Source organism: Phascolarctos cinereus, unplaced genomic scaffold (genome assembly GCF_003287225.1).
Source record: "Phascolarctos cinereus isolate Bilbo 61053 unplaced genomic scaffold, phaCin_HiC Scaffold_5;HRSCAF=322, whole genome shotgun sequence".
NCBI lineage: Eukaryota > Metazoa > Chordata > Mammalia > Diprotodontia > Phascolarctidae > Phascolarctos > Phascolarctos cinereus.
The window spans coordinates 41,134,557-41,276,693 of NW_027555958.1; the positions used below are offsets into that span (position 1 = coordinate 41,134,557).

The 142,137-nt window shown below is 41.9% G+C and overlaps 5 protein-coding genes and 1 long non-coding RNA gene across 12 annotated transcripts; 2 read left to right on the forward strand and 4 right to left on the reverse strand.

Annotated features, from left to right (window-relative positions):
- The first annotated feature begins 1,118 nt into the window (after positions 1-1,118).
- On the forward strand, positions 1,119-25,431 carry TAF15 (TATA-box binding protein associated factor 15). Of its 2 annotated transcripts, XM_021005896.2 has the most exons (16): positions 1,119-1,290; positions 5,480-5,519; positions 7,371-7,419; positions 7,505-7,589; positions 7,673-7,775; positions 9,834-10,027; positions 11,537-11,657; positions 17,297-17,331; positions 17,916-17,948; positions 20,206-20,315; positions 20,860-20,989; positions 22,515-22,607; positions 23,576-23,660; positions 23,741-23,829; positions 23,939-24,380; positions 25,187-25,431. In XM_021005896.2, the coding sequence occupies exons 1-16, from the start codon at positions 1,284-1,286 to the stop codon at positions 25,224-25,226; spliced, it is 1,656 nt and encodes a 551-aa protein (XP_020861555.1). In that variant the 5' UTR covers positions 1,119-1,283; the 3' UTR covers positions 25,227-25,431. The 2 variants fall into 2 exon arrangements, with proteins under 2 accessions (XP_020861555.1, XP_078010963.1); XM_078154837.1 differs by lacking the exons at positions 1,119-1,290; positions 5,480-5,519; positions 9,834-10,027 and having other exon boundaries at positions 7,377-7,419.
- A 9,887-nt stretch (positions 25,432-35,318) lies between these two features.
- HEATR9 (HEAT repeat containing 9) lies at positions 35,319-58,130 on the reverse strand. 3 transcript variants are annotated; one of them, XM_078154840.1, is made up of 15 exons: positions 54,182-54,257; positions 49,771-50,681; positions 46,904-47,034; positions 44,353-44,492; positions 43,534-43,590; positions 43,224-43,280; positions 42,822-42,879; positions 42,414-42,544; positions 41,321-41,509; positions 40,245-40,337; positions 39,906-40,025; positions 39,729-39,802; positions 37,869-37,920; positions 37,208-37,294; positions 35,319-35,883 (listed from the first exon to the last, which is right to left on the reverse strand). In XM_078154840.1, exons 2-15 carry the CDS (start codon positions 49,803-49,805, stop codon positions 35,491-35,493), a joined length of 1,617 nt encoding a protein of 538 aa, XP_078010966.1. In that variant the 5' UTR covers positions 49,806-50,681; positions 54,182-54,257; the 3' UTR covers positions 35,319-35,490. The 3 variants fall into 3 exon arrangements, with proteins under 3 accessions (XP_078010966.1, XP_078010965.1, XP_078010964.1); XM_078154839.1 differs by lacking the exon at positions 35,319-35,883 and adding an exon at positions 36,547-36,710; XM_078154838.1 differs by lacking the exons at positions 35,319-35,883; positions 46,904-47,034; positions 49,771-50,681 and adding exons at positions 56,497-56,657; positions 57,842-58,130 and having other exon boundaries at positions 36,731-37,294; positions 54,182-54,284.
- Positions 58,131-65,429: 7,299 nt separating this feature from the next.
- On the reverse strand, positions 65,430-69,559 carry CCL5 (C-C motif chemokine ligand 5). The gene is made up of 3 exons (XM_021005771.2): positions 69,349-69,559; positions 67,806-67,917; positions 65,430-66,176 (listed from the first exon to the last, which is right to left on the reverse strand). The coding sequence occupies exons 1-3, from the start codon at positions 69,422-69,424 to the stop codon at positions 66,089-66,091; spliced, it is 276 nt and encodes a 91-aa protein (XP_020861430.1). The 5' UTR covers positions 69,425-69,559; the 3' UTR covers positions 65,430-66,088.
- A 24,341-nt stretch (positions 69,560-93,900) lies between these two features.
- On the forward strand, positions 93,901-96,794 carry LOC110221274 (C-C motif chemokine 3-like). The gene is made up of 3 exons (XM_021005757.2): positions 93,901-94,082; positions 94,155-94,269; positions 96,536-96,794. The coding sequence occupies exons 1-3, from the start codon at positions 94,001-94,003 to the stop codon at positions 96,621-96,623; spliced, it is 285 nt and encodes a 94-aa protein (XP_020861416.1). The 5' UTR covers positions 93,901-94,000; the 3' UTR covers positions 96,624-96,794.
- A 16,315-nt stretch (positions 96,795-113,109) lies between these two features.
- LOC110221252 (uncharacterized) lies at positions 113,110-139,230 on the reverse strand. Its single transcript, XM_021005706.2, has 6 exons — positions 139,056-139,230; positions 137,452-137,560; positions 136,548-136,638; positions 118,316-118,487; positions 115,342-115,456; positions 113,110-113,288 (listed from the first exon to the last, which is right to left on the reverse strand). The coding sequence occupies exons 1-6, from the start codon at positions 139,123-139,125 to the stop codon at positions 113,129-113,131; spliced, it is 717 nt and encodes a 238-aa protein (XP_020861365.2). The 5' UTR covers positions 139,126-139,230; the 3' UTR covers positions 113,110-113,128.
- Positions 124,068-127,517, reverse strand: LOC110221263 (uncharacterized). Of its 4 annotated transcripts, none has more exons than XR_002328067.2 (4): positions 127,323-127,517; positions 126,046-126,240; positions 125,018-125,250; positions 124,068-124,255 (listed from the first exon to the last, which is right to left on the reverse strand). It is a non-coding gene; the product is annotated as an uncharacterized LOC110221263 (long non-coding RNA). The 4 variants fall into 4 exon arrangements; XR_002328066.2 differs by having other exon boundaries at positions 125,018-125,199; positions 127,323-127,516; XR_002328070.2 differs by lacking the exon at positions 126,046-126,240 and having other exon boundaries at positions 125,018-125,199; positions 127,323-127,513.
- Positions 139,231-142,137: the final 2,907 nt, after the last annotated feature.

A 142,137-nucleotide genomic window follows, 5' to 3' on the forward strand; every position in this document is an offset into this window, starting at 1 on the left:
TTCCAGACCTGCAGTGAGAAGACCCAACACGCTTCCTGCTTACTAGCTGTGTAACGTTGAGCAATGACCCCAATCTCACAGAGCCTTAGTTTCCTCATCTATAAAAGGGGATTAATGCTACTTGCTCCAGGGACACAATGTACCGGAAAGTGCCTTGTAACCAGTGAAAGTACACAGATGCCAAGTATTGCCACTATTTAATCTTTTTTTCCCCCTCCCCCTCGGGAAGCCTAGGAGCTGATTAGGGTCTAGGGTATTAAGGTGTTCATTTCCCCAGGGTCTGAATCCAACCCAGGACCTTCAGGGCATCAGTCCCTTAAGGCTCCAAACTGATCAATTTCAGTTTCTTTGTAACTTACTTTGTTTTCTTTTTCCTTAAAGTGCAAACGACACACTCCCTAGTTCTACAGAATCTTTACTGCAGAAATCTCCTATTGGCCATTTCTTCTTTTGGAAATTATTTTTTCAAATTTAGAATTATCGTGATGTTATTTAATTCAGCTCTATTGTAGCTTATCAACCATTTCTCGCGCTCGCGCGCCTGTGTTTCACTGTATGTGTGTCACTCTGTGTGTGTGTGTGTGTGTGTCCCCGCGCGCGCGCTGCAGGCGGGATGGAAGGCAGTTTTTCTGTCCATTCCTCCCTTTGTAATGCTTTCTCAGTGCCCATCTGGATCCGCCCCGGGTGGTCACGGAACCCTGGATGTTACGACTCCCCCTGCCCCTCTTTTTTTTCTCCCCCACGTGAGAACGCCATCTTGTGGCTCAGTCTTACGGCATGCAGCGCGAGTGAGGGAAGGGAGGAGGTCGTACCATTTCGATATTAAGTGGAGAAACATTTTCTAGTTATTGGTTGGGAAGGGTTACACTCAATCCCTCCATACTTTCTGACTCCACGAGATGTTAGATCAGGGAGGGAGAGATGGTGGTTAAAAAGCAGGGAGCTGGTTTGTTCTACTCCTCCCTCCCTTCGGGGAAGGCGGCGTTGGTACGTCCCGCCTCTCAGTTCCCTCTCCATGGTGGTACGGTCCAAGGCGGGGAGGGCTTCCCCAGCTGATTCCGTGCTCTGGATCCAGGAGGCAGGGTTCGGTCAGCGCGTGCCCCCTCTGACCGGGCCGGAGTGGTACGTGCCGCCGCGCCCTGATTGGCCGCCGGAGCCCCGCAGTCGGGCTCGGCCCGCCGCGCCGCCCTCAGTCTGGCTCTGGCCGCCGCGCCGCCTGGCTCTCTTCCTCTTCCTCGTTGTGCTCGGCGGGCTGTGGGGGCTCCGCGCCGCGGCCGTTAGTCATGTCGGGTAGGTGCACCCTGTGGCGAGCGGCGGCGGCCGCGGCGGCGGCGTGTGGGGGCCGGGCCGGCCGAGGCTCGCCTCGCGCCGGCCCTCGGACAGGCCGGCTGAGGCGGAGGCGGAGGCTGAGACTGAGGCGGAGGGGGGGAGGGACCGGCCGCCGCCATGTTGCGTTGAGGGGGACGTACGGTCCCCAACGCTCCGGGCCCGCGGCAGGCCTGGTCTCCGGCCTCGGGCCCCTGTCTGCGGGGACGGGCCCTGGCTGAGGAGCCGGGTGGGGGGCGATGGCCCCCGCTACATTATCTGGGTCTGAGGGGAGGTGGGGGGGGAGCCGCGATCGGAGCGTCGGGGTCCTCCCCCTCCCCCAGCCACGGCCATGGAGGCCTCGAACTGAAGCCCCGGGCCTCAGTTTCCCCTTCTCGCTTCCCGCCTCTCTTTTGTATACGCGATCCTCTTCAAAGAAAGTTGCCTCGTAAAAGTCTCTCGACCCCCCAATTTCATGAATCATCCCCCTAATTTTGGGGGTCTTGGCGTCTCTGCCTCCCCCCCACCCCCAAGCCTGCTGTTTACCTGCAGCTGAAAGCGACACTTTTCTATTATTGATGTGTCTGGAGGGGTGTGCGTGCATGGCCTGGCGCTTAAAGCTCTCTTGGAATGAAAGGGAGAGAAGAGAAGGAAAGCAAGAAATCAACCAGTAAACATTAAGAAGCCCTACTATGTGCCAGGCACTATGCTAAGCCTCGAGGATAGAAAGAAGGGCAAAAGACAATCCCCCAGCTCTCAAGGGGTGGGGGAGATCGAGAGATCCATCAATCAATCAGTAAATCTTTAGGAAACACCTACTATGTGCTAGGTACTGTGCTAATCGATGGGGATATAAAAAGGGCAAAAGACAGCCCCCCCCCCCAGGAACCTAAGGAAAAAACAAATCAGCCAATAAACATTTAGGAAACTATATGTCAGGTACTGGTGCTAAGCACAAAGGCAAAAGACAGCCCTTGTACTCAAAGAGCTTGAAGAGAAAGAAATCCATCAATAAACATTTATGAAGCACCTACTGTGTTCAAGGCACTGAGTTAAGCACTAGGGAGGGTAAAAGGCAGTCCTTGTCCTCAGGAAACTTAGAGAAAGAAAGAAACAAAGGCAGCCAGGGTCAAAGGCAAAATGAGAATGTTAAGTAGCTGCGGGACCCCCAGGATCTGGACCACTGGGCTCCAGCAGTTTGGCCCGCCAGGACTTCTTCCTGAAAAAAAAAAGGAGGGGGCAGGGGCTGCTGCCTTGCCTTGTTGTGGGTCACACGCCCACCTTCCTCTCCTTCCCTTCATAGGTGCTAAGTTGAGCAGGCACAATATTTCAGTGAAATGAAACCATGTGGTTGGAAATCTTGCCTGGTGGCCAAAGTCTGCTAATTTTTTTTCCCCTCGAAGGGCGGTACCTGTTAGTAATAAAAGGTTGGGGAAAAAAATCGTTGTGACCTGCTGTCCTGCTGATGGTATAGGCAGACAATGAATGAATACAAAAAAGCAAAAATGGGGAAGGGGACACACATTCTTTCCTTAGCTAATCAATGAATCTGGCTTTTTGCTCCCATTTTCTGAGTGTTGGAAGTCAGATGCTGAGTTGCCCTTTCTTTGGCCCTTTTGGGGGGAATTTATTACCTTTAAAGAGGCAGTGGCATGACATTTTTGACTAGGTATAACATTAACGGAGTTTGGGAATGCTTATAGCCAAATTGTATCTATCAACAGTTTGTTTGGTGGCAAGTTGTAGACACTTAGTAGCTGTGTGGTGTTGTCAAGTTACTTAATCCCTGCCTGCCTCAGTTTCCTCATCTGTGAAATGGGAATAATAAAAAGCACCTCCCAGGCATGTGAGGATCAAGTGAAATATTTGTACTTAGCAAACCTTAAAGCACTACATAAAATCCAGGCTATTTGGCTAAAAATGAGATTTCTTCACCAAATGAGTAAAATCTGGAATGTTTCAAGGGAGGAAGTATGTGTGGTTTATGATCTGAAAGTGCACATTCAGTGTTCTATAGGATTATAGAAACTTTTTTAGTTTAAGCATAAATGATTTATTGGTGTGTGCATTTTCAATTCAGATGAGTGATTTCCCATACACTATAATTTCAGGGGCTTACCACTTGTTCGATTCATGGTTTCTTTGTAGATGTAATCAGAAAGTCTGGTTCATCCTGTGGTATCAGCCTTTAAATGTCCAAGTCACTAAATGCTTGGCAGTTAATTGTATGATAGATAATGCTTTGTTTGCTGCTGCTTTTTACATTTGGAATTAATTGAGGAATAGGGCTGCATGTTTGTAGTGGAAATAGCACTAGATGGGAATTTGAGTTGTGATTTTGCCAGTAAAAAATAGCCAGTGACATTGGAAAAATCACTTTCATTTAACTTCTCCTTGACCTAGTCTTATTGTATGTAAAATGAGATTTACTATCCATCCTCTCAGAGTTGTGAAAAAAAATCACCTTGTAAGTTTGTCTCATATGAATAATAATACCAGCTAATGTTTGTATATCTCCTTAAGGTTTACAGCACTAGGTAGGTGCTATTATTGCCCCCATTTTACAGGAGAAACTGAGGCTGAGACAGGCTAAATGACTTCACCAGGGTTACCAGGCTACTAAGTGTCCAAAATGGGATTGGATCTCAGGTCTTCTGACTGGCACTTTACTTAGGCTGTCTAGCTACCTGAAATAAAAGGTGGTATTATTATCTATAGTATTTCTACTTCAAGCACCTATAACACAGCTATTATTAAAAATGGTAATAATGTGTATTAAAAGTAAGAGTGCCCAGCATGTTAAACTGTGTTTATAAAATGTGGAAGTGATAACTTCTCTTTGTTTTATAAAATTCTGGTCAACAAATTAGTTCTAAACTACTAGTGATTATGATTGTTTAGTCCACTCTCTCCATTTTTTATAGGGGAAGTTACATATAACTGCTGCTTTTTCAGTATTTTTTCCCCCATATAATGAATTAACGATCTATCTTAAATGTGATGATACTATGTAAGCGATATCTTCTACACGTATATAGATAGTACACGGAAAATGGCAGGCATTCTTCTGACACATAGCTAATTCTGTTTTCCCATTGAGGTTGTCTTGAATGAATTGGAAGTGAAGAAAAAGCATGTCATTGAATTAACTTGATTACTGGGGATAAATGACAACTAATCTGACCAGAGCTAGTTTTGTAATTCAAATATAGAATTGAAACATAATTGAGTTATGTCATGACAGAAATGTCATATGACAAATGAACTTTGAGAGCTTGTGCTACTTTGTATGGCCTTGGACTGTGGAAGCAGTAAAGATTCAGGAGGTAGTGAATTGAAAAATTTATATCACTGCTTGAAGTCAGTCAGATCAAGAATATGAATTCAGATTTAGTGGTGTTTCCCCATAGTGCATTGCTTTCTTTTATGTTATATTTACCCATACCTCCCCTCCCCTAATTTTACTACTGTTGAAAAATGTGTGGGAATTTGTATGTGTGTGTAGGGTGGTGGTAAATCATTCCTTTAGTCATGAAGTAAACCCAAAGTAGGACCTGTTTGCCCCTAATTGTTCTTCAAGAACACTTGAAGAATTGTCAGCAATATTTTATTTTCTCAACTCTTATTTCAACTAAGCCCTTAGAGAGGCTTCTGCTATTGCTAACAATCATGGTGACCCACGAGAGGAAAAATACGTGCTGCTTCTTCAGGATTACTTGAGTTCAAAGTGGGCAGCATATCAGGGAACTGTGAGGTAAAATACATAAGTAAATCAGTATTGTGGAATTGGACTTGGACACTGCAAGTTGGCTAAAGGAAATAGTACCTCTGTGTAGTAGAATATCTTGTCATAGTAGGCTACTGCCTTCCCCTTCTGTGCTTATACTTTATCAGAAAAAAAAATTTTTTTAACGGTGGTGGTTTTGTGCAGATGTATCCATATATTTTCACCAGACCCACCTTGTTACCAATAGCACATGTGGAATTAGAGGGGTTATAGTTAAAATGATTAGAAAAAAAGCAAAAAGTTATTTATATAGCCCTCTCTGTATAGTTTCTTTTAACTCTTGGTTTGTATCTTCTGTCAGCTCTTTATAAGAGGGACTAAAGTTTGTCTTTGAATGAATCATACTTTTCTTTATAAGGTTTTAACTTTTATTTCTTTGTGTTTTAGATTCTGGAAGTTACGGTCAGTCTGGGGGCGATCAGCAAAGGTAAAGTATACACTTAATATATTGAATGGAATTGAAACAGGTCAATTCAGGTGGGATTCACCACTTCACTTGAGAGTTGATTTCTGGATGTCTTAGGGGAGTTAAAAATTAGCTGTAAATATTCACAAGGGGGAGAAGGTTAGCCTTTGTAAACAAGAGATTTAGCGGAGTAAGAAAATGGATTGAAGTTGATAGGAATACATGGAATTCCATACGTGGAGATACAAGAAAAAGCTCAAGTAGTAATCTGAATCATTTGCTTTAAGAAATTACTTCAAAGCAAGCAACTTCGCTTTGATTTTGGAGTGTTTAAATAACTAATTTACCAAAACTAGGCTTTTGGCTAAGTGTTTCCTATATGATGTCCCAGCATAACTCTACAATGCTGAGATCTCTGTGGAGTACTACATCCAGGGAGCAGTGTCTTTTCTTAAAGCAGCAGCATTTACAACCGTGGCCACTTTGGGAGAGTTCTAGTAGTGCCAGAATGTGAAGAGTGCTATGTCCAGCACGTAGCAGGACCTATCTGAGCTTGATTGCTGTTTTATTCTCTTGTGGAGGAGCATGTAGCATCTGCTTTTCTCGTTTACCAATAAGATCTCTCTCGTTCTAGTTCTGGTAATGGAAAATGGGTTGCAACTCAGTGCATACAGATGTGGAGTAGCAATTTAAATGTGTGAGAAACCCCATGGTAACCTATGTAAGCTAAAATTAGAGGGAAAAATGGTTTAGGGAGAATAACTTTTGTATGTATGTTTTTTAACTTTGAAGTTCAGAAAAACAAGTATACATGCACATGCCTATGAGAAAGGTTTGGGGAATAGTGTTGCTTGGTATTAGTGGAAAATTAAAAAGGGTTCAAGTCACAGTGTTGCACATCCATATGTGATATACAGTTAAGTGCTTCTTGAAAGCTGGATCCTTTGCCTTTTCTGGGAATTTCACGTTACATTGCATGGGTGTGTCAAAATGTCAGGAAAAAAGGAATTTGTCAAGTATGAGAGTGAAATAGATGAGGTTGTTGATGTGAAGAATTAGCCTTATGCTGCCTAAGCCTTATGGCATCATTGTTAGTCTTTGGCATGGACCTTTTTCTGAGTGTGATATTTTCTAGTGTAGCTAACACTGCATTTGGCTTATGAAAGATTTTACAAAGCAAAACCAACTCTTTAGACTATACTTAGCATTCATAGTGTCTGTGCCTGGAGTGGGGGTGGGGGAGGATCCTTAAGGAGAAAATGAGATTGTGCGTATAAAGTATGTGGCATCGGGCACATTGAAGTTAAGGGGATGGCACTGATGACTTCAATAACTTCATAGTTATTGGCTACCAGCTTTCAGTGTGCCCGAGTTCACTGGGCACATTGGGGAGCAGAAAATAAACGAGACTGAGAAGAGGCCTTGCTAGTCTCGGATTTATCACTCACTAACCATCATGCCTTGGGCAAGTCACTTTTTCTTCTCTGCGAAATGAGGGGTTTGTACAAGATGACCTTGAAAATCCCTTTCAGTTTTCACATTCTGAGAATGCCTTGTAACTCACCTTTGGGTGGTGCTCTCTGCCCAATATCCCTGGTAGGAGAGGAGCGTAAGTATTAGAGATGAGGAAAAGCAGTGCTCGGATGTTCAGTGACTCACCCACCTGATGTAGGATTTGAGCCTAGGCTTCCTCCAGTAATGATTCTACTACATAATGTCATAGGATTCTGATTTATTTAGGAGATGACAGAAAATTAAACTTCCTTGGGAAGCTTTGAGTTGAAATAGGGTTTGTTATATAATGGTAGATGATGTAATAAGACTTAGTTTTGGCAGCCTTTTGTTTAAAAAATTCAAATATTTCTTTTGCAGCTATTCCTATGGCAATCAAAGCAACCAAAGCTATGGACAACCACCACAAGTAGGTTGAAGTCCAAACTGTGATCCATTTAAACATTTACTTTGTTTTCTGTAGGCGATGAAATGAGCATTTACCTAAATTTCAGGGTTATTCTGGCTATGGGCAAACGACTGATTCCTCTTATGGACAGAACTATGGCGGCTACTCAAGTTATGGACAGAGTCAATCAGGTTGGGCTGGTTTGTTAAATTTACTATTTTAGTCATTTTAAAATCAGAATGCTTACTAAATGCTGTACCCATCCAATCTTTAGGTTATTCACAGTCCTACAGTGGTTATGAAAATCAAAAGCAGAGCTCATATGGCCAGCAATCTTACAATAACCAGGGACAGCAAAACACGGACTCATCGGGAGGGTAAGGAAATAAAGTGAAAGCATTGGGCCAGTGTTGGACATTTGGAGATGGTTAATACTGTAGGTATTAAAACACGGATGTCACCATGAAACTCTTCTGAAACCACAGGTAGACATGTCTTCCAGAGATGTTCTTTGATAGATCCTGGCTTGAGTTTTTGTGAATGGAAAACAGTGCAGTTATATGGTATTGTTTCTGTCATGTGCGAGTTGATGCTTGGGTTCCATTGGTGGGTAAGGCACAAGTTTGCTGCTTTGTGACTTCATTGAAGTTTTCAAGAAGTAAGCATATGCTTCCCCTGTAACTGATGCTAGCTGAGTAGAAAAGCTTGAAAGAAAATGAAATTTGGGCTTTAGTTGTGTACATACCTCTGGTAGATGCAAGTAAAAACTTACCCACAAACATAGGTTGCCTTAAAAAATGTTTTAAATTATCAGTACGGGTGGGTAGAATTTTATTAAGAAGTTGAAAGCCTTCTGAAAAACTTTCTATGTTTTGAAGGGCTTTTAAAATTACAATGAGCATAAATAAAGAAAAATCCTTATAAATTACCACAATTTACAAATGCAACTAAATAAAAACCACACGTAGAGTAGTATAGCGGGAGATCCTAATCGCGAGTCCCATGAATGTTTTCCATATTACTGCATGAAAACCTGTACAAATGTAAGGCATTGTATGTTGGCTGCAGGGACAATCACAGTACTTCATGTCCCTGTTAGTTGGCAGAAGTTCACGAAAGTGGAGTGTGAAGCATGTGGAGCCTTTTTGTATGAAGATGCACTCTCTAAAGTGTGATAGGAGGTGAATTGTAAACAGAGGAGAAAGTGACTTGACACCTCTTTGAATGGGAGGAGCTTATGTTCTGACCCCTCTTATTCTCTTGTATTAGAAGAGAAAGCAGTGGTGCTGCTGGGAGGAGGGGGTATGGCAGCATTTCTGTAGTGGGGTGTTTGAGCAGCTAGCCAATTACATGGAAAATTGGTCCATGTACCATCCTTGGTACAAGTGCTATCACTTGTCAGTAGTATTCCCCTCTTTTAGTATTGAATAATCTGTGGCCTCCCCAAATGAGAATTAAAACATGTGCAGATACACACCTTATATCCCTGCCCTCCCTCAAGAAGGTTAGGTATCCAAGTGAGTGTTATCCAGGTTAGTCATTTTGAGGGGTTATATACACCTAAGCCAGTGATAGTGTGATTACTCAAAGTATTTTGGGAACTTCTCATTTAGGATTGACTTCAGAACCAGCTTAGAGCCCACATAAGAAAAAAATCAGTGTTATATCTTTTTAGATACACCCTGTTTTTTGACCCAAAGCAGTGGTATGGCATGTGATTATCTACCTTATTTACTAGACTTGCTAACAGATCGATCTTAGCTATTTCCAAAAACCAAATCCTCCCTCAAAGGATGGAGATTTCCCACCATTGAAGATGTCACAGGCTCTGAAGCCAGTTTCAAAAGAGAAGTTCCAAAAAATACTTGAGCAGTGGCAGCATTATTGGAATAATTGTATAGCCCTCCCCCAAGGTAATTTGAAAAGGCAGCACTCATTTCTGATGTATGTATTCTAGTACACTTGCTTTAAAAATAAAATTGTACTTCACAATTTTCTTATTCGAGAAGGTAATAACAGGAAGCCATTTTTGGATTTGTTTTGAGGTGTTTTGAGGTGAGATACTTCCCATGATTTGTTATTTCTTCATGATTTGGCATTTCTTTGACTTTTCAAGTACATTGGTGCAAAATTTCCTTGTAAATTAAAGGGTTTACGTTTAGGAAGAATCTTTTAGGAAGAAGAAGTGGAAAGCACAGCCAGATGCATGTAGAGCGTAAGCTCCTAGTGAGTGAGGGTTGTATCATTCACTGCACCTGTACCCCTAGTGCCCGGCACAGTGCTCATCACAAAGGAGATGCTTAATGAATACTTGTTGATTGCTCAGTTGATAGCCTTGAGATGTAGCCATTTAGCCCTTCTTTTTCAGAATAGGCCATCTCTCTGTTTAAAATAATCCTCCTGAGAACTCTCCTAAGTTCTTGATTCCTGTTTAGCCAAGGTGGAAGAGCGCCTTCATATGACCAGTCAGACTATGGTCAGCAAGATTCATATGACCACCAGTCAGGCTATGACCAACACCAAGGTTCATATGACGAGCAGTCAAATTATGATCAGCAGCAAGACTCATATAATCAAAATCAGCAGTCCTATCATTCACAAAGGGAAAGTTACAGCCACCATACACAAGGTAAGCCACACTGTAGAGTTCTAGTGGGTTTTTGCAGCATCATTTTTTTTTTATAGCTACAGAATGACCATTGGCTTATAAATGGTGGGTTTATTTAAATGAGTCAACCAAGATTTCAGCTCTTTACAAAAAAGTTGAGTGGTCTTGAAACATCTTTAGTAGCCCACATGCCTTTTAAACCAGTTTCTTCTGCCTTGACTGTACACCTCTGAGTAGCTGGGACCCCTGAATTTATTGGCTAAATGACCTTTGATTATTTTGGCATCCTTGTTTTAATTGTGACTGTGCTCCTAGGGCAGGGCTTCTTAGTCTTTTTTTGTGTGTGTCACGGCCCCTTTTGGTAGGCTGATGAAGTTTATGGATCCCTTCTCATAATAATGTTTTTAAATAATTGAGGAAATGCTAAATTTCACTTAGTTAATAAAAATAAAGATGTATTTTTCTTTACCTGTCCAAGCTTATGGACCCCCAAAATCTATTTACAGACCCCTTCCTTGTTTATGGATTCCCTGTTGTAAGGGCTTTGATTTATGATTTTATGATCTTTATGATATTATGATCTCATTAGCATTTTCTTATAAATTTATAGATCTTCTTTGTTTAATGGTTAATCCATCATTCCCCACATGATTACTTTTTTTTTTTGAGTGAAAAATTCTATTCCCTGAGCATATTTGGTGAAGGCTGTGGCCCTTGAGCAAATGTCTAGGCTGTTAGTGCCTTTTATTTTGACTTTGAGGTAAAATAAATTGAGACTTTAAAGAGAACTATTATTTTATCTAACACATCAGAATCATTGGCTTGATGGGGATCCTTTACCATAAAAGTACTAAATCTTGGAGGATAGACTTCAAAGAAAAACCAATGATTTGCTATTTGAGTTTAGTGAATTGTAGAGACAGTATGGTTTAATGGAAAAAAAAAATCAGAAGGCCTATGTTTTCGTACTGGAGCTGCCTCTTCCACTGCTGGTGATTTATGTGCAGATGACATACTCCTTTGACACTTCTCATTGTCTCTTATGTAGGTGATGTCTATGAAAATCTTGTTTGTCCTAATAGTAATTATAAGTGTTTTACAGTTTACAAAGGGCTTCCTTCTTAGTAGCCTTCAGATGCTAAACCTTCCCATTTTATAGGTGGGGAAATGGAGACTTAGGTGAAGTGTGACTTGCCCTAAGCCCTATAACCAATAAATGTTAGAGGTTGATTCCACTGAGTTTCTAAAAATTCGTTGTTCTTTCTGTTATATCATACTGCTACTGAGAGATGTAGCCTCACAGAATTGTTGTGAGGAAGGTAGTTCACAACCCTTAAAGCACTATGGAAATGTCAGCTATTTATTATTAGTTTATGAAGCTTGACTGTGACAAACACAGTAATGCCAGTGTCTTTTAAGATTTTCATTGACTTTTGCAGAAAAGTGCCTCAGAAGACCTTAGAAAAAATCTCTTACGAGTAGAATGAGAGCATTTATCAGAAATATGATTTTTTTTGTGCTTTTTTGCAGATGACCGTCGTGAGATGAGTAGGTATGGAGAAGATAATAGAGGATATGGCGGGTCACAGGGAGGAGGTAGAGGGCGTGGGGGATATGACAAGGATGGAAGAGGTCCTATGACAGGATCAAGGTAAGTGTTTGCATCTAAATTCTAGAATTCTTTTTTTGATTGTTACTTAGCTGATTTGGTTTTAGGATCTAACCAAGTATTGGAACTTTGAAGAGTTTTAAGATTTGGAATTATGTTTCCAGAAGGGGGTGGAAGAAGATGCAAAGCCTCTTACATTAAAATGCTTTTCAACCCCAACATGCCAGATAAATTACTTAGGGTAAGCCGTGTTAGCATGATATTAGTCCACAAAGTGTATATGAAACAGAGATAAACAAAGGCCCACCACTGTGCTTGTCAAACCATTTCATTTTTCCTGCCAGAGCTAAAATCTAAGCCGTTTTTAAAAATATAACTCTGGCAAGTGCAAGTATTTTGCATATCAAAAGAAGGAAAAAGGTAAGTTAACTCAGTGTTGGAGAGTAGAGAGGTTCTCTTATAATCTTGAGTACCCTTGGGAAGGGGATGTATACAGCAAAAAAAAGCACAAATTAGATCTTAGTTTAGGGGCAGCACCTGGCTTCTTTTAGAAACAAAGTTAATTTCAGTAGTTTAATAAAGCAAACTATATCATTTTATCCCTTTTTCCCCCCCTTTTGAATAATTGAATTAATTAGTGCAGCATCATAAAACTATTAGTAAATCTGTCTTCTCTCTAACAGGGGTGAGGAACCTGCCACCTTGAGGCCACGTGTGGCCTTCTAGATCCTTGAGTGCAGCCCTTTGACTAAATCCAAACTTCACAGAACAAATCCCCTTAATAAAAGGATTTGTTTTGTAAAATTTGGATTCAGTCAGAGGGCTGCACTTGAGGACCTAGAGGACCACATGTGACCTGAAGGCCGCAGGTTCCCTGTGCCTGGTCTAGAACTGGAAATCTGCAATCTTACTTATCTACTTAAGAAAGTTGTGACTTCTGTAGCTTTTTTTGGCCTTTGCTAGGATCCTCAAGCCTTAAAATTCGTTTTTAAAAAATGTTGTTATAGTTGGCTTAATTTATATATTATTTTAATATGTACATTTATCATTTTGGCCATTTAAGACCAAGCTAAAAGGGTGGTTGAATTGTTTCTCACAAGAAGACGTTTGTAAGTTGCAGTTTTGTGGCTATAAAATACATAGGCTAAAGCATAATCTGTGTTGGTCGAGAAGTGAAACTGGCCATGGTCCACAAACTGTCACTTAATAACAAATCACTCCCATTTCACTGCTTTGCTGCTTGGGTCTAGCCTTTGGATCCCTAGAAATGAATTTGAAAATAAACCAGTAATGCCTGTCACTTCGCTCTTCAAGTAAAACCGGCATCTGAATCTCCTGCCTTGGACTTTGGAGCCTGCTCTTTTCCTTTTTATTGTATAATGCTTTTGATACTTTGGGCAGAAACTCAATAAAACCTTACGGGGCCTTGATAGACTTCTGCAAGCCTGAGACGTTGTGAGGATCTTGATTAACCCATGATACAGTCAGGTTACTGTGTATAGTTAGCGGATCAAATACATTGTGTTTTCTTTTATTATTGAAGAAGACAGTGTTGTCATCATGCCATCAACTGGACTGAGTGAAGTGATCAACACAGGGTGACTTGTACAGCTTCCTCCTTCCTGTCTTACTAGTCCCAACAAACACAGAGCCAACCCCCTGGGAGGCATCATGTTATACTTTCATGTTAGTAGCTTTAAGGGAATGCTGCTATAACTGATTGGCTTGGAACACTGTAATAGTTGTTACATCATAGGTTTAATATTCATCACAAGGAAGTTATAATTTTGTCTTTATCTGCAGGAATCTGTTATACTCTTTAAGGTTTTGTGAGAGTGGTGGAATTTTCTGGGTATCTTTGGAATAAGTTTGCATCTTTGGGAGGAATCTTGAAGGCTAAAATCCTTTGGATTTTACCTAAGACCTACTGGTAAAGCAACCCTGAGATGAACATCAGTTGTACTTCTAAAGACTTTCATAGATTCTGCAGCCTCCCATGCAGATACAGCTATGTGACATCTCAGGTCCATTTCAAGTCCTGTGATTTGATGTTAAATGTCCCATGAAGTGTTTCTTTATTTACAGTGAAGCCATCTTAGTTGTAGGTAGAAACTGTTAACGGAAAATCTTGACCCAAGCATTGTTCAGAGTTTTCATTTGGGTTAAAACTTTTGGATTAGAGATCCAGTCTTACAGAAATTTCTTAGGTTTATTTGCTTATGAATAATATAAAAATATGACCGCTCAACATTTTCCCTTGGTCTAGAATGACCTTTCCATGTGTTTTGAATCATTTCACTTAAAAACAGTAGGGTTGAAAATCTCACCTTTCTTGGCTGCTTGAAGAATGTGTAGAACTGCTTGGGTTTTATGTGAAAAGTTTAAAAGAAGAGAGGGAGAGCAGAAGAGTTGACAATCACAATCCACTTTGAGTACCACCTAGATGACAGAAGGAAAAATTCAATCTGGAAGGAGGCCTTCAGCTTTTCAGGTTCCAAAAAAGAGGTAGTAAGATTGTGGGAGACATCCTTCTGTTTGAAAATTCTTCAACAAATCACCTTATTTGCTACAAAAAAAGTATTAATTACTAACGCAAAATCAGATTGACATTTTTGGTGGTCAGACTAACTTTTAGCTTTATCATCCAACTACAATAGAAAATTTATCCTTTTTTAAAGTTTAATACTAGAATAGTTTATGTTAGAACTTTTTCTCATTGTTCTGAACTTTGCTATGTCATAGATAGGTGATTTGTTTTTCATTGTCTACACTTAAGTAGCTGAAATTTTATTGGTTTTAGGTTTTTATGGATCAAGCCTAAAAGTTTTCTCTTTTAGAATGTCTTCTTTCTCCAATGAGAGTGATTGAATAATATCTTCCTTGAAAAAGGTGAACGTGTTCCTGGCTCCCCAGCTTGCTAGGTTGTGGTTAGGAAATGCTGTTGAATTCAGGAAGATTTTACCATACATGTGCAAAGCTTCCACAGAAGAGAGAAAATAAAGAAAACTGTATCTAAATCTGGTGAATCATTTTTGTTTGGAATAACTTGGTTTTCTCCAACACCAGTAGATCGTTGAAATCCATATTTTGGTTTCATATTTTCAGCAAATAATGAATTTCCCTGGAATACCAAATGGGCTCTTGAGCTATCTGTTTTATTTCTTAGCAGGTCAGAGCCTTGAACAGTACTTACATCTTTGTAGAAAACCCACCAGAGTGCCTTAGCTTTCCTGAATGACCGTAGGACCAGTCTTTTAACATGGGCATAAGCCCTATTTTATTCATTCCTTCTCTCCCTCAGTGAAGGTAGACAGTGAGAGCGTTGCTCTACACCCAGATCTGTCAGGGGAAAGTAGTCTTGCTGTATCTATGGTATACTTGGAGAAAATCCTGTTGACCCAATTGTTTTTGGGTTTAATTCAACAAAACAGATACAGATTTATCTCTTGCGTAGATAGATACAGCCATAAAGTTGAGAAACTTTGGAGGTTGTTTTTATACTTTAATAGATATTCCATTCTTAATTCAGAATATTCCTTTGTTAGAATGTACCCAGATTTGTTAGTCTAGTGTGTTATAAATGGACATTTAACCTCGTTGCAAAGGTTTAAGAGAAATATACTTAATGAAGAGTGACCATGTCTTCTTTCATGATGGGATGGACTTACTGTATGGAGCTAGGAAAAATCCTTCACATCTTGTTGGTAGTCATTGTGTTGAAATTTTCAGCTACTTTAATATTAGTTTTCAAAAATACATAAAAGATCACTTAGACAACTAATGGGAGATCACAAATGTATACAAATTTGACTTACTCTTATACATTCTCTTCTACAGACATGTTTTTCTTAGGTTATTTCAATGTTAAATTCCTGGAAAGCAGTGGAAATTGAAACCAGCAATTATATAGCATTGTCCTATACCAAATTGTTTTCTTTTTAATTTAGTTGCATCAACTCTTTGGTGCCCTATTGATTGAGATGGTAGTAGAGTAATTAAGAGTGTTCCTTTTTGCATTTATAAGTGAGATAAAATTTAATTATTAATCCACTCATGGAAAAAATTATCTCCCCCCCACCCCTGCCATTTCCTATTGAATAATTCTATCCTTTCTCTCTTTAGTAGGATTAGAGACTGGATATACTTCCTAGCTCTTTTTTTCTCTTTGGAATTTTGTTGGGCATATAAAGAGAAACTTGTGCAAATGAAAATTCTGTACCCCTGAGAGGAGTGTTATTTGAAATCCGCAGAGTTGCTATTAATCAGATTTTCAGAGGTCTAGGTTCAAGAAACCCCTTTGCTACATGCTAATGTTTGGATAAACAAAATAAAACAGAGGACTGGAAGGTGGTATAGTTGTTTAGGTATGTAAGTAAGGGATGGGGGAGGGTTAATGGATTTTTTTGAAACATGGAACTTGGAGAAACCAGCATGAAGCTCTGACTGTTAGAGGCTTGAATTTCACAAATACCTCCTAACTTCTAGGCTTGCAGAAACCAAATTGAGTAGATTTTCAAGTTTAAAGACTTTACTTAGGGGTGCAAGGAAGAACTGTCACAGTCATAAAATAGAAATGATTTAAAGTGAAACTATTCGCAGTGGCTACTTTTTTTCTACAAAGGCCACATGAAGGATAATCTTTCGTGTGAGGGTTTTTGCTTAATAGAAAATTAGATGCCTTCATCAAAAACTTTGGGTATTGCCCCCTTTTCAGTTCACAGGGCAGGTCTTTACATTTGTACTTCAGTGCAGTTGAAAACACCATTATGCTAATGTAAGGGCTTTGAATCATAATGCATTTGAAGTGCATTTCCTTTTGATGCAAGCAGGAAACTGTCGAATTCTTGCACATAACTACCAGAGTGGATATTTGAAAGTATTGGATATTTACCAAATTAAGAAAAAAATTATATGCCTGAAATTGTGGATTATGGATTGTCGAGTGTTTCATTACATCTGTGATATACTCTGAAGATCAGTGTGTAGAACATTTGACGTAACAAGCTAGTTTCTATTTAGTAATTTATATTAAGGCATCTAATTGTGTTACAGTGGGGATGGAGAAGCAGGAATTGAAATCCCTCCTTATCCTTAGAGTCTATTCTCATTAATATATTCACTTGTATATTTTACACTAGATTTCTGAATGAATGAATGAATGAAATGTAACAGCCTTTTATACTCAAGCTCACTATTCATATGCTTCTCCACCTTCTTACTTTGTAATACCAACCATTTAACATCACCTTTCCCATTATGATGCCAAAATTTCATACTTGAATTTGAGTATTATTCTAGTCCCTTTATTCCTGTTAATTTTTTTTCTGTTAGGTAGAGTATTGCCCTAGTTAAGCTTTCTTTACTGTTATGTCCTCCCACTTTAAGTCAGGGGTTATGTAGCATCCATTTTGGCCTTGGGTTGGGGAAAGTGTTTAGGTCAGAGTATATGATATGATATTAGTTTCAGTTTAGTGATTCTCTTGGAAGTAGATCCCTAGAACACTTAATTGGAAACGTTCCCTGGAAGCTTATAAAATGAAACTTATTGAAAAGTTAGAGGTGCTACTATTCCCCTAGGCCATAAGCTCTCTACTTGTGATCAGTTAAGTGTAGATTGAGCCCAGGGCTCAGCACATTAGAGACTTAAGGAAGAAATCATTTCTTCAATTTTTCCTCTGCAGTGGTGGTGACCGCGGTGGCTTCAAAAATTTTGGTGGTAAGTGCTGAGTATCCCAAAATGTTTCAGTGGAAATGCTGTATAAATCTAAAAGCCACCACTATCTATCCCTCAGATGCAGTCTGAGCCTGTTCTTACTCAGTTGAGGCTGGTGTGTGTTGTGTGCTTTAAAAAAAAAAAGCCAAAGTTGATCTCTTTAACAGTCCAGTGGGTTTCTACTTCTGTGGATTTGCATGAAAGAGTCTGTGGTGACCAATGAGACCTTCACCAGGTTTTGACAAAATGCTCTTTTATAAAGGTAGCTGACACAGTGGTTTTAAATCAATAGGGCATTCCGCTCCCTGATTTGACAACCAGTACTTAATATGAGCAATACTAGCATAATGCCAAAGTGGCAAATGCTGTCTATGGCAAGTTTAAGGAAATGTTGATACTCAATTTTGATTCGTTATCAAACTTAAAAAAATATCATTTAACCAATATATTTACTCTATAAATCTGTTACAGTTGACTTTGTAAGTTATAGAAATACAGTTGAGATTTTCTTGTTTTCATTGTCTTAGAAAGAAAACCTTTCAAATGGATTTCCTTAAATAGCTATTACTTGTTTTCTTTTCTCTTAGGCCACAGGGATTATGGACCGAAAACAGATGCTGGTAAGGCAAACCAGTTTGTAGCTAATAATTTTTAATATTAAGAATATATGCCTTACCTTGGGTTCTTTGAAGGAAGGTTTTTTTTTTATGGATGCCAGTATGGGAGTTGATAGTAGAGAACCTTATTTGTAATTTCTGAAGGAACCCCAGGAAAAAGGAATAGGGGTGATGCAAGATGTTTGGTGGGCAAAATCTCTGAATCTGATTTCTGTACCAGCTCTGTAATGTTTGAATTCTTGTCCCCGTAATGAGTGACAAGAATAATATGAATTGGGAACATTGCTACATATATTGAGAATTTGAGTGATATCTCTGAGACTTTGTAGGAGACTAAGTAGTAGAGTATGAGAGGTCTTTGATCAAAGGGAAACTGATTCCACAAAATCTCAGTAGATTTTCATCTTGCTTATTGTGGAGCCTTTTGAAACTGACAATGATCCAGAGGTTAAAAATGGTGCTGAATATAATGATCATAGAGTTGGAAGTGACCTCAGACTTCATCTTGTTCTGGCTTCTTAACTTTTTTAGTGTTATAGACTCCTTTGGCAGCTTGGTACAGATTATAGACTATGGACCCTTTGCAGAATGCTTTAAAAAATAGTTGGAGAAAATGCTAAATTTCAGTTAGAGGGTAGTGAAAATAACGGATGTTTTTTCCCATCCAAGTTTGTGGACCCCTTGAAATCTATTAAAAACTCCTGATCTAGTCCGGGCCCTCTCATTTTATAGAGGATTTGACTGAGACGGAGAGAAAGCGCCTCAGTAACTTGTCCATGGTGAGCCTGGTAGTGAATGGAAAAGCCAGTTCTTGAACCCAGGACGTTTGACTCTAAATACATCATTCTGCATTGTACATTTGAGAGCAAAATATAACATTTCCATGCTGGACCTTTAGTATTGTTACTTTGAAGGTCTTCTCCTTGCTTCCAGACATCTCCTTTCTACCCTCCCCCTTAAGGAATGATAGGCTAACAGGTTTGGAAAGGGCACTGGGGGACAGTTAAATGTCTTTCTTTAGACAGTTCTACTTATAAACTTTCCTAGTCAGTGAGATTTTCTTAGAGACTTCACACATCCTTCTTTTCCTGTTTAATAACCTGCATGGTCAGATATTTCTTAGAAATAATTTTATTACCGATTGCTTCACTCCAAGGTACTGGGTATGAAGTCTGAGATTTCTTAAGATCTCCTCCCCGATTGGTTGGCTCCTTCTATACACTTGCTTTCTCCATACCTGAAGTTGGAATGACTGAGGTGGCCAGGTCTGAGTGATATGGGGTGGGGGGTTTTCCAGTTGCACTAACTGATGATTTTCCTTCACTTGTAGAAACAATTGAATACCAAAAAGTGTATCCTGGCTCTTGATGGCTTATATAATAGCAAGGAATTTCAGAGTTGGAAGGGATTTTGGTGACCATTTAGTCCAGTTCATCTTTCCCATTTCCCCTCTACAGTCTACCCTGACAAGTGGTTATCCAGATTTCAAACTGGGTCTTGGATGACCAGCTCCCCCCATTTCTCAAGGCAGTCCATTCTGTTTCTGGAGAGCTGTCATTGTTAGGTTTGAGGTCGGGAAAAACCTCTTGAATTGATCTCTTTGCCTCTTCCAGCTGCTGCTTTTGGTTCTTTCCCCTGGAACCAAATAGAACAAGTCTGATCCCTCTTTCACATGACAGCCTTTCACGTACTTAAGGACTGGTATCCTGTTCCCCTGAGTCTTATCCAGGCATAACATCCCTGTTTCCTTCAACTGATCTTTATAGGGCATGAGCTCAAGGCTCCTCACTAGCCTGGTTTCTTCTTTCTGGACAACTCCAAGTTATCAGTGCTTTTCCTAAACACTCCAGATGTGGTCTGACCAGGATAGAGAATGGGGGTGGACTATCACCATCTTATTTCTGGAAAGCCTGTCTCTTAACACAGGCCAAGATTGCCTTACATTTTTTTGAGGGGGGGTTTGCCATGCCATGTTGTTAGTTTGCTGTGCTAATATCCCTGATCTTTTTCAGACCAGCCGCTGTCTAACTGTACCCCAAGTTTTACCTTACTAGGTTCAGTCAAAAGTGCAAGTCTGTCAAAACTCAGATGTTGCCTCAGCCTGCCAGGGGGGTAGCCTTTCTGGCTGGGAGTTGGTCTCACGTTTGATAAATGTACCATATGCATCTTAAGTTACTGACAGCCTAGGGCCAAGAATACTTTGTGTAATCAAACCAAGAAATAGATCATTTTAACCTTACGTTTTTTTCCCTCTTTCTAGACTCAGAGTCTGATAATTCAGACAACAATACAATCTTTGTTCAAGGACTTGGGGAAGGAGTGTCAACTGATCAAGTTGGGGACTTCTTTAAGCAAATAGGAATTATTAAGGTGAGTTCTCTGTGAAAGTGTCTGGACTTTTTGTTGAGGCCAGCTTTTCTGTTCCCTGCCAACTCTGCTGTGCCATGCTCCTTCCTCTTGTTACACGTATCACATCCCTAGGCTGGAACGTATACATCTCTCTGTATATTCCGACTGTCGTGTCTTTCAGGAGTCAAATCTAAACGTATGCTTTTTTTCCTTCAGCTTCCTTTGTATTACGTGACTGTCTTGCACAATTAGCACCTGATCATGGACTCTACTAATAGATGATACCATACGATTTCTTGTTTTGTTTTCGCTCCTTAATTCATTTGTTTATGTCGTCTCCTCAGTTTGATGGTGCGCTCCCCACAGGCTCGGGCCGTATTTGCGTTGTGTGTGTGTGTGAGCACAGTGTCTTGCAGATAGTAAGCACTTGGTAAATACTTGTGCATTGGTGCCCCAGGCTTGGTGTGTTGATGTTGAACTCCTCCTAAGCTGCTGTCTTGATTAAGCATCTTACTGCGCGATTTAAACCTGAATTTAAGGAAAACCGACTTACTTTTCCCTCCAGACAAACAAGAAGACTGGCAAGCCGATGATAAATCTGTATACAGACAAGGACACAGGCAAACCGAAGGGAGAGGCGACAGTGTCATTTGATGACCCTCCTTCAGCCAAAGCTGCAATCGACTGGTTTGATGGTGTGCATGACTGGGATTAGTTTCCTTGTTTCATTTGTGTTAGTTGTTGGAAGAAGTAACACTCTATAGCTGAAGATGAAAGTACAAATACTGGCCCACCTGCTATATTTATGTAACTTACCAGGCCTTATTTAGCATTTATACTGTGTTAGGCACTGGGAATACAAAAACAAAGTGAGGCTATCCTTGCCCTCAAGGACTTACGTTTTACCCAGCATGGGAATGGGAATAAAGCACATATGGAGTTGAGTTAATATAGGAGAAATACAAAATAAATAAAAATCAATGGGGACGACGTCCACAAGTGGGGAAAATGTGGACGGGGATCTTGTAGGAGATGAGAGGAGCCTTGAATGGAGCCTGGGATTTCAGGAATCAAGGGAGGGGCAAGTATACCAGGGGTGCACAGAGGAGGAAGTGCAATGTCACGTGGGGAAGAACATTGAAGCCAGTTTGGCTAGAGAATAGAGCATGGGAGGAGGGGTAATGTGCACTCAACCTGTAAAGAAAAATAGGAATAAGATTATGAAGGACTTTGAATGCTAAAAACAAGGGTTTGTATTTTATTCTACAAACAGTGGGAGCTAGTGCAGCTTCTTGGGCATGAAGGTGATGTAGTCAGACTCAGGTCCAGTTTTAGGAATATCATTTTGGGAGCTGTGTAGAGGATGAATTGGAGAAGGTAGAGAGAGGTTGGTTGTAAGGAGACTGGGTAGGAGATTATTGCAATATCACTGGCAAGAGGTGATGAGGGTGAGAGTTAAGATGGTGAAGTGTTAGTGAAGAGGAAAGAGGAGGCCGTGAGGGATGTTTCAGAAGTCAAATTGGTAAGGTGTGGCAGCTCTTACTGATTGAATATGGGGACAAAGGAGAGGACAGGATTGAGGATAACTCCTAGCTGGCTGTTGTGTGTGACTAGAAGAATGGTAGTGCCCATAACAGAAATTAGGAACTTGGTTACATCAGGCCAGTCCGTGTCACTTTTCTCTTCTGTAAAATGGGGATGTTAATACATGTGCCACCAGACTCATGGAGTTGTAAGGAAAGTGCTGTAGGATGTTTTGTATTCTGTGGCACAGTCTGTACTCAGTGACTATTGTAAAGTACCATCTGCCTGCACATATTTGGAGGAGGTAGCTTCCTGTACTGGCCCCCACAATTTGAGCTGCCCAGTTTTAATTTCACTTCTTAGTACATTGACTTCCCAGAGGCTTCCTGTGTCAAGGGTCCATCATGCTTGGAAGCGGGGAGCCTTGAATTCTTAAGCGCTTTGATGTCCCCATATTTCTGTAGTATTATGAGATTAAATGAGATACTCATTCCCAGAAAGCACAGGTGTTGTGCTGTATGGAAACAGAGCTCTTCAAACCTTTTGCCTTGAATCTTGTGGCTCTGATGCATGTGGATCTTTGTAAGGCCTCACAAACACTCCTTGTTCCTCTAAAACCAGTTTCATGGAGGGTGGTTACACAGATCCTTGTTCTTTGATTTCAGCTGTTGTTGGAAACCACTTATTCTTTTCCAGGAAAAGAATTCCATGGCAACATCATCAAAGTGTCTTTTGCCACTAGAAGACCTGAGTTCCTGAGAGGAGGTGGAAGTGGAGGTGGGCGAAGAGGTAAGATGTTCATTACTAGCAGGACTCTTGCAAAGATTTGACTTGGAATTTTGCATTGGCCTCTCACCTTCTTGCGGGAGCCAGGGTTAGCTTTCTTCCTGTAGGTTCCTCTCTTCTCTATTAAAATGGTAGTTATCCTGGAGGGTATAGGATAGGTGAGGAAGGAGGTTGGAGGTATAGGATAGGTGAGGAAGGAGGTTGGAGGTTTACCCACATGGGTAGGGCTTAATAGCATCTTAGAATCAGCTGTTTAGAATCAGAGAAAGTTGTTTCTAGCTGGTCTAGCTGCAGCCCCCATCCCTGGAGTATCAAGAGAACTCTTGGGGGATATCAGGAGTTTCAAGGGTGAACAATGATGACATTTCCTGAATGTGGCTGGCTCGAGGAATATCTGGGAAATCGTCTGGAAAGGCACATGGCAGGTTTTTGCTCATTTGGAAGTAAAGATGTAGCTGATAAAATAGCAAGTCACAGGGGGAGTAGTTAAGGAATGTCTTGTAAACTGCCTGGTGCTATTACCTACACAGCTTTCTTTCCACAAAGGGAATGATTCTTCCCATTTGGATCTGTATACCTTCTCAGCCTTCAGCTTTACAGTGACCAGATTTGGTCCATTATCCATATTAGTCAAATGGATATTGAGAATTGAAATTGAAAGTTGGGTTAGTCAGGTTACCTGTAGATTTTCAATACTTTGGGTATGCTTAGGGTTAAATTTTAAAGTTGGATTACATTTTAGGGTTAAATTTCAAATGGCATTGAATCTACTATCGTGGGTGATCTGTTTGTTATGTTTTTTGCCTTACAGTTTATGTTAACGTCTACCCACTTTTTAGAGTTGATTTTGGATTACTCCATTAATACTATATTTGTTAAATTCTCCAGCAGGGGTAGTATGGGAACTGCTTTTTTTCTGTGTCAGGTGAGTTTCCTTGCCTTGTTCTCTTCTTTCTTGTTTTCTCTCTTAGGCTCGCGTGGAGGATATAGAGGCCGTGGAGGCTTTCAGGGTAGAGGTGGAGACCCTAAAAGTGGTGACTGGGTTTGTCCTAATCCGTAAGTATCTCTTGCTTGTGGGCAGGGGCCCCTGCATCACTTGGAAATAGTCTAAAAGCACATCTTTCCTTCTCTCTGAGGTCTTGTGGAAACATGAACTTTGCCCGGAGGAATTCCTGTAATCAGTGTAATGAACCCAGACCAGAGGACTCTCGTCCTTCAGGAGGAGGTGGGTCATCTCTTTAACGGTATCACTATGTAGCTTGCCCTTTGACCAGAACTAAGGGGGGCTTTGTGGCTTTCCCCTTGGCCCTTCAGTTTGCATTGCTATCTTACAGATTTTCGGGGGAGAGGCTACGGTGGCGAGAGAGGCTACAGAGGCCGGGGTGGCAGAGGTGGAGACCGAGGAGGCGGTGGCTATGGAGGAGACCGAAGTGGTGGTGGTGGTGGTTATGGAGGAGACCGAAGTGGAGGTGGCTATGGAGGAGACCGGAGTGGCGGCGGTGGCTACGGGGGTGACCGGAGTGGCGGCAGTGGCTACGGGGGTGACCGAAGTGGTGGCTATGGGGGTGACCGAAGTGGCGGTGGCGGTGGCGGTGGTTACGGAGGTGACAGAAGTGGTGGTGGTGGTGGCTATGGTGGTGACCGAAGTGGTGGCTATGGTGGAGACCGAAGTGGTGGCTACGGAGGTGACCGAAGTGGTGGCGGCTATGGAGGAGACCGAGGTGGTGGCTATGGCGGAGACCGAGGAGGTGGTTATGGTGGCAAAATGGGAGGCAGGTGAGTATGTGTGTGTAGCTTGGAATCATTATTCCTCAATTCTAGGATTGCTAGGTCTTTTGCTTCCCCTTTTTATAGAATCTCAGTTATTACAAGGGACCTCAACATTTCTTTAAGCCAGCCTCTATCTAAAGCATGAATGCTCTCTAAAATGTCCCCGACAAGTGGTCATCTAGCTTCTTTAATATATGCAGTGGTAATTTAGATGGTGACACATTCTACTTTGGCCTAGCCCTAATCATTAGGAAGTTTGACCTTCTGAACTGAAATCTGCCCCTCAGTTTCTACAGTTGGTTCTGGTTCTTTCTAGAGCCAAGCATGACAAATCCATTCTCTTTTCTACATAATAATAATAATTGACATTTATATAATGCTTTAAGGACTACAAAATTATTGATCCCATTTGAGCCTTGCATGAAACCCTTTGGGGTCAAAACTGTAGGTATATATTACCATTTACAGATGAGGAACCTCAGACTTTGGGAGATTCAGTCACTTGTCCCTGGTCACACGACACAGCTAGGAAGTGCCAGATTTTCCTGACTCCAAGGCCAGCACTCTGTCCAGTAGGAGCTATCTGGAGAAAACCTGGGGGCTTACATTTGAATACTTCTTATCCATGATTCCATTTGGAGTGCTGTATTTTTAAGAGATTGGCTTTTCTTGAGGTTCAGGGATAATTCTTCCACCCTCTTCAGTGGGAATTGTAATTTTTTCTGACTTTTTTCATCCGTTCATCAACATGGATTTGTCATTATACGTAGAAAATCCCAAACTCAGGCTTGCTTGTTGTTTTTCATTCCTAGAAATGACTACAGAAATGATCAGCGTAATCGACCATACTGAAGACCGTCTCGATTGTTCCTTTGCCTCTGACATGTTCGATAGTGAAGTTGCCAGAGTTCTGCCTGCTGCTTTCCTTGTGGCCTCTTCTCCAGTAGTGGAATTAAGTGGCATTTGGATTTTTATTTTGGTGGGAGGGATGGGGCAGTTTTTCTTTTAGAAATGTCCATTGAAATTTCCCGTTTTAATTTCCAACCTTCTTCCCAGCCCTTGAACAGTCCGAGAAGCTGAATACGTTGTAAAATATTGCCAAAATGGAAAGTGTTTTGTAATACTGCAATAAAGCCTGCTTGTTTTTTTTGTGGACTCTTGTACCTCTGCGCCATTTTCTTAACACATCAGCATGAAAAGTGGTCCATTATAGAATCACACTATAGTGAATTAGGAAATTAACTATATTCCAGTAACTTTTTAACTCAAGAAGTGAAATAGCAGCAGCAATTATCATTGAGTTGTATATATGGGTTCCAGGAGTCTTAGAGCTATTGTAAGTTTTAATCCTGAACAGCTTAAAATTGCTCTAAGACTTTTGGGACACCTTGTATTGTGTTTCAAGTACTCTTCAGTGGGTTCGTGATACTGAGGTGTATGACATGATCCTTTCCCTCTAGAAGCTTAGAATTTATTCATTTAGAATGGATACAGAAAAGAGTACAAAATTGCTAAAGGTCATAGAAGAGGTAAAGATACTGAACTATAGTGTAGAAAAAAGGGAGTAATTCCCAAGAGGGGGGCAGGGTATCACTATCACCTCACAGAAGTGGGGAGACCTTGAATTATGCCTTAAAGGAAAGATGGGGTTTAGAAGGTAAAGAAGGGCATTCCAGATGGGGCAGTAGCACCAATACATATATTTTTAGTCACAGGCACAGGAAACCACTGTGAACAGAAGGTTTGTTGAGGAAAGTAATGGGAGAAGGAAGCAGAAAGATTTGGGTCAGATTGTAGAAGGTCTTAAATGCCAGACTAAAGAACTTATAATTTTTTTTTAATAGGCAGCAGGGAGTCTTTTTAAAAAGTTTTATTAATTTGAAAACAGTATCACCAATTCTGTCTTCCTTTGAAAGAAACCTTCCCTTGTAATAAAGAAATGTAGTTACATACACCAACACATCGGTCATGTCTGGCAACATGCTTACTGCATGGCACCCAAAGGCCGCCATGTGCCTACCCAAAGGAGGAGAGGCATGTGTTTTCATTGATGGTTTTTTGAAATTGATGTCTTTCAGTATTGTTTACCTTTCCATTTCTATGATTATTATGTAAACTGTTCTCAATTCTGTTAATTTCTTTCCAGTTCGTATATATTGTCCCAAGTTTCTCTGAAATCTTAATATTTATCATTTCCATTGGTACAATAACTTTCCATTGTATTCATATGCCACGGTTTGGTCAGCCATTCCCCAGTTTTTTACCCACTTTATTTCTAGTTTCTTGTTACCACAAAAAGTGCTGTACTTTTTTTTTTTTTTGGTACATGAGGTACCTTTCCCTCTTCTTTTGACCTTGTTGGCATGTGGGACCAGTAATGACAGCTGGATCAAAATGAGTGAAGTTTCTAGTAGAAAATTATTTTCCAGAGTGGGAGGACTTAATTCATTTTTTGTTTTTGAAGAGGAGCAAGTGATGGTAATGAATTGCAGGTGAATTGAATTTAAGTGAGGCAGAATTGTGCAAAGTTGTCAGTCCAACTCTCAGAGTCATTAAAGTCCAGTGGCAGGATAAAAGTCAGGACCAAGGGTGGATGCATTGGGTGGCCTCAGTGTCTTCAATGTCTGACCAAGCTCTAAGCTTTCCACAGCACTTGCTTCAGCTGCCTTCGTACTCATTGGAACAAATTGTTCTTATCCCTCCTCCCCCCCAGTCCTTAACTCAGGTCGGAACGGTGTCGGTTACTCTGAACCTGGTTTAGCCCATCTGTTGAGATGGTTTTACTGGAGTGTAGCTACTGCACATGCTACAGTTTCTTAGGGCCACAGACACCAAAGGTGGAAAGCTGCTCTGAGAAGGGCTCAGCAAGGCCTCTGTCAGAGATGCCCCTCCTTCCTGAACAGCCCACACCCTCCATGGAGGACTAGTTCGTGTCTCTACCAGCAGGGATCTTTCAGCCACAGCTTCTGTTATAGTTTGCATTGATTTTATATGTTGCAAAAATTTTTATATTTGATGTAATTGAAATTGTTTTATATTTTATTGTCACTTTTATCCTTTAAGATTCCTTAGTGGTAGTTGTCAAGGGGTATTCCCATTTCCTCTGATTTGGTTTTATGATGGGACCTTTTATCTTTAGGTCAAGTATCTTTTTGGAGCTTATTGTGATACATGGTGTTTAAGATTCTGATTTTTTAAACCTGATTTCTGCCAAACTAGTTTTCATTGGAGAGCCTTTTGAGAGGGTTTTTTTTTAAACTATGCTAGGTATTTAGATGTAAAGCAGTATTTCAGGAAAATCACCAATAGTGGTGTGTTAGATTCATTGTGGGCAGGAGAGATTTTAAGCAGGAGGAGCAGTTAAAAGATATTATTGCAGTTTAGAGGTGTTATGCTAAGGAGTTGACAAGGGCAGCCAGTGAGTAAAAGCAAAATTGTCGATCATTAATCTCTTGTAGCCATTGTCCCATTGCTCCAAAAACCCGGAGTCCCTTTTAGATTTTCACTGACTTTTCCTCTATACCTATTGATTGGCAATAAAATATATTTTTTTTAATTTCCCCTAACTAAAGTGACAAACAGATGCAACTGGGAACCAGCTATACTTTGTTTAGAAAAGTTTATTATATACCAGATCTAGCATAGCAGCGCCATCCTGAGTAGAATTATGCTTACCATCCTGGTATCAGCTAGCCTTGTAACTGTTTATATATCAAAGCTTTTTAGGCTGGTAAAGTTCTGGTCAAAGAAGATGTGGTGGAAGATTACATAGTGCAAAGTACTACTTACAGATAGATAGAAGCATTCAGAGAACCAGAGTACCTGTTGAAAGAGGATTGGGGGTGGGTGGGGGTGGTACCATAGTGCACAGACCCTGGGCCCGGAGTTACTAGGTAAGGAAATACCTTTGACCAACCAACCCAAGTCAGTGCCTTTTCTGCAATTAATTTCAGAGTTGCGCAGAATGCTGTGTTCAAATACCAGCTCTGATACTTCCTATTTATGCAACTTCTACCAAGTCAGCTTTCCCCCTCAAGGTTGCCAGATCATTGATCTCAGTCTCAGTCTCTTCCTCCCAAACTTCTGCATCAAATGAGGACCCTAGAGTAATCTTTGACCCATTCTCACAAGTCCCAGTAATTCCATCTCTAATCCTCTCTTTGTGGAATGTTCTTCCTCTCTGCCTCTTGGAATCCCTAGCTATGCAAGGTCTAGATCCCATGATACTTCCTGAACAAGGTCTGTCCAGATGCCTCTGGTGGTTAGATCACCTTCCTTCTCCCCTCCTTCCTTTGTCATTCTATATTTGGTATACCGTTTGCCCTGACCTTTTTTGTCTTTTTATTTCTAGGGTAAAACACAGTGCTTATACTTGCCCTCCTTGACCTTTGCTTTCTCAAGGGAAAAGACTTTCTCCCTTGTCCAGTACAAGGGTAACTCATTTGGATTCTGCCTTCTCAAGCCTCCTATAGAATTTCCCCCATAACCTGCTGTCCTAGAGCAAGAGCACAATCTGTTCAGGTTTTCTGAGAGTTTATACTACTACTCTAATGGTAATGACAGGGACAGTTACAAGAATTCTTAAGAGCCAATGAATAATTATGGTTCCATGATTCTGCCCTTATTGACAGGGATTAGTTGTTATTGCTATTTGGAAAATATTTTTTGATTGTAAACTTGGATTTGGGCAGATGATGGCTATCTAAGGTTCCTTCTAACCCTAAAAAAAAAAATAATTCAACAGAGCAGGTTGTAGGAAAGGACTCTACTGGTGGCAGAATTAAACAAAATCTCAATTTGGGATGACAACAAAATTGATTCTGGGATGTGTACAGATAATGCATAGATGTTATAAGGAAATCAATAGCTTGCCAAACAGGAGCTCCAAGGGAAGTCATTTAATGACTAGCTTTAAGAATCAATCTAAAGCACAACTAACATCTAAATGTGGCTTTACTGCCCCTTTTGTTTATCCAGTATGTTTGATGTGCAAATTTGACAAGTGGAGATGGTTTGGTTATTGGCCTGGGAAGACTTAACAACAAAATCCTGAAAACATAGGGAAAGTGGTAGAGAGTAGTAGGCAGCTGTAGCAGAAGAGTATAAAATGTGCTTTGGTGGCAAGATATGTCTGATGGATGTTATCCATGTTCTGGAAATGAGTTGGGAATTAAAGGCACTCTGGAAACATTTTCCATCTGGGAACTCGGGATTTTGAATGGGGGAAAAAGCATGAATTCTGGAAGGTGCCCCTGAAGAGAACATACATTTCATTCATTAAAATTAAATAAACATATATCAAATGCCTTCCATTCAAGAAAACAAATTCAACAAATAGGTTCCCTACCATTTAAACAAAGCAGCATATATTTTAAAAATATATCTTTTGTTGATACAGCAACATAAAAATATGTATCTTTTGTTTTTAAAATCGCTAGAATTTCTTCCAGTATCTCTTCCCCCTCTCCACTCCCAAAGACCAATCTCATAAAACAGTAATCATAAAGAAATCAGCAAAACTGATAAACGCCATGAAGTACACCCACGGACCTCCCACTTCTGCAAAGGATGGTGGCGTCTTCCTTATCTTCACTGGGGCCATGCTTGTTCTTTGTAATTTTGCAACATTCATCTTTGATTGCTTTGTGGTGGCTTTTTCCATTTACACTGTTGTAGTCGTTGTGTATATTGTTTTCTTAGCTCGACTTCGCTGCATCAGATCGTGTAAATCTTTCCATGCTTTCTTGGTATTCATGACATTCATCATTTCTTATGGCACAGTAATATTCCATTACATTTGTGTGTCATAATTTGCTTAGCCATTCTATAATTGAGGGATGATCTGATTTGTTTCCAATTCTTTGCTAGGACAAAAGATGTTGCTATAAAATATTTTGCTGATCTCTTTGAGCTTATGAGCTTAGTAGTGGAATCTCTGGGTAAAAAATAAAAAGCATGTATTAAGTATTTAGTATGTGCCAAGCACTGTGCTAAAATCCAGGATACAAATAGCAAAATCAACAATCCCATAAAAGAAAGGTGGGCTGCAGGGCATATGGAAAGGCCAGGAAGTTCTCAGGTTTCAGAGGTAGGGAAGATGACTCCAAGGTCCTTAGGTTACATAAGTAGTTCAAGTGACAATGCTAGAGTCTGATGGGTCGTCTTGTCATCAGGAGGAATAGAGTTGTCTATTCCCATCTCATCCAAACCATAAGTTAGGATGGCAGGCTGGGGATGCAAACATAAAACCTTCACCCACAGGCTGAGTGTCAGATCACCCACGTGGGACACCCCCCCAGTGACCTCACGGGCGGTGGAGTTCATCATTTTGTGGGTATCTAAGTGCTGGGCATAGTCTCTAAAACTCTACCCTCTCTCCTCTCTCCACTGGGATACAGATTTTCTGTGGGAATGAGGGAGGTGGTTAACTTATTCCTGGTAAGATACCAGAACTTGAATCTGGTTGTGTTCATCATGGAGGAATGGGGAGATGTTGCCCCCTGGTGGTCACCAGCACACCTGATGTGCCTGTATTGCTTCCAAAGACGGCCTCAGAAAGGGAAATGGACTCATAAGATCATACAGAAAGCATTAGAAGGGAACTCAAAGGCCATCTAGTTCAACCCAATGAACGCTTTTGAGCCCTCTCTCAATAAACACTTTTTGACCCCCAAAATCCTTAAACCTTAAGCTTTTCTCCCCCTAAAATTTTTCTATTTTGTTCTCTCATGCACTGAATTTGTAGAGGGAGCTTGGCAGTGGAAAGAACACTGAGTTTGAAGTCAAGAGCAGCTGTCAATTTGGTGGTCTACGGGAAAAGTAAAGAGAAATGTCTCTCATTTGTTTTGGGCCCCTTTTTTGGGGACTCTTCCAGAGCTTTCTCTTCTATGGAGTTCCAGCAAGGGGTAGGGAGTATATTGCTCTAGAAATTGGGGCAACAGCCACATGGCAGGGGGAATATACACTTGCCTAGGACAGCCTGAGGCCCTGGCTGCCTTTGGTGCTCTGTTTTCTTCCCTAAGCGTGGTCCAGTAACTAGAGATCCTGAGAAGTGGGTATTTCCAGCTCTGGTGGCAAGCTCATGGGGGGAGAGTTCTGTGATCTTGGGTTAGTTGTTGACTGCCAAGTGAGAAGACGACAATCTTCAGGCTCATTCTACAGCTGACGGACCAAAGAGAGCCATGCCCTTGCTGCCTAGAGATCTGGATCCCCTGAACTGTTAGCATACTTTGGGCGCTACTGAACAAACAATCCCCCCCCGCATCTGACCAGTGATATCCAAATAATTCAAGGTAATTTCGGGGGTGGCAAAGTCTACATCTTGTTCTGTTCCCGATCCTTCATGATGTGGATTTAGTCGTTCAGCTGCAAGTCACATGAGTGACTATCTTCTTTCTCTAATGTCTACATTGTTTGGCTATATGGATAATCCTCATCTACAAGGTCTGGTAACTGAACTCTCAAACTCTCATGCATAATGTTATCTATGAGGCAATCCTCAGGACTGGTGTTACCTGGGGCATCCTCCTGCTCTGACTAGAAGGCTAGACTCCAGGATGATGCTATCTAGGGAAGTGAAATCACTCCCACCCCCCTTCTTCAGGTTCAAGAGCATTGCTTACGAACTTCTCTCTCTGACTTCACTTGCATGTACTTTTGCAGGAACACTGTCATAATTCTGGCTACTGTCATCACTTGGGTTAGGAAAATCCATACTCAGGTTTTCTCCTTTCAGGTCAAGGAATAAATACATGTCTACTCTGCTCCAAGGCACACATTTCTATTTCCTTTAGGAAGAAACTGTTCAAGCATATGCTTCTTTCCCCCAGGACCAGGTTTTCTCTGTTGCATGCTGATCTGTTTTCCAAAAAAAGGAAATCAAAACAGGCCAAAAGGCCTAAGAATGGGCTGTTTATTTCCTCTGTAGACCAATGTAAAAGGGTGGCTACTATAAAAAAGAATCTTTCTTCCTGAGTCCCATGTAGCCAATCATTGGAGATAGCCCCAGCCACTGGGAACCAACCAGGAGTTTTCTGTGTCCTCTCAGGACAATGCCAGTGAGCATGCCAATAATCTCCGCAAAGGATACATAGGCTACATAAAATATTTATAGCAGCATTTTCTTTTTTTGTGGCAGCAAAGAACTGGAAACAAAGGAGATATTGATTGACTGGATATTCATTGCTAAACAAATTATGCTACATGAATGTAATAGGATGAGCTCTAAGCACTATAAAAAGTTATAAAAGAAAAAAATAAAACTGTGAAAGAAACTATAAAAGCACAGATGAATATAGAGAAATATGGAATACTTACATAAACTGATACAAAGTGAAGTAAGCAGAGCCAGGAATAGGAATATGGGAAGAGCTTTAGGAAGAGGGAAAGGAAAGAAGAAGATACATTTTGTCAGCATAGAGAAAAGGAGACAAATGGATCTCTAAAGGGGCAGTATACTTCTGAGATTAAGTGGATGAGAGGATATTGAGGTTTCTCAAAGAAGGGAGTTGATGAGTATGTGAGTCCATTACCAAGGCCATACTACATTTCTTACCCTCTTCCAAGTCTATTGTGGGCATACTTAGGTTCTTCCATACAACAGAGTGGCTCTCTGATGGGAAAGAAGGCCCAGTGTACTTCGGGATTGAACCATAAACATCCGACCAGTTTGATACCTCCTATGTCAACTGCAGAGAGGCACCAATGAACAACATATCATAAGGGAATGAAAATTTCTAGCTAGATATGGGGGCATGTCAGAAATTACCTCAGGAGGCTAAGATCCAGGCAGTTGTTGTAGATTTCCTGGTCATCTCAGGTGAAAAGTCAGAGGCTGATCCCTAAAGCTTTTGAACAGCAGACCAGCAACATAAACAATAGTAGCATGAAATGCTGTACTCACCCATATTTTCTCCTTGTAAAATATCTTTCCCCTGCCACACCTAGGTAACCTTCCTTTTGCTCGGGTGCACTGGGGAGAATCTCATTTAATTTTAATCTTGAACCTGAGCTACCAGAATATCCTAGTCAGCCCTAGTGACGTACTACACAACCCTATTAAATTTCACTTTCAGCTTAATGTTCTAACCTGCTGCCATCTTTTTGGATGTAGACTGTCATTTAGTGTGCTGGCTATCTCTGCAGAGGGACTTGCCAGTTCCATCTTCACCAGGGTTGCTTCCCTAGCCTATGGCTGTGGGGTCCAGGTCAGAAGTAGGACTGGCAATCTATGGCAAGGGGGAAGGGAGAGAGCAGCTATTCCAGAAGATGTTGGGCTGAGGGTTCTAAGCTATCTCTATTGGGATCTTAGGGGAGGTGATGGTAAAGGTGGTGTTTAGCACATGCTGTCTCTTGTCCCTCAGGTTACCTCTAGGCTGGCTTACCTGCCTGATTGGTGACATTTGTTTGGCCCCTGGTATTGGTGGTGGCGAGATGGAATATCCCTTCTGACTGGAGTAGCCGATGTATAGGCCAATGATGTGACACCTCACCCAAAGCCCTTTACTGTGGAAGCTTTGAGTTCTAAAGTGGCTGTATCTCTCTTCTGTTTAAAGGATCAGAGAGATTGTGAAGGAATTCTGTTACAATTCTATTTGAGATGTAGGAGATTGTACCCATCCAAGATGGGTACAGAGCACGCTTTTACTAGGATGCAGTGTGGTGCAGTGGAGAGAACTGATTTGGAATTGAGAGGATTCATATACTGTAATTTGTTTGATCTTCCCAATTTGATCATTTGATTTTCAGTTCTTTGCTATAACAAAAAAAATGCTGATATATTTTTGTACGTATGAGTACTCCTCTTTCTTTGATTTCTTTGGGATATAAACCTAGAAGTGTGTGGGAAAAATTATTTCTTATATTGTTTGGGAAAAATTATTCTACTTAAATCCAACCATATGTCATCAAAGAATGTCTATGTCCAGAATGTCACCTGACCTCAGTAACTCTCTCGGAATGCTGGGGATGGCCATAACTTACTTTGGGTCCCCTCAAGTTCTGTATCTATTCAAATAATTTTTTATTTTGGATCACCACACCCAAGACTTGTGATGATGCACCCAAACTTGGATTTTGGGTTCTTTTGTGTTTTGGTTAAGTTGCCCTCAGCAAAATTATATTACAGTGTACACGTGGGGGTCATGTTCAACTCTTCGTGACCCCCATGGATAATAGCACACCTGTCAATGGAGTTTTTCTTGGTAAAGATATGAGAGTGGTTTGTTATTTCCTTCTCCAGTGAATTAAGGCAAGCAGAGTGTTAAATACTTGTCCAGGGTGATACGGCTACTGTCTGAGGCAAGATTTGAACTCAGATCTTTCTGACTCCAGGCTCAGAGTTCTGTTTACTGAGTTACCCAGCTGCCTCATGTGCAATCATCCTGTATCCCTTCTGCCCTTTGTGGGTAAACTCCTTGGAAAGGCTGTGTCTTCACTTCTCTTTTCAACCTCTTACAATCTGGCTTCTAACTTCATCATTCCAGCAAAACTACTCTCTCCAAATAACCAGCGATCTTCTTACACTTTACTAACCTCAGTCTGATGACACTGGCCACCTCTCTGCTCAGTGAACAAGACATTCCAGCTCTTGGCTCCAGGCATTTTCTCTGCCTGCCCCGCATGCCTGGAATGTCCTCCCTCTTCCACTCCGACTACTGACCTCCCTGGCTTCCTTTAAGTCCCAAATAAAATCCCACAGGAAACTTTTCTTAACCCCTGTTAACGCTAGTCCCTTCCCTCTCTTAATTATTTTCTATTTATCCTATGTACAACTTGGTTGTGTATATTTGATTGCATGTTATCTTCCCATTAGGCTGCAAGCTCCTTGAGGACCGACTGTCTTTTACCTCTTTTTATGTCTCCCACGCATAGTTGGTACATAGTAGACACTTAGTAAATATTTATTAACATACTGACTGAAATAAGAATGATGTTTTGGGACAAATTAGCATTCATTATTTATTAACTAGTGTATGAGACAGAGGCTCAGAAATCTGCTACCACAGAGGAAATGGAGGCAGTGTGTCCAGAGGAGAGAAAATGGAGGTGGTGGTGGTGGAGGGAGAAGAGGAAAGTTAATGCTGAAGGGGAGTTGTTAGGATAGACTTGACTCGACTCAATGGGAAGCAAGATTCTTGAGGTGTTTCCTGATGACTGGGGAATCCCAGGATCCCTTAGAAAACATATGATCCTTTTTATCAACCAATTTGATGCAAGGGGGGTAGTGGGAGGCTAAAGCCATGCCTTTGATAGGAACACTAAGGATGGACTTTCCTTTGTCGGCCATGGCCTTCTTAGGTTGAACCATCTTTCGAGGGATCAAGGGGCCCAGGCCTTTGAGCAGAGATTTCTTTTGGTCTTGGAGGTCCCTCTTCATCTTTTGAAACTCCAAAGTCTGGATTCTTTCCCTTTCCTGCCTGGACTCCTCCTCCATCAGGAGCTTCCAGTCCTGAAGCTTTTCCCGGATCCAGGGATCTTTCTTGGATAGGGTAATGAATATTTTTTCCAGCTATTAAAAAAATATCGTAAGAGCCAGGGGCTGGTTCACTCCAGGCACAGACTCTTTCTGGCCTGGAGTGGAGAGTAAGCTCGGAGAATAGTATGGCCCATTTTCAGGAGGCCAGGTCAAGGAGTCTTTGCTCCTCCTTCCTCTCCAACTCTCAAAGAACTAGGGTTTTGAGCAGGGAGAAGGAGGGTAGACAATTGAGGACCATGAAGCAGTAAGAGTCCTACACCAGAACTCAAGTTCGGCTATGACATTAATGAGCAGGATGACCTTGAGCAAGCCGTTCCTCTTGTTTGGGCCTCAGTTTCCCTATATGTGAATGAGGTTGAGCTAGCTGACTTCTAACCATTTTATAATAATAATTATAACAGCAAAAACATCAACATATATTTGCTTTAAGGTTTTACAAAGCGCTCTACATATATTACCTCATTTGAGCCTCGCAATCACTATGAAAGGGAAGTGCCATTATTATACCCATTTTACAGATGAGGAAACTGAGTCTGAGAGAGGTTAAAGGACTTCAGAAATACACAGGTAGTAAGTGTCTTAGGCAATATTCAAACTCAAATCTTCCTGACTTCAAGTCCAGTGCTTTCCACCATGACACCTAGCTACCTCAATTCAATTCAACAAAATTTTATTAATCACCTACTTCGTGCCAAGCATTTTGCCCGGTGTCAGAAATTCTGATGAAAAAGAAACCAATCACCATCCTCAAGGGCCTTATGCTCTTTTATATTCTATTTGTCGGCCACCCACTCTCTGCAGGACCTTACACTCGACCCCATGAGACCCCACGGCTGGACAAGAGTGTGTAGATGCATGACCTGCATGTGTGAAGCATGAAAGTAACAGTATAAGATGATACCACCTGTATCATTATGCAGGGCATACATTATAAGAATATCTCCCTCCTCCAAACTCATTTCTGACTGGGGTAATAAGGGGAGGCTTCATGTAAGAGGTGATGTTTGAGCTAGGCCTTGAGGCCTTTGAATAGGGAGAGAGTAGTAGGGAAGGAATTCCATGAAGCATGAACCATGGATATAGAACTATGAAGCATGTACCATGATCTGACTAGGAGGTTGGGAAGCAGATAGATCTGGCTTAAATGAAAGGACTGCGTAGGGAAGTTCTAGAAAACTAAGATGGGGGCAGTAGGTTGGGGTTGGGCTTTTGAACGCCAGGCTGTGGAACGTGGATTTCACTGAGCAGGTGACAGGGAAGCTTTTGGAACAGTGGGGTCTGTCAGCAGTAGGGATGATGGGAGTGGGGTGGGGAGTATGGCACAGAAGGAGAGGGTGGGAGGAAAGGGACCACTCACCTCTTTTCTTACCAATGGACTCGTTTCCAGGTCCAGCATGTCCATGAGGAAATAGAACATGCGTGAGCTGCAAATGCCCAGAACACCCTGGTAGGAGGCAAAGGTAAAAGATCCTAGGTATCCAGCCCTGGGAAGTGGTACCAAGTATAGTCTTTTGATGCCTCCCCCCACATCCCACCACTTGTCTGGGTCTTATGGGGGTGATACAGAGGAAACCCACTGAAGTTCAAGGTGACATTGCTGAACTTCCCTGCTAGTCTCATGGTAGGCTGATCTGGGATTGTGCAGCTGGTGTCTGGGCTGAAGGAGTCAAGGCTTCATGGCCTGTGGCCCTTTCACTATTCCTTGCCCTACTCAGACTTAGGCCACACGACCGGTGCCTGAGCAAAGTCTTCCATGTCTGAGCCCTCAGGAATGGGCACTCCATTACTATAGATTCTCAGCAGTGTTGTGTACTCTCCCATTCCTTCTTCCCTGCTTTCCTCTCCAGCTTATCTTAACCCACCATGCCTTCCCTTCCTGTCTTTTTCCCTTCCTTCTCATCACCTAACTGGTGAGGACTTATGGGTGGAGTGCCCAATACACGGTAGGTGCCTAATAAATGCTGCTGACTGATTGACAATAGGGGTAGGAAGGAAGAAATCAATTTAGTTGGCCTTACAATGGAAATGACAGCCTCGTGACGTACCAAGGCACTGGCGTCATTAAGCTGCCTGGGTAGAAAGGAATAGAGGGAAGGGTCATTGGGAGAGGAAAGGAAGGAAGAAGAGAAGGATCAGTCCTCCATTAACCAGTGCTCTCTTTGCCCAAGTAGTGGGGCCGTTCTAATTCGCTGTCTGATTGACCATGACTGGCACACAGTGATCACTTAGTAGATGCTTGTTGGCTGACTGACTTTATACCTCGTACCTCTCAGGCTAAAGAGAAAGGGTTGGGAAAACGATTGTGGGCTGATGAACTCTTAGCTGTTCTAATTGTGGTGGAGAATAATCTGAGCAAGGGCAGTGAGGTGGCGCAGTGGATAGAGCTCTGGCCTTGGAGTCAGGAAAACCTGAATTCAAATCTGGCCTCAGACATTTGACTAGCTGTGTGACCCCTGGGGCAAGTCACTTAACCCTGATTGCCTCACCAGAAAGTGAAAAAAAAAAAGAATCTGAGCTATATTTACCAAAACAGGCATAATAAATAGGTCTGTGGACTGACTGGGGAGTCCACTGGCCCATTTATTATGCCTGTTTTGCTGATAAATCATATTATCTACCACATAAGCAAGGAAGCAAGGTTAAGACAATGCCTGGGACTTGAGAAATCTTCCATCACATCTACAGTGATCACCCCAGAACTTTCATTTCCAACCCCGATTTCCCCAAATATTCCACTTTCATGTCTTGATTTCCTTCTGTCATCCCATTCTCATCTTCACCCCCATTATCTCAAATGGGATATTTGTAAAAAGCACATAGAACAGTGACCAACACATGGTAGGCACTATATAAATGTTCATTTCCTCCCCTTTCTCCATGCCAATTCTCATCACTCCCATCCAATTCCCCTACTTCCCATCCTACCCTTCATCTCATTTCCCACTTATTCTCACCCTGCTCCATTCTCCCCATCCTACCTCCACTCCATTATTCAAACCTGCTCATATTTCCAACTTCATTCCATCTCTACCTCATCTTATTGTCCCTACTATCACCTGATCCCCTCATCCCATCCCTCACTTTTCCTCCCTACTTTTCTACCTCATCCATTCCTTCCTGCCCATCTGTTCTCCTATCTTTCATCTCATCCCTTATCTCATGACACCGACCCTTATCATATACCACCCTCCCCTGTTCTTCATTCCATCCCACACTCTTCACCTCATTGCTTCTCCATCTCATCATAATCCCACTACTTTCATAAGACCTCTGGCTCTATCCCTCTCTACCCCCTCTTCTATACAATAATATATTTAAAGCTGAAAAGGATCTTTGAAGCCACTCAGTCCAACTTCCTCCTTTAAGGTGGGAAACTGAGGTCCAGAAAAATTACAAGTGACTTATCCAGGGTTATGCAGCTAGAAAATGTCTGAGGAAGTATACAAACCCAAATCTTCTGGACATTTTAAGTCTCTTTCCTTCACTTTCTGCTCCCTTGGGGGAAACACTTATGGGCACCACACCTCCTCCGCTTTGGGACAGTTCCCTTCCAGTGTACATCACTTCATTCCTCATCCTCCAATCTCCCACCCTATTCCATCCTTCTCCTTTCATTCCAGCCCTACCCTTAGTCTCATCCAGTACCCTCTGCCCTTGTATCCCAGGATCCCCAGATGAGGGAAAGGATATTTCCCGAAAACCAAACTCCCCACTCTCTACTGGGGCAATGAAAGCAAGAGATTAACTTCTGGTCTCACATTGCCCTCCACCTCCCAATAGCAGGCAGGGCTCCTTTCCCCTTGGAGTCGACAGTTCCTACAGGCCCAGTGAGGGCCTTTCTTCCCTCCACCCCCATTCTTAGTTCCCAAGTTCCTCACGACTCCACAATGTTCAGCATCATCGGCTTCATTTTTAGCACCTCCACCATTTCTGCCACAGCTTCTCTCACTTCCTGGGGGTCAGGAGAGATGGGAGTAAGAAGGGAGAGGGTGGCATGAAAGGAGAGATTGACAAGAAGAGAGAGAAGAGGGGGGAATGGGGGAAAGGGAACTCACTTGTAAGGGATCATTGTGAACCTTGAACCTGAGTAGCTCAAAAAAGTCCTTCTCCATCCCCAAATTCTGAATCTTCTCTAGCCCAATAATCTTAAGCAGTTTGATGGCTTCTAACCGGTGCTGAGGATGGAAGAGAAATGGAGGAAAATGTGTGGGGTGGGCATACCTCATGGGTTTGGGGCTTGTTAGAAGGGGCAATGAATTTCCTGGATAAGATGTGGGGAAAAGGGAAGAGTGGGCTCCTAGCAAATTCTCTCTCCTCCCTCCCCACCCTACCCCACCACCCTTGCCCTGCCTAGTTCTGTCGGGAACACAGTGGCTGTCAGGGACAATTCCCACCTTGGCCACACAAGAGTTCCGTATTTGCTCCATGGCAGCCCGGAGGACAGGCAGGGTGTGTACATTCATTAGCTTCACTAGCACCATCAATGCCTAGGGTGGTTAAAAGATTAAGGGAGAATGGGAAACAGAGTGGGAGTGAGAGTGAGGTGTACCCAAGGGGTTTGGGGAAGTGAATTGGGAGAACTGAGTGGAAAAGGATGGGAAGAAGAGCCTGGAGGACCTTGGCCAACATAGATCAGAGACAGATGGAGTTGGGAATGGTAGGACAAAACCAAGAAGGCTTTGGGAACCAAAAGACAGTTTCAGAGGAGGGAAAGGGGAAGGTGCAAATCATTGTGTGATTCAGAAGTGGAAGGGACCTCAGTGATCCTCTTGTTCAATACCCCCCCTCCTCTCATATACCAGCTCCAACACATACATAGTTTGTGGATAAGAAAACAGGCCTACAAAGTCTTAATGATGACTTGCCCAAGGCTCCACAGGGAAGTAAATATGAGAGCTGGGATTCAAAGCCAGCTTGTCTGACTCCAAATCCAGTGTGCTCTTCCCAGTACCAAGGCTGCCTTCTCCGGAGAAGGAACAAAACTGGGTGGTGAATCAGGGTGGGGTGGGGTTGTTGTTAAAGGAGGAAGGGGGGCAATGAGCACTCCTTAATCTCAGGGGCTCAGTGTGAACACACGTACTCACACGCTAAATATACACACATCAGACACATGTTCTCTGATGTTGCAATCAACTCAACAATGGGAAAATCTAGAGCTCATTTAGCTCCTTGCCCTGGTCTCTCAGACCACTGCCCCATTTCCCTTCTCCTCTATCTCCCCTATTGGACTCTCACCTCCTTGTGGGCAGAAACTGGGTTTTTTTTTTTGGCTTTTTTTTTGTATCCCCAGCACTTAGCACAGTGCCTGACACACAGTAGGTGCTTAATAAATGTTTACTGATTGATTTCCCACTGGAAGACACAGCCAGAAGGGGCCAGGGCTTGTGTTGGCCTTCTTGGACAAAGGAAGGGCTACCTTGGTTGTGATGGAAGATTCCTCAGCCCAGCCTCCATGCCTTGCACCCCATACCTTTTTCTTTCTCTTCATTTCTCCTTGGGTCAGGCACTGGAGCAGAAAGTCGCGTGCTATGGAATTTTCAGGGTCAAGGAAGCTCAGGCACAGAGCTGCTTCCAGAGCCACATTGTCCATAGGGCTCTTCCCCTTCACCAGCAACTTCAGGACCCTGGTCAGCGAGCTCTTGGCCCCTATAGGCTCCCTCTGGGGAGGAGTGTAGGCATGTGAATGAGAAAGTATGAGATGTTTTTCCTGTTACCCTGCCGCCTGACCCCTACTATAGCTTGACTTAGTGCTCTCTTTCTCTGCATGTATCTCGACCCATATACAATCTTCTCCAAATTCTTATGCACTTTTATGTGAACACCTTGGCTTCTCACTCAAGTACTGAGTCATCTGTGGTCAGATTAAGAGCTACCTGAGAAACAGGGGTTGTTTCTCTCTTCCTATCTGGGAATTTCAGTACCTTGGAGTGCTCCTTGTATCTCCCTGGGGCTGGGAGATAGAATACTTAGAACACTCCTTCCCTATCCTTATAGAGCTTCCAAACTAAGAATATTTGAGTGAGGTGGTACAATTTTTAGAGCACTGGGCTTGGATTCAGGAAGAACTAAGTTCAATTCCAACCTCAAGCAATTATTAGCTATGTGGCCCTGGCAAGTCACTTAACATCTGTTAACTACAGAGTGACGAGGATAGGGGCACCTACTTCCCAGGGTTGATGTGAGGATCAAATGAGATATTTGTAAAAAACACTTAGTACAGTGTCTGGCACATAGTAGGAACTTAATAAATGTTTCTTCCCTTTCTCCATCTTTCTCTTAGGACAGGTGACTACCTTATCTCTTTCTTTTGTGTTCCCTCGCAGCAACCTTCAAGAAATGTTAATTTACAGATGAGTGAATCTGAGAAGCCAGACTCTGCCTGAATGTGATACCTTCATTATTTCCTAGGTTATATTCTCACTACCACCTACCTTACTCTCTCCTCCCCTCAGATTGGCTTTCCCCTATTCTCTTGTTTCTACCAATTGCTTTATTCTCTTTCCTTCTTCTGGCCCCACCTTGCACCCAGTGAATTTTGTCAAACCCTCCCCTTCCCCAATTACCTTGTTTTTGGCGAGCATGATCCAGGCATTGAGGGCCATATGAAGTCCCACCAGGGTGTCCATCCTCCGACTAAGGGAGCATCCCTTTAGTTGTTCAATGAGAGACAGGACCACATGTTTATGCAGGCAGCCTAGACAAGAGAGGCTTTAGGTAAGAGGCAGAGCCCAGGGGAACATTGTCCTCCAAGGTCCCTTCCCTCCACTCTATCCCCTGTTCAGGCACTCATTGGAACCATGCTCTCTCAACCACTCTCCCTCACAATTCGCCTCAGTTACATCATCTGCAAAATGGGAATAACAATAACACCTACCTTCCGGAGTTGTTGAATGATAATATATGTACAATATTCTATGTGAGAATATTATAGTCTCTTCCCACCTTCCCCCATAGAGAGAGGACCTACTTACCTAGAAGAGCAAGGGTTCTGCTGGATTCATACCTCACTCTCTCAGGACCTACCTGGGCCTGTTAGGAGTTAGGGAGTTGGGGGTCAGCAACCTCTCCCACTCCTTTGTCCCCTGGTATTTCTACACCCACTCAAGGGAGTAAAGCAATAGGGCCATGAGCAAAACACTTATTTGTGTCTCTTCATCACCCTATACTGTAGGGCTCCTGAGAAGGCATTCCCGAGTCCTCACTTCATTCTACTTGACTTAAGGAGACTGACCTCCCTTCTCCCTCTTGCTTTCCCACCCAGGGTGGCCCATGCCTATGGCCAGTTACAAACTTGCCACTATCTCAGAAGGGCCCACATGTCCCCATATGCTGTTTTTCTCACAGTCCAAGGCTGATTTTCCTCTTCAACTTACCGAGGCCCAGAGTGCTTCTATGATAAACGTCTTGCTGATTCTCAGTTTCCCCAAGGCCTGGAGGATCCACAAAAAAGGTTAGGCCTCAGTCCTCACCAAGATGGGGAATGCTTCACCATGGTCCCTCATGACCCATGTAAGGGTGGTGGTTGGGTGTGGAGGGGAAAGGCAAATAAAAAAGGAATGTGCTTTGGGGTTTGGGGGGGAGTTAGGGATAAGATTGATCCATGATTATTCTGGACACAACTGGGATTTAGAATTTGAATTTTCCCCACCCGCCTCTGTCATTGGGGCCTTCATATCCCCTCACCTGAGCTGCATAGACCTGTTCAGCCTCCACGGGAGAACTCAGGCTGTGGGTGAGGTCCTGCCAACCCAAGGACACAGAAAGGAATTCAGAGGGTGAGGAGTGACATGAGGTCCAGGAGGCATGTTCACAGGGCTACTCTCCCCAGATCCAGGAGAAGAATTGGGGAATGTGTGGAACTCCTTTGCAGCCCCTCCTCCTCCTGTCAGGCTTATTACCCACCTTTAGCCTCTGCCACTTCAAGGGATGTATAAGGCGGTCCTCAAACACTTGGATCTTTTGTGTTGAGAATTTAACTCTCTGTTTTTTGAATGTTACAGGACCTGGCTGGGCAAATGGGATGGGTAGTCCTGCCTCCCTTTCTCCAGTCTCCCCTGTCATTCCTATATTCCAAAAATCATGGCCCCTCCTCACCCCCCTTCCCCAGAGACCTTATTTTACTAGAGGTCAGGGAAACAATCATGGTGGGAAAGATTCAAAGTGAATTCTCTAAGAGTAAGAGAGTTGGTTGAATTTAGCCTCGAGTCTCACTCTTCCTTGACATTATTCATTATCCTAGTGGTTTTTTCTGTTCATGGTTGGCTGGATGGTTTAGAGTGACCATTTTCCCAGTTAGCCTCTCCACCCAAGTGATCTCCTCCCTCTTGTCTGTTTTTCCTTCCTTCTAAGGTTGTGCAGAAGGTGCTTCCGTTGTGGATTTAGATGTCTTGGAGGGTAGAAGGAGCTGGGTCAAGTGGCATGGTTGACCCCTGCCTATACCCACTGCCTTGCCCAAACCCTTGATTAGGGATACTGTGCCTGCTTCGTCAATTGTTATCTTACTCCCAGTCCTTGTGTGGAACCTTCAGTTCTGGTACCATGCAGATAGCTGGGTATCTCATTACATGGCTGGAGTTCTTGGGCTTCCTGGGGGTTGACTTTCTCCATATGAAGGGGGACGGTGGGAATATTGCTGACACCAGCTGGTGAACATATGTATAAGAATTATAATCCAGTAGCTAGCATTTACATAACTTTAAGTGTTGAAAAGCACTTTACATATATTACTTCATTTTGGTCCAATCCAATAAATATTTATAAAGTGCCTACTATGTGCCAGGCACTGTGCTCATCATAACTCTGGGAGGTTTGGTTCTCACAATAATTCTGGGAGGTGGGTGCTATTATTACCCATGATTTTACAGATGAGGAAACTGAAGCCGAGAAAGGGATGCCCAGGGTCACATAAGCAGGGTCTGAGGCAGGATTCAAATTCAGGTCTTCCTGACTCTAAGTCTAACACTTTGTCCATTGTATCACCTAGCACTCTCCTGAATTGAGTGATAGGTAGTACAACATTAGTAACCCCATTTTACAGATACAGTCTAAGTGACTTACCTAAGGTCACACAGCTAGTAAGGGAAAGAAATAGAACCATATCTTGCGATTTCCAGTATGTATCTTAGGCTTCCTGCTAGGAACTTCAAGCTAGGGAGAAAATTAGGGTGTTTTCCCCTCTCTCAGGTTGGATACCCAGAGTCTAGGTAGGAAAGCAGGCTCAATTTCCACAGGTACCACATCTGAGGAAGAAGAGTAGCCTTCAGCTCCCTAGCCATCTGGGGATCTCAAAGCACTCTGTCAATCATCATGTGGTCAGCAATGAGGGACAGCTGCGTCTTCTCTTTACCTGTACTTGTGCCTTTAATGTATTACTCTTTTCTTCTAGTGATCTCAAAGCACCATTAAAGGGCTTATGATTTCATAGAATCCCAGAATTTCAGGGTGGAAAAGGTCCTTAGAGGTCCTTAGTTCAATGCCTATGTGATCCAGAAGATGCTGTACAATACCATGGACAAGGCAGCTGGTCTTAGCCTGAACTCCTCCAGGCTCTCTTACTTGGGACAGCTTCAATTGTTCATTTGTTTTTTCATCAAGTTTAGCTTTCTTACTTCCCCCCCCATGCTCTTAGCTCTGGCTTCTGGCCCCAATCACAAGTCAAGTCACTGAGCATTTTTTTTTGGGGGGTGAGGCAATTGGGGTTAAGTGACTTGCCCAGAGTCACATAGCTAGTATTATATGTCTGAGGCCAGATTTGAACTCAGGTCCTCCTGACTCCAAGGCCAGTGCTTTGTCCACTGAGCCACCTAGCTGCCCCAATTGAACATTTATTAAGCACCTTCAATGTGTCACACATTATGCTAAGGACAAGTTCACTTGAAGTTAAACTTTCTTATCCCATTGAGTCTTCTCAAGGCTAAACATTCTCATTTTCTTCCAGTAGAATGTAAACTCCTTCAGAGCAAGAAGTTCTATTTTCAGAATCTAGAACAATGCCTTGCAAATTGTAGACACTTAATAAATGCTCATTGAATTTTCGTTAACTGATCTTTATATGGCAGAACGGTGAAAGGGCAATGGGACTGGGGAGAGAGAAAGACACTGAGGGAAGATGAGGATTGGACAGACAAATCTAACATCCAGTTGAATGACCCTTGGCTAATGAAGGCCGTTCCCTCCCACAGCCAGCTGTAAACCTCAAGTTGAGGCTATGGGCTCTCTGGCACCCAGAGAGAATGCTGGGATTGTCTGCAACTGCTACTGAGAAGAGATGGGCAGGCTGTGAACATTCTTGCCTCTTCAGAGCCAGGACTCTGGATATGAGACAAAGATTTAGCCCCACAGAGCAGCAGAATTCAGGTTCATACCTGGTGACAGGAAGGGATTCTGTGGTTGTAATCAGTAACATTGTGTTGAGCTATAGGGGCAAGAGCAGGAAAGAGGCATGATGGGGAGGAAACCCAAGGGAGAGAGAGCTACTGTGCTAAGTAGTGAGGTAGGATTCCAGTGCAAACTGGGAATTGAAGAGACAAGCCTAGCCTCACATGTTGGGGGGGGGAGTAAGGGGAGGGATGTGTGTGAGGAGAGTAAGGAGTCAGAGTAGAAAGGGGGAGGAACCATCCTGGGGCCAGGTACCTGGCAGTAGGGGAGTGGGAGTAGGAGGGAGGAACCCTACTGGGGCCAGATATCTGGCAGTAGGAGGAGTGGGGGGGGAGGAAACCATCCTGGGGTCAGATATCTGGCAGTAGGGGAGTGGGAGTAGGGGGGAGGAACCCTACTGGGGCCAGATATCTGGCATTTGAGGGAGTGGGGTGGGATGTAGGGGTGGGGGTGGGGAGGAACTGTCTTGCGGCCAGGTATCTGGCTGTAGGGGATGGCCTGGGGAAATACAGTCTCTTTTCTCAGCAGTGTTGAACTTACACTAGGGATTCAGCATCTTCCCTTCTCACCTCTCCCTCTCTGCCCCCATCAGCTCAGAAGTTTGGGCAGGGATATGAGCCTTTTCCTCCTCAAGTCTCATTCCCCAATCCTTAGACCTGACTAATGCATGGCTTACCTTTGCTTTTTTCCTCATCTTCCTGGGATTTCCATGTGAGTTCAGGGATACTGGTGGATGGCAGAGGCAACTTCTCCATGTACATATTTGAACTATGCATGTCTCCTGTCTCTAAAGCTGTGAGGAGGAACCTGGAAATAGGATGGCACCAGGAAAGGTGGCAGAAGATGATGTAAGGTGGTGAGTGTCAGATGTCCTCAAGGGGACTATGGAAAACTACTCAAGAAGGAGGTAGCCAGGAAAATCCATGGTTGAACCATTCCCTGGTAGGGAAACATTAAGATCACCGAATTCTGGATGGAGAATCTTCAGGATGCTGAGCAACAGGTCCCACCCTCGGTAAACAGAAGCTCTAGGGTTCTTTGTCCCAGGCTCAGTCCTTGCCCCTGTATTACTCTTCTACCCTTAGGAGATGAGATATTCTTCATCTCAAAAACAAAGTCTTTTTTAACTTGCTTTATATCCTGGTACAGCATAAGCTGAGGGGCAGGAGGGGGAGGAGGAGAGATAGAGACAGAGACAGACAGAGACAGAGAGACAGAGACAGAGAGACAGAGGGACAGAGAGAAAGAGACAGAGACAGAAAGAGAGAGACAGAGGAGGGAGAGATAGAGACAGAGACAGAGTAAGAGAGATAGAGATAGAGATAGAGTTAGAGAGGGTCAGAGAGAGACCAAGAGACTGAGAGAGAGAGAGAGAGAGAGAGAGAGAGAGAGAGAGAGAGAGTCAGATGAGGAGAGGAGAGAGAGAAAAAGAGACAGAGATAGGGACAGAGACAGGAAAAACATTGCTAAACAATTCTCAACCGAAAGGTCTTGGATCTTTGCAAACTCCAGCAAACTTCCTTAGAACAAAGGAATCAGGGACTGAGAAAGTCAGATCCTGCCCTGAAAATCTCAATTTTGGTAGAATCCTAGGGAAGAAAAAGTTCAGGGGATCAGAATTCCATTTAGGAAGCCACCTTCCCACCATATGATACTGGGTAAGGGAGGTGGGGGTGCTTTCTACGGATACTCCCCTGTCAACAGCTCAGATTTTCCTGATTCCAGACCCAAAGTGTCCTGATTCTATCTACTACTTTACCTAGCTGCCTAGCTATTGGGGACAAGGAAAGGGAAGAAGAGTATAAGAGGGAGAATAGAGTTGGGGAAGGAACAGTCACAAGAAAAACTTTATCTTTGAAGTGTGGATCATAAAGGAAAAATTAGAGAAGTGAAAGAACCAGAGACTGGGAGAAGGAGGAGTGGGAGGGGTGTAACAGACTATTTCTGTGATAGATCATTGTGATTATTTAGTTTTTACAAAGGGATATTTATTTTGAAGATAGAAAGTAAAGAAATGTAAACCCTTCCCCCAACACCTGGGTGGGTGGGGGGAACAATTTCTTCCATATCACTTCACTTTTTGGGCAGATTGGGCTCAGACTTAATGCACTGGTGTCAGGAAGTTCACAGCCAAAAGAGGCACTGTTATTAGATGAGTCCTTGTCTCAGTCATTTCTGGGCTGCATACTGAAATTCAGACTGCTCCTCTCTTCTCATCTCTGGGTCTCAAAGTAGGGTTGGGTGGCTGCAAATCTGAACATGGAATCTATTCTCAAACCTCTTAGTGGCTTATTCCCCTGATTTTTCAAAACTTAAGGTCATAATCTCTACTCTCCTCCACTTAAAATGAAAGAACCGATGGAGACTAGATAATTTAAATAATTGGTCTGTCAAAGATCAGAACTAACACAGAATTACATTAAAGAAAGTGACAATGAGAGAACATATCAAAACTTTTGGGATGTGGCTAAAGAAGTCTTTAGGAGAGAGTTTATATCTTTAAATACTTTCATCAACAAAAGAAAGAACAAATAAATGAATTGGATATGCATAAAAAAAACCCCAACCAAACACAAAAATTAGGACGGCTAGGTGATGCACTGGATAGAGCATTGGGCCTGAAGCCAGGAAGACTCATCTTCCTGAGTTCAAATCCAGCCTCAGACACTTGCTAGGTGTGTGACTCTGGGCAAGTCACTTCACCCTGTTTGCCTCAGTTTCCTCATCTGTCAAATGAGCGGAAGAAGGAAATGGCAAACTACTCTAGTATCTTTGCCAAGAAAACCCCAAATGGAATCACAAAGAGTTGGACATGACTTAGACTAAACAATAGAAAATACAAAAATAGAAATTCTGAAAATCAAAGAAGACATAGAATTGGAAACAGAAAACTCATTGAAGTTATAATTAAAACCAGGAGTAGATCTTTTGAAAAAGAAACAAACACCCCCCAACTAATAGAATAGATAAATTTTTAGATAACCTGTTATAAAAGAGAAAACCAATTTTGTTTTTATGAGGCAATTGGGGTCACCTAGCTGCCCTGAAAAGCAACTTGTTAAAACTAAAAGAGAATTTATAACAAAAGAAAATAAAGAAAATTATTAGAAAATATTTTGCTTAATTACATGCCAATAATACTCATAAATGAAATGGATAATTACAAAAATATGAAGTATCTAGACTAGTAGAATAAGAAATGGATAACTTAACCCAATCTCAGAAAAAAAGTAATGGAACAGCAATCTTAAAGGAGCTTCTAAAGAAAAAAAAAGGCCCAGATGAATTTTTGAAGTTAATTCTATCAACCATTCAAAAAACAATTAATTGAATTTCATATATATTATTTGTGAAAATGAGAAAGAAAGGATTGTGCCAAACTCCTTTTATGACAAATATGGTTCTAATACCTTAAACCAAAGAGGCAGCTAGGTGGCTCATGAATAGAGCACTGGGCCGGGAGTCAGGAAGACCTGAGTTCAAATCTGTCCTTGGGCGTTACCAGCTGTGTGATACTGGGTAAGTCACTTAATCTCTGTTTACCTTAATGCACTGGAGAAGGAAAGGGTAAACCACATCCGTATCCCCTATGGACAGTATATCGTCCACAGGATTACAAAGAGTTGGACGTGACTGAACAACAACAAAGAGAGATAAAGTAGAGAAAAAAAGTTAGAGCAATATTTTGAGTGAATATTGAGACAAAAATATAGTAGCAAAGAAGCTATCATAGCATATTTAAAATATTATGCACTATGACTAAGTCAGATTTGTACCAGGAATGCAGGGTTGGTTTAGTATTGAAAAACCATAACAGCCCATATTAATAAAAATAATAAAATAGGATAACATACCTAGATGCAGAGGGGGCTTTGGACAAAATACAATATTTCTTTATGTAAAAACGGGTATAAATGGACTCATGCTGAATGTTGTAATCTAAATAGCATTTTTGAACAAAGGTGGAGGGGATTCTTTCTCAGGCCTGGGTTAGACTGGATGGCTTCTGAAATGCCTTTCCAATGATGAGATTCTATGAGATCCAATATGCCTTCAGCAAGGAATGACCAGCACATAGCAAGCATGTACTGTCAGGACCTAGTATCTCAAACTGAGGTGGTGGACCCACTAGGGTACCCCCAACTTTAACAAAGCCTGTGAGTTAACAGGGAACAGCCTTAATGCCCACAAATTCATAGCTTAACACACACTTACATCCCATCATCAGAACTTCCATTTGTTTACAATTAAAATAAGCAAGATATGACCCCCTGCCCCCCTGCCCCTCCTTTGGTGTTTTGGTGATGGAGGGCAGAGCAGGGAGGCAGTTTTACACCAAGACAAGCTTTGTAACCATTACAGCCATTCAAAAATGGGATGGACGGACTTAGGAGGCAGTAATTCCCTTCACTGGAGGTCTTCAAGTGGAGGCTGAATGATCATTTGTTGGAGACCTTAAATCAATCAACCGACAAGTGTTTATTAATCACTTACCCTGTGCTTAGACACTGTGCTAAATGCTGGGGGATAGGCTAGGGATTAGACCTATGATTTCACTGGTATGGGGAGCTCCCTCTGCTAACCTCTACTAACAAAGAGCTACACTTTCTCTCTAATTTAGAGAGCTGTCTAGGGTGCTGAGAGGTTAAATGATTTTCCCGGGGTCACAGGGTATCTCAGAGGTGAAAATTGAACCCGGAGTTTCCTGGCTTTAAGGAAACTCTTGAAACTGTGGTAAGTCAGTCTCTCTGTCTAGTAAAAGACATCCTTGTTCAGATGCTACTTGGCCTCCAGGATTAATCCTTTCCACCCCCATGATTCCATAATCCCATTATCACTTCCTATTGACTGGGGCAGCGCAAGTGAAATCATGGTGCCATAATAGCCTGGCTAGGGAAGATAGAGGCAGTGTTTGTCACATCCTACCACTAGGTGGCAGGAAGTTATGTGTTAAGAACATCACATAGATTGTGGGAAGAGCTAGACAGTTGGGTGAAGACATGAGTGCTATATATAGGCAAAGAAATGAACTGTGAGTAACATAGCACAGGCTAATTTCCATGGCAGATTGGTATTCAATTAAAAAAAAGAAACGGATTGGGACATCACAATGAACCAGGTCCTAAGTGAATACAGGTCATTGGTGCAGTAGTAACCATGGATGGATCATGGGTTTGTACCCTTAAAAGCTGAAAGACATACCATAGTCCAACCCACTTATTTTACAGAGAAGGAAACTGAGGCTCAGAGAATCAGTTAGTCAGTCAACAAATATTTGTTAAGTGTTTCTTAGGTACCGACAGCTATGCTCAGCACTGGGGATACAAAGAAAGGCAAAAACCCAGACAAGTTAAGGGGCTTGCCCGGGATCCCCCACTCACTAGGATAGCAGAGATAAGACTCGAACCTAGGTCCAGTGATTCTTTCATATGGTTGCTTAGGCTATCCACGCTGGGTCTAAGAGTTAAGCAGAAAAGCCAGGAATACGTGACTGAGATGAGCTGAAGAAACAGAGGCAAGCTATGATCAGGTTCTGGGGAAACAGATCAACTACTCATGAACTTCTGAGGGCATGGGAAAGTAAGTCACACAATGACCTGTTACACGGCATGGCTCTCTTTTAATGGTGAGTTGGTTTATGGCAGCCACATTACTGTTTGTCTTTCAAAGAGGACACCTCACCAGCTTGCTCACAGAACTTGTTTCTGAATTGAATTGTTAAATATACCCCCTGTGTATCTTTCAGTTTTCACTCGTGAGTTATTTGCTGGAGGTGATCTGTGTATTCTATCAATGGGTATTTTATTTATGTGTTTAGAAGTTCCCGACAGTTCTCTCCTAATGTTTCCTGCATTATGGTATTAAGGTTTTTTGTCCTGTTCTTTTGGTCCTTAGATTATTTTCTATGTATCTTATAATCCAGAGCAGTGTTTGCTTGCATGGTGAACTTACTTTCTTTTAATGTTATTTTAAAAACATTTTTACTTTTCTTCTTCTAGATTGAACTTCACTTCTGTATATTTGCACTCTTACTTTTGGTTCTTTGGTGAGACTTGTCATTGAAGATTTGAATTTTTCTATTCTGTCCATTATTTTTGTTGTGTAGGCCATAGGTCCTGAACTCATAATTTTAGTTTCTCTTTTGAAACACTCAGGAATAGCATGCTGTTGTTCCATGTTTTCCTCACATTCCACAGGGTCCTCTGTCTCATCAAGTGCTGGATCACTTTCCTTTTTTTTTTTTTAAATATTTATTCATAGATGTCTGAACTTGTTTACTAGATCTTGGAGGCCATATTTCTTTCAGTTAATGTCTTCCCTGTTGATTTATCTGTTTCTGTTCAGTCTTTGAGTTTTCTTCTTCTTGAGTAATTTTTTTTCTTCTTCTTTGGTAATTTCAGTTTCCCCCCCTGCCCAAGTTTTCCCTTTGCTCACTTTCTGACTCCTTTCCTTCATATAGTGGTTTCCTTTGGGTCTGGATTTGGGTCTGAAAAGCTTTTCAGGATCCTCCTACATTGAGTAATTTATAGTTAACTAACCTAGGTCTCTTTCCCAAGTGACTTTTCAGTGGTCAGAACTGGTCCCATGTGGAAGCTGTGCTTTTCGTCTCAGGCTTAGTAGAGTGTTTCACAGTCGTCCCTGTCCCAGTGTCCTGTCCTGCTCCCTCTGTTTCTCAGTTCTCTGACCTGGCACTGTCTGTTCAGAGTTGCTGCCCTGGTGCCATGGGGTTGTCTGTCCCTGACAGGCTTTTGCACTTCAAGGGCTATGGCCATACTGGCTGGCTGTTAAAGCAGAGCAAGGTTCTGCAAACTGGAGCTGGGGTCTGTCTCTGTGGCACTGGAAAGAGGGGAGACTGAGTGGGAGGATGGGTTTTGTTGTAAGCTTTATTGGATCCTTGGGTCTGCTAGTGCAGTCTTACTGCCAGTAGCATGGGAGGTAGTGACTTGGGTTCATGGGCTTTGTATTTTTTTTTAAACCTTTTGGATTCTGGGTGTCCTAGACCATAGAGACAGCTGAAATTGCTTTATCTATGGCTCATAATTTATTTTGGAGAGATTTGAGAGGTCATAGAGATTAGAGAAAATGTTTGGTTTTCCGTTTTGTTGCTTACATGACCCAGAAAATGTCAGTAAGAACTAAAACCACTACCACTCCTCCTAAGATGACTTCCTGACCTTGAAGCTTCAGTTTGGTGGGAGTAAAGTGATAGGGAATGCATACCAAAAGCACTGTGTGGGGTTGCCCAACCACCTGGTTTGATTTTCTGGATTAAAACCCTTCCAGTGGATAAGACTCGGCAGGTTCCCTTCTTGTTGTCTGGAGTCCAGCATGGCCTTATATTCATGCCTTCTTCCTTCCTTTCAACTTGGTTTGGTGGTGAAAGAGGGGTTGTGGGTTGGAGGGTTAAGATATAGTTATATGTCATAGATCAGGCATTGGTGAAAAATACCATGAATGTGGAACAAGTCAACAAGCACTTTATTAAGCACTTTCTATGAGAGCTCAAGCAGTAGCTAGATGATGCAGTGGATGGAGCACCAGGCTTGGAATCAGGAAGACTCACCTTCCTAAGTTCAAATCTAGCCTCAGACATTTACTAGCTGTGTGACCCTGGGCAAGTCACTTAACTCTGTTTGCCTCAGTTTCTCATCTGTCAAATGAGCTGGAGAAGGAAATGGCAAATTGCTCCAGTATCTTTGCCAAGAAAACCCTAACATGGGATCAGGAAGATTCAGACATGACTAAAACAACTGAACAATGAGAGTTTAAAGGGCAAGACTATAGATTTTACAACCTAGGGTGACAATGAGATTCTGATGGAGTAATACTCCAGCATCTTCCAAGGATGAGCAGAGCAGTGATTCCAGGTTAGGGGTCTGTATCTGATTGCCTAACTGCAGGGTCTCCTCAGTGGTCTGATGCCAGTGGACTGCCAGTTTGTATTTGGCCTTACCTGATTGCTGTGTGGCCTTGAGTTTTTCCTGGATGGTTGACAGCTCTCTGGGGTTTTCATCTATTGTGGAGACTGGAGTTTGTGATGTGAGGATTGGGGAGATCTGAGGGGGTAGAAATCATTTCACTTAGTCAAGAATGTTCTGGCTGGATGAGAAGATCAAGCTAGAACCTGAAAGTTTATAGCTACATGATTCCCTTCATTTTGATGGAATGAGATGTAACTATAAAACATGACCTGAGGGTGTGTGCTTGGGGCATTCATTCTGATGAGATCCAGGGAGCTCACTCTGGTAAACTTTGGTGAGGTGGATTTTTATTTGTTAGGTGATGAACAAACTGCATTCTCAAAGCAAGAGATGACCTAGTTGTTGTATGGGAAACAGGATCTGACAGATTATAGAGTTGAAAGATAATGAGGTCATAGGTTTAGAGCTGGAAAGGACCTTAGAGGCTTTTTAATCTAATCCACCCCACCCTCATTTGCAGATTACGAAATTGAGGCCAAGAGAGGTGGAATTACTTACTCAGGGTCACCCAGATTGTTAAGTAGCAAATCTGAGAGTCAAACTTGAGTCTTCTAACTCCGAATCCAGTGTTCTTTAGACTATATCAGAACTTTGAGAGATTAGAACTGAAAGGGGCTTTAGAGATCACCCAGTCTAATCACTTCATTTTATGTACGAGGCCCCCAGGTGTAAAGCCACTTGCTCAAGATTATATAATTAGGATGCAGCAGACCTAAATCCTCTGACTTAAAGATTCCAATTCCATCTTCTTTCCACTGATTCTACTTTCCTGGTCCATCTCTGGCTATTATCAAGGGAGGCATAAAACTGGAGAGATGTATACCACCATCCTAGCAGATGTCCAAATCAAAGTGGGATTCCCTACAGAAGGTGAGATCCCTCTGGTACTCCTGTTGTGATTGACATTGTGCTAGATATGTCAAACCTTGAAGACCTGCAGAATCTCCCAAATGAGATTCATAATTATTCAAAATAGTTCAGCCCCAACATCTACACAGGAAAAACAAAATGGATTGTGGATGCTTATTGTTCAGATTATGCTATGGGATTGGATGGGCAACTGTAAAACTGGTCCCTCAGTACATGTGTCTTGGACAGACACTGGGCATGGTTGATGAGCTTGGCCCAGAATTAAATAGGAGGAAGAGAGTAGGTCAGATTGCCTTTGGAAAGTTGTACAAGGCTTTTAATGACTGCTCTCTGAAAAAAAAGTTCATCTTTTTATTTAAGTAAACAACAGTAATCTTCTGGAGCTGTTTTATGGCTATTAGTTATGGAATACCATAGTAAATGAAGAATAAATTTGAGGGTCTTATATGATGGGCATTCATAGGCTCTGTTATCAATAAAGTATTATATAAGAACAGTATCATGATATGTGACCAGAAGAGAAGGTAGGGTGGTCATGAAGGGAGATTGAAGAGAAGATGGATGGACCATCCATTGCTCTCCATTAAGTATCAAGAGGTCTAGGGGCAGTCCCCAGTTTGTTGGGTGGAAGATTTACAGGATGACATGAACAATAATTTCACATGAGAAGAAGGAGTGGATTGGTTTTGAGATGCATCATTGGAAGGGGGTACCTATACTGATGAGACCACAGGTCTTTTTTCATGTTTAAGCAAAACCATCATTCTTGGATTCAGGCACCCATGAAAGATGGCATCCATAAACTCCTGCAAAATAGTGAGGGTATTATGTAGACCAAAGGGCATCATGATATTCCATATTGTACATACTGGATCTGAAATGCAATCTTCCATTTGTCTCCCTCCCAGATCTGGACCATATTGTAAAAGCATCTTTCAGGTCCAGTTTTGTAAAGATGGCAGCCTGACACAACTGGAACAGCAAGTCTGAAAGCTCTAGGCATGAGAACTAGTCTTGGGCAGCGATTGTACTGAACATTGTGTCCGCGTGGCACAGGTGAAGCTTGCTGTTCTTTTTTCCATTAATAGCACTGCAATGTAAACGAGGCGGGGAGCATAAATAGCTAGATTAATCCTTGAGGTGAAATGATGTTGAGGAAATCCCAGAGGGAAAAGTTTTCTCATTTGGTCAGGTAATATGTATACCCACACTCAAGATCAACATCTCTAGAATTAGATGGATTGTAAAGTTGGGCAGCTGGTAGAATAAGGGAGGGCAGCTCTCAGCTTTTGTGGCACTGAATATATTCCCCAAATTCTCGTAATTGCTTTCCCTACTCAGAACAGAACCCATACCTTCTCTCTACTAGACTCTGCTTCTGGGTACCTAGACTCTGAGAGCTGGGCTTTTACCTTACCTTGCCAGGGTCCAGTCTTCCATATAATTTCCTGCTCCCTCCACTCCGTGCTGCCATATATGTACTCCTCTCCCTTCAGCTTTCCCTTCACATGTTGTCTTCTCTCATTAGAATGGAAGCTTCTTGAGTTTAGGCCTTTTCTTGCTTTTGTGTATTCATATCTACAATGTAGCACAGTAGGAATTTATTAGAATATATTGTCTGGAATAGAGTAAACAATTGATAACTGCTCTATTGATCTGTCTATCTAGCATCTGTTTACCTTCTATGTATGCATATATATGTCTATCATTATTGGAGACTCCAAGACCTTCCTTGGTCAGGTAGCTGGATGTAAAATGGAGTGTCCTATGGCAGTGCTGAGTATAGCAGAAAGATCAGAGCTCTACCCTAGGGGCTCTATATGATTTCAGGGTTGTGGAAGGCCAGGTAGCATACCCCTAAGACTACAGAGAATGGAGGAACTGAGTCACGTCCAATGTGAGCAGATCTTGGCCAGGCACTCTAAAGGTTATGTGTTTTATGTTCCTGAATAACCTTGAGGCAACCGCCAAGACTTTTTCCTGAAGCTTGCTGTGAGATTCAGGAGTTCAAGGTCCATAGGCCAAATGGACACTCAGTTGCCTGCACATTGAAGGATGGGTACTAGGAAGAGGGTGGTGTTGTTGGTGGTCTTCCTACTGGAGAACCCAGCCATTCCTATGCTTCTGATCCCTCCTTCTTTCTTTCCATATGTCTTAGATGAGTCCTTGGCCAGTCAGCTTGAATATAGACATACACACTTCTGTGTCTGCTTTGCTGGGTTTAGCTAGGGTCAGGCCTCTGTAGCCAAATCAATCTCCTTGAGTAATGTAGTCAGGTACAAGCAGAAGCAGGAAGGTGGGGGCAGTGATTGATACAGTTCTGATCGTGAGTAGAGGAGGAACCCTCAATTCAGAGACATTGCTGGACCTGGATATCCTGAAGGGATAGCTCCAAGCTTCTCCATGAAATAACTGCTTATGGCTAGCTTGTTCCCCATCAGGTCATGCTGAATTGCTGGGATGGAGATGATATGGTCTAGTATTGAACTTTGTCCCTGTCTCTGCTGCCTGATTTTCCAACTGGCAGCTTCTTTTCCAAGGGGGTGCTGTTGAAGGCTTATCAGAATACCTTTGAGAATTAAGAAGCTCCCAGTAGGTGCCAGTAGGGGCTACAGTCTATATGGAGTGGTCTGATGAAGCTCCAGTTTAGGAGGAAGTCTACCTTTTAGTTAGTTAAGGCTCTTGAAAGCTGTAGACTCATAGATAGCCAGATCTAGAGAAAGGAAGACCTGGGGGTGGGCAGAGAGAGTGTTTCTGCTCACCTGACAAACTTGTCTGATGACTCATCGATGAAGGATTAGCAGCCCTCCATGCTTGCTTATAGAGAGGTTGATCTCCATTAGTTAAAACAGCCACTGAAGCTGGGGGCATGAGTGGCATTTTCCTTGATCACTTGACAGAGTCGCTGTCATAGAGTGGTGTTCTCCAGTTGCCAGGCCTCATTGATGGGATGGCGTGTGGGGGATCTTTCCATGGCCTTGCATATTGTTGGATGCCTTTGGCCACTGGCTGGGAATGGGATGTAGCTCGCCCGTGTTCTGTGGTGGTTGTTGGGCGATTCAAGAGCAAGGAAGGAATTCTAGAAGCCATGGATTGTCCAATGCTATGAAGAATCAAGGGTTGCCATGGGGAACAATAGAGATGGGAGACTGCTACCGCAGGACACCATGAGCTGAAAGGGCTTCCAAAGGAGCTAGAGGGTGGGGCTGGCCCCTCTAGGGCCCCAACTCATAGAATCTTGGTTGGAAGGGACCTTGGTGGCCATCTGTTCTAACCCTTGCCTGACCAAGAACTCTAACTACAATAACCACCAGTAATTGGCCATCTACCCTTTGCATGGAGATCTCCATTGTGGGGAAAGCCATTATCTTCTGAGAGTTACTTAGGAATATCTAATTTCATACCATTTGATTCAGGCCAGCATTTTGCTGAGATCTTTTTGGATCCTGACTCTGCCACCTGAGAACTCTTTAAGAATGTAATCTGTGCCTTTATCCAAGTCATTGACAACAATATTGAAAACAGAAGGCCAAAGACATCCCTGGGGCACTCACCTGAGACCTTCTTCTGAGGTGACACTGAAGCATTCATGAATGTGGTTTGGGTCCAGTTATTCAACTAGTCCTATGTTGGTCTGATTGTGCTATCATCTAGACCAAGGATTCTTAACCTGGGGTTAAGATTTAAAAAAAAAACATATTTTCAGTGAGTAGAGCACTGATTCTGGAGTCAGAGGACCTGAGTTCAAATCCAACTTCAGATGCTTAGTATCTGTGTGACTCTGGATAAGTCACCTACTCCTGATTGCTTACCCCCTCAAAAAATTAAAAAAAATTTTTGATAACTGTATTTCAGTTTAATTGTTTCCTTAGTAACTCTATGTTTTATTTTTATTTCTATGCTTTTCTACTCTTTTTAATTTCTGTTGTATTTCTATGCTTTATTTTGTACTATGGGGGCCTGAGCCTAGCTAAACCCAGCAAAGCAGACACATGATTCTGAGAAATGATCTTTAGACTTCACTAGACTATTGCTAAAGAGATCCAGTGTGCAAAAGAGATTGACCATATCTTTCCATCTTGTCTGTAAAAAAGGCATGAGGAATTTTGTTATTCCTAGGTTTGAATCTCCTAGATTGTGTTATCTGGTAAAGGCTGACAGCTCTCTCCATAGTAGCAAGTCCTGGGAGAGGTGTTATGTCTATATGGTGCACCTCTTGGGGTCTATAGATAGGGTTTTCATGATTTCTGAATTTGGTCAGCCCTTATGGGCTTTTCCTTCTCCCACACCCAAGAAAACTGCCATTTTACATGAAGAAAAATGTAAAATTCAGTTTTCAGGGAAAAAAAAACCCCAACCAACCAGGTTTCAGTCTTAGGCTGTTACAACAGAGTTGAGCAGGCTTTGCCAAACTCTAGGTCTATGGCATATTCCTCTGCAATGATGGAGGGAATAAGCATTTACATAGCATCTACTGTGTAGTAGACACAGGTATACAATATATATTATATATAAATATATGTACACACATGTAATACATATATAATACAAATATTATTTCATTTGATCCTCACAATAGTCCTATGAAATAGATGCACTTATTGCTCTCATTTTTACAACTGAGGAAACTGAGGCAAACAGAGGTTAAGTGACTTGCCTAGGGTCACATAGCTAGTAAGTGTCTATTTAATGAGCTTCCAGATGACTGTAAATGAATCTACACATCCCCATCTCAGCTCGTGGTTAGAAGGATGCATTCAGTGTTTTTAAATCTTTTCTCAAAAGACTTTTTTTTTTGCCCTTTTAAGCAATTGGGGTTAAGTGACCTGCCCAGGGTCACACAGCTAGTAAGTGTCAAGTGTTTGGTCTGAGGCTGGATTTGAACTCAGGTCCTCCTGACTTCAGGGCCAGTGCTCTATCCACCGCACCACCTAGCTGCCCCGTCAAAGGACATTTTTTAAAAAGAGAACTCAGTGCTTGCTCTGGTTTCTTCACCTAGAACCAAAGAGCAGCATGATACAGTGGAGAAAATTCAGGCCTCGGCATCAGAACCTTTGAGTTTGGGTTCCGCCTCTGACGTTTGCTGTCACTCTGAGGACACGAATACCTGAAATTCCTCATTCCTTCCTTCATCTGCTTCACTCACTTCTCATCCCGGTCATAGGCCAGGAATGTGATCGAGTTGTTTTAGGAATGTGCTTTGAGAATTGCTAATTAGTAATTTACTGTTTACTTAATTTGACGTCTCAGTGGAATTTCAATATTGAAAATTGGCTCCCTCCTAGTTGAGAGAAAATGTGGGTTGGCCAGGTGCTGAGTCACTGGGTCCTGCCACCACCTGCTCCTGGCCCCCATGGCCCCACTAGGGCCCTGCAGTCGGATGAAGTATTCCTATTATTTCTGTTAGGTTATCTGGGGGGCAGGGTGTGTTTGTGTGGGAGTATGCACCCACATTTGTACATGTGAAGGGTGTGTGTGTGTGTGTGTGTGTGTGTGTGTGTGTGTGTGTGTGTGTGAATTGTCCTATGGTACCTGCCCACCTGCAGTGAGTGCCTGGGTCAAAGTTATGACTCTCTTGATGGGCCTATGAAGAAGGTGGGAATTTAGCTAATGGCTTAGGGTCAGCTGGGAGAGGGGGTAAGGTAGAGGGATGTTGGTTGGGAAACAGGCTTTCACAGTTTGGGTGGGGCTGACTGTGAAAGTTTGGCATTCCTGGACAAACGCTAATTGGCTTATCCCTCTTGATGAAGGAATTGAGAGTGCCTCACTTTCCTGGGAAGGCAGGCAATGGGCTGCCTTTGTGGGCTGGCCGCTGCTGTGGTCTGTGCATAGGGCTGCTGAAGCCTGGTTAGAAACTGAGAGAAAGCTGAGGTTGTCGGAGGAGAAACTCCAATGTGAACGAGCAGTTAGAAATCCCTGCTTATTGTTTCGCTCACCTGAGAGGGAGCAAACTGATTATAAACAGCTAGGAATGGAACAAAGGCAGGGGATCCCTGGGAAGACAGTGACACAGGGAAAGATTTGGAGTAGAGAGGAAAGGGAAATAGGGAGAGTCGCCTTCTCCCCCCTTCCCCCCTCCCTCCCTGACTGTAGCAGCATCAAAGGGGAGGACAGAGGAGAGAGAGAAACAAGATACTCAGTGGAGGGAAGATTATTTAGGCTATGATTGATCAAAGGAAGTAGAAGAAAGTAACAGAAGGGTTGGATCAGAACATGAAAGAAACAAGGCAAGCAGTTTTAAAGACTCCAGTGGAGGAATATGTATATAGAAGGAAAAGTGAGAAAGTTTAAGCAGATAGGAATGAGAAGCAAGAGCAGAAAGAAAGTCCTGATCTGTACCGAGGGTGAGGAGTTGAGAAACTTGGACGCTTTTGGAACTTGGAAGTTCCCCACCTCCTTTAAAATAATATTTGATATCCCTCAAATTACACATGAAAACAATTTTTAACATTGTAAAAAAAGTTTTGAGTTCCAAATTCTATCCCTCCCTCTCTCCCTTCCAGCCTCCCTGAGGCAGTAAGCATTCTGATATAGGTTAGAGATGTGCCATCATATAAAACATATTTCCATATTAGTCTTTTTGTGGAAGAAAACAAACTTAAAAAAAAAGAAAGTGAAAAATAGTATGCTTTGGTTTGTATTCAGACACCTTCAGTTCTTTCTTTGGAGACAGATAGCATTTTTACATCATGAGTTCTTTGGGAGTGTCTTGGAAGAGTTGAAACTTTGGAAACTTTTGAAAGAAAAAGTTTACTGTTACTTTAAAGCTCCAGCACTAAACTGCCTGCATTTGGAAAATGAGTTTCCTTGGAGCTTCTGATTCTTTCTTGGAGTGGGGTGAATGAGGCATCAGCTGGCTGGGTGCTGGCTCTGAAGGGCTCCCTGTGAGTGCCTGCTGGGAGCCTTTCTTCTGTGCTGTCAGGTGCTCAGGGCCCACAGAGGGGGAGCATCTCAGCAGAAATCAGCATCCCTTAGGGAGAGTCAGAGAAATTAGGTCCTCAAGTCACAGCTGAGTCCCTGGCAGAGTCTTTCTGTAGTCTGCATCCAAGTGGGCATCTTGTTTTAGTATTGCCTCGAATTTATTTTTAAACATCTACTACCCTCTTATAAAGGTCAGTGTTCCAGGTATCTGTTTTACAGAGGACAGAACTGAGGCTGAGAAGCTTCAGTCCTCTGTTGGCTGGTGTCAGAGGCAGGATTCCATGCTGGGTCTGCAGAGCTCAAGTCTCTGGGCTCTCTCTTCTGTTCCACACTGCCTTCTTTACCTGGGCAGAGGGGCAGTGGAGGAGTCAGAGCAGCCAGAGCAGTGACTACCACAGTGGATTGAGCAGAAATGTTGGTTGTGACAAGATGACTTGGGACCTCAGGAGTGATGAAGACTTGGGGTTCTCTGAGGCCAGAGGGTTGGGGGCCTGGCTGTGCAGGGAGGTCGTTTCCTATGGCAGAGTGTGCCCCTGTGGTATTGCCTCAGTTTAGGCATAGAAGTGAAGTGCTAGAGGAAGCAGGGACTGCTAGCTTGGGACCCCTCTGGTCACTGCTCCCCACTATAGAAACAGAGAGGAGCCTGTCCTTTTAATGCTCTGTAAACTCATCATAGGGTAGAACCCTTTAAAGAAATTGGAACCTAACCCTTTTCAGATAGGAATTTTCTTTACTGATAGGTTAGAATTATAGTCCATTACTTTTAGAGAAGCATAAATCTGTAATGAAGATTTAAAGTTGGGAGGTAATAAGCTAGGGTGGCCCATGTATCTTTTTTTTTTTGTGGTACAGACAGAAGATAAGATTCAGTTCTGTTCACCTAACATTTATTGAACCCCTACTGTAGTAAAGCAAAGAGGGTAAAGGACTGATAATGAAGAAATAATTTAAAGTTGGGAGATATTAGCCCACATTCCCCTCCCCCCTTTTTGTGGTACAGAGGGTAAGATTCAATTTGCTTCACCTAACATTTATTGAGCCCCTACTGTATGCAAAGCAATGTAAGTATAAAGCAAATCAGGTAGAAGACTGGCTCAGGAGTCAGGAAGACCTGAGTTTAAGTGCTGCCTTTAACATATGTTGGCTGTGTGTCCATGGAAAATTATCTTAACCTCTCAGTGCTCCAGGAATTTCTTTCAGAGTGTAAATTAAAGAGAAGTTGCAGTTCTAGATTGGTGAAAGGAGTCTCCCACACTGGGAATTACCCTTAGCAGGACTGAAAAAAAATACATTCAGAGCCCTGCGCTTTGTTTTAATTCCATTGCAGTTGAGATAATCATTTTCTTAGGAATAACATTTTTCAAAGGATGCTGTTTTATAGATATCGCTAGCATATTATGATTTTCCTTCTGGCTGTTCTTTTTCCAGGGTTTCCCCTATTCCATCAAAATATTTGTTCTTGGATGTGTTGCATGAAAGAATATCTTAATAGGGCTTACTCTTTTGAGGTGAAATTCCCAGGACTCTCTGGCTTTCTTGGTAGCATTTTTGAAGTTGTTCCATTAAGTCTGAGCCCTGTGTTTTGTTTCTCTCTGAGATGTCTTTGGAAGCTATTGTTTTCTTTTCCTCCCCCTCAGATTGTTAAACACTTTGAAAAATTGCCTTCTCAGATGTTGCAATGTCTGTCACCAAGACAAACTGAAAATTCTCTGGTTCTGTCTGATGTTGCTAAAGTTGGACTCAATGTTGCCACCCGCCATTACTTTGGTTTTCTTTTCTGTTGTGTTAGCAGTTTCTTTTGCTAGGAACCCATTTTCTACACAAGCAATGCTTTTCTTTGAGTCCTGGTTCCCTTTATCCAGCTTACTGAGGAGCAAGATAAGCTACATATATCCCCAAGATCACCCACAGGACTTCCATGATTCTGGAGGAGAACAAGGCTGACCACTCTGCCTCACTTAAATCTAATTCATGTCCGAGGGAATACGTCACTTGTGATGTTATGATTAATCCCCTTTGGGAAAGAAAGTATGTACAAGAGCAAGAAGAGGCAGGTTTATGGGTGGACTTGGTAAAGTTTCAAGGTGAAGGAAAAAGAGGAGGGGGCTTACGCTTCGGAATAGAACTGTCACCTAACCTTTTCCTAACTCACAAAAAGAAAAGAGGTTTGTGTGAATTCGAAACCAAAAGGTAACTGAATTTGATTGGAACTTTTAGTTAGATACTTAAGGAGTTTTACAAACTAAAGTACTGATCAATTTAAAAATGACTTTTTAAATTGGTGTCTGTCTTGAAATTGGAAATTTTTGATGTAAATTATATGAGACTCCTACCCATTTTTATAATGGATTATGTTCAGTCTGAATTTCAAGAACTGTGTTTTGTTTCCCCCCCCCCAACAAAAGAGAAACTTATTTAAAGGAGCAGGAGGAGCATGGGATGAAAATGATCTGAAAACTGTAAAGTACTCTAGAAATGTGGGCTGAGCATCATGACTCTGATTTTTCTGAGCCTCAGTTTCTTCATCTGTGAAATGGACACAGTTGTGCTTCTCCTGCCATCTCCTGTGCAGGATCTTTGTGAAGGTCAAATGAGACATAGGAGGTAATGTTCCCATTGTAAAATATAAAGAGCAGGACAAATGTGAGAAGCTACTATTTCTCCTCAGTCTCACCAGTACCCAGGCTAGCCAAAATGGTGGGGAGCACCACAAAGGGAGATCAAATGCAAAGTCAGTATTTCAATTGGGAGCAGTGTTAGCATTTTAATGCAAAAGCTAGCCTCTCAAATGTCCTAGTCACTTAGGTCTCTCAGGATCAGACTTTGTACTTTCTACAGTTGCCTCAAACTGTTCTGTAGAAAGCATTTGCAAACCGTAGCGTGCCACAGGAAAGTGAACGCTACCTGTCAATGGATCAAGGGGGAAGGGCATGGTTGCAAGGGTTTGGGCTGGGTAGCTAACTTCTCCTCATTTAGTAGAATCTTAAAAATACATTTTCAATATTTGGAATTTCCAGGGATCAGGTTACAGCCAAGTACAGAATTTCTCTGCTTTGCCTGGACATGAAGTTTCAGGAAGTCATTAAATCAAAAGAAAGGGTGGCCTATTTAAGAAACCGAGTCTTGTTTGAACTCCTTCCCTTGTCTAACTTTAAATGGGACCATTTTTTTCCATGGACTACACTGTTTCCATTGCCTTCTGGGAAAGTGCTTAGAGGTGCAGGGGAGGGATGTGTGGGTATGTGTATGTACATACATGTGTGTGAATATGTGCATATGCATGTGTTTATGTGTGCATGTGTATACACATGTACATATGTGCATATATGTGTATGCATGTGCATATATATATGTATGTGTATGTTGTGTATATGTGTGTGAAGTGGGTGAGAGGTGAGGTTAGGAGAAAAAAACAATAGGAGTCTCTCCTCAATTAATTAATCAACAGGTATTTATTAAGCATCTACTACATACCAGGTCCTGTACTAGGTACTGGGGATTCAAATACAAAAACAATCTCTGCCCATCAAGAAATTTACATAGGACCTGGGGAAGGGAGACTATAGATTCACAGATAAGTAAATACAAGACAAATACCAAAAAAAAAAAAGTACAAAGTAGTTTGGAAGGTGGGAGAAGGCACTAATGTGGGCCAAGAGGAATCATGGAAGGCTTCACTTAGGAGGTGGTGCTTCAGAAAAGCCTTGAAGGAAGCTCAGAATTCCAAGAGCTGGGAGTGAGCATGGAGAGAATTCCAGGAGCCCAGGACAACCCGGGAAAAGGTACCTGGATGGGAAATGGCTTGTGTACAGGCCAGCATGGCTAGGGTATAGAGGACCTGAGAGGGAGTGAGACATGGAATTGTCCTGGAGAAATAGGCTGATGCCAGGTGGTGAAGGGCTTTAAATATCCCAAAGGAAAGTTGCATCTTGATGCTAGAGGCAATAGAGAGCCATTCAAAGTTTTTTGAGCTGGGCTGTGACATAGTCAGGTTTGGTCTTTAGGACTGACTATCAGCTTGGAAGCTTTGTGGAGGGTGTGTTGAGGATTGGGGAAGCTGGACATCCAGGCCAAGGAGACTTTCCTCTCTAGCTCATCTCCAAGGAGTTGATGTAACTGCGTACCCATTTCTTCTCAGGGTTGGCACAGAGCTGACGGTTTTTCCGGGTGATGAAGCTATGGGGAGTAAGAGGGAGATAATGAAATTGGAGTGGGTCACTGCACTAACCCTGTTTTAGTTCTTTCCATGTCTTCCCCCATTTTGGGACCCCAGTTCAGTCTTGTCTGACTCTTTATGACCCCATATTGGGGTTTTCTTGGCAAAGATACTGGAGCGGTTTGCCATTTCTTTCTCCAGCTTATTTTACAGATGGGGAAACTGAGGCAAACAGGGTTAAGTGACTTGCCCAGGTACACACAGCTAGTGAGTGTCTGGGGCCAGATTTGAACTCAGGAAAATGAGTTTTCCTGACTCCAGGTCCAGTGCTCTATTTATGGCACCACTTGGCTGCCACCCCTTTTTGAGGCACCCGTTTATGCAAACAAAATAGAGGTTTAGGATCCCTAGCCTGGGAGTCAGGGCTCTTGGGTTCTCTCTTCTATCCTATCACAAATTTGTTAAATGATTTCAGGAAAGCTGCTTCTACTCTCTGGGCCTCCATAACTCCATTTAAAAATTGAGAATCTATTGACCTAGCTAGGTTTCAGTTTCTTCTTTCGTAAAAGGAGGGGGGCTGGTATGTTGTGCATACCCTTTGATTCATCAGAACTACTGCTAGGCCCACACCCCAGAGGGATCAAAGAAAGAAGAAAAGGACCCATATGTACAAAAGTATTTATAACAGCTCTTTTTGTAGTAACCCAAAGCTGGAAACTAAAGGCATGCCCACCAACAGGGGAGCTGCTAACCAAACTGTGGATATGTGAATATAATGGAATACTATTATGCAGTAAGTAATGTCTAAATGGAGGGTTTCCGAGAAACGTGAGAAGACCTCTGTGAACTGACACAGAGGGAAGTGAGTAGAACTAAGGGAACAAGTTATACAGTGACAACGTCATAGAGAGAAACAACTTTGAAAGACTTTAGAACTCTGAATAATGCAGTGAGAAATAAGTCCAAGGAGCATATCCCTCATCTCCTGCCAGAGAGGCGATGAACTTCAATACAGAGAGAATCATACATTTTCAGGCAGGGCCAATGGGGAATTTGTTTTGTAAAATTATGTAAGCTTATGATGGTTTTTTAAGAAAATATTTTTTTGGGGGGCATCTAGGTGGCGCGGTGGATAGAGCAAAGGCCCTAAAGTGAGGAGGACCTGACCGCTCTGGTATCTATAACCCCAAATAGGGTCGTGAGGAGTTTGATACAACCGAAATGACTGAACAATGACAATAATATATTGATTTAAAAAAAATAAAATGCTATGTAGGGTGGAGTTGGGTTAGCTGACCCTCAAGGTCCCTTCCACGTCTAAAGCTATGATCCTGGGTTCGAGTTCCAACTTGACCACTAGCTGGGTGACCTTAGGCAAATTACTACTTGTCTTTGGGCCTCAAGTTCCTGATCTGCCGAAGGATGGATCTGGACAAGCTGATTTTTAAACGTGCCTTTGAGCTCAGGAATTCTATGCTTTTTATGAGGGAGACCAGTTATCATCTACCTGAGAATTATGGGCCTGGAGAATTGAATGACTGAACTCCTTCGAGGTAGAATGTGGTTTTTGGAGAAGTGGGCTTGAAGGAAAATGCCTTCCACTTCTCTCCCCTTCCCCAACCCAGCATCATAGAGGGCCCAAGACTTACACCACACCCTGGTTGCCACATCTGCTGCTGGTGTAGAAGTATTCTTTGATATGGTTCAGGGGAAGCGGTAGAGTAGTGAAGGAGAAACAGCAGGGGGTGGTGTCTGAGGCATCTGGAAGAATGGAGAAGAGTGGTAAGAGGGCCAGGGGAGGAATTCTTCCTTCCCTTCTTTCCCTCTCAAAATCAAACCAAACCAAAAGAAAACCAACAGACATTTAGTTCCCCCTCACCCCTGAACCTAATCGTGGGAAAGATCTCCGTGTTTAGAGTTAGAAGAAAGCTTAGAGATTCTCTGTCTGGGATCCTTGGCAGTCTGATGAAGATTTCGGATGCTTTCTCAGAATAGTGGATGTAAATGCATGAAATAAAGTACACCGGATTGCAAAGGAAACCAGTGCTATGGAAATGCAATTGTCAAAATATTTGAAAACAAACAAACTAACCAAGCTGGCAGACCTCAGTTTAAGAACCCTTGGTGACTTTTATAGGATCGTAGGGTCATGAATTTAGAACCAGAAGGACACTCAGAAGCCACCAAGTCCAGCCACATCTTTTCACAGGTGAGTAAACTGAGGTCCAGAAAACTTAAATTACTTGCCAGTGTCATATAAGTGAAAGAGGTAGGATTTGAACCCAGTGTTCTGACTTTTGGTCACTTAGTCACCTCAGACCTCAGTTTACTCATCTGTAAAATGAAGGAGGTTGGACTAAATGCATTCTGAGGTCTCTCCAAACTCTAGCTCTTATGTTCCTATAAATGCTTCCAGAGTAGATAGAATGGAGCATCATCCCCTCACTCTCACCATTGACTCAGGTCATGAATCCTCTTTGAGAATTTCTGGGGCTCAATACATTCATTTTTCTGTGGCTGAACTACTTTGTATTTGTCTTTTTACTGGCCTTGAGGCCAGGAAGAACTGAATTCAATCCCTACCTCTGACACATACTGGCTGTGTGACCCTGAGTAAGTTACTAAACCTCTCAGTGTCCCAGACAGCTCTCCCAGACTCTTTCAGAGATGATGAGCTGGAAAAATTGAGGATTGTGGAGTCAATCTACTGACACAAAGAAACATGCTACATTCCCTATTGGACTCAAGAAAAGACCCCAGGTCCCCTCCCTTCCAATCTAAAGATCTGCCCTCTGCTTTAAAAAAAAAATTAAAATTAGACTTGTGATTTCTTGCTTGTAGGAAGCTTTTTGGTGATGAATTCCCCTTACCTCAACTTCTCTGTCTGGGACACTGAGAGGTTAAGACTCATTGAATCATAGGATCATAGGGTTTAGGGCTGGAAGGGACTTGAAGATCTAACCCCATCACTTTCCAGATGAAGAAACCAAGGGTCCCACAGGAGCTAAGGAGCAAAGCAGGATTTGAAACTGAGGCATCTGACTCTAAATTCAGGGGGCTTTCCATAACTAAGTTGTTGAAAAACAAATTTTGATTAGACATATCCAAGACTCCTGTGCTTGGCACTGGAGATAGAAAACCCAAACCCAAACAGAGCAGAGCATAGGGAGAACAGAGAGGATGGAAACTTACATGGGGAGGAGATTGTTGTAGAATAGAGGGTGCCACTGACAAGAATGATGTAGGGGAGCGCAGCAAAGACTTTCATGATGCTGGTCTCAAGACCCTGGAGAAGAAGAAATCAAGCTGAGAGGCTTTCTGCCTTGCTGTTTTCTGGGGCTCATTCCCTCATTTATAAGGTTTTCTGGGGGAGGGGGCAGGAAACTGTAAGGGTCCCAAAGGAGGAGTTTCCAAGGCTTGCAGGAACTGGTTAAAGTCATGAAGCAATTAACAGAAAAAAAAACAGAAAAAGAAAACCGAAATAGCCACAAGAAATGTGGTCAGAGAAAGATATGTAGCTTATAGCTTCCTTTTGGTTCTCCTGTGGTGAATGAGTCATCATTAAACACCGTTTCCAAACCAAAGAGAAAAAGAAAACAATTAGCATAAAAACATGGCAATAGACTAGGTTCAGAGAAAAAAAAGTTTATTGTTATTTGACTCTGTATGGTTACTTGCTAATTGTGAGTTCCCATATTTGCTTCCAGATTTTTAGCATCCTTCATCTGGAAAGATTGACATAAATATGTTTGAAAACTCATTAGAAATATAAAGGATGATGATGGTTTTCTGTGAAGTTGGCATAACAAAGATCCCTTAGAATGTCCTCATCTGTGAAAGGCAGGGACCTAAAACCTTACCAGCCCTGCTAACAGACTAAGGTAGTGCTGAATGCCGGCATTCTGTGGCAGATTGAGCACTGAGCAGGGTGTCAATATCTTAAGACTTCAAGTTGTAGCCCCATGTCCAGGTTAAAGTAACGCGATTTGATTTTAGTTGAGAACTAGAAATTACGAAAGGAAAAGATTCAATCCCTCCCCATGGTACTACACTGCCTTAAGAATTTCTGTAAACCACACAAAAAATTATTCATGTTAAAGGAAAAAAAGAATTTCTGTAGCTTGGACTTCTTGGTCAGCTACAAGTAAGGTTAGTTAAGCATCTGGTAGTTGTGCCCACTCACCTCTCAGGATGGTTCGTAGGAAGCTCTTGTTCATGGAGTGTTTAGCCTTGGACCTTGCTCATCTTATACCTCTAACACTGTAAAAATATTGGTTATTATGATCTGTGACTGTTTTATAGGACCTTAAATGTTTCCTTGTATCTTTCAAATTGAGAATTATTTAATTAATTTCTGGGAAAACTCTCAAAGGTTTCTGTCTGGGGAAAATGGACCACACCTTGCCAGTATCAGCTCCTGGGCCAAAAAAACCCATTTCTTCCACCTACAATCTTAGAGTGAGAAATAATAATAGCTTAGGTCACATAAACACAATTTAAGTTATGAAATAGCAGGTGTGAATTCAAACTGACAAAGCTATATATATGTTTTTTAATAGTTAATGTAAAATTAAATATACATCTATATTGTGAAACTTGATACCACCAAAGTGGTTAGAAAAACACCAAAAGCAGTTAGAAAAATAAATTCTCTTGTAATTTAGATACTGTCAGGTTATAAACATTCAGTTGTTACAGAATTATTTAAAGGCTACTAATGATCTTTTTTAGATCAGTTTCTCTTTTGGGATTAAATTTCACTTCCATTGGTTCAGAATAATTTTCTGTGTAATTTATCTATTTATTTTTATTTAATATTTTTTTTTCCAGTTACAGCAAAGTCGTTTAGAAATGCATTTCACCGAACTGAGGAACTAGAATTGGATTTTGTTTTATGTTTCGAATCCATAACATTGTTCATGATATTATACAGATATGCTGTTAGAAATGCATTTTGTCTTCTAATCTAGAGGTTGCTAGATTATGAGCTGAACCTTTTAAGGAAAAGAAAATCTTTGAAAGCTGTTAATATTGTGAAGCACTTGCCTATAGTAAAGAGGAAGTTTCATCTAAAACTATTTGCTATCACTTATAAAAATTATAAGATTATTGATTGTTATTAGGGGTTATTATGATAAAATTAAAACCTATGAAGCATATATATATATATTTTTTTTTTTTGGGGGGGGGTTAGGCAATGGGGTTAAGTGACTTGCCCAGGGTCACACAGCTAGTAAGTATTATGTGTCTGAGGCTGGATTTGAACTCAGGTCCTCCTGAATCTAGGGCAGGTGCTCTATCCACTGTGCTACTTAGCTGCCCTGAACTGGGTATATTTTTTGAAAGGGAAGACTGATACTTGCTTACTTGTTGGATAAGAGAATGTGAGAGGGAGAAAAATACCTTGTATAAATGTCCTTATTTGTAAACATGCCAGGTCTCTCGAAACAATCTGCCTGGGCAGAATTGGCTCCGTGAAATAATTTGGGCATTGCGTCATATAGAAAACTGAATTTCCTCCCCCATTACAAAGACTTTTTGAGGAGAGGAGGGGTAGTAATTAGGAATTTGTTTATAGTATAAGACTGTTCAATATGAATTATGAAAGTTATATTTGGAGGGGTCTGCAGCAAAGTTACATTTTAACCAACTTAGTCTTAACAAACTCCAGTTTTAAAGGTTTATTTTTACTCTAAAGATTGAATAAGAGATAGATATGTCAGTCTGAAGGTTTACAGCTATCATGTATTATTTCATTAGATTCTTATGACTTCCTTTTTGCATCAGGTTGTATTTTCAGCTATTTCTGAGAGAAAGAAATGCTAGTAGAAAGGAATGTTCATTAAAAATCTTTTGCGTGATTTTTTAAAAAAGAAGGCCTGATCAATTTTTATTTGCTAGCTAATTTATTGCAACAACTTGAGAGTACTGACAACAATTATGTCCGGCTCTACTGCCATTAGTGAGACTTTGCTGCTTGAGGGAAAACCTTTTGGGACCCTTAATATCCTTTTTGAGTTTTGTTTTAGACTTGTTGGGTCATTGGGCGATTTTTTTTTTTTGGTGAGGCATTTGGGGTTAAGTGACTTGCCCAGAGTCACACAGCTAGTGAGTGCTACATGTCTGAGGCTTGATTTGAACTCAGGTCCTCCTGACTCCAGGACTGGTGCTCTATTCGCTGTGTCACCTAGCTGCCCCAAACGTTTCATTGCTTCAAGAAAAAACATCAGCAGCTCAATGCGAGTGAGATGTGAGATCTAAGGCCGGTGAATATCTGTCCCTGGAAACAAGGTTGGGACAGAGACCTTGGACAGGTTAAGCTTAGACTCTCCTAATTCATTTCCTCTCACAAGAAATCTTCCCGTCTGGTTAGTTCTGAGTTTGGCTATGACATCCTGCCATGTACCTGGACATATGTTGAGTCATTCTGAGACTTGGGCTTAGGCCTGGAGGACCAGTGTTGATACTATTCTATCCATGCATCTGCTTCTTCCTCTCATAGCAGATCTCTCTCACCAGGGCAAGGTAAGTCATGATGTTTTATGATGAATTTCTTACTGTTTTCTATCTGAGGCCATAGTCAGTATTTGTTCTTAACGATAGGTGATCTTTACTAACTGAATCCGCCCAAAGCTGTGATTATTAGAACTCGCTGTTCAAGATTAGACCTCATGGAACGTAATTGACATTATTCTGAGTCTGATTTCTATGTCTCATCTAGAAATGCTATTGAGCCCGTGATCCATGATGCCAGTAATCCAGTGAGGTTGACATCTATGAACTGCAGGTAGAGTTCTCATGGGGAAGACTGAGAGAATGCCGTTTGGCATGAACAGAAATAGGATTTTCCTGACTTGATTTCCCCAATGTGACATTTCTTTTTGAATGGAAAGTTTCCTACCTGGGTGACTCTTGGCCTGACTGTGACATTTTCTCAATACAATTGGCTACCTATACGACTCTTGCTTGCAATTAACATGAAGTTAGCATAGCATTTCCCCCTTCCTATAGCCATGTCCCTACTTTCTTTTTACGGCAAATTTCCATAATCATTGCAGGCGATTACTATGAATACAATATTAGATTTTTTTTAATCTAATAAGTCAACACTGGAGTACATCTGAGCTACTATAATAAGATGTGGTTATAAATTTGAGCTATTTAGCTCAGAATTTTAGTCCTTTCTGTTTCCTAAACAACTATGTAAAAGAGTGTTTGGCCTCATCACCTGCCTCTTACTGGTTATATACTATTCTGTATAAAATAAGGTCCTAGTGGCAGCTAGGTGGCACAGTGGCACTGGCTCTGGAGTCCGGACCTGAGTTCAAATCCAGCCTCAGGCACTTGACACTTACTAGCTGTGTGACCCTGGGCAAGTCACTTAACCCATTACTTAGCCAAAATATAAAACAAAAACCCCCAAAACAACAAAATAAGGTCCTTAAATGTTTCAAATGACATAAGAAGAATTGGGTATTGATGCAACACATTATGGGAGCAAGCTATTAATTATTAAGACTAAATCAGAAATATCTTCAGTTTTGTTTTGAAGAAAAGAATTTTAGTGCAATCAATTTCCTTAGAGGAGAATAATTTATGGAATATCTTATGTTGCCTCCATGAAAAAGTCAATTTTATTTGGGTTTATTATTTGATTTAGAATTACCGCCTGAGAATTGAGCATGTCTTGATACGCAATCATGTTTTATAACTATTGCCCTGAAACCAACTTAACCTGTCTTCTTGAGTTGTCAAATTTTCCAGACACTTTGGACCTGGAGTATGCAGGCAGCCCTGAACATGTCAAGGATAAAACTCTTCTTGGGCTGACATAATTTGTTGTTTACATCCCTTGCTGGACTCCCTTTGTGTTCTTGGGAGCTGAACCAGCTACAAAGACAAGTGTCAGTCAGTCAGCAGACTGAGAAACTATTTGTGCAGCTGCCACAAATAGACACCTTCATAGTCTAGTTGCATAATATTTTCATCGTCTAGCAGTGCCAAAGGAAAAGAATGCTTGTGCGATCCTACTCACTCATGTTCCTCCTCCCTTTCTTTTGCTTTCCTCTTCTTCTTTAGGAGGGGATTAATCCTTTCCCTATCCCTACTGCTTCCTTTTCTTCTCCCATGCCACTCTCATTTGGGAGGGGATTGCCTCCACTCCTCTCCTTTGCGGCAAACTCATAAATAGGCAAGCTTCTGTCTGGAATTCAAATTCCTTGCACCTCTGTAGGAGTTCTACATGCATGCTCATTTTTCTTGTAATAAATCCGGTTGCCATGCATGTCTTATAGACTTGTGATTTTTATTTTTTTGGTTAACATTATCAACAGCTTATTTGATGGGCACTATTTGAAACTGATTACTCAATGAATTTATACATCCCCTCTCAGGTCCTTTTGCTACAATTGAAATTAATTTGGCGGCATTTAGACAAATTAGTTAGTGTATTAGAGGTCATCTTCTTATGAAAAAGTGTTCTGCTGTTAGTTCCTTAGCAGAATCTCATCCTCCTGAGGGGGCATGAGTAAATAACTAGAGTCAGTAAAATTTTGTGTTTGGTGAAAACCTTGTTTAAAAATTGTAATAACAAGATCAGATAATTATATATGTCAAATAAAAATTGGGTTGGGAATTTTCTGATTTTTTAGTTTGTATTTGAATTTCCTAAAATAGCAACATGACGGTTTGCTAACTTACATCACAAAGCAATTATAAATAGCAAACTGAAGTCTTTCCCTTTCTGGTACTTGAATCTGAGGTGAAGAATGAAATAGATGAACACTAGAAGTTAAATGATGATGTAATCAATGCCAATTTAATTTTTTTTTTAATTTTTAGGCAATTGGGGTTAAGTGACTTGCTCAGAGTCCCACAGCTAGTAAGTGTTAAGTGTTTGATCTGAGGTCAGATTTGAACTCAGGTACTCCTGACTTCAGGGCCGGTGCTCTATCCACTGTGCCACCTAGCTGCCCCAGTCAATGCCAATTTAGAAGGCACTTTCTAGCCTTAGACTACAAATTATATTGACAGATAAGAAATTCACAATGAAAAGGGCCCATCGTGCAAGTCCCCTCCTCATAGATTCTTCTAGATTCTCCCTTCAGCCTGTTGGTAGCAGTCTCCAAAATTCAGTGTAGATAAGGATAGGAGCAGCAAGGAGTGTGGAAAAATGTAAATTCTGTGCTCTAGAGGTTCTTAATTTGATGTCCTCATTAGATCTTTAAGATTTGAGCTAGCTCTCACTACATGACCTGGTTATTGGCAAAACAAACCTGAACAGGATCTAGGCAAATGAGATTTTCTTATCCTAATGCTCTTTAGAAAGAGGAAGGATATTTTTTTTTCCTTTTGCAGAACTAGATGACCTAGATGGCTCCTTCAGCTCTGACATTCTAAGGGTCAAGTAATCTAAATCCAATGATTCCATTCCAATCAGGCAATTCCATCCCTATTTTTTCCAATCTCTCTCTCAGATTACTTTACTTCTTAGGAATGCTATAAGCCATTAATGAGCCTTTGCTTTCTAGGCATCTAGGAGAGCTTAGAAACTCCCTTTCAATAGGAACTTACTATTATCCTTTTTCAGTTTCCCTTTCCTTTCTCAGTTTCATTATTCCCAGAGAAGAGGAAAGGAATGCTGGGGATTCCTAACATGTCTCAATCTGTAATGTAGATTGCTATTCTGGATCATGCATGAATAAGATGAGGCAGCAGGGAACTGTGGATTTAGGATCAGAGTATCTAGGTTCAAATACTAGGTCTAATACATTGTACCTATGTGACCTTCAGGAAGTCAGTTTACATCTGTGGACCTCAGTGGAAGAAGTTTCTCCTTTGTAAAAGGAGGGAGCTGCACCAGATGACCTCTAAGCTTATCCTCTGACTCTAAATCTACAATCCCACAACTCAATTCTTAACCCCTAATTATAGATAGTAGGAGATAGGTGATGAGAGGTGATAAGAGACCCAAGGCCACACATATAACGTGCCTTTTCTACTTTTCAAAAGTAGGTGGAAAAGTAGGGGTGAGAATATCTGAGTATTGTGTATGTGTGAGCATGAGCTTGTGCGTGTAGAACCTGTGTGACAGGAGAGGTAGCAAGATACAGGGGAAAGAACAATAAATTTGGAGAAAAAGGACTGAATTGGTCTCCCTGACCTGTGACTGTCCTCTCCCACCTCTGACCATCACCCTCCTATAGCCCATCTATTCTTTTGAAAGGAGGGAGGGAAAGGAGAGAACAGAGGGTGGAGAAAGGAAGCAGAGGGGGTGTTCTGGTAGAGCGCAAACTTACTCAGCAGTGGAAAACAAAGTAATATCCACCAAAAACATGACAATTTTATTCACCAAAATGTTCATAAGAGATAGCAAGGGGAGAAACGGAGGACATGAAATCTACAGCTAGGCCGGAAGGAATTCTCTTGGTTGGGAAATCAATTTATATACCATGGGAGAAACTTTATTCCCAAACAACCTGACAATTACCAGTATCTTTAGAGTATTGAAAGGAGGGCAGTGTTCTCTCTGAGAGGACATGCTTCATTTGAGGTGTCTGGTCCTCCAAGTTCCCCCAAACCCTCAAAACCCAGAGCAAGTTTTGCTGCTCCCCCTGCTTCCTGCAACTTCATGGTGTATGTATGTGTGTATGTGGTGGTGCTGGTGGTGGGGGGGGATGGGAGGTGGGTAAACAAAATTGTAGATCATGGGCTCTGAGAATCTGAATCCAAGTATGTGGTACCTCTCAAGGCTCCCTCTTATCATGCTGTTGAGGAAAGCAGAAGTCAGAAGATATCGTCATCTCACCAATCCTTATCTTCTCAACCCTCAGGTCATGCAATCCCGTCTCCTCCATCCTTTATCCCCTCCAATCCCCCTTTTACCAGCCCCTGTCTCCTACAGCCCTCATCTCACTAATTCTCATCTCATCTCCTCTGACTGTTATGTCCTCCAATCCCCATCTCATCAGTCCCTATTCCTCAGCTCCATTTTCACTTCCACTTCATTAATCACCATTTTAACAGCTCCCACCTCAGCAACCCCTTTCTCACTGATCCTGCTACTTATTCATCTCTGCTGCTACCTCCACCACTCACCGCACAATCTCTTTTCCTAAACCAGGAGCCAAGTAGGGTGATGCCATGAAATCAAACTCACATCCAGAGAAAGTGAAACTAACTTCTATCCAGTCTCCGAGACTGGGAACAGAGGGAAAATTTCCCCAATAGTCATGCGGCTTGGAAGTATTTCTTGGGAAGTCCTCCAGGGTCCAATACCTGTGATTCCCATTTATCCAAAGGGATGCTCCTTTCTAGCACCTCTGACCTGTGTTTCCTTTAGCTAATACCTACTATTTCTCAAGTGCCCAAAGCAGAGAAAGTTTCCCCACTCCATCCCTGCAGACAAACCTAGGTCTGTGCTCAGTTTCTGATCCCACACTAGATTCCCTGAAGGATATTGTACAAAGCTGCTTCTCCTCATCTGTTCTCAGTCCCCCAATCTGTGAAATGGGAAAGTGCTTTTTGGCTTCTCATTCACTCCATAGTTTTTTACATCTTGGTGGTGTGTGAAGGTAGTATTAGTTGTTCAGCTTGTCCAGCTCTTCCTGACCCTGTGGACCATTATCCATGGGGTTTCTTGGCAAAAATAATGGAGTGGTTTGCCATTTCCTTCTCTGGTACATTAAGGCAAACAAGGTTAAGTGACTTGCCCAGGGTCACAGAGCTATTAAGTGTCTGAGGCTGGATTTGAATTCAGGTCTTCCTGACTCAGGCCCAGTGCTCTAACCACTGCATCTCCTAGCTGCTGTGAAGGTAGAGGGTGTCATAATTAAACTCTTCCTCTCCCTGCCATTCCTCTCTATCGCTACTCATCAGCATTCTCACCATAGGGAATATGGCTTAAGAGACCTGTTCAGTGGTACAGCTGGTTAGGTGCCAGGTTTCCTCGTGCTTAGTTCAATGGTTTTTGTCCAGGGCATCATGTTTTGCCTTTTTCTATCCCACTGTGTTTTAATCTGAAACATTCATGTGCATTTCTTTGTTATTAATTTTAGTGGTAATGATAATTTGTTCCACCCTGCATCTGAGTAGGAAGGGGGCAAGCACCCTGCTGCTCTCCTCCTTCTCTCTGGCTTCTCACCTTCACCACATGAAGTAGATATTTGCTCTCTGCAGCCAGAGGGACCATCGGTTGCATGTTTGGTGACCAGATATGTCTATGCAACTTGCCGTAAGTTCCTCACATGGTCCACCACAAGGGGCCTTGGGGGGAGGGAGCAGGGTATAGGATAATGCATCATATGAGCCCAGATGGTTTGGTTACAGCCTCCTTATAGAAAAACTGACTTTTCTGCTTCAGGTTGTTTCTAAGCATAGCCTAGTTACAGGGTGGGGGACCTGCAGCCTCGAGGCTGAAGGTTCCACATCCCTGTTAGTTTTGAAGTTTGATTTTGGCACCTTCCCACCTTCCTTTCTGTATACCCTTTCAGTCTTCTGATGTTTCTCCACCCCACCCCACATTAGAAAGATTCTGGTATTGTCTGATTGCCCTCATAAAGCCTTCTAGCTTTCTAAGCTATTACATTAGAGTCCCCTCTTCCTCCTCCCATCAGGTCTATCTTTCCCTTAAGTGTCCCTGCCTCCTTCCCTTACAAGTGCAATAGTGATTCAAGGATGGAGAGAGAGAGGCAAATACAGGCCCAGAGGCAAACACAAATTCAAAAGAGGCCATGGCATAGACATAGGTTATAAAAAAAAGAGATCATTTTGGAGGCAGGGACACTTGGACAAGTCATTTCAACTCTCTGAGCCTCAGTTTCCTCATCAATAAAAAGGAGCAATAATATGTTTACTAGCTATTTCACAGGGATATTTATGGAAAGTACTTGATAAACCTTAAAGCGCAATATAGTTGTGCTTTAGCTATACCAACTAAGTGCTCACCATCTCTCTGTCTCTGTCTCTGTCTCTCTTTCTTTCTCATCACCTTACAAGTGCAAGCTCTAGTTCTTGTATTTCCTATAGACAGCAGAAGCTGGTCATGCCTGTGGCTATTCCAGATGAGTTATATCTAGATTTATAGAATTCTAGAAAAGTCTGTCATCTTCTTTGTTGTGGGCGTATAGACAAATATCCGTTGTGGTCACCGTTACCCTTAGCAGAGGTGGAGAAGAAGGTCACAGGTAGCCAGCCTGTGACGGGGTGATGAAATGACTGTGGTGGGTGGAGGAAGAGTTGAAGAGAGTGGGAAGTTTCCCTTAGATGTCTTTTTTTAGCTAAGAGTAGGAAGAAACTCAATTTCCCTCAGCAAGTATTGAATCCACAGGGCAGAAGCCTGAGTCCAGATATAAAAACAAGTATTGTTTGTTTTCAGTGTCCCAAACCTTTGGGCTCCCTGTCTCCCGTAGCACCCTCTCATACTGGGTACCTCTCTATTGAGTGCCCTATGACCTCAGGCCTAACCTTTGTTATGGACATCCTGTACTGACCATCTTCCTACTTTTCCCTGCAACCTTCTGCTGTGGGTTCTTGTTCTTTCCCTCCCCACAAATCCATGGGAATTATCCTGACTGGAATCCCCTCCCCTGTCCAGTTCCCTCTACATTCTCATGTGTCACCTCACAGGTCTGGTACATCAGTGTCTCATACTTGTACAAAGGGGAACAAAGGGGCTTCCTCCCCAACTCAGTAGCACAGGATGTAGAGTTTAGAATGGGGAAGGCTTCAAAAATGCACTGGGTGCTTTAGGGAACTGCAAGCTTGACATGAGTTAAGACAAAGCAGACAGAATAGCTAAAGCCATCTTAGGCTACATTGAGAGAGACAGTGTCCAGGACTCAAGAGGTCAGACAGTGTCTAGGGTACTGTATTATTTCTAGACAGCACATTTTAGGGAGAGTATTGATAAACTCCAGAGGAGGCTAGATTTCTCAGAGGACTGAGGATTTCCATGTAGGGATCAGCTGAAAAAAAATTAGGGATATTTATTTTGAGAAAGAGAGGACTCAGCAGGGAATGATAGCTGTGTTCAAGTATTAGAAAGACTACTTTGGAAGCAAAATTAATTTTTTTTTCTGATTAAATCTAAAGGGCAGAGCCAAGAGCAATTCAGTCAATAAGTATTTATGAAACAGGCACTATGATAAATGCTGGGTGAAAGTTACGAAGAACCAGATTTAGGCTCAAATAAGGAAAATTTCTCATGCATTTATAGGGGGCCCAATGTCTATGAATCAGGAAATCATCTGGTTGATTTATTTCCAAAATCTTGAAAAAAAATATTATGGGCTTAAAATTCCACTAAAAATAACTGGAATGTATAACACATTTGGGAATCTACCTACAAAAAACACACAGGGGAATTATGTGGATATAACTACAAAACACATTACAGAAATAAAGACATCTGAATAATTGGAGAGACATTAACTGCTAATTGTTGGGCTGTGTTGGTAATAATGATGACAATACTACCTATATTAATTTACATATTTACTGTATATGGAGACTTATATAAATATTATATAAATATTACATATTTAACTGCTTTTTAGATATAACAAATGATAACATTTACCTGGAGGAACAAAAAAATCAAGAATGTCAAAAAAAAAAAGACACAAGTGAAAGGAAGAGGCTGTAGCAGTACCCGATCTCACATTATACTTCAAAGCAATAATCATGGAAACTATTTGGGATTGGCTAAAAAAAAGAATAAAAAAGAAGATCAATAGGACAGATTGGGAACATGAGATTGGGAAACAAATGAACTGAATGTAGTAGCACAATGTTTGCTTAATCCAAATAACCAACCCAAATCCTGAGATAAGGACTGGCTATTTGACAAATACTGCTAGGATTCTCAAAAGGAAAGATGCAAGCTATCAATGGTTGACATGGGAATTTGTTTTGCTGGACTCTGAATATTTGTTATGAGGGTTTTCTTTTTCTTTTTTTTATGATTCAATGGGGTGGGGGAAGCAATGATAAATGCTAATGAGCAAATATTAAAAAAAAACAAACCTCACCCCCCAACCACGTAAAAGTGTTCCAAATCACCAATAATAATGGAAATGAATTCGAACAACTTTGAGGTTCTACCTCGTGACTAGCAGATTTTCAAAGATGACCAAATACATAAATGACAATGATTGTAAAAAGGTAAGCAGGATTGGTGGAGCTGTGAAATGGGCCAACCATTCTGGAAGGCACGTTGAAGCTAGCTGTGTATTTGGTTTGCTTTACTATCCTTATTCGCTAGAGGGAAGGACTTAGCGTGTATGTGTGAGACTTAAGTGATAGTGATATACATGTAAAAAAAAGAAAAGCACGGCAATGAATCATCTAAAAATATAAGACAAGAGCAAAAGAAAGGTCATAGGAGTGCAAAGACAACAAAGGCAGTGTGGGAACTATCATGTAAAATTTGAAATACATCAAAACAGCAATATGCTAAACACAGAAAAGATTTTAGATTTCAGATGGAATCTCTCCCCCTCCCCCATCCCTGTCTGTCTCTGTGTCTCTGTATCTGTCTCTCTCTGTCTCTGTCTCTCTCTCTTCCTCTTTGTCTCTCTTTCTCTGTATCTCTCTCTCTCTCTCTCTCTCTCTCTCTCTCTCTCTTTCTCTCGGTCTCTGTGTCTGTGTATTTGTCTTTCCCTGTCTTTGTTTCTCTGTCTCTGTCTCTCTTGTAGTTAGTTAAAAAGCACTTACTATGTACCTAGAACTGTGAGAAGGGCTGGAGATAACAAAGAAAGCTTGAAACAGTCCCTGCCCACATTCTATCTATATGAAAAATAGGGAGGTACATACAAGGTATAGACAGAGTAGGTGGAGGTACTGGAATTGATCCTTTGCTCAGGGAAGTGTTCATGCTTGTTAAGGTCACGATAATAAAAAGGAAAGTTAAAAAATGAAAATAGTAGGTTAGACTAGCTATTCTTTTTTTTTTTTTCCTTTTAGCCAATTGGGGTTAAGTGACTTGCCCAGGGTCACACAGCTGGTAAGTGTCAAGTGTTTGGTCTGAGGCTGGATTTGAACTCAGGTCTTCCTGACTTCAGTGCTGGTACTCTATCCACCACACCACCTAGCTGCCCCTTAGACTAGCTATTCTGTGAGGTCCCTTTCACCTCTGTCAGATAATCCACCATGCATACTAAACTGCAGTTTCTAGTTTTATCCTGAGTAGGTCACACTTCTTCAACAGACTGCTGTCAGGACTTCCTTTCCTTCCATGGTCGGCTGAGCCGGAGAACAGACTGTGATTTTAGAACAGAGACTCTCGGGGACCCATACCCTCATTTTACTTCTCAGCAGGGAGGAGAGTATCTGCCAATAAGCTAATCAAATGTCCTGATCTTGCCCTGGGCATTTGGCTGCTTCCCAAGTCAGGTAGAGTTCTTGGTGTGGGGTGTGGAGGATCTAGAAGTCTTGGAGTTATAAGATCTGTGGAACTGGAAGGGACATTGGTGATCACACACACTTTGGAGTCTTCAACATTCACCTCGCTTTGCTTTTTTGGAAAGAGGACTGACTTCCAGGTATTTTTCGAACAAAGTCTGGTCAGTGGTCCCGACTCTCTCTGGAAGTAAAAGATGGAGTTTTGGGGACTTTGTGTTGTGGGCAAAGGGCCATCAGTATATTTGCTTTAGAAAATACTGACTTTTTCTTTCTAGAGGGATCTCAGGGAGAAGCAGGAGAGCAAAGGTGGAAGAATGGCATGGGGCTCTGGGAAGAAAAGGGAACTTTTCTTTGAAGGGGTGAGAGGGATAGAGAGTGTGGCATAGTGGAAGAAGAATGAAGCTTGTAATAATTGGAGGAGCTGGCATCAAATCCCAGCTCTATTACTCTCTGTAGGATCTTGGGTAAGTCACTTCTTCCTCTGGAATATGAGAGGGTTGAACTGGATGGTTTCTACTTCCTTCCAGCTTTGAATGCTGGGATTTCCATGACTCATCCTAGCATCTATGATTTCTTTTCCTCTATGACCTGTTCTTTCAATCTGCCTGAGCCCTATGTCAGGAGGGACACAGAATTTTCGGAATTATATTTTTTAAATAATTGAAGGAAAGGTGAAATTTCAGTTAGAGGTTAGTGAAAAATGAAGATATATAATTTCCCCATCTAGGTTCACATTACCCCCACCCCTCAACAACAACAACAACAATAACAATAACAACAATGACGACCAACCAGCTAAGCCAATGCTGTCGATGATCTGTGGACCTCAGAATAAGAACCCTTACTCTATACTCCAATGCTTGTTGTTATAGCTCTCTAAAGAGCTTTTGAGTGTTTCTTTATCAGAAGGTCTAGTCTCTGAGAAAAATCACCAAGATAGGAATTTAGAAATGTTTTTTTGGGAAACATCATTGTAGCGGTATAGAAAAGACAGAGGACTGTCAGAAGACCTGAGTTTGAATCCTGATTCAAATGCTATTATCTGTATGACTTTAAGCAAATCATTCTAAGATCCCTCTGAGAAAATGAGGGTATGGCAAAAGATAGTTTTTCCAGTTTTAAATCTGGCAGACAAGATACTTCATCACACTGATAAAATGAAAGGGTTGGTCATGATGGTCTCTAAGGTCTAACTCCATCTATTAACCTTTCAGGGTTTACAGATATTCTGAATATGAGATGTTTGGCATTCTAACATATAATCTGTTTTTCTCCAAATTTGTGTTTTGATTTTTGACAGAGTACTTAAATTTTTGTATTTTAGTATGTAACTGGGGTGGGGGAGGGATGTTGACAGAGTCCCCAGTCAGGTATGAGAGATCATAAGGTATGTCTTTGTGTGGTATTTCTTTGTGAAACATGTGGGCATACCCACTGGTACCCATGGAGCTCCTGCTTGGTTCCCAATGATTGGGGCTATTTCCAAGATGGTTGACGGAGACTCAGAAGTGTGGATTTTGTCTGGAAGAGCTACCCTTGTCTCTCTTTTCTAAAAAAGTGAGCTGACAAATCAGCAGTCTCTTTTTTGGACTTCCTTTTTGTCTTACCCAGTTCAGAAAACATATTGCACACAGTAAAGGGAGCCTGATTGTAGGGAGGGATGTCTATGCCTTTTCTTCCATCAGGAACTAGACATGGAGGCTTTGGGGAAGATGCACATTGGAGTTGGCCATGTACTTGCTGGCTTGAGGGGAGAGATCCTGAGAGTGAACTCTCCTAGCTGTTAAAAGATTGACAGCAATTGTATGATTTCCTGCAGAAGGCTACTCAGGTAGTTCAAGTTGGTGGACTCCAACTTTTGTATAGAAGAGGGGAGATTTTGAACTCCTTAGGCAGTGTGGCACTAGAATCTAGTCTTTTAACCAGAAAAGACATTTCCTAAGTGGTGCCAAGCTAGGGGGTTGTCTCATGCTCAAATTGGAGAGTTTCTGAATTTAAAATTTAAAGAGAAAAGCATTCTTCCTGATGTAGTGAGGTTCTTGGAGAAAGAAGAGAATGATCCAATCACTGATCTAGGTCTTGAGCAGTACCTTACTTAGAGAATGAAGCCACCATATTGTAGGGCAGGGGGAGGTAAGAAATCTGGACCTTGCCACCAAACTCACTCCTCACATTATTATAGTGAGTTATTCAGATAGTACTTGTTAGATGGGAAAGGGATTGCTTATTCAGCAGGCCTAAAGTGTGTGTATGTGTGTGTATATATACATGCATATACGTGTGTATGTATATGGGAATCTCAACCACAGGGTGGCACTAATAGTCTGGGAGGGACAGTATCAGTCTCTGCGGAAGACTACAGAGCTACCAAAATGTTAAAGGGAGAGTTGATAGACTCATTGAGTACTCTCTCTATTTCTGTGAGTCTTTTGAGCACCTTTTGTATTCCTCTACCTGTTTATGGATTTCTGCAATTCCTTTGCATCCTTTGCTTTTTTTTTTCTGTGTTGAAATAACCTCTAACACCCAATATCCATATTCTAACTTTGAGTGGTCATATAGGAAGACAGTTTTTCATCAACCAAAATACAGGACTAAGCCATCACCTTTGGCTGCTAATAGATATACCTGACAAAGAAAAATGGAGGATATTCTGGCAGGGAATTGCTACCTTTCCTCCTTAGCTTACCATTTGTCCTGGACCAAATTCATTTGCATGTTAAGCCAGAGATGATCTTGGGAGTATTGAACCCTAAGTTAGATGGTTATGTAAAATATTAGCAAGGGCTTTGATTTCCACCCAGGCAGGAGTCAAAAAAAATTTAATCTTATCCTGGGGGCCCTCTGTAAGGCTTTTGTTAGCTGAGTGTGTTCTTAAGAAAGCTGAAGCAGAGATGGCATGAGGGCCTCTGAAGGAATTCCAACAAATAGTAGCCGAGAGCAATGCCCAGAAGAGATGACATGTTCAAAAGCTGCCAAAACCCACAACACCTCACGGAGATCAGTAGGGACCAGCAAAATAACATGCCTAATGGAGACACCACGAGACCAGAAGAGAAACACACCAGTGGACACCATGTACAGGTCATCACCATGATATATATACATATATGTCGCTAGTAAGTGTCAAGTGTCTGAGGCAGGATTTGAACTCAGGTCCTCCTGACTCTAGGGCCGGTGCTCTATCTAGTGTGCTACCTAGCTGCCCCACATCACCATAATATTAGTGGGGACCAGCAGAGCCTGGTGGAGCACCATGGAGAGATATGCTCAGCAGAAGCACTAAATCTAAAGGGGACTAAGTCTAGTGGCAGCAACATGATGAGATCTTCACAAGACACTGTTGGTTATACAGAGCAAGAGGTATAAGTTGCCTCTCCATAAGAGGCCAGCCACATGTGTTTTCTATGTGCATATGCCCCCTACACATGATCACTATTCACACTTGCTCTTTCCACTGATGGCATGTGGATTTATGAGAAAGTGTGCACTGAGTTTATGGAAGAAATGTTCTGTTAGAAAGTTCTTGCTGTCTTATTTCATTAAGTAACTTCTTTGAACTGATGAACCCTCTGGCTGATGAGAAAAAAAGTACATGCATTGGTGAGAAATCACAAGCAGCCGTTTAGAGTAGATGCAGTTCCACAGAGAACCTTAAACTTCAGTTAGCTGTTTTTGGGATCCTACAGGTGAGATGGGAGTACTTAAGGTGTTACACTTGTGTAAGAGCTGGGGACCTCTTTTACTCACTTTTGGGGAAAGTTATACCCAAACCATCTTTGGAAATTTTCCTGGAGTATATCCAGGTGAGAGCAATGAGTCAAAGATAAAGAAAAACCCCTTTTTTGAGGGGGGGCAGGATTGGACAAAGTTTGTGCAAGTCCACAAGGCTTTGGGGGGACCCTGGGCCTAGTGTTTCAATACATATATTAACATCTTTCATTTTTTCTTATTTGAATTGATACTTTGTTTTTATAACATCCTTATTTATGAACAAATCCCTTCCTTCATCTGTTCTGGACTGTGGAAGACCTGTGTTCAAATCCAGCCTGAGACACTTACTAGCCATGTGCCTTGGGGCAAGTCACTTAACCTCTGTCTGCCCAAGTTTCCTCAGCTATAAAATGGGGAAAATAATAATAGCACCTACATTTCACGAGGTTGTTGTGTGGATCAAATGAGATAATATTTGTAAAGTGCTTGGTACATATTAGGTGTTTAATACATGTTTGTTCCATTTTCTTTCCCCCACCCCCCAATATGAATTTCATTATTATTTTTTCTAGCTCTGGAAAACAAAACAATCCTTAGGTAGTTTGATTGGAATAGCACTGATTAAATGAATTAATATGGATATTACTGTCCTTTTTATATTATATTTCATATTATATTATCTATTATATTGGCATGATCTACTCATGAACAATTAATGTTTCTCTAATAATTTAGGTCTGTCTTAATTTCTTCAAAGACTATTTTATATTTTGGATTCATATAATTCATGTTTGTATATTTTATACTTTTTGTAGTTATTTTGAGTGGAATTTCTACCTCTTTCTGCTTGGTTTTGTTCATAATATAAACAAATATGATAATTTATGTGGTTTAATTTTATATCCTGAAATTTGATGAATTTATTAATTATTTTAGTTAATTTTTAGCTGACTCTTTAGAGTTTTCTAAGTAAATCATGATATCATCTGCAAAAAGTAATACATTTCTTTCCTCCATTTTTCTTTATTGTCTTATTGCTGTAGCTGGCAATAACTGTAGCTAGGACTTTATTAGATAGTGGTAGTGATATTACACATGCTTGCTTTACCCCTCATCTTACTGGAAAGACTTCTAGCTTTTTCTCCATTACATATAATGTTTCTCCTTGGTTTTAGAAAGATATAACATACTTTATTAAGAGAAGATCTATTTATTCTTATGCTTTCTAGTATTTTTTTTTAAAGAGAAGCAGGTATTGGATGTTGTCAAATTCTTTTCAGCACCTACTGATATCATGTGGTTTTTAAAATATTTATATTAGTAAGATGATTTATTATATTTATAGTTTCCTTTATGTTGACCCAACTTTACATTCCCAACATAACTCCAACTTGGTCATACTGTATAATTTTTCTAATATGTTGTTGTAGCCTGTTTGTAATATTTTATTAAATTTCTTGAATCAGTATTCAATAGGGATACTGATCTATAATTTTTTCTCTGCTTTGTCTCTCTCTTATTTAAGTATTGAGACCATATTTCTATCATGGAAAGAGATTGTAAAAGTGCCTTCATTTAATATATTGCATGGAATATGTGAAATGTTTGAATTAGTTGTTCTTTGAATATTTCATAGAATTTATTTATAAATGCATCTGGTTCTAGAATTTTTCTTTGGGAATTTATGGCTCATTCAATTTCTTTTTTTCCCTGATATTGGGCTATTTAAGCTATTTCTTCTTTTGTTAAGCTAGCCATTTTATATTTTTGTAGATGTAATGTGGGTCTAGCTCATGTGCAGACCATACCATTGTGCTAAGATGGTATCTCTAAACGGAAAACACTGTGTGGACATTCTGTAATTGGTTCTGACTGGTCTACCACATAGTTGAGAGGAGTTTTCTTCCTTCTAATAGGTGTGTAGCCAATAATTGTCAGCATCTTTGAAACGGACTAATTGAGTCAACTGCTCTCTCTTTGGCTCTATTGCTACATTTGTGAGGAAGTGAGGTAATTCTTTCACTCATAGCATCTTCACTTACAATGAGAACTTGTAGTAAGGAAAAAAGACCTTGAGGTCTCCTCTCCTCTTTAAGGCCATATGGTCCCAAGAAATGGGCCTGGGCCCTTTGCTTTTTTGTTTGTTCCTTTCCCATCTAGGTGCAGGGAATAGAGTCTTCAGATTTAAGAGTGACAAAGGCTGAGAGTGCAAGCCATAGGAATCTGGGAGTCTAGGAATCTCTGTCAGATGTTGCAGCCAGCCCAGCACTGAGGCATCAAAATACACAGAATGATCATCTGGAATGATCTTTATTACTCCAGCCCAGCAAAATCCACCCATGTATATAAATTTGGTGGGACTAATATGATGTAGGAACTGAGCTAAGTTTTGAGCCTAATCTCTACTCCAACCCTTAGAGACCGAGTGGATGGAAGGGAGATTATGTCCCTGATATGTTAGAGGAAGTGTTTGTAGTTTATTCTATGTTTTTGAAGTAAATATTCCTTTGTAAAAGCTATCTCATGTTACATGATTAAATGGATATGGGGTACTTGTCACTGACCTAAAGTTAATAGGAACACTAATGGGGTATTGAGCCAATGGCAGAGAAAAGAGATGCCCACAACCCCACATAAAGTACATGAGAACCTTGAGAGGGAGGTGTAACAGGTCTGGCCCTGTTATTTATATATTTATATAAATACATTTATATAAATATTCATCTCCTTCCTTTAAATGATCACTTTTATGAGCATATATTTGGGCAAAATAGTTTCTGATAACTTCCTTTATTTCCTCGTGAATTGTTGTGACCTCTTGTTTTTAAATTTTTTACTTGAACAATATGGTTTTCCTTTCTTTATTAAAAAAAATCAGATTGGTTAGCTGTTTATCTGTCTCATTAGTGTTTTTAAAAAATGCTCCTAGATTTAATAGTTCATTATTTTTGACTTTCAATTTTATTAATCTTTTAATTTTTAGAACTTCTATTTGGTTGTTTAATGGGATTTTAAAATTTGTTGTTGCTCAAGTTTTTTTTTTTATGTTGTGTGAGAAATGAAAGAGTTAAGTTTCCACATCATCTTCGGAACCGAGTTTGGGGTCCTCTTTATAACAGTTGTGATCTTAATTCCTTTATTTTTTCTTCTCTTTACTGATAAAAACATTTAGAGACATCAGTTTGCCCCTAATAACTATTTTAGTTTCATCCCATAAGTTTTAGTATATTGTCTCATTATTTCTTTTACGACATTTTCTAATTTGTCCTTTGATCTATCAGTTCTTTAGGATTACATTACTTAGTTTCTTAATTATATTAAGTGTTAATTTGAGCCCTGTATTAGATATAAGTTTTATTACATTGTGATTAGTAAATGGTGTATTTAGTATTTGTGCTTTTCTATATTTTTTGATGAAGTATTTGTGCCTCAACGTGTGGTCAGTTTTATAAAGTTGCCATGTATAGATGAGAAGTATGTAAATCCCTTTCTATTACCATACAGTAATCACCAGAGATCTATCATCTCTAATTTTCTAAATTCTATTTAAATCCTTAACTTCTTTCTTGTCATTTCTTGGTTAGCTTTATTAAAGTTTGAAAGACTTTTTATTCTTAGGCTAAAGAAAGACCTCTGACAGAGGATAAAGGTCTCTGACAAAGGCATAAGCCTCAGTGACCAGGAATAGCAGATCAAACAAAAGATTTATGCCTGAGGATACGAGCTAACTAGCCATGTTTGGCGTTAGAAAGAACTTGATAAAAGAAGCCAGAAATCTCCTTTTTAACATAGATACTAACTCATGTGATCCTCATAACAATCCTGAGAGGTAGGCACTGTTATTAGCCCTATTTTACAGATGAGGAAACTGAGGCTAAGAGAAGTAGGATGACTTGCTTAGGGGCACCCAGATAATAAGTGCCTAAGCAGCATTTGAACTCAGGTCTTCCTGATTTCAAGTCAGGTCCTGTACCCACTGTGCCACAAAGCTGTCTCCTATGTATTCCATATGTGTTTGACTCTATCATAAATGTTCTCTACATATGTCCTAACTTCCCATTAATTTTATGTATACCCATGGGAAAGTATGTCCCAGGTTTATAGGGGGAAGTGTTTTATTGATGACTAAAAAAACCTGTTATTTCATCAACTGCCTTTGCTTTGAACAAATTTTTAGAATCTCTTCTTTCCTTCAAAATTCAGCATATTACCTCCCACATGAGATCTTTACTGATGCCTCTAGCTGCTGGTGCCTTTCCCCTGGAAATCACTTGTGTTTCTTTTCGATATAACTCTTCATTCACTCTTCATGTTTTGTACCCTGTTAGAACACAAATTCCTTGAGGTCAGGACCTGTCTCACTTTTGTCTTTGTTTTCTCCGCACTTAGCCCACCATCTGTGTAGACCCTGTGCTTAATAAATGCCTTTTGATTGATCAAACCTAGTCAAATGAATTTCTAAGGGTGAAATTTTAGATATCATGACATTCTTCTTTTAAAAATTTATTTTGAATTATCAACAATCACTTCCATAAGCTTTTGAGTTTTAAAATTTTCTCCCCATCTCTCCCCACCTCCCTCCCCAAGATGGCATGCAATCTGATATAGGCTATACATACACATTCCTATTAAACATATTTTTACATTAGTGATGTAAGTAAAAATTAGAACCAATAGGAGGAACCACCAGAAAGAGGAAACAAAACACAACAGAAGAAAAAAATAGCAAATAGTATGCTTCAATCTGCATTCAAACTCCATAGTTCTTCCTTCCTTGTGGATAGCATTTTCCATCATGAGGCCTTTGGACATGTCTTAGATCCTTGTATTGCTGAGAAGGGTTAAGTCTATCAATATTAGTCATCGCACAACATGGCTGTTATTGTGTACAACGTTCTCCTGGTTCTGCTCACTTCCCTCAGCATCAGACCATACAAGTCTTTCCAGGTTTTCCTGAAGTCAGCCTGTTCATTATTTTTTTTGGCACAATAGTATTCCGTTACATTCATATACCACAACTTGTTTGTCCATTCTCCAATTGATGGGCATCCTCTCAGTTTCCAGTTCTTTGCCACCACAAAAAGAGCTGCTATAAATATTTTTGTACATGTGGGTCCTTTTCCCATTTGTATGATCTCTTTGGCATACAGCCCTAGAAGTGCTATTGCTGGGTCAAAGAGTATGCACATATTTATAGCCCTTTGACCATAGTTCCAGATTGCTCTCCAAATTGGTTGGATCAGTTCACAACTCAACTCCACCAACAATGCATTAGTGTTCCCATTTTCCCACATCTTCTCCAGCATTTATCATTTTCCTGTTTTGTCATGTTGGCCAATCTGATAGGTGTGGTGTGGTACCTCAGAGTTGGTTTGATTTGCATTTCTCTAAACAATAGTGATTTAGAGCATTTTTTCATATGACTACAGATAGATTTAATTTCTTTGTCTGAGAACTGCCTGTTCATATCCTTTGACCATTTATCAATAGGAGAATGACTTGTATTCTTATAAATTTGACTTAATTCTTTATATATTTTAGAAATGAGGCCTTTATCAGAGACACTGGTTGTAAAAAATTCTTTCCCAATTTTCTACCTTCCTTCTAATCTTAATTGCATTGGCTTTGTGCAAAAACTTTTCAATTTAATGTAATCAAAGTTATCCATTTATTTTTCATAATGTTCTCTATCTCCTGTTTGATCATGAATCCTTCTGCTCTCCATAAATCTAATAAGTAAACTATTCCTTGCTCTCCCTTGCTTACAGTATCAGCCTTTATATCTGAATCATGGACCCATTTTGACTTTATTTTGGTATATGGTTACCATGACATTCTTCAAGGGTCTGGGAAAGAAACTTTTGGACAGGGAGGGACTTATTGCTATTCCTCAAATCACATAACTGAGATCACATGTCTAATCCCTGGTACTGAAACTGGATCCACTGGGTTTCTAAGGAGTTTGGGCTTTATATGTGTTTAATGAAATGTTGCTCAGATGAGACACCTGTGGAAACCATAGGCTAGATGGTTTTTCATTGATTAGTTCTGTAAGGAAACAAAGGGAACTAATTCAATGTAAGGACATTTCTTAAGCACCTACCAAGGGCAGGTGTGGAGGGGAGGGGAAGGAGTGGTGGGATACAAATAAGGTTTTAGCCCCACAGAGCATAGAGGGGCCAGATGAGATATTGACTGAATCCCCCAATGATTAGAATCCAAGTTGAAAAGGAAACATCTCTCCTTTGCTTTCTCAGTCTTTTGCTTCATGCACAAGACACAACTGGAATGAATTTCTACAAATCTTGCTGGCTGACCTTACTAGCTATCATAACTTTCTCATTTATTAGGAAGTGAATTTAAGGACAAAACAGTAAAAGAGGAAATGGTCTGTTTGAGAGGTAGCTTGGCCCAGTGGATAGATAACTTGTCTGAAAGCCCCTGGAGACTTACATCTGATCCATCCTGGCCGTGTGACCCAGGCAAGTCCCTTAAGCTCTCAAGGCCCCAGGCAATTTTTTAAGACCACAAGTTACAGAGAAGGTGCAGATCTCCGTTGGAAGAGAGATCAGTTGGGGCTGGGGAACAGGGTTGGTTCATGGGTAGCTGGGGTTCAGTATCCCTAGGATGGGTAGGGTTTAAGGTGATGGGAGCATGCCAACTCTCCAGAAACAGCCCAGGCAGAGTAACAATGAGAGGTCTATTTAGGGAGCTGGGTGAGTCCCAAGTTATTCTTCAAGGTTTAACTCCATGGCAAGTAGTCATGTTGTATTGTGTGAGGCCCCATGTGGCTGGCCAGGCAGCAAGCAGGAGCAGGAGTCCTAGCCCAGGGCATCTGGGAACTGGTTCAGGGGACAAGAGGTGTTGTTGGTGCCACGAGAGCCAATCCTTTGTGTGGAATCCAGGGGCAGGGGGTGGTGACTTAGACACCTCATGACAAGCTCAGGAAGGGCCTGGAGTTATCTAAGTGAGGTCTGGTCCTCACTTTTCTCTACATCTGCTGATCTGCTTGGATTCAGCTTCACAGAAAAAGATGGCCCTCCCAGGACATGCTCATCACTTCTAAACTCTCCACCAGGCTGCTAACTGAAGCCTTGATTGACACCACCTCTCTCAGCCTTCTCTCCCCTCTGATTGGACGGCTGGAGGGAGGAGTCCCAAACTCCTCCTAAGGCCTTCCTTTAGAGGAGACAGAAATTGGACTATAAGATCCTCACTCACCTTTGCATCCGGGGTCCTGCCTGGTTTCAAATCCATGGAACAATTTCTTCTCTGGTGTTTTACCTCTCTCTCCACCCCAATCCCATGCTCCCCCCTCCTCCTGCCTCATTTTGTGTGTTGTCTCTCCCTTTGGATTGTAAGCTCCTTGAGTTCAGGCATTGTCATTCTTTTTATTACTTGTATCTCTAGTCCTTAACACAGTGCCTGGCACATACTAGGTGCTTAAGAAATGTTTATTGGATTGGATTGTTGCAGTGGCCTGGGGGGCTCTGTTCCCCAAAGCCCCACCTTTTCTCTAACCCAAGCCTCAGTTACCTTATTTTCAAAGCATGGTGACCTGCCCAAATAAGGAATTCAATTTCTATGAACGTTAATTTCTGTTCCCTTCTCCTGCCATCTCCACAGAGCTCACCCAGAGCAGGGTCCTGGTCACTAAGAATCAAGGTCAAGGTCAAGCTGAACATTCTTCCACGTTGGCTTGGGTCCCAAGCTTCTCCTCATCCTGACCATGGGGGTCTTGGTGGCTGTCTTCTCCTTCTTCCTTCTCCTCCTCCCTTCTGGCTTCTGCTTGGTGATGTCAGTCAAGCACGGTAAGTCCCTTTCCTTTTCTAATTGCCTTGAGGTCCCTCTCATGGGTCCTCATTCAGCTCTTTCCTTCACAGCTGCTTCAACTGACTTTGTCCCCTGCTGCAACAACTTCATCAGCCATCGGATCCCACAATCTCTTGTGATCGGTTTTGTTAGGACCAGCCCCCAGTGCCCCAAGCCTGGAGTTTTGTGAGTACTTCATATGCTGACTTTTTCTGAAAGGACAAGAAGTGATGGGGTGATGTGCAAGAAGGCATGGAGAGCAGCCCCTGGCAAAGGCTGAGAATCCCCAAGGAATCCAGTGGGGAAGGGGATTTAGACTTGTGTTTCTTGATCCTATCCTATAGCACTAGAAGGAATGGGTAAAAATTTCAGAGGCAAATTTAGGATCAATGTAAGGGGAAAAAACCCAGCAACTCCCTTAGGATCATGGCTCCAGAGCTGAGAGGGACCTTGGAGGCCATGAAGTCCAACATCCCAATTTTACAAATAAGGAAACGGAGACCTAGAGAATGACAGAGACCTTGTCAAGGTCACACAGGTGGTAAACATTAGAGGTGGGAGGTGCTTGGGCCTCTGTACTGCAGCACCTCCTAAATCTGGAATGGTCATGGGTTCTCCTACACCAGACTTCATCAGCCAGAGGCTGTCTAACCATTTGTGCTGAGATGTTGTAGACAAGAATCTGGTTTCCATACAGGCTAGACTAGGTGGCTTCTGAGATCCCTTTCCTCTCCAATATTCTAGAACTCAGGAAATTTCTGGCCTCCCTAGCTTACTGAAGAGGAGGATTTGACCGTAGAGAGACTGGAAATAGTACTGAATTGGTAGTCAAAAATTGTTGTTCAGTCATTTTCCATTGTGTCCAACTATTTGTGTCCCTATTTGGAGTTTTCTTGGCAGAGGTACTGGAGTAGTTTGCCATTTCCTTCTCCAGATCATTTGACAGATGAGGAAACTGAGGCAAACAGGGTGAAGTGACTTACCCAGAGTCATACAACTTAGTAAGTGTCTGAGGCTGGATTTTTTTTTTTTTGTCATCGTCTTTTTTTGGGTGAGGCAATGGGGGTTAAGTGACTTGCCCAGGGTCACACAGCTAGTAAGTGTCAAGTCTCTAAGGCCAGATTTGAACTCAGTTCCTCCTGACTCCAAGGCCACAGCTTTATCCACTGTGCCACCTAGCTGCCCCCTGAGGCTAGATTTGAACTCAGGTTTTTGGAACTCCAGACCTGTCACTCTATCCACTGTGTCACCTAGCTTCCTGGGAGTCAAAAGACCTGGGTTCAAATTTCAGCTCTGTCATTTATTACCTTTGTGACCTCCTTGGATGTCTCCTTTCACTTTCTTTGGGCCTCTTAGGTTTAATGGTCTTCTATGACCCTTTCCGTGCATCTATAACTGTTGGACAGGATGACCCCTGACCTCTCTTCCAGTTCTAAATTGATGATGCTATAATCATAAATTACAAATACTTAGAATATGGTGTCATATGATATATTAAATAGTTTTGTTGTAATTATAAATATTTCTATCTAGTGTTATAATTATATATCATATAATACATTATAATTATAAATATTTATAACATAGTTTATAATTATATATTATATGATATATTGTTATAATTATAAATATTTTCATACAGTGTTAGAATTATAAATGTGTATAATATATTGTTATAGTATCATACACAATATACTGTAATAAACAACATATACCAATTATTCACATTACAGGTCACAGGTCACTTAGCCTTTACGGAAGAGCTATCTTTCATTTCTCAGAAGCCTTGAGATTATTCTGGGGGGAGGTAGTAGTGGTACCTGGAGTAGAAGAACAATGGGGCTCCCCTGAAAGTCCTTGCCCTAACAGGGAAACCAGGCACATTCCCCAACCATCAGAGAATCCTCACAAACCTCAGGGCGTGGGTATACGAGAGGGATGGGGTTTAGGATTGGTAGGCAGAGGAGACCTTGGAAATCATCCAAGCTAATCCCTCCATTTTGTTGAGAAGGAAACTGAGGTCTCTAGAGCTGTTGAGGGTTTTCTATGGTCCCACAAGGAGTAAGTAGTAGAGATGGCCTTTTGATTTTAGAGCTAGGGCTCTTTATAGGACAACTACAATGCCCCTGTAGGTAGTTGTGGTAGGGAAGATTGAGTGGTGACAGAAGCTGGTTTGGAGATGATGGGTAAGGCTCTGAGATCTCCCAGCAGATTGAGATGAGCTAGTTGGGAATCTCCTTCCTGTACTGGACCTGATGGGTAGGAGCTGCTCCCATTGAAGGTTGGGAGAGACACCCCAGGGAGGATACCCAGGAGATGCTGAAGAGGGAGAGGCTCACAGCCCTGGGGAGATGAGGGCAAAGTCAGGCTGCAGAAAGGGAGAAATGAGAAAAGAAGGGCATTTAATTTCAGCAGTTCTCTGAATAGACTCCACCTGCTTTTCAATCCTCAGGTTTGAAACCAAACAAGGACTGAAAGTCTGTGCCAATCCAGCTGTCCACTGGGTCCAGAGGTATATCAAAAGCCTGGGTTTCAACTAAGCTGGGGGGACAGGGTGGCAGGCGAAAGAGGACAAGGAAAGTCAGCTGGAGCATACCTGTGCCCTTTTGCTAGTGCTGACCTGGTCCTGGCCCCCAGGACTGCAGGCAGCCTCAAAGCTGCTATTCCCACCCCAGAGGGATGGATGGAAATGGGTCAAGCTGCTCCCACAGTCTGGGGGACAATAAAAGCCTTTGAAAGCAAAACTCTCTGTTGGTTTTCCTGGGGATGTGGGTTGAATGGATTTTACTTCTCTTTCCTACTTTCCTGCATCAATCCATACTGGAGACTCTTCTCACCAATCATGCAGGGGAGATGGAGTCTAGGACAGGCAGAGGGTTCAGGTTTATGGTGAGAAGAAGCTGGCATGTGACTTCCACCCCCAAGTTCAGGATTCCTGTCTTTCCACTTTCTGTTCTTCTCTAGGCCTGTCTTCTTTTTTCAATGACTAGTTCTCCCTACTTCCCCCCAATCCCTACCTTCTCTTCCAAGTCACCCAGGCTCATAACCTCAGTTTCATACTCTATTCCTCATTTGAATCTGTTTTCAAATCTCTTTTCTACCTTCAAAACATCTCTCCTCTAGATCTGCCTTTTTCTACTGACATGGCTCTGTCACTGGTGCTGGCCCTTATCCATTACCTCTTATGTGGACTATTCTCCTAGTTAATCCCTCTGCCTCAAGTCTTTCCTCACTAATTCATTCTTCACTCAGCTGCCAAAGTGATTTTCCTAAAGCACACTTCTGACACCGTGGCACCTCCCTTTCCCCTGCACAGAAGGAGGTCCACTGGCTTCCTATCACCTCCAGGATCAAATATGAATCTTCTGTTTGTCATCCAAAGCTCTTTATCACTTGATTCCTTCCTGCCTTTCTGCCTTTCTTACACTTTTTAGTCTCCTGCATTTTCCAAGATCCAGAGACGTTGGAATCCTTGCTGTTGCTCATACGTGATGCTCTGTACTCAACGTCTGTTTCTTCAAGCTCTCCCCCATTCCTAGAATGCTTTCCCTCTTCACCTCTCCCTCTTGACTTCTCTGGTTTCATTCAAGACTTAGCTCAGATCCCATCTGCTGCATCTGTTCTCCCTCCCCTGCTAGTACCTTCCCTCTGGGCTGACCTCCCATTTCTTCACCTTGTAGATAGCTTGTATGTACATAGTTGTCTCCCCCATTAGAAAGTGAGCTCCTTGAGTTTAGGGCTCAGGTTTCTGTCTTTCTTTGTATTCCCAGTGCTTAGCACAGTACCTGACACATAGTAGATGCTTAATAAATGCTTTTTGATGGACTGATTATTTGTATTCCTAATACTTAACATAGCATCTGGTACATAGCAGGTGCTTAGTAAATGTTTTTTGATTTAATATTTTATTTTTTTCCCCAATTATGTGTGAAAACAATTTTTTAAAAAACATTTGAGAAGGAAAACAATCTGATATAGGTTTTACATGTGTAGTCATGCAAAACATATTTCCATGTTAGTTTGTTGTAAAGGAAAAGGGAGACCAAAAAAACCCCCAAGAAAAATAAAGTAAAGAAAAGGCATACCTCAATCTGTATTCAGACTCTATTAGTCCTTTCTCTGGAGGTGGATAGCATTTTTCATCATAAGTCTTTCAGGATTGTCTTGGATCATTGTATTGCTGAGAGTAGCTAAGTTATTCACAGTTGATCATCATAAAATATTGTTGTTACAGCATATAATGTTCTCTTTGTTCTGCTCATTTCACTTTGCATCAGTTCATGTAAGTCTTTCCAGGTTTTTTTCTGAGAGCATACTGCTCATCAGTTCTTACAGCACAGTAGTATTCCACGACAATTACGTACAACTTGTTCAGCCATTCCCCAACTGATGGCCATCCTCTCAATTTCCAGTTCTTTGTCACCACTAAAACACCTGCTATAACTATTTTTGTGCACATAGATCCTTTTCCTTTTTTTTTTTTTAATCTCTTTGGGATATTAGTGGTATTGCTTGGTCAAAGGGTCATGTGGGAGATAATATGCTGAGTTTTGAAGGATGTAGAGGACCACATGTGGCCTTGAGGCTACAAGTTCCCTACCCAGATGGCTTTTCATTGATTAGTTCTGTAAGGAAAAAAGGAACTAATTCAATTTTAGGGACATTTCTTAAGCACCCACCTAGTGGCAGGTGCTGAGGTGAGGGGAAGGAGTGGTGGGATACAAATAAGGTTTTGCCCCCACAGAGCATAGAGGGTCCAGATGAGAAATTGAACAAATCCTCCAATGCTTGGAAACCAAGTTGAAAAGGAAACATATCTCCTTTACTTTCTCGGTCTTTTGCTTCATGCACAAGATATAACTGGAATGAATTTCTACAAATCTTACTGGCTGACCTTACTAGCTATCATAACTTTCTCATTTATTAGGAAATGATTTAAAGACAAAACAGTAAAAGAGGAAATGGTCTGTTTGAGAGGCAACCTGGCACAGTGGATAGATAGTTTGTCTGAAAGCCCCTGGAGACTTATTTCTGACCCATCCTGGCTGTGTGACCCAGGCAAGTCCCTTAAGCTCTCAAGACCCCTAGACAATTTTCTAAGACCACAAGTTACAGAGAAGGTGCTGATCTCCATTGGAAGATGGATCAGCTGGGGCTGGGGAACAGGGTTGATTCATGGGTAGCTGGGGTTCAGTATCCCTAGGATGGGTAGGGTTTAAGGTGATGGGAGCATGCCAACTCTCCAGAAACAGCCCAGGCAGAGTAACAATGAGAGGTCTATTTAGGGAGCTGGGTGAGTCCCAAGTTATTCTTTAAGGTCTAACTCCATGGCAAGTAGTCATGTTGTATTGTGTGAGACACAATGTGGCTGGCCAGGCAGCAAGCAGGAGCAGGAGTCCTAGCCCAGGGCATCTGGGAACTGGGTCAAGAGACAAGAGGTGGTATTGGTTCCAGAGGGACTATCCCTTGTGTGGAATCCAGGGGCAGGGGGTGGTGACTTAGACACCTCCTGGCAAGCTCAGGAAGGGCCTTGTTGTGCAGTAGTTTCAGTCCCTGGTGCCTTTCACAGAGTTCTTAATGAGTGAGTCTGATAAGTTTGCACAGCTCTGCCTTGATCAAATCCAACCCACTTGCAAGTCAAGACATCATCACCTCTCTGATGTCACGATCCCCTTCGAGAACAAAGCACAAACACAACAACAACACTTATTAACTGACTTTCCCTCCCCTACCTATATTGCCAAATAACCTTTTCCTGTTCCTTTGCTGGCTTATCCCATTTTTCTTGCCCATCTCTTTGCTTTCTCCTTTCCCTTCCCAGTCCCGTATGTTTGCCTTTCTAAATGTTAGGAGGAGAGATAGTGTGGGTTCTTTATAGCCCGGGTTTAGTGTTTTGGCAGCGTGGGGTAATGGGAGGCCTGCTGGCTTTGGAATCCCAGTTCTGAAGCTATTTATGAGCCTTTGGGCAACTCTCTTGATCTCCTTGGGCTTCTCTTCCTCTATACATCATGAGAGGGTTGGACTACATAACTACTTTGAAGATTTTTTTAAATTGACATCTTGTGTTATTATATCACCTTCATATCTCAGCTGAAGAGAAGGTGCCAACCTGCCTTGGTAGAAAGATTTTTTTTATTAAAATGAGAATTAATTTATTATTCCTTTATACTCCTCTGCTTCACCACAGTAACAAACTTATTTTGAAACAATACATTGTAATATTGAATCATTTATATGTCTATTTGCCTGATTTTTTTTTTGTTGTCAAAAGACTTTGCATTTGGTGCCATACCTACCAAACTCTTTTCATTATTTCTTTAATCTTCTACCACTAATCTTACCCTACATAATTTTAAAATATGAATTTAAATGAAAAAAATAAATTTATTAATCACATCTTACATTATATTTTCCCATATCACTTTGAAGCATTCCTCATTTTATTCTCAGTGATCAGATATTTAGGGAATCTAATTAGTTTTCAGTCTGTCTGCTTTATGAATCAAATGTTTCAGGTATATTTATTCAGTGTCTAAAAATGGCAAAAACAGAGATTAAAGGAGGCTCACTCTAAAAAGTCATCTAAAATCCTGAGCAGCAGTGCAAAGATATTCCTAGAAGGAGTTTTCTTAGATAGGAGATCTACTTTTATCATTAAAATCTCAGCTCCAGTCCCTATCCCTATTGCTCTCCTATCTCAATATATCATTCGCTTCCTCATCCAGAGACTCTGTCCCGATCCAAAGGATGAAAGAGAAAGAATGACTAAAGCATTTATTAATCCCTTACTAATCCCTTACACACACATGTGTGTAAGCTACATTAACTCTTTTAAAGTATTTGTTTTTTTAATTTCTAATTAATTTATTTTGAATTACCTAATAATAATAATAATAATAATAATAAGCTTTTGAGTTTTGAATTTTTCTCCCTCTCCCTCCCTACTTGCCTCCCCAAGATGGCACACAATCTGATATAGGCTATACATATACATTCCTGTTAAATATATTTTCACATTAGTGATGTGGTAGGTAAGAATTAGAATCAGTAGTAAGAACCACCAGAAAGAGGAAACAAAACACAACAGAAGAAAAAAGATAGCAAATAGTATGCTTCAATCTGCATTCAAACTCCATAGTTCTTTCTTTGGATGTGGGTAGCATTTTCCAACATGAGGCCTTTGGAGATGTCTTAGATCCTTGTATTGCTGAGAAGGGTTAAGTCTATCTATATTAGTCATCGCACAACATGGCTGTTACTGTGTACAATGTTCTCCTAGTTCTGCTCATTTCACTCAGCATCAGACCATACAAGTCTTTCCAGGTTTTTGTGAAGTCAGCCTGTTCATCATTTCTTATAGCACAATAGTATTCCATTATATTCATATACCACAACTTGTTCAGCCATTCCCCAATTGATGGGCATCTTCTCAATTTCCAATTCTTTGCCATCACAAAAAGAGCTGCTATAAATATTTTTGTGCATGTAGTTCCTTTTCCCATTTGTATGATCTCTTACATTAACTTTTAAAGTGACTTTTACTACTAGTTATCTACAGGAAGAGGACAGCTAGATGGCACAGTGGATAGAGCACTGAGCTGGGAATCAGATCTTCCTGAGTTCAAATCAAGCTTCAGATACTGACTAGCTCTGTGACTCTGGGCAAGTCTTTTAGCCCTGTTTGCCTAAGTTTCCTCATCTTTCAAATGAGCTGGCGAAGGAAATGGCAAACCACTCCAGTATCTTTGCCGAGAGAACCCCAACATGAGGTCACAAAGATTTAGACTCTTGTCTCCTCTCCCTTTCCCTCCCCTGGCTAACTCTATCCTCCCCTTACCTGAGGGCTTTTTGCCAAAAGGAAGGCAAATTTTGATGGCTGAAACATACCTAGTTATCTTGGGGTTTGCTGGTCAGATTTCTTTGTCAAAGACCAGGCCTTGAATCCAATTCACTCTGGAACTTATTGTTCGGATAATAGGCCTCAGCTTAAGTGCCACTTAATGGTTATTTTTGGTCCCTCTTGGCTTGGAGTGAATGTGAATAATAATTGTTTCTCTTTTGGCCAGCAACCCTGAGGGTCTTCCCCTCCCAATTTGATTTTTTTTTTTGTTGTTAAAGGGATCATCCCTTGACTCACTTCTTAAACCAGCCTATTCACTGAATGGGTGTTGCCTCACTTAAAGTGAGAACCTGAAAAGACCTTAGCTTAAAAAGGCCAAGGTCTCTCACTGCATCATGGGCCATCTCCTGTCACCCAGACCTATATCTGGTTACTGGACCTAGATGGCTCTGGAGAAGAAAGTGAGGCTAGTGACTTTGCACAGCCCTCCCTTGCTCAAGTCCAATTCAATGCAAGTCATGTCATCATCTCCCTGATGTCCCGCTCCTCTTCAAAAACAAAGGACAAACCGCAGTCAGAGACATGACTGAAACAACTGAACAATGAACTAAACATTGGATCTATGGTCCTGTAATCCTTTCAGCCCCAAATCTGTGATCTTTTTGCCCTGTGTGAGCCTGAATTCTTTTCCTCTCCCTTGTACCCACCCAGAGCACTAACTCTAAGGCTTCTGGGCAGAATATTGGAGGTTATTTTTTTTTCCCTGGGGACCCTGGCTTGCACTCTTCTTAAATCACCCCTGCACATTGTGAGACATTCTGCAGACTCAGCCATCTATCCAGCCCTGTTGCTGGGTTACTTCTCCCTCCCAAGCCTTTCTTGGCTTCTCCCTGCAGTCTCTTGGACCCCATTGCCCTAGATGTGGGGAATAGACATGCTACTCACATAATCTCTGGCAGACTGCACTGACTCCTGGTCTCAAAGTAACTGATCACCAAGTTGCGTGGGACCTTGTGGGCCAGGTTATGTGAAGCAGCAGGACCTAGGTTTGACATCCTTTGCTGGAAGGAAAAAGGACAATGAGGGCCAGTCTCATTCTGATTCATCTGACCTCTTAGAAGGTCAACAAAGGAAGAGTTTTTCCCAAGTAGAGTTTGAAGGACATAAGCCTATTCTTCTTCCTTTCTTTTTCCTCAGCTCTCTCCATTTCTACCTTTATCTGTTCTCTTCCTACCCCAGTTCTCAACCCCCCCTCCCCTCCCCTCTCCTTTCCTCTCCTCTCTTCCCTTCTTCTTTCCTTTCCTCAGATATTCTCCCAGGAAACTGAATGTGGGGTGTGTGTGTGTGTGTGTGTGTGTGTGTGTGTGTGTGCGTGTGTGTGTGTTTATGTGGTGGGCAATGAGGGGCTATGTGAACTATAACAGACCCAGGATCATACTTCTCTGCAAGAGAAGGATATATAAATGGTTATTCCCATTCCCACTTTCATTCTACCACACTGACAGGCCTTGGCCATTATCCAAGAGGAACCAGATACGTTGAACAGGGTGGGAGAGGTTTGGCTACACCCCAAAGGCAAGTTACTTGTCCTTTCTGTTCCCCCAGCTGTGAAATAGGGATGATCCTCCTGGTCGCATTTCAGGATTGCCATGAGGTCACTGAAGACAGGCCTACAGGTTGCTGGGCTTGAATGCCATCTGTCAGTGGGAAACAGGTTGGCACCTTGGCACCTGCCTTGGAGAGTAGTGGTTGAATAGGTGTGATTATTGATATTGGAAGGAGTACCTCTATCAATGAGATCACAGACCCAAAGAAAGGAGTCCTGGACTTATATCTAGTTTTATTGCAGCCTTCAAAGCCTTTCACATATCATTTGGTTCTTCTCACCACCCTATGAAGTAAGCTGGTGCAGGGCATTATTTTCCTTCTTTTATAGATGAAGAAAATAGAGATGAAGTAACTTGTTTAAGGTCACATAACTTGTAAGTAGTAGGACTGTGATTTAAACTGATGTCCTTTGATTCTAAATCTAATGAAATTTCCTATCTCCAAATATGGGAGAAACAGGTTGGACTAGGGAGAAAAGTCCCTTGGAAAACACAGTCCACCAGCCTGATTTTCTCTGTGTCCAGTTGGGAGAAAGAGAGAGAGAACAAGCATTTATTAAGCATCTACTATGTGTCAGGCACTGTGCTAAGCCCTTTACAAATATCTCATTGTAGCCACATCATTTGGTAAGTCAAACATTTATTAAGCACCTACTATGTGTCAAGGGCAGCAAGGTGAATAGAGTGCCTAATCTGGAGTTAGGAAGACCTGAGTTCAAATCTAGTTGCAGATACATACTAGCTATGTGGCCCTAGGCAAGACACTTAACCCTTTTTGCCTCAGTTTCCTCATCTGTAAAATGAGCTGGAGAAGGAAATGCAAACCACTCCAGTATCTCTGCCAAGAAAACCACAATTAGGATCACAAAGAATTGGACATGACTGGAAAATACTGAACAATAAGACATATGTGTCAGGCACTGTGCTAAGTGCTGGAGATACAAATAAGAGCAAAAGACAGCATGAGGCAACGTGTAAAAAACTGCGTACGAATATACAGGATAAATGGGAGATAATCACAGAGAGAAGGTACTGGAATTAAGGAAGGCTTGCTATGGAAGGTAGGATTTTAGCTGGGACTTAAAGGAAGCTCTGAGGTGGAGATAAGGAGAGAGAGCATTCTAGATATGGGGGAATGCCTGGAGTTGCAAGATAGAATATCTTGTTCAAGGTGGCAGAATGGAGGATGGATTGGAGTGGGGAAAGACTTGAGGCAGGCAGATTGCCAGCAGACTGTTGCAAAAGTCCAAGGATGAGGTGATGAGGGCCTGCACTAGAGTGATGTCAGTGTCAGAGGACAGAAAGGGGTTTATGTGAGTGTGGGAGATGTTCTTTTCCTCTATCAATTATTTTCTATTTTTCTGGTATATAGCCAGCTTCGTATATATTTGTTTGCATGTTGGCTTTGCCATTAGATTGTAAGCTTCTTGAAAGCACGGACTGTCTTTTGCTTCTTTTTGTATCCCTAGTGCTTAGCACAGTGCCTGGCATGTAGCAGGCACTTGATGTTTATTAAATTGAAAGATGAAGGTAAAATCAACAGACCACAGCAATAGATTAAATGGGGGTGGGGTGAGAGAGAATGAGGAATAGAGGATGACACCTAAATTGCAAACCTGGGTAACTGGGAAGGTGGTGATACCCTCAACAGTCATAGAAAAGTTAGGAAGAGGGAAGCAACTGGGGTAAGAAAGACAATGAATTTAGTTTTGACCATGTTGAATTCAACATGATACTTTCCCAAAAGCCAAAGAGATGGGTTTAGAGAGGGACAGAAGAACCTACCGACCTTACTAGGTGGAAAGGAAAAAGAGACCAGGTACTATGTGATCCTGTGCAAGTCACTTAACTCTGTTTGCCTCTGTTTCCTCATCTGTCAAATGATCTGGAGAAGGAAATAGCAAACTAATCCAGTATCTTTGCCAAGAAAACCCCAAGTGAAGAGTCCTTCATGAAGAGTCCAACCCGACTGAAATGAATGAAAAACGACACGTGTCATCAGTGATGACAGCTACAGCTCCTGTGTCTAGGATTAGCCCCTGATGTTCCTGACTTTTTCCTCACCAAGACATGGTTCAAAGTAAAGAAAGCAATAGGATTCATCCACTGGAGCATTGCCTTCAAAGCAGAGAGCAGGTACTGAGATGACAAGCCTGGAGAGGATAGCCAAGGAGACCATGATTCTTGGAAGTAGGAATTGGAGGAAACAACTTTCAGGGCCAGACCCAGTGTTCTCAGAACGCCTCTTCTGCCTGCCCTGGAACCTGGGCTTGAGCCATTTCTCTCTTTATAGGCAGTAGATGGCTGAGAAAGAATAAGAATAAAAAAACATTTTCAGCCCAGAGGGGAACATGATTCTCTAAAAGTAGTGACAGGTGGTGCCATCTTTCTGAATTAAAGGAACTGAGATTACAATGACTAGCGAAATAAAGAATTGAGTAATAACTCTGGATTTTCAGATGTGGAGAGTATCTGAATACCTAGTCTAGGTCACGGAGGGAAGTGGGGAGAGAGAGGGAAACAGAGAGAGAGAGAGAGAGAGAGAGAGAGAGGGAGAGAGAGAGAGAGAGAGAGAGAGAGAGAGAGAGAGAGAGAGAGAGAGAGAGAGAGAGAGAGAGAGAGAGAGAATATATCACTCTGCCACCATCCATAATGAAGACTGACTTAGCCTCCTAAATATGAGACCTTCCTTAAAAGTAGGCAATGAACAGGGAGGGCTAAAGGTGAATGTCAGCTCCAGGAACACAAAGTTTTAGATCTGGGACATGCTCTCTGGATCCATTCCAGGATGGTTGAATGCAGGATGGGGTGGACTTTGAGGCTAACAGTCATGGGTTAGAATTCCATCTCAGATATGTAATAGCTGTGCTAGTCTCAGTCATTTAACTTACCTGAGCCTCACTTTCCTCATCTGCAAAATGGGAATAATGATGCTTGCACTATCTACCTATAGGGTTTTTGTGTAGAAACAGTTGGAAAAGCAAAGTGCTTTACAAGCCTTAAAATGCTACATAAAAGTCAGTATATTAGTGGTGGTGGTGGCAGAGGTGTTTTGAAGTGGTCATGGTCAGGGTTAGAACCAGTCCTGGTGGGGACCCAATAATTACTGGCATAGTGCAGTCACTCCCTACCACAGAGTCCTAGGCAACCCTCAGCTCAGATGCTGCATCCTGATGGGCTCCTTTAAGAAGTAAGTGGGAGCATGTGCCAGGCCTGCGGTTAAAAGGAAGCTGAGCCATTGGACTTACTACATCTGGTAAATTCCTGATGACATGAACCATCTCACAGCCCACAATGACCTTGCATCAGAACTCTTCAGATGTTTTCACCTTCTCTTGGCCTTGCTCTTCACAGGCTACTCCATCACCCCAGCCTCTTTGGGGGGCATTTTCTTATCTCCATTCCAGTTGATCTTTTATCAGACCTGGCATGTCCAAAGTGGAACTCATTTTTTTTTCCTCCCAAGCATACTCCTTTTTCTAAATATCTCTATTTTTCTCAAAGACACCACCATCCTTCCAGTCACCCAGGTTTCTAATCTTGAGTTGTTCCCGGTTCTTCCTTCTCTGACACCACATATCCAATCAGTTGCCAAGTCTTGTCAATTCTGTCCCCACATCTCTCCCACCCATCTCCTTCTTTTCACTCCCAAAACCACCATCCAAACTCAGACCCTTATCATCCTTTACCTAAATTATTGCCATGACCAACTAAATGGTCTCTCTACCTCAAGCCTCTCCCTTCTCCAATTCATCCTGCTAAAGCACTTTTCCTAAGGACATTCCTGAAGACCATGTCACTCTTCTGCTCAATAAACTCCAATGATTCCCTGTTACTTCTAGGATCATATATGACCTCCTCTGCTTGTCATTTAAAACCCTTCACAATCTGACTCTTAACCTGAGTCTCCAGCATTGTTATAACCCCTCTTCACCTACCTTACAGGCTAGCCAAACTGGCCTTATTACTTTTCTTCATGCACAACTCGCATCTCCATGACTTTTCACTTGCTGTACCTCTTACTGGGAGTGTACTCCTTTCTCATCTCTAACTCTTAGAAAACCTAGTTTCCTTCAAATTACATCTCAAAGGCTACCTTTAATTTGGTACATTTCCTGAATGCCTAGCTGCTAGTGCCACCCCTCAGACATTACCTTAGATAACATATATGTGTGTGTATATATATATATATATATATATATATATATATATATATATATATATCCATACATGAACACACATGTATACTTATACATTTCTTTGTCTCTGTCTCTCTGTCACTCTCTCTCACCCTGTTCCCAACTCCATTGGTACAGGACTCTCCTTATTGGTGGAGATGAAGGCCATGCTGTATGTGAGGGGTGGGGAAAAGTTGGTGAGAGGTGAGAAAACTCCAGCTTTCACCAGTTCCTCATGAGATTCTTCAAGGTGAGTAGGAATTTGAAGAGTAATCAAACTTCCAATCTTCTTTGAGTGTCAAGTTGCTCTGAGCCTTTCTGGCTTTCAGCTTGAGAGGGAAGATGGAAGGGACTACCACCACTTCAGATTGCTGAAGGAAAAGACTCTGGGAAGCTAGCAGTCTCTATCATGTTCCTATTTCTAGCTTGCTACTCTAGAAGCTTTGGAGTGTTTCCCCTTTGGGTGATATCTAGAACACTCTTGGTTCAATTGAGTTATCTTGCTCTCACTATGAGAGTTCCTTCACTCTATTGTCTAGTATATATATATATTATCCTATGTAGACCTCCTTTGATTTCTATTTTGTTATGATTTGGATGAATGAGCTTTCTTTGCTATTCTCTGTGTATGTTCATTAGGGAACTGGTATTTGGTGGCAAGGTGGATGAGCCTCAGATATAGAGTTTGGGGTTCCCTTGCCCTTCAAAATTGACAAAACTATCAGAAGTTAGATGGAACCCATTGTATTTCCTAGATAAACAATGTTTAAGGGAGATGATAGATATACTTCAAGCCTCATACCCCTTTTCTTTGGGGAGAGCAGAGGATCCTCTGGCCTCAACCTCTTGCTTCCACTTCTGGAAGGAATGAAAGTCTCTCTTGGAGAAGGGCATAGGAAAAAGAGGCTAGAGATGTCTATTCTTCCTCCTTTTGAGTTTTTGTGTTTCCAGATCCTAGTATATCACCTGATACATACATCCTTGTAGACTGATTTCTCCACTCCTACCCTCTTGTTCACTAACTTCCATTTTCTCTTTGCTTCTAGCACTAACATTCCAGCTCCTTTGCCCACTGGGAGAAGAATTCTTCACTAACTGTCATCTCTTCTCTCATATTCTGGGCTATACTGCTTCCTGACTCCAGGTAAATCACTTCTCAAAGCCTCAATTTCCTTATCTGTAAAATGAGGGTATGATAACGTCCACACCATTTACCTTGTAAGCTTGTGAAGAAAGGGCAAATAAATGTGGCCCCTTTTCTCAGAGGACACATAAAAGACCACCTCTGAGGGCAGGGATGTTTCTGTTTTTGTCTTTGTATTTCCAGACTCTAGCAGAGTGCTTGTCACAGGGGAGTCACTTAATAAATGCTTGTTGATGTATGTTTTTCTTGCTTTCTTATTAGGTTGTGGAGGGAGGGGTGAGAAAAAGAGAATTTGCAGCTAAAATTGAATTAAAATGAATAAATAGATGTTTGGTGAATGAAGGGATGAGTGGATGAATGGATGAATGAATGAATGAATGAAGTTGGCCTTATTATTATTATGAAAATGATCCCTGTAAATATGAAAATAATCCCCCTGAAAATCAGGGAATTCTAGCAGAAAGAATTGCTTGGAAAAGACAAGCTCAGTTTCCTTCTACTCACCTTTTCTTTCCCAAAGAGTTTTATGAGCACGTGGAGTAAGCAGGAGAACCTGGTCAATGTTTTTTTCTTTCTTCTCACTCACTTTTTCTAGTTTATCTTCTTCATTGTCTGGAATTCTCTCATCACAAAGCCAAAGAATGTTTGAGTTGGACAAGCCATCAGGCCCCCATCTAGTCTAACCCCCCCATTCTCTAGAAGAGCAACTCCTAATTGAGCTATGATTGGCCCAAAGTCACCCAGGATAGAGCTAGACCTGAAGTCCAGGTTTCCTGAAGACTGCAAGCCCTAAAAGTAGAGAGTAGAAGTAGAAGCAATGAATGAAAATTGAAAGAGGCAACTTTGATAAAGGGACAGGCTTCTTAACATTTGGAAGTGTCCAAAAGACAAGTGGGCTGCCTCAGAAAGAAGTGAGTACTTCCTTATTGGAGGTCTTTCAGCAATGGCTGGAGGACTACTTGTTGGAGGTGTTGGAGAGGAAGGAGGGAAGGAAGGAAGGGAGAAAGAGAAGGGAAGGAGAGAGGGAGGAAAGAAACAAGCATTTATTAAGCACCTACTATGTTCCAGGTACTGTGCCAGGCACTTTACAAATACTATCTTATTCGAGCCTCACAACAACTCTGGGAGGTAGATGCCATTATTATTCCCATTTTACAGTTGAGGAAACTGAAGCAGACAGAATTGTGAAGTGACTTACTCAGGGTCCCACAGCCAGTAAGTGTCCAAAGTAGGATTTTTTAAACTTAGGTCTTCTTGAATCCAGACCCAGAGCTATAACCACTGGGTGGTGAAGCTATGTGACAGGCAGGCAGTTTTATGGCCTGAGGAGCTTGGTAGCTCTTGACTCATATTCTGTTATAACAGAAAGGGTGTTAGATACGAAATCAGAGGACCTGGGTTCAAATCCCAGCTCTTCACTTACTGCCTGGGTGACTTTGAAAAAATCACATTATACTTTTCTGAGCCCTAGTGTCCTCTGTAAAACTGAGAGCTAGGGGTTTGTATAAGATCAGGGCATCTTAACCTTTTATGTGTCATGGACCCCTTTGGCCCAAGAATGTGTTGTAGCCAGCTCAAGAGAGCTGATTGTTAAATTTTCAGTGTGAGCATTTACTGCTGAGAAACTGGCAAATGGTACAAATTGGGGCTTGGTTTATTGTTTTGTTGATTGTCTAGATTTAAGAAAGTGATGGAGAAATGTTAAAGATGCAGATTAAACTTAAAAGTCTGCTATGTATTTTGGAGAGCTGATTGTTAAACATTAATCAATATACTACTGCCTTTGGTAATTTGGTGAAGCCTATGGATTTTTTAGAATAATGTTTTTTAATACATAAAATAAAATACATAGGATTACAAACTAATTCTATTAAAAGTAGCTATGAAGATAGTTTAAAAAAATAAGTTCATGGACCCCAGGTTAAGAATCTCTAGGTCAAATAATCTTGAACATCTCTTCCAACTCTAACTGCTAAGATCCTATGGTCCATTCATCATACTCCCCTGGTCCAACACAGGAATTCCTTCCCCACCTCCAGGGGTAGAAATAGGACATTCTCCTCTTTGTGAAATTGTGCCCGTGATGTTCACCTCTCAGTTTCCCCCCAGTAGCAATGGCAAAGTATTTATTTCTCATTTCCCTTCTGTTATGTTCTTTTTAAAAACAAAACAAAACAAAACAAAACCTTCCATTCCCTTGTATTAAATGTAAATGCTTGAGACATCCCTCTTTATTTCCTCTCCTCTTCCTCCAATTAGATCATTCTTGGCCTTTAGCCGGGATGCTCCTCAGTCACTTCTCCAAGCATGCAGGGGACACTTGAAGGCCTTCCTGTTCTTTTCTCTGTACGCAATATTCCATCTCTGACCTTTGGACTTTACAGAAGCTGTTCTCCCTCCCCCCATGCCTGGAGTACTCTTTCTTCTCAGCTAATCGTTGTGAAATCTCCAAACCTCTTTCAACTCTCAACTGTTTCCTCCTTCAAGAGACCTTTCCTTATTCCCCTAGTTGTTTGTGCCCCTCTCACAAATTACATTCATATTTTGTATATCTCTAGGATTTACTTACCTGATTATACAGTATATCTCCCAGTACTATGTAGGCATCTTGAGGGCAGGAACCATTTTGTTTCTGACTTTGTGTCTTCCTCATTTAGAACAGTGCCTAGCACTGTGTTAAAAAATGTTGACTGACTAATTGGTCACCAGTTTGTAACTATACATAAAAAGTGAATTGTATATACCCATTGACCCAGCAATACCCTACTATTAGCAACATATCACAAAGAGATCAAAGATTGAGGGAGGGGATTTACATGCAAATTTTTTTTTGTTATAGCAAAGAAGTGGACAAAGTGTGTGCCTATCATTTTTAGAATGACTTAACAAATTATGGATTATGAATATGAGGGAATATCATGGTACCATAAGACATGATGAAAGAGATGGATTCAGAGACTGTAGAAAGAATTGTATGAAATCATTCAGATATAAGTGAACAGAACCAGGAAAATAATTTATATAATGTAAAAGAAAACAACTTTGAAATACTTAAGAGCTTTGATGAATTAGATAATCAATCACTACTCCAGAAGACTGGGGAATGAATCATGCTTTCTAAATCTTGGCAGATAGGTGAAAGACTAGAAGTGCACAATAAAACATATATTTCTCTCTCTCTCTCTCTCTCTCTCTCACACACACACACACACACACACAAACACACACAATACACACACACACAAACACACACACATACACACACACACACACACACACACACACACAAATGAACTTAGCCTATATAAACATAGCACTTTTAGTTAAGGGCCATGGATTACAGTTTGAAATAGGGGAAGATACTGGAGATAGGAAGACCAGTTAGGAGTTGCTATAATCATCTAGGAGAAATGAGAAGGTCACTGTGAGTGATGTTGAAGAGCTAGAATCATTGGAAATTTCAGTTGATTGGATGTGGGGAAAAGTTAGAAATAATACCAAACTTTCAAAACTGTCTTGGAGAATTAGGTCATCAATAATAGGAAAGTCGAGGAGACAGACTGTTTTTTTTTTTAAGATAATCTATCACTGGTTAAACAAGAGTCTTGAATTAGATAGCCTCTAAGTTTCCTCCAAAAAACCTGAGTCAATATTTTTTCTGTAATATTTGTAGGTCCTAAGAAGGAAAGACCTTTGTTAGTATAGTAAAACATTTTGTACAAAAATAAATGTTGCAGATTGGCAGTTGGGCATTTGGGTCGACAAATGTTTAAGTATCTACTGTGCGTAAGTCACTCCAGATAAAGAAACAAAAATAAAATAAGAACTTACATCCTACCAGGCAACTCTGGTACAGACCAGATTTTCTAAAATGTCTAGTAATGACAATAAAGAGAGGGTCAAGACAATGATAGAGACAGTATGAGAGTAAAGAGAAGCTTTAAAAACATTTTAGGCTAGTCTTATGTCTTTGCCTATTTGTCTTCTGGAAAAAAAAAGCCATCCTATGTAGAACCAGGCTTGTCAGTTAAGTGAGTGCTGCTAGGGAATGTGACACATTGGAAGTAATCATGACAGTCAAGTAGACTTTTCCTTATTGGTAATAGGAGCATGACATTTTGATATTGGCATTGGAAGAGAATTCTGGGATGAAGAGGGGTTTGGAGCAGAAGCCACCTTGGTTGAACTAGATCCAAGCAGTAGGAAGGACATTGGGGGGTTGCATGGAGGAGGATGGTGAAGAGGTCATAAGACAGCTTTATTTTGGAAACCATATTTATTCTTCAGGTGGAGAAAGTTTAACACTACTGTAGAAATGTTTTATCTGGGAGTGGTACTCTTCAGTCTTTTTCTTCTGTTTCAGACTGAAGATGTACAACTGTACCCACTCACTTCTGGGGTTGGCACAGACCTGGTGATCTTTATTGGTGAGGAAGCTGGAGTATGAGAAGCAAAAGAAAGAATAAAGAATTTAGCATCACGATTCCTTCCCCAAGAGAGCTTGCAGGCCTTTCTACTTCCCATAACTATTGTCTCTACACAAAACTTTAAGACCTTGCTTAAATTGCCAGGTGGCAGTATGCATAAAGTGCACATAAAGTGAGGAAGTGCTATGTTCAGATCTTGCCTTTGATACTTACTAGTTGTGTGACCCTGGGGAAGTGACACTGACCTTAGTTTCTTCAACTGTAAAATGGAGTATAAAATCATCTACTTCCTAGAGCGGCGATGATTAAATCAGAGGACATGTGTAAATCACTTTGTAAACCTTAGAGAATTATAAAAATGCTAGTTATCCTCCTCCTCTCCTTCCTCCTCCTCCTCCTCCTTCAGTGACTCCATGGGAATCCTCCTGGTCTTTACTTTTTCTGCTCTCTCCTCCTTCACTATCCAGTGGGAGAGGCTCACACTGGAATTTGAGAGACAGCTGTAGGAGGAGACAAAAGGTTCCATTTGGACTTAGAGGATCTTATTTCATATCCAGGCTCTGCTACCTATTCTCTGAGAGACCTAGGGTAAGTCACCCTCACTGCTTGGGGTTTAGTTTCTCCATCTGTTAAATGAAGGGGTCGGACAACATGATTTCTAAGGTCCATTTCTATTCTAGGTCAAGGATCTTGTCATCTTGTCTGTCCCTCTGCAGAGCCCAGGTCAGAAACCATGGGAGATCTCCCCAGCTCTTTCTCTCTCTCTGATATGTAGCATTATCACCAGCCCCAAGACCATTGAAGACAATAGGTAGAGGTTATTTTGTCCTGGAGTCCTGGTATGCATTGCTCCTCCATCACTCCTGCAATCCTTTTTACTTCTAGTGTCTTCCCTCTGTTGATTATTTTCTACTTATCTTGCAAATTGCTACTTTATTCAAATTTGTCCGCATAAATGTTAAAATTATATCTTGTTCTGGTCCCCTTGACTCCCGCACCCCCAACCCAACCCTGTCAGTATAGTAAATTTTATAGGGAGTCAGTATAAAGGGGTAATACCAGAAAATCAGATTCCGACGGGAAACCCGAAAGTCACATACAAACTGTCCCAAGGATCAAAGACCATAATTTACAAATTTTATCTTATATTAACTAAAATTCACATCCTGGTAATATGTACCAAATCAGGGGAAACCAGCTAGGATATCTGTTAAAGTTCTCATCCTCTGTTATGTAAATTCCAGGTGAAATTCAGACCTCCACAGCTCCAGACCAGCAGAACGTCAAAAAGGTGTTGTTGACTTTGAGATATAACGTTGAAGTTTTACCAATAACTTTGAGATGATTTGTGTATTTTAATGAACTAACCCCAAGTTGGCAAAGAAAGGAGTTAGTCTGTTTCCCTAAAAAACCCTATAAAAATGAGACCTCGAAACTCCTGCCCACCTCTTCCCAAGTCGTCTTCCCTTTCCACTGGGTCTATGTTGCCTGGTGCTCCCAACTCTAACCCAATGTTATGTGGGTGATTCTCTCTGCCTCTCCCCCTCCTCATGCTCTCCCCCACACTGCCTGCTTCACTTCACCATCCCTTCTCCTATTCCCATACTGTTTACCTCTGTACCTCTTTTATCACTTGCCTCTGTTTTTCTGTGCTTTTTGCTCCCTCTGTTTAAATGAAGTGTGATTGCCACTCTGTTTCTCACTGCCAGTCATGGTCTTTCCTGGCAAGTACCCAAAGAACCAGGTGTTTCTGCCCCTATATCATACTTGCATAAATTGATGATCAATTCAGTCTCCCCCATTAGACTATGAGCTTCCTGAGGGCAGGAACTATATTTTGACTTTCTTTGTATACCCAGCACTCAGCACAGTGCTTGGCACATAGTAGGCACTCAATAAATGCTTATTGACTGAATGAATTAACAGGGGCACAAAGTTCAACCTCAGTTAACCATCTGACCTCCCTGAGGTACTGCTTCTCCCTCCTGAATCCTTCCTTACTCCTCCCTGCACACTCCTCATCTCCTTTTCTCCAGATAGAGGCTGTGGAAGTGCCACTCACATGATGCCTGGCTTTAAGCAATGGCTGCTGGTCTCATAGAAGTCTACGACGAGGCTGTATGGGATCTGGCGGCGGACATAAGCGTGGCAGCAGGCATTTGGAATGTCATATTTAACTGTAAGGAAAGAGATGACATGAGGATGTAACACCCTGAATCCAGTGAGTGCCACCTGATTCTTCTAGCTCCTGAGACAGTCAGTGAAGGAAGAGATGGTTCTGCATTCCTTGTAGGAAAGAATTGGGAAGACCAAGGCCCACATTTCTCCCTTCTCTTCCTCTACCTCCTTCATCTCCTCCCTAATTTTATTTCCCTTTTTCCTCTCCTCCTTTCCCAACAATTCCTTTCTCTTTCTCCAGGAGATTGAACTGTGATGCTCTGGTAAAGGGGACTAGAGGTTCAATGTGGACCATAACAGGCCCACTATTAGAGGAGGGTCCATCAGAAGTCCCTTTTTTTAAAAAATATAAATTTATTTATTTTTTAGTTTTCAACATTTACTTCCACAAGATTTTGAATTCCAAATTTTCACCCCATCTTGCCCCCCTCAAGATGGCATGCATTCTGAATACCCCTTCCCCTAGTCTGCCCTCCCTTCTATCTCCCCCCCCTTCTCTTATCCCCTTCCCCTTCTATTTTCCTGTAGGGCAGGATAGATGTCTGTACCTCATTTCCTGTATTTCTTATTTCCCTGTTGCATGTGGAAACATTTTTTTTAAACATGTGTTTTTAAAACTTTGGGTTCCAAATTTTCTCCCTTCCTCCCACCCACCCACCCTCATTGAAAAGGCAAGCAACTCAATACGGGCCATACATGTACAGTTATGCAAAACACTTCCATAGTAGACATGTTGTGAAAAACTAACTCTATTTCCCTTAATCCTATCCTGCCTCCCCCATTTATTCTATTCTTTCTTTTGACCCTGTCCCTCCTCAGAAATATTTCCTTCTGATTACCCTTTCCCAATCTACCCTTCTCTCTATCATCCCCCTGCTCTCTTGTCCCCTTCCTCCCCTATTTTCCTGTAGGGTAAGACAGATTTCTATACCCAATTGAGTGTGTATGTTATTCCCTCCTTAAGCCAATTCCTATGAGAATAAGATTCCCTCATTTTCCTCTCACCTTCCCCTGTTTCCCCTCCACTATAAGAACCTTTTCTTGTCTGTTTCATCAGAAGTATCTTGAACATTCCCTGAGAGGACTTGACTTGGAGATAGGAAAACTATAGGACTTGATTGGGTCTCTAATCCTTGAGAGTTATATCATCTTGGGCAAGTCGTTCTCTTTTTGTGTTCTAATCTGTAAAATGGGACTACAATCCAGTTGAAAGAATACTAGATTAGAAGTGGGCAAAACTGGTTGAAAATGCCAACTTTGTCACTTACTATCTTTGTGACTTTGGACAGGTTACAATCTCTCTGGGCCTGTGAAAAGTCAAATAACTTGCCCATAATCATATAGCTAGTGTATGTCAGCTTGAACACAGGTTTTCCTGAAGAATCTTGTCACAAAAAAGATCGACCCTCATTTCATGGAGAACTTTGGAGTTCAGATCTGGTCTAAGACACTTCCCAGCTGTGTGGCCCTGGGCAAGTTATTTAATTTCTGTTTGCCTCAGTTTCCTCATCTGTAAAATGAGGCTAATAATAGCATCCAGCTTCTGTGGGTTATTATTGTGAGGATCAAATGAGATAGTCTAAAAAGCTCTTAGCAAACTCTAAGTACTATGTAAATGGTAGCTATTTTTAAAGTGTGCTGTGTCTGCAAGGCGACCAAGTCTATATGCTTTATTAATAGATATAGGCTCCTAGTACTTTGGGTATACTCCTTTGTGGTAGATCTATGGGAGGATATGGCCAAGAGTCACAAAGGACAAGCAGGCATGGATGGATTGTGGTCTTCTTCATTAGAAAGAGGGCCTGCATCATGGAGATCACAGTTTCATTGGAGTATTGAATATGCATTTCAAGTTTTGAAGTTTATGAGATTCTTTCACAGAATTACTTCCTGGTCATCTCATCACATCCCTCTGAACGTCTTATTTTCCTTTCCTGTTTCATAGCTAGGGGGCTCAATGGATAAAGTGCTGGGCCTGGAGTCAGGAAGACTCATTCATCTTCCTGAGTTGAAATCTGGCTTAAAACACTTGTTAGCCATGTGACCTTGGTCAAGTCACTTAACCCTGTTTGCCTCCATTTCCTCATCTGTAAAAAGAGCTGGAGAAGGAAGTAGCACACCACTCTAGTATCTCTGCCAAGAAAACCCCAAATGGGTTCATGGAGAATCAGACACAGCTGAAAAAGACTTAACAACAGCACCTCTCTAGGTGTTGTCTTCCCTCATTAGTAGGTAAACTCTTTGAGGGCAGGGACTGTCTTATTTGTATTTGTTTACCCAGCACCTAACCCAGTGCCTGACACTTAGTAAGTGCTTAATAATCTGCTATCTCATTTCACTTAATCTTTTCCACACACAATGAAGCGGGTAGTGTGGAGAATTCTTATTACCTCCATTTTACAGATGAGAAGACTGAGCTTCAGAGAAACTTAGCATGAGTCACACAGCTAGTAAGTGACGGTGCTGGGACTCAAACTCAGGGTGCTGGTCAGCCCAGAGCACCCTGAGTCCGCACCCTTGATCCCTGGTCAGAGTCTCCAGGGGTTACACTCTCCCATGTTGGGAAATATATAAAGGGCAACTCCTCACACGTTCCCCGGGGTGGGCTAGTCCGTCTCATGCTGTTTTCCCAAGATCCAAAGAGCTGTATTTAGGGGGAAGCAGCAGAAGAATCCCCTACTCTCTCAGAACGGAAAGGGAGGAGAAAATCCCTTGAGAACAATCCTAAATTCGTAGCAGCCCAGGTAGTTTTGGCATGGATGATTGCCACAGGTCTCATGTTCATGATTAGTCCCTGACATTCCTGGCTTTTTCTTCACAAAGAGCTGGTCAAAAGGAAAGGAAGTAATCAGACTCACCAGACTGCTCAGTTTCAAAGCAGAAACCAGGTACTGGAATGATGAGGATGAAGAGGACAGCCAAAGAGACCATGGTCCTTGGAGATGGGAGGAGAGCCCTTGCAAGAGCATTCCCAGAGTTCCCAGTATGTTTGTTTTGACAGCTCTGAAGTGTAGGTGGGGATCCTCCTCTTTATAGATGGTAATGGACCAGAAGGAACAGGGTGAGAAAACCTTCCCAAACTAGGTAGGAACAAGATGTGGTTCTTTGAAAGTACTGATGGAGGCACAATTTTTCTAAAATAAGGGAAGTGAGATTAGAATGAATGAGGAAGTAGAAGAACTAAGTGATGACTCTGGATTTCCAGATCTGGACACGTCTAGATCAAATCATGGGGGAATGAATGAATGAGTGTGTGTGTGTGTGTGCCCTTTCCTCCATCTTTAAAATTTGAATCCCCTCAGAATGAGACCTTTCTCAGAAGTGGGCCATGAATAGAATGCACTAAGTCAGAGATGAGCTAGTAAATGTTTAACAACTAGTTCTCCAAAAAAAATGTATGAAGGACACATTTCTAATCTTTTCTCTCTCACTTTCTTAAGTTTAGAAATAAATAAAACAATAAATCAAGCCCTAATTTATAGTGTTTGCCAATTTTAGAAAGTATAAATGCTCACACTGAAATTTAGCAATTGGCTTTCAGGAGCCCAGAATAGCTGGCTCCAGCATATCACTGGCTGAGGGGAACAGTCTCAGTTTAAGGCTTAAAATATTAGAATTTGGGCATGCTTTCTGACCATTCCAGAGAGAGGCAGAGGAGAGTATGGAGAAGTAGAAGCATTTTGAGGCTGAATCATGAAGACTTGAATCGTAATCCCCTTTCAATTATGTCCTAGCTGGTGACTGCAAGCAAATCACTTACCCTTACTTAGCCTCAGTTTACTCATCAGCAAAATGGAGATAATAGGAACACATACTTCCTAGCTCATAGGGTTCTTGTGAGGGAGGATGAAAAGAGCTAATATACACAAGGTGCTTTACAAATCTTAAAATGCTGTATGAAAGTTAGCTATTGGGTGTGGTGTTGGTGGTAGTCTAACCTCTGACATCTTAGCCTGACTCACCCTGGGTCCTTTCACTTCCTCTTATGTGATCATTTTCTGATTTCTGTTCCAGTTGGCCTCTTCTCAAATGCCAAACTGACCTGTGTCATTTTCTTTTCCTCATAGCCACATTCTGACCCTTCAGGATTTCTCTATTTCTATCAAGGGCATCACCATCCTCCCCATCCCTCAGGTTCCCACCTTTAGCTATCCTCAAATTTTCCTTTGTCACTCTGCATATCCAATCGGTTGCCAAATCTTGTCAATTTAACCTTTTCCCCAACTCTCAAACCTTTTTTCTTTCAGTAAATGTTGCAAACCCTCCCCCACCCCCCAGATCTCTCTAATTGGAGAAAAGTGGAGAGCAGTTAAATCTCCCTATCTTTTGTCTCTTCTTCTCCTAAATGGGGGGGTGGGGTGGAGAGCAGGAACTACCGATGTTTCAGAGGGAGAGAGAGGACAGAGGAGCATACAGACAGAGATCAGATGTAATATTCACCTACGTCCTCCATAACATGCACAAGATGGACAACTCTTTTCCTGTTTCTCTCTCCCATGAGTCTCCTAGAGTCATGTTCAAAATGACCTTACTAAAGTGGTGAACTCTGGGATGCAGCCCATTCACCATTTCTGGAGTCAGATATCTGCCCTATCCAGGCAGATGCCAGGAGTGAAGGGATCATAATTCCAATGAATGTGATGAACCATCAAAGCCAAACAAGATAAGGGACACTTTATTACCTATTCTTCTCATTTTGAGGTCAAATGGCAGCTCTGTCCATGTCAAAGACACTTCCTCTGTTGTAAGTCAAGAACTGTAGGAGGTGGGAAGGAAAGGAGACGTAGAGGAATCCCAAGGCCCAAGCAATGGGTTTGGAGTCCTGATTGTCTTAGAACTTATCTTTGTTGCCAACTTAAGTGTTCTGTAGATGTTGCAATTCCTCATGGTATAAAATACTGTACCATGGATGAAAAAAAAATTGATAACCACTAATATACATCTTTTTATTTAAAATTTTTATTTTTAGGCAATTGGGGTTAAGTGACTTGCCCAGGGTGACACAGCTAGTAAATGTCAAGTGTTTGGTATGAGGCTGGATTTGAACTCTGGTCCTTCTGACTTCCAGGCCTGTGCTCTAACCACTGTGCCACCTAGCTGCCCCTGATATACATCTTTAAGGACATGCAAAATGGATACAAATTAATTTATAGGGTGAAGTGGTAGCAGCTTGGGGGATTAGGAAAATCTTCACATGGAACTTGAACTGAGCTTTGAATGAAACAAAAGATTTAAAGAAAACAAGGTGTATGTGAAAATAGAGTCCATTCCAGGCATGAGGGACAATCTATGTAAAGGTAGGAGATGGGAGTTGGAATACTTTTTGTGAGGAATAGCTGAAGGCCAATTTGGCTGCACTGTATAGTGTAAGATGGGGAGTAATATAGAATAAGTCTGGAAAAGTAGGTTGCAGTCAGATTAGGGAGCCAGTGGAATTTATTGAAAAAGCTACTGACATGGTCAGAAATTTAGGACTAGCACTGGGGTAACTGTATGGGGGATGAATTGGGGAGAGGAAATACTTGATGAGGAGAAACCCAGTGGAGGAAGAGCCATTTACTAAGAGATGATAATCCTCTACTCTCACATACTTTGTTTTTGTCTTTATACCCACAGAGCTTTCCATAATGCCTGACACATAGTAGGAGCTTAATGAATTTTTCTTCAATAAATTAATGAAATTGGCATTATTATTATTATGAGAGTGACCAGATATTTGGTGACAAATAAAAGAACACAGGACATGCTGGCTGAAGGACTCTCTTGAGAAAGTCCCGATTGGCTCAGCTTCCTGCCCCCTTTCTCTTCTTCCCCAAAGTTTTAGTCAGTTGCTCCTATGAGCACAGAATCAGCAGGAGACCCCATGGAAATGTGAATCTCTATGGGGCAATCCCTTGCTTTCTTAATTTTTACTAGAGATTTTCCTTTTTCTATTTCATGTCATGTTTCTGTTACTTGGGTCTCTTTCTCCAGAATCATAGAATGTTCAAGTGAGGAGGGCCATTAGGGGCCATCCAGTCCAAACCTTTCTTTTTATGGATTAGGAAAATGAGGTTCAGAAAGGCCTGTGACTTGTTCAAGGTCACATGGGGAGTTTAGACTTGGTTCTTGCAAGTTTTCTGGCTCTCCCAGGACAGTACGTGAAAGTCGTGAAAAAGTGTGCCCCGTTTAGACTTCAGAAGGTAATGAGAAACAGTACGAAGGCATTGAAAAATAATGAAGTCTTTTTGGATGTTAAGCAAACATTCCATGTCCCAGAAAGGGTCTGAGGCTTGGATTACTTAACTATGTGTGATTAGAAGCAGCAAAGATGATGAATTTGGGACAGTACATAGCTGGCTTCCATAACCCAAAGGAATCCTGACCTGACATGAGAGGCAGATTTTGAGCAGGAAGACCAAAACGGCAGCTCTGTCCAGAGCAAAGCCACCTCCTTCACTGTAAATCAAGAACTCTAGGAGGTGGAAGGGAAAGGAGACATAGAGGAATCCTAAAGCCCGGGTAGTGGGTTTAGAGTCTTGATCGTTCCAGAGCTTATTTTTATTGCCAACTTAAGCGTTCTGTCTGTTGCAATCAGTCAAGGTGAAGAACGCTGTGACAAGGAGAGGCTTGATCTTTTCCACCACCTGCTGCTCAGAGGCGACAGACCTCAGAGATGAGGCCCAAGGCTTCTGTTAATTCCAGGCTAAGTGTGGTTGCCCTTACTGAAACAGCAAAGTGGTACTCTAGCTGAGAGGCACATGGTAACTCCCAGCCCAGTAGGAGGTTGGAGGAGGTAGAGCCTGCAGCTGCCCACTGAAGAGTGAGCCCAGGGAGGCCCGCAGCTCATCAGAGACACCACGTCCTCTGAAGAGATCCTAGGAATGCTCAGACTAGTGTGGCAGCTGCGATTCAGCAGGCAAATGACCAGCTGTGCCCCCACCTGCAGCAGCTCTGCTGAGCAGACAAACTGCCTCCCTGGTCCATCCCAGCAGCAGCAGCAGCAGAGCCAAGTGATGTTTTGGTTCAACAGCTGAACAACCTGCTTGGCCCACCCCAGCAGTGGATCAGCCCATCTAGCTGAGACACTGCTTTCCATGAAGAACCATCTTAGTGTCACAGGAAAGTGATTTGTACATCATTAACACCCTCCCTTGCAGTGAACTTTCTAGAGAAGGAATGTCAAGCTCCTACTATTCCAGAGTTGTGAGTTGCATTGGCCATGTGTATTCCCCATTGCGCTTCACTACCATTGTACTTTAATTTTGTGACTGCTCTTCCTTGACTCCACCCCTCTCCCCAGATCTCTGCTGATTCTGGATGACAGTGCTCCCAGATTTGTTAGCCTTCATAACCATTCTTCTTGCTAGGCCATCTGAGTAAATGCCTTTTCTAAAAGCTATTTGAGTCTGCTGGCTGATTGTTAAGGGGAAATACAATGATGAGAGCTCATTAGCTGTAAGGTTAGGAATAGTCACATATAGGATTACCTCTAGAACTTGGGGTAACTATTGCCTTTCTGGGGATACAGTCTACCAGAGCCAGAGTGAGTCAAGGAAGTGATCCTGGAGTTGGTGCTACATTTTCAAGGAGGTAAATTTATGTTTGATATAAGGGACAAGCTTCTTAATAATTGGAGCTATTCCAAAGTGGAGGGGTATATCTCATAGAGTGGTGCGTTTCCCTTTGATGGAGCTCTTCAGAGAAAAACTGTAGTCCTTGTTGGGAATATTGTAGTTAATATTCTTGATGAGAAAGGGTGGGACAAGATGGTCTCTGAGGTCTCTTAAAATTCTCAGATTCTGTAATCATGAACTTATTTCTTCTATATTGGGCTAGGCTTTCTAGGCTATTGATTTTCTGTAAGTCCTTAGCCAAATCAGGTGACTTCTAGAATGTCTGATCTTCTAAGGTGGTCCTGTCTGATTCTTGCATACAAAGACAAGTTCCTAAGAAGCCTGACCTATTTAGCCAATGAATCTTGGCTCTTGAGATGGAAGTTACTTCAAGTTCATTACTCCCACCCTTTATTTTAAAGGGGAGGAAGGCAAGCAGCTTACTGGTCACATAACTAGTGAGGAGCAGAGCAGGGATTTAAGTCTAGGTCTTCTGATTCTGAATTGAGCAGCTAGGTGGCTCAGTGGACAGAGTTCTGGGCCTAGAATCAGGAAGTCCTGAGTTCAGATCTGACCTCAAACATTTACTAGCTGTATGACCTTGGGAGAGTCACTTAAGCCTGTTTGCTTCAGTTTCCTCATCTGTGAAATGTGCTGGAGGAGGAAATGGCAAACCCGGGATCTTTGCCAAGAAAATCTTACCTGTGTCTCCTAAAAAGTCTCCGGAACCACCCATGTCTCCTTCCCGTGAAGCCCTGACCCAACTCTACCCTTTATACAAGCACGTGGCATTGGCTCAGCATTCTCGCCATCAATTAGGAGTTATGTATCCTTCCATACACAGCACAAAGCAAAGGCTTACTGAGGGGAGCCTGGGACACACAGGACAGGGTGTTCAGGGGTTCAGACTTCTCTCCCTTTTCCATCTAGTTGTGTTTCCCTAACATCTCTATCCTTAACAGGCAGAGACCTTGATTTTTTTCAGACATACAGATAAAAACCAAATTGAGTCCTATTAAGTCCAATGTAAGTTTATTTTTGAGAAATCATATGCATATATAGGGAGGTGTTATCTGAGAATGGTATTCCATAATCTTCTAGAAGATTTCCATCTCTAGGACTTTCTCTGGTAGTAGGGAAATGCCACAGTTTGTGACATTCCTTGGGTGGACACAGAACTGGCGCTGTGTCTTGGTGATGACCCTGTAGTTCAAGAAGAAGAAGGATAGAGGGAAAAAAAAGAAAAAAAAAGGATAGAGGAGACAAAGAATTCAGCTCTGGGCTTCTCTTCCCCAAAAGAGCTCACAGACTTCCCTTTATCCATGCCTATCATCTTCGTACAGTGTTTCAAGACCCTTCCTTAATCCCTACTTCTATTCTCTCTATAACTCCATGGGGATTCCTTGAGAAAACCCTTCTGGTCTCTCCTTCCTCTTCTCTCTCCTCTTCCCTTTTCAATAGGAGCAGATCCTATTTGGAGGCTGAGTGGAAGACATGCCCTGTGAGAAAGGTTTGGAGTTAGAAGACCTCGATTCAAATCTAGCCACTGTCTCTTACTACCTGTGACCTTGGACAAGATTCTCCAACCCTGAGTCTCATTCCTCTCATGTTTGAAATTGGCCATTGAGTTCCCTTCTGGGTCTAAATCAACGTTTCTATCATTCTTACATAGGGTCCAGCTCAGGTCCAAAGCCAAAGGGGCTCTTTGTCAGCTCTCTCTTTCCAGCCCCAACGCCAGCCTCAAAGCCTCTGGGCACAATAAGTAGAGCTTATTTTGTCTAGGAGTTTTGGTGTGCATTCCTTTTCCGTAACTCCCAAACTTAGCAGGGGCACAAAATTCTATGAACCATCTTTCTCTAACCTCTATCGATTATCCGGCCTTCTCCTTCCCAAGACCTTCCTGGCTTCTCTCCAGAAGCTCTGCTTCTCTTTTCCCCAGATGTGGGATGTGGAAATACCACTCACATGACTCCTGGCTTGGGGCACCAGCTGCTGGTCTCATAACAAGCAACTACACTGGGAATCTTGCAAGAGGAATAGTGGAAGCAGCAGTCCTTTGGGGTGTCATGTCTGTGTGTAAGAGAAGGAGCAAAGTGAAGACACGGTCATTCTGAATCTAGGTGATCCTCAGATGATTCTTTTGACTCCTGAGAAAGGCATCAAAGGAAGAAATGGCTCCTCAGTATTTGGGGATGAATCTGGAGGACATAAGTCACTCAATCAATCAACAAGAATTTGTTTGCTTACTATGTAACAGACACTGTGCTAAGTGGTGAAGATACAAAGACCAAAGCAAAAGAAATAATCCCAGCCCCATCCCAGTAATGTTATGAGAACAGATTTGTACATTGTTGAGTTTGAGTACCTGCTGTCATTGGGAGACAGGCTGCCACCTCCCATTTACCTTTTGCCATTCTCAACAATATTTCAAAAATCTTTGACATTGGCTTGTTCTAATCCAATTGTTCTTTCCCTAGGAATATGGTTCATCTGGGTATTTTTTTCGTCCCATTTGCGATCCTAGCTCCTAGAACAGTGCCTGGCACGTAGTAGATGCTCCCCCCCTCCTTTTATGAGAGAGACAATTGGGGTTAAATGCCTTGCCCAGAGTCACATAGCTAGGAGACTGGATTTGAACTCAGGTCCTCCTGACTCCAGGGCCGGTGCTCTATCCACTGCGCCACTTAGTTTCCCCATAGCAGGTGCTTAATAAATGCTTTTAAATATTTTTAAGTTGACATTGGTTATTTTGTGCTCTTCTTATGTAATACCTTTTTTTTTTTTTAAAACTAGTCTTCACTTTTTCTGATGACATAGGAACCTAGATGTAGAAATGGAAGGAATCTTTGAGGTCATTTACTCCAAGTATCATAGACCCTCTTAATCTAGAGCTAGGGCTCTTTTCACTATACTAGGCTATCTCTCCTTACTTCTTTGTCATAATTGTGTGCCATGCCATAATATGTTGCTGCTTATTCATGCCCACCATGTACCTCTCCACTGTCCTTAGGTCTCAGTTCTTCAGAGACTTTAGTGTTACATGTCTCACAGACAGGCAAAATGATTGGAAGAATGATCTTTTGGGTTGGAATCCTTCAATTGGGGTGTAAGCATCCTAGTATGGAAATTCCCTCCACCAAGGTAGATCAACACTGGTCTTGCTTAGAGTCTTGGAGTTGCCAGGGTAACTGAGAAGAAAAATGAATTGTTTATTGGTGTACAGATAATATGGGTCAGAAGCAGGACTCAAAGTCAGATCTTCCTGAAGAATACTGGTTTTATAAAAGTTTGGGGCTCTTAGAACCTTGTGATTTCCTGAAGACAATTCAGCCTGGGTGCTCCATAGGTATCCAGTTGAGAAAGTCTCTAAGTACTTCGGGAGTGGATTTATGGGAAGGCATGGACAAGAGTCCTTTAGGATGAGAAAGCATGAATGGGCTGATGTCTCCTCAATGGAGGGAGTGTCCATTCACATCAATGAGATCTTAAGTCCACTGGAAGTTTGGAGATATACTGGCAATTTAAAAGTTTTAATAATCAACAAAGCACTTACACAGATATAACCTAGTTTAGTTTTTTATCACAGCCCTATGAGGTAAGTAGTATAGGGATTATTATTCTCATTTTACAGATGAAGAAACTGAGGCTCAAGGACTTACCATGGGTGACACTGCACTGGAACCACGTCCTTGCTGTTCCTCTCCTTCCCCTACCCATGCTTGTGTTAGGGCAGCCCTGAAAAGCCTGAGCCTCTCGGTCAGTTACTCAGTCAGTGAGTCAATAAGCATATATTAATGCCTACCATATGTCAGGTAAGGATGAAAAAGACAAAGGCAAAAAATGGTTCTTGCCTTCAAGAAGTCTGCAGTCTTATGGGGGAAACAACATGCACATAACCAAGTACAAGCAAACTATAGACAAGACTGGAAATAATCAACAGAGGGAAGGCACTAGAATTACGAGGAGTTAGGAAAGGTTAGGACTTGAAGGAAGCTAGGGAAGTCAGGGTTTCCTTTCCGGGGTCACAGCATTCAAGGGCTATGATTTCCCACCTTGGGAAGGACACATGGACATGTCTTCCCATGTGCTCTGAAAATAGGCAGGTGCGTTTCATGCCACTTTATAAGCAGTCAGAAGGATGGATTTTGAGTGGGGCAGCAGAAGAAGCTCCTGTCCACCCTGGATAGAAAGGGAGGAAGGGCTCGCCTTTCAATTTCTCAGCAAGGCCAAGAAATGGAAGGCCAAAAGCAAAGAAAATAATTGGACTCACCATGCTTGGGTTCAAAGCACAGGCCTGCTACCAAGATGATGAGGATGGAGAGGACCACCAAGGAGACCATGGTCCTTGGACATAGGAGGAGAACACTTTCAGGAATAGACTTAGAGTTTGCAGGATGCCCACTGCTTGGCAACCCTGGGCGTGGACCCTCCCTTTATATGCACTTGATGACTGAGAAGGAAAAAAGATGAGAAAGCACCCTTAGCCTGGATAAAAACACATTCTTGAAAATGTTGAGTTGCACGATTTGTCTGAAAAAAAAAACGGAACTAAGATTTGGACAAAACAGGGAACAGAGGATGGAGTTATGATTCAGGATTTACTGATGTAGAAAGTACCTGGGGTCATGCACCCCAGCCTTCCCTCTCCCCTCATAAACACGCATACATTTCTATTGCTAATGGAGATTTGCTCAATCCCCTAAATATGAGACCCTCTTTCAGGAGGGGTCCATGAATAGGGAAGGCTGAAGGTGACTCTCTTAGCCTTAGAAGCTGTTTTAGAATTTGGATATGCTTTGACTCTATTCCATGGTATTGTAGTGGAGGGAATGGTGGGATGGTAGATAGAGTGATGGGTTTGAGTCAGGAAGATCTGGGTTGGAATCTTCCCTCAGATACCTACTGGATGGGACACCCTGGGCCCGTTGCTTTACCACTCTGAACATCAGTTTCCTCATCTACAAAATGGGAATAATAATAGCCATACTACTTACCTCACCAGTTTCTTTCTTTTTTGGGGGATGGGGAGGTGGATATGAATTTTCTTTGGAAGGAATGTAAAACTTATTTTTACATTAGCCATGCTGAGAAAGAAAATAAAAATGAAGAAAGGAAAAATATGTTTCAGTCTGCACTTAGAGATCATCAATTCTTTCTCTGCAAATTCTCTCTGCTGGCTCTCATTGATAAGCCAATAACAGGTGCCAGTCCAAGCCCATGGGGTCATTGTTTGGGCCTTGATTGCTCAGAGTGAATGTAAATAGCAATTGTTTTTGTTTTGGCCAGAAACCCTGAGGATCCTCCCCTCCCAGATATGTACATGTGTGTATACATATGTATGTGTACACATATATGTATATGTATGTGTGTGTGTGTGTGTGTGTGTGTATTGGAATAGGTAAAAGAGGCCATTCTTTGCCTTATTTCTTACCTAGCATTAATCACTAGATAGACATTGCCTCAATCAAACTGAGACCCGCTAAGGACCTTAGCTTAAAAAGGCCATGGTGTCTCACTGCATTCAGGACCATCTCCAATCATCCTGATCTGTCTCTTGCTGCTGGACTCAGATGGGTCTGGAGGAGGAAGTGAGGCTGGTGACTTTGGACAGCCCTCCCTCATTTAAATCTAATTCACTTGCAGATCAAGACATCCTCCTCCTCCTGATGTCATGGTTCTCTTTGAGAATGAAGGAGAAACAACAACTATAGCATCATATCATCTGTAAGAAGTGATAGTTTTGTTTCCTTGTTGCCTATCGTATAAGTTTCTCATGAGGAGCAATGGAGATAAAGTAAATAAAGTGCTTTGCAAACCTAAAATGGCATACAAAGTTAGCTAGTATTTTCTATCAGCTTATCAAACACTAATCTTTTAAACATATGTGGGTAGATGTCTAGTGTATCCATTTCATTTAATTGATTTATTTCTCTATTTTTTACTCAGTACCAGATAGTTTTGTAACTGCTATGTAATTTGTTTTTCTTATTCTTATTTCAAATTTAAAACTTTTTTTTTTTTGGCTATCCTATCCCTGTCCTTTCTATTTTACCCCTGATCTCATTGGAAAGGTCTCCCACATTTCTCTATTATGTATCAATCCATCAGTCAATCAACATTTTAAAAGTGCTTACTGTGTGCCAGGCACTGTGCTAATGTAATACTGATTCTTAGTTTTAGATAGATGCTATTGACCATGAAGGTCCATTTATTTCTTTATAAGAAGAATTGTGTTGTAGTGGAGAGGAAACTGGCTTAGAGCTAGTCAGGTTGTAATTCATGTCCTGCCTTTGACACATGATGCTTGTGTGAAAAGAGCAAGTCTTCTTCCCATGGTTCATCTTTTTAAAGCTGTAAGTTGAAGAAAAGTTGTCAACTTATATTGGCAGAGGGAATTTCTTCATCTGGCATTTTCCAATGTCAATGAAATCAGAGGTCCAGTCTCAATCCCCATCTATCCTTGCCCTTTATGATATCTTTAGCAGAAATGGTGGTTGTTCTTCCTTCTTGAAGAGGACCAAAATGACATCACTATATTGGGGTCAAGGTACAGTGTGTCCGACTGTGGCTGATCAGACCAGTATAAGCTCGGACGGAAGGCTCTACCACAGGTCGGGCAGCAGAAACAGAATTTTTTTTTTGTCAGAATCTTTTTCTGCTTCTATTTATATGTCATATTATTTTTGCTTAAAGGTTTCTTAATGTTTGCACTGATATAAATCTATCTTGATCATAACGTATGATCCTTCTAGTTTATTGCTGTGGCCTCTTTGCTGACATTCTATTTAATCTTTTTGTATGTTAGTCTACAGTTTTTAATCTTTTTGTATCTATATTCATTAGGGCTGTCAGTCTATAGTTTCTTTTTCATTCTGTTTCATCCCTCCCTGACTTATGTATCAATATCATATTTGCTTTATATGATACAATGTATTATATGATATAATGATATCTACTTTGCATGTATCTTATACATATCTTTTAGTATATATTTTGTAAAAGAATTGTTTCTTAAATGTTTAATAGAATTAATTTGTAAATACATGTGGTCCTGGCATTTTTTTTGGTGGGGGAGCACATTTATAGCTTAATTTCTTTTTCTGAAATTTAGTTATTTAAATTTTCTATTTCTTGTTCAATTCATCTGGATTATTATTATTTTGTAAGTATTCATCTATTTCAGTTGTCATCAGTTTTGCTGTTATATAATTGGCCAAATAATTTCTTTTGTTTCTTCATTTGTTGAAAATTCCTATTTTTTCATTTTTGATATTGGCAATTTGATTTTACTCTCCTATAAAAAAATTAGATCACCCAATGCTTCATCTTTTTTTAAATTAGTTTCCCCCCCAAAAGCTTGTAGTTTTTTGTCAATTATAACTTTAATTATATTTTTTTTGGTTAATCTCTGATTTTCAGAATTTATATTTCTGTGTTTAGTTGGGATTTTTTGATTTGTTTTTATAGATTTTTTTCAGTTGTAAGCCCAATTCATTGGTTTGTACATTTTCTCTTTTATTGATTAAAATGTATAGAAATATGAACTTTACCTTAAGAGCTGCTTTGACTGAATCCTACAAGTTTTGGTTATCATTTTCATGCAATTATCTGTCGTTCCTATGATTTGTTCTCTGACTCACACATTTTTTAGTTTTAGATTATTTAGTCTCCTTTTAGATTGGAATCCCTTATTCAAAGCCATTTGTTGAAAACCATTATTATTATAGTGAATGTTTAATGTTTATGCTTTTCTGATTTGTGTATCAGATTTTATATCCTAGTACAGTCAATTTTTGTGAAAGTGTCATATACAGTTGAGACACATACATGCATATTCTTTCTATTTCCATTCATCAATCACTAGAGAGCTATCATATATTACTTTTCTAAATCTATTCAGGTCTCTATTTCTTTCTTGTTTATTTCTTAGCTGGGTTTGTCTGGGTCTGAAATAAATACATTTAAGTCTTCAGAGCTTCCTATAGTCCTTAGGATAAAACACAGATCTTCCAGTGTTTAAAGCCCTCTACAAATTAGTGACTAACCGCCTTTCTAGATTCATCTCATTTTGCTCTCCTTTGCACACTCTCCATTCTAGAGGAACTGACCTAATAAGCTGGTCCCTAAAGTTAGCATTCCATCTCATATCCCTTTATATTCCCATGGGATTTCCTTTAGGCCATGAATTCCTTTCTTATTGGGTAGCTTGTGATAACACAATACAATGTGATCAATATTTAATGAGCACTTACTATGGGATGTGACCAAAGCTGTCCAATCTTGTCCCATGTGTATTGATTAATCAAGCAATATTTATTAAGCACCTACTATGTGTCAGGCACTGTGCTAAGAGCTGGGATACAAAAAGAGGCAAAGGCAATCTTTGCCCTCAAGGAGCTTACAGTCTAATGGTGGAGACAACATGCAAACAAAACAAGCTATGTACAGGATACATTTTATTGTTGTTGTTTAATTGTGTCTGACTCTTTGCAATCCCATTTTTGGGGTGTTCTCGATGAAGATGCTGGAGTGGTTTGTCATTCCTTTACCAGCTCATTTTAGAGATGAGAAAACAGAGTAAACAGGAGATAATTAACTGAAGAAAGGCCCTGGAATTAAGAGGGGGTGGGGAAGGCTTCCTGTAGAAGGTGGGATTTTAACTGAGACTTCTCTAGTGTCCTTTTGAGCTTGGTTCAGGTACTATGTCCTACTTAAAGCTTTCCTCACTCTGGCCAGTTGTTAGTAAAGGCTCATTCTCAAATGTCCTTGTGTTTTCAACTGTGCATGTTGTGTCCTTTAAGTAGGATGTAATTTAAGTAGGATGCAAATTCTTTGAGAGCAGTCATTGGATGGTTTTATCTTTTTTTTTGTGTGTGCCAACACTCAGTATAGTGCTTGTAAGAGGCATTTCATCTAAGTTTGGTGAACTGAATTGCCTAGAACTGAATACCCATGTGTCAGAGCTTACCCAAAACCAGGTATTATTTCAGAGTATAGAAAAGCCATTCCTGCCTCATCCCTTGGGACAAACCTATACAGCCAGAACAAAACGGACTGAGGAGAGTGTGTGATAAAATAGGCAGATCCTTGGATTTGGAGTCAGAAAATCTGGGTTTGAATCTCTTCTGTGCCACTGGCTAGCTTTCTGAGGATGAGCAAATATCTGTTTCTATTTTTCTGTCTCAGTCTTTCACTTTGACTCTTTGTCTCTGTCTCTCCCTCTGTCTGTCCCTGTCTCTTTCTCTCTCTATCTCTGTTCCTGTCTGTCTGTCTTTCTCTGTCTCTGCCTCTCTATCTCTCTCTCTCTCTCCCTGTTTGTCTGTCTGTCTCTGTCCCTGTCTGTCTGTCTTTCTCTTTAGTTTTAGAAAGAAATTTCTTTATTTATCATTTGGTAAAGGAGAAAGGCAGAAGGTATGATTCCCTTGATGGGCTATGCTCTTAACCTCTCCATTTCTTTGTTTCTTCAGCTATAGAAGCTAATATACTAAGACATGTGCATATACATACAAATTGTCCCAAAAGTCTCAGAACAGTTTTAAGCTTTTCATAGTAGAAAACTATACAAAGACTTTTTGGCACACTGCACATATGAAACAATTCTTCTGAAATGGAAATGGATCTATGATTCTAAAAGATTATTTTAGTTGTGAGTAAACTAAGGTCCAGAAAAGGGGATTGATTCAACAGGGATCACACAGGGATCCCCAGCAGGGCCTGGTTTTGAGACAAGGTGCTATAGATAGCTATGGCAGATTTCTCTGGAATCAAAGGACATGGGTTTGAATGCTTCTTCTGATGCTTCCTGTATTTGTGACTTTGGGAAAATCACTTCACTTGCCCCAGCATTCATTTCCTTTCGTGTAAAATGAGGGGGGAAGGAATAAACAGTTTCTTATGGTTCCAAGTATTTGATCCGAAAATTTTAATTCAGGTTTTATGAATTCAAACATACAGTTTTTCACATGAGAAGAAGAGGTAGAAGAAGATTTGGCAATAGAGGTAGTGGAGGAGAAAGCCACATCTAAGAGTGAGGGAGTAAGGAAAGAGTTGTTGGGGGAAGATGCCACTTTGATGCCACTGGATAATAAATTGAGGACTGAAATAGACTTTTAAGGTCTTCTATCTGTAAAACATCTCTGTTTTACAGATAAGGACACTGAGGCACAGAGAGGAGAAATGACTTTCTCCATGTAAGAAGGAAAGCTCCAGGGAAGAAGTAACAAAGCCAGGATCTCATCTCAGGCCCTTCTTTGACCCCACTGTCCCTGCCTCCAGGCAAAGGAAGCCATTTCACCCATGTCCCCTCCTTCCCCTGCCCATGATTCTGCTAGGGCATAGAGCAGCCTGAGGTTGGTGCCAGGAAGCCCCTGGGCCCTGGTCAGAGTATGCAGGGTCTATGCCCTCACATATATTCTAAGAACTGCTTGGTCCCTCTCTTGCCACTTTCTTGAGAGCCAAAGACTTGGATTTAGAGGAGAACAGGAGAAGCATTCCTCCCTCCTTCCTTACATGGAAAGGAAAGAATGGTCCCTACAGGGAACATTAGCAACTATGCAGCAGGACAGGAACTTCTGTCAAGAATAATTAATTGCTACAGCTCCCATGTGCCTGCCTCTTCCTCCACAATTCAAAAGGAAAAAAGTGATTTTACCCACCTGTTAGAGACAGGTAAAAGAGGCCAGAAATGGAAATGATCAAGATGGAGAAGACAGGCAAGGAAACCATGGTGCTCGGAGATGGGAAGATAACACTTTTAGGAGGAGACCCAGAGCTTTCAGGAGGCCTGTTCTGACTGGCCTGACACCCAGGCTCAGACTCTGCAGCACATGACTGAGAAGGAACAGGATGAAATCACTTCCCAGAATTGACTCCAACTCAATTCTTCAGAAGTGGGGATGGTGGCACAATCTCCTTGAAACAGGGGAAGTGATATTGGAATGAAAAGGAAACAATGGACTGAGTGACTTTCCTGGAATACAGGGTGGTCTACAGTGTCAAAGGAAACAGAGAAGTCATAAGGCTGATGACTGAGAAATGACCATGGGCAACTTCAGAGAGAGTAGTTTTAGCTGATGATGTGGGAGGCCAGATTTTCAAGGTCTGAAGAGTGACTGGGTTAAGGTAGCCAGTGGACATGGCTTTTTGAAGGAGTTTGAGAAAGACAGGAGAGCTAAAGGACAATAGCTAGAGGGGATAAGAGGGGCTACTAAAGGTGTTTTAAGAATGAAAACTTTGGCTCAGATTCTTAAAATCTGGCCAAAGACTCAGATTCTTATAATCTAGCCAATAGGACCCGTGTATTATGATTTTGGGGTCCCAGCACCCCTGAATCTCTAAACCGCATCAGGTGCTTAATAAATGCTCATTTCTTTCTTCCCTTTTCCCCTCCCTTCTCTTTCTCCCTTCCTTCCTTCCTTCCTTCCTCCCCAACACCTCCAACGAGTAGTCCTCCAGCTGTTGCTGAAAGACCTCCAATAAGGAAGAACTTGCTTCTTTCTGAGATAGCCCACTTGTCTTTTGGATACTTCCAAATGTTAAGAAGCCTGTCCCTTTATCAAAATTGCCTCTTGACTTCCATTCATTGATTCTACTTCTACTCTCTAAAAGGGCTTGCAGCCTTCAGGAGACCTGGACTTCAGGTCTAGCTTTATCCTAGGTGACTTTGGGCCAATCATAGCTCATTTAGGAGTTGCTCTTCTAGAAAATGAGGGGGTTAAACTAGATGGGGACCTGATGGCTTGTCCAACTCAAACGTTCTATGGCTTTGTAACAAGAGAGAATCCCAGACAATGAAGAAGATAAACTAGAAAAAGTATTACCCACCTGGCTATGAGCTGGATTTGATACCGCATGGTTGAAAAATTGAATTATCTGAATCCAAACAGAGCTAAGGATGTTTTATCCTCTCAAAGTTGGGCCCTATATCTGGGCCCTGCAGTTTTTTCTGTCAGATTTGTATCTTCCAGACTATGGGCCATTCACCTACAGTTGGTAGCAAACAGCAGGTACCAGCCAATGTCCCCCCATTGTTCCCTGGATGCAGCCTGTGCTCGGTTCCAGTCAACCTCCTCTTTGGGACTCCCTCAAGGCAGGGACAACTCTATGCCCCTTGCCAGCAGGAAGCAGTTTCAGAAGCTGAGACCTTCGCCCCTAACTCCAAAAGAATTTGGGTCCCATTTGTTTGAAGGGGGAATGATGAGGATGGAATCTAGACCCCCAAAAGGAAAATCCCTCATGGCCAAATCTCTGGCATTCACCTGAGGCTATAACCCCATCAACTGGCCTTTCATTGTGGCTTCACCCAATCTCCCAATTCTCCTACCCTTAACCTAGCCTAGCCATCTATTGTTTTACATCCCTATGGCCCCAGGCTACTTCCCACCCTTAATCCTATTCTCCCTTGGCCACTGTGGTCCAGGTCCCTGGAGTTCTATTACCTCACAGACTACTTGGCCACTCCTAGATCCCTCCTGTGGTCTTTTTGTATTAAGGTCCATCTTGTCTCCATTAAGATGCTTAGATTCTTGAAATCTAGCCAAAGGCTCAGATTCTTATAATCTAGCCAATAGCTCACAAATGTTCAGACTCTTTAAGAGTCTGCCCAATATGATGGATATTTTAATAAATCTTGTCTTTGGCTAAAAAAAAAAAGAATGAGAGAGTTTTGAGCATTTGAAGGTAGTATGGGAGGAAGCCCAGGAGAAAAGGAGTTGAAGAATACTGAGAAAGTGTGTTTAGGGAATAGGAGTCATTGAATGGTGATCTGTAGAAAGAGCATAGATTTAGAGATAGACCTCTCTAGTGCAGTGATTAGCTTTTCTGAAATACTTTCTCCCTCTCTTTTTAATTCTTTGTTCTGAGGGAAGACTCTAGAAGGGGAGACAAGAAGGAAGCTTGGATTTCCCACTTCCCAGTCAAGTTCTCCAGTCCCCCCTTGGGTGTGACCAAAGCTGTCCAATCTTGTTTGATGCATTGGGTTTCCCTCAGGGAATGCCTAGGACTGTCTAGGTGATGAACCTTCTGCAACAGGGGCATATAATCCCAGTCCTGTTATGGACCACATGGAACCTTCCTTCACAGCCCAATCCCCCCGGGTAGTATGTGAGGGAAGGGAAAGGAGGACTGTTAAGAGAGGAAGAGAGAGGAGGAATAGGAGATGGAGGGAAGGATCAGGACAAGAAGAGAAGCGAAAGGTGGAAAAGACATATGAAGTCAAGGAAAAGGAGGACAGAAGATGTAGGCTTAGATCCTTTAGATTCTTTCCCAGAAGAAATGCAGTCATTTCTTCTTTCATTGGCTGTCATGAGATCAGAGAAATTAGGTGGAGTAGGGAGGGAGGGATACATTGGAATTGAGAGCTGTAGATGATGGAAACACAAGACTTATCAATAAATATCTATTTTGACATCCAGAGTTCCAAGTAGTCCAAGACACTTTTATTTTTGCAACATATCTATTTACCCATGGATTAATGTCAAGGTATTCATCCTGCTCAGAGTCTTCCTTCTGTTAGTTCGGACACGTACTTCTGGACCCACTCTTCTTGGGGGTTGGCACAGATCCTACGGACCTTCTTGGTGGTGAAACTAAAACATGAGAAGCAGGATAAAAAGGGTGAAGATTCCAGCCCCAGGCTTCCCCTCCCCCAGGTTGCCCTTCAGTCTTTCTATTATTATCCTCCCCATGCTATTGAAACTCAGGACCTTCATGTCCATGCAGAATCTTAACACCTCAATGCCTGTGTCTGCCCCCTAAGTGCCTCCTTGGGGGTCTCCTCAGGAAGCCCCATGGGCCTCTCTTCTTTCCCACTCTACCTTTATCCTCCCATTGAAACTGAGTAGCAGTTGAGGAGGGAGAAAGAATATGAGATTTGGAGTTAGAGGATATGGGTTCAAATCCAGTATTTTCTCCTTGCTTATTCTTACTATCATTATGGTTTTAGGCAAATCTCATCTCTTTTCCGGGTCTCAGCTTCCTCTTCTTTAAGAAAGGGAGGCAGTTAGATAAGGGGGCTCTTATGGTCCAGTCTAGCACTAAATTTATAATCACTTCATCCTGCCCATTGTCCCTGCAGGGCAGAGACTTCTCTGTTCTCTCCCTTTCCCTGTGCCCAGACAGAGCATGAGCCCCAAAACGTCTGGAAACAACAAATGCAACATGTCTTTTTCTTGGGGAGGGAGTGGGGGGGGAGCAAGCCTTGGCTTTCTCTCCTCTTAAATATCTCCTCCACTTATGAGGGGCACAGAGGTGTGAGACCCACCCTCACTGCAGCCTCAGCCATCCATCTAGCTTCCCTGAAGGGCTGCTTCTGGCAGCTAAGCCCTTCCTACTCCTACCCTCTCTCTCCTTGTTTCCTTCTCCTGCATACCCAGAGGTGGTCTGTAGACCTGTTTACTCACATGACCCCTGGATTAAGACAGAGCTCGCTTGTGTAAACGTAGTCCACCACAAACTGTCTGGGAACCTTCCTGGTAACGTATGAGAAGCAGCAGCTGGTTGGGAAGGCATCTGCAGAGAAAAGGGCAGAATGAGGACCAGGCATGGTGAGTCTGAGCAGCCTCACCTGATTTGCCTGATCCCAGGGAGGCCAGTGAAAAAAGAGATGACCCAATGTTTCTGAAGGAATCTGGAAGCCCTAGGTTCACTCCTCTTCCTCTTCTTTTTCTCCTAACTCCTCCTATTTCCTCATTTCCTTTCTCCTGCATCTTGTCTTCCAACTCCAATTATTCTATCCTTTTTTTCTCCTTTTCTCTCCTCTTTTTTTCCTCTACCTCCACTGTTTCCTCCCCCTAAATCTTGTCTTCCTACTCCAGTTATTCTGTCCCCTTTTTCTCCTTTTCTCTCCTCTCCCAACAATCTCTCTTTTCCTTCACTCAGATGCTATCCTGGTGGATTGGGTCATGATGGTGTGGGCAGGGAAAGTTTAGTATGAGCTAGGCCCAGGATCTTATGCCCCAGAAGAGGAGGGTCCATTATTCAGGAAGGCCTTAGACATTTCCTGAGAGGGACCAGATGCATGAGACAGGAAGGGTCTTTGGCCACACTCCCAGAGGGCCTAAAGAACTTGACTGAGAAGTAGGAAAACCAGGGTTCTTTCTTCTCTCTCTCTCTCTCTCTCTCTCTCTCTCTCTCTCTCTCTCTCTCTCTCTCTCTCTGTCTCAGGGCTGGGAGACCTTGAACAAGTTACTTAGCCCCTCTGAAACTCTGTCTCCCAGCGTTGAAATAGGGATGATCCTTCTGGTCCCATTTCAGGGTTGCTGTGAGGTCACTAAAGACAAGTCTGTACATTGCTGGGTTTGAATGTCTCATGTCATTGGGAAACAGCTGCCACCTTCCTTGGACCAAAAGCAATTTTAAAAAGCAATGATCCCTTGTTCTTACTGAAGGATTTCTCCATCTTGTCTTCATATGTTTCTTTGATGTCACTGGATGATAGATTGAGGATTGGAAGGGACTTTTAGGGTCTTCTATGTGTAAAACCTCTCTGCTTTACAGATAAGGACACTGGGGCACAGAGAGGAGAAATGGCTTGCTCCAGGTAACCTGGGGAAGAAGTAACAGAGCCAGGGTCTCATCTCAGGTCTTTCTTTGACCCCACTGTCCCTGCCTCCAGGCAAAGGAAAGCACTTCAACCATGTCCCTGCTGTTCCCTTCCTTCCCCTGCCCATGATTCTGCTAGGGCACAGAGCAGCTTGAGCCTGTTTCCAGGAGGACCTTGGGCCCTGGTCAGAGTATGCAGAGCCTTTGCCCTCACACATGTTCTAAGAACTGACTGGTCCCTTTCTTGGCACTTTCTTGAGAGCCAAAGACTTGGATTTAGAGGAGAACAAGAGAAGCATTCCTTTCTCCTTCTTTATATGGAAAGGAAAGAGTGGTCCCTAGAGGGAACATTCCCAATCATGCAGTAGGCCAGGAACTGCTGTCAAGAACATTTGATTGGTACATCTCCCAGGTTCCTGTCTCTTTCTCCACAATTCAAAAGGAAAAAAGTGATTTTACTCACCTGCTGGAGATATGTAGAAGAGGCCAGAAATGGAAATGATCAAGATGGAGAAGACAGGCAAGGAGACCATGGTGCTTGGAGATGGGAAGACAACACTTTGTTAGGAGGAGACCCAGAGCTCTCAGGAGGCCTGTTCTGACTGTTCTGACACCCAGGCTCAGACCCTGCCTTTATGGGCAGCACATGACTGAGAAGGAACAGGATGAAATCACTTCCCAGAATTGACTCCAACTCAATTCTTCAGAAGTGGGGATGGTGGCACAATCTCCTTGAAACAGGGGAAGTGATATTGGAATGAAAAGGAAGCAATGGACTGAGTGGCCTTCTCGGAATAGAGGGTGGTCTACAGTGTCAAAGACAGCAGAGACGTCAGAGGGCTGAAGGCTGAGAAATGACCATGGGCAACTTCAGAGAGAGTAGTTTTAGTTGATGATGTTGGAGGCCAGACCTTCAAGGTCTGAAGAGAGACTGGGTAAAGGAAGCCTGTGGAAATGGCTTTTTCAAGGAGTTTGTCTGAGAAAGACAGGAGAGCTAAAGGATGACAGCTAGAGGGGATGACAGGGGCTACTGAAGGTGTTTTAAGAATGAGAGAGCTTTGAAGATTTCAGGATAGTATTGGAGGAAGCCCAGGAGAAAGGGAGCTGAAGAATACTGAGAAAGTGTGTTTAGGGAATAAATAAATTTAGGGAGTCATTGAGTGGTGATCTGTAGGAGTATAGATCTAGAGATAGACCTTAGACACCATCTCCTCTGTTCAGAGTCCTGTGCTAAGTATTGTGGAGGATACAAAGATGTCATATGCTAACCCTGCCTTCAAGGAGCTTAAAGTTCTTTCGGAGAAGTAGGGGGAAAAGATCAACATGCAGGGCCCTCCAGCCAAAGACCAAGTAACTACTCCAAGGGAAATAGGAATATGGGGCTCTCCCCATTGAATTCTCTCTCTTTCCCAGCCAGTGGATGGATAGAGAGGTTCAGGACCTTGGGGAACCTTCTGCACAGGCACTGGTCAGTGACATGCTGCTTTAAGCAACTGCCAAACAGGTGTCCCAGGGCAACCCCACTGCTCATCCTCAGAGCTGGTCTGGGCTTTGGAAATCCCATTCCATTCAATACAAGTAAGGCCAAGGATTCCCTAGAAGGCCAGGCCCAGGATCTCAGGCTATCATTCCTCCCTCCATTCTGTACATGAGCTTCCCTGACATCTCAGTGTAATTCTTCTGCACACCTATTCAGTCCTGGCAAGGGCCCCTATTTTAATTTTTTTTTTAATTGATAAACATATCAAAGCCACATATGGTTATCTGTATCCCACTTGCTTAGCCATCCCTAGTCCGTGACTTTGATCAGAATATGACTGTGTTATAAAGAAAATGAAAATGATAAACACAGAGCAGCCTGACAAGGCTTCTATCCACCAGAGCCAAGGCAGGAGAGAGAACCAGGACAACAGTACACACACTGACTCCTGCAGTGTTAATGGAGAGAAGAGGAGCAGTGGCACAAAAGGGTGAAATGATGTGATCCAGCCTGGCATCAAGAGGATTGCCTGGAAGACCCCAGCCTCTTTGCCTGTGGGGAGGTGGGTGACCATGGGTTTGGACCCTTCACTGCCAGCCCTTCTCCATGTGGAGATTAGCTTTTCTGAAATGCTTTCTTCCTCTCTTTTTAATTCTTTGTTCTAAGGGAAGATTCTGGGAGGGAAGATAAGAAGGAAGCTTGGATTTCCCACTTCCCAGTCAAGTTCTCCAGTCCCCCCTTGGGTATGACCAAAGCTGTCCAATCTTATTTGATGCATTGGGCTTCCCTCAGGGAATGTCCAAGCCTGTCTGGGTGATGAACCTTTCACAACAGGGGTATATAATCCCAGTCCTGTTATGGCCCACATGGAACCTTCCTTCACAGCCCAGTCCCCTAAGGTAGTATCTGAGGTAAGGAAAAGGAGTATTGTTAGGAGAGAAGGAGAGAGAAGGAAGAGGAGATGGAGGTAAGGATTGGGACAAGAAAAGAAGAGAAAGTTGGAAAAGATGGAGATAGATGAAGTTGAGAAAAAGGAGGAGAGGAGTGGGCCTACATCCTTCAGATTCATTCCCAGAGGAAATGCAATCATCTCTTCTTTCATTGGCTATCATGAGATCAGATAAAACAGGTGGAGTAGGGAGGGAGGGATACATTGGAATTGCGAGCTGTAGATGATGGAAACACAAGGCGTATCAATAAATCTCTGTTTAGACAACCAGTAACCTAAGTAGTGCAAAACAGTTTTATTTTTGAAATCATTTTTATTCTTCCTGTGGATAAATTTCAAAGTGTTCATCTTCCCCTGTGTTAGTTCAGTCATTTATTTCTGCACCCATTGTTTTTGTGGGTTGGCACAGACCTTGTGGCCCTTCAGTGTGGTGAAACTGAACTATGAGAAGCAGGATATAAAAGGTGAAGGTTTCCGTTCCAGACGTCTCTTCCGCAACGTGGCCCCACAGTCTTCCTGCCTTCTCTGCCCAGCAGACCCATGCCCATTCATCTCAGGACTGTCATTTGCTGGCAGAATTTCAAGACCCTCCTCAATGCCCATGTCTGTCACCTCAGTGGCTCCCTGGGAGTTCATTCAGAAAACCTTCTTAATCTCTCTTTGAAAAAAAGATGAAGATCTTCCTCCTCTTCCCCTCCCATTAGAAGCCTGAGAGGTGCTTGAGGAAGAAGTAAGAGTTCTAGATTTATAGTAAGAAGTCCTGTGTTCAAATTCAACTCTTATTATGAGTGTGGTCTTAAGCACATCATCACCTTTCTTTCTTGGTCCTCAGTTTCCTCCTTTATAAAAAAGTGAGGGAGGAGGTTAAGAGGGTCTCTAAGGTCCCTTACAACTCTAAATCTAAGATCACATGATCCTGCCTGCCCCTCTGCAGGGCACAGTCTGCTTTGCTTTCTCATTCTCTCCTGTGCCCAGCCAGAGCACCAGCCCCATCACTTCTGGGCACAACAAACACAAGTCAATATTTTTTTTTCTGAGCCCTGGGCTTGACATCCTTTGTAATCCCTTCCCTTCTCTGCACTTAGCAGTGTACAAAGGTCTGAGACCTACCCTTCT

Bases quoted from the DNA above. Each gene is read 5' to 3' on its own strand.
- TAF15 (XM_021005896.2), top strand. The intron at 10,028-11,536 runs GTAAGCCACACT...GCTTTTTTGCAG, and splicing joins TTACAGCCACCATACACAAG to ATGACCGTCGTGAGATGAGT. The intron at 23,661-23,740 runs GTAAGTATCTCT...CTTCTCTCTGAG, and splicing joins GACTGGGTTTGTCCTAATCC to GTCTTGTGGAAACATGAACT.
- LOC110221252 (XM_021005706.2), bottom strand. From the start codon at position 139,125: ATGGTCTCCTTGCCTGTCTTCTCCATCTTGATCATTTCCATTTCTGGC. The intron at 137,561-139,055 runs GTGAGTAAAATC...TTTTCTCTGCAG, and splicing joins CTTCTACATATCTCCAGCAG to ATGCCTTCCCAACCAGCTGC. The intron at 136,639-137,451 runs GTGAGTAAACAG...CTCATGTTTTAG, and splicing joins TGTCTTAATCCAGGGGTCAT to TTTCACCACCAAGAAGGTCC.
- LOC110221274 (XM_021005757.2), top strand. From the start codon at position 94,001: ATGGGGGTCTTGGTGGCTGTCTTCTCCTTCTTCCTTCTCCTCCTCCCT. The intron at 94,083-94,154 runs GTAAGTCCCTTT...TTTCCTTCACAG, and splicing joins GGTGATGTCAGTCAAGCACG to CTGCTTCAACTGACTTTGTC. The intron at 94,270-96,535 runs GTGAGTACTTCA...TTCAATCCTCAG, and splicing joins TGCCCCAAGCCTGGAGTTTT to GTTTGAAACCAAACAAGGAC.
- HEATR9 (XM_078154840.1), bottom strand. From the start codon at position 49,805: ATGTGGTTTACCCTTTCCTTCTCCAGTGCATTAAG. The intron at 47,035-49,770 runs GTAAACAGAGAT...TCCTATTTCCAG, and splicing joins TCCTTCTCCAGTGCATTAAG to GTTCCTCCTCACAGCTTTAG. The intron at 43,281-43,533 runs GTGAGGGGATAT...TGGATCCTCCAG, and splicing joins AACAGGTCTATGCAGCTCAG to GCCTTGGGGAAACTGAGAAT.
- CCL5 (XM_021005771.2), bottom strand. From the start codon at position 69,424: ATGAAAGTCTTTGCTGCGCTCCCCTACATCATTCTTGTCAGTGGCACC. The intron at 67,918-69,348 runs GTAAGTTTCCAT...CCATTCTTCCAG, and splicing joins TACAACAATCTCCTCCCCAT to ATGCCTCAGACACCACCCCC. The intron at 66,177-67,805 runs GTAAGTCTTGGG...TACTCCCCATAG, and splicing joins TGTGGCAACCAGGGTGTGGT to CTTCATCACCCGGAAAAACC.